This window comes from Diorhabda sublineata, chromosome X (genome assembly GCF_026230105.1).
Source record: "Diorhabda sublineata isolate icDioSubl1.1 chromosome X, icDioSubl1.1, whole genome shotgun sequence".
Classification (NCBI taxonomy): domain Eukaryota; kingdom Metazoa; phylum Arthropoda; class Insecta; order Coleoptera; family Chrysomelidae; genus Diorhabda; species Diorhabda sublineata.
The window spans coordinates 29,269,424-29,413,602 of record NC_079485.1 but is presented as its reverse complement, the minus strand read 5'-3'; the positions used below and the strand labels follow the sequence as shown (position 1 = coordinate 29,413,602).

General features: G+C 31.9%; 3 protein-coding genes across 9 annotated transcripts; 1 reads left to right on the top strand and 2 right to left on the bottom strand.

The window, feature by feature from the left end:
- Positions 1–50,402: 50,402 nt before the first annotated feature.
- On the bottom strand, positions 50,403–62,225 carry LOC130450666 (very-long-chain 3-oxoacyl-CoA reductase). 6 transcript variants are annotated; one of them, XM_056789185.1, is made up of 4 exons: positions 62,166–62,225; positions 58,882–59,174; positions 53,346–53,468; positions 50,403–51,302 (listed from the first exon to the last, which is right to left on the bottom strand). In XM_056789185.1, the coding sequence occupies exons 2-4, from the start codon at positions 59,051–59,053 to the stop codon at positions 50,638–50,640; spliced, it is 960 nt and encodes a 319-aa protein (XP_056645163.1). In that variant the 5' UTR covers positions 59,054–59,174; positions 62,166–62,225; the 3' UTR covers positions 50,403–50,637. The 6 variants fall into 6 exon arrangements, with proteins under 6 accessions (XP_056645163.1, XP_056645165.1, XP_056645160.1 ...); XM_056789187.1 differs by having other exon boundaries at positions 62,129–62,179; XM_056789182.1 differs by having other exon boundaries at positions 58,882–59,308; positions 61,973–62,178.
- Positions 62,226–63,258: 1,033 nt separating this feature from the next.
- Positions 63,259–70,914, top strand: LOC130450665 (solute carrier family 12 member 8). Of its 2 annotated transcripts, XM_056789180.1 has the most exons (10): positions 63,259–63,530; positions 63,586–63,776; positions 64,131–64,311; positions 65,492–65,637; positions 66,341–66,575; positions 66,632–67,068; positions 67,132–67,416; positions 68,634–68,771; positions 70,189–70,367; positions 70,613–70,914. In XM_056789180.1, exons 2-10 carry the CDS (start codon positions 63,594–63,596, stop codon positions 70,773–70,775), a joined length of 1,947 nt encoding a protein of 648 aa, XP_056645158.1. In that variant the 5' UTR covers positions 63,259–63,530; positions 63,586–63,593; the 3' UTR covers positions 70,776–70,914. The 2 variants fall into 2 exon arrangements, with proteins under 2 accessions (XP_056645158.1, XP_056645159.1); XM_056789181.1 differs by lacking the exons at positions 63,259–63,530; positions 64,131–64,311 and having other exon boundaries at positions 63,646–63,776; positions 70,613–70,911.
- A 24,738-nt stretch (positions 70,915–95,652) lies between these two features.
- On the bottom strand, positions 95,653–119,820 carry LOC130451072 (zinc finger protein basonuclin-2-like). The gene is made up of 3 exons (XM_056789870.1): positions 119,351–119,820; positions 116,288–116,339; positions 95,653–106,965 (listed from the first exon to the last, which is right to left on the bottom strand). Exons 1-3 carry the CDS (start codon positions 119,818–119,820, stop codon positions 103,789–103,791), a joined length of 3,699 nt encoding a protein of 1,232 aa, XP_056645848.1. The 3' UTR covers positions 95,653–103,788.
- Positions 119,821–144,179: the final 24,359 nt, after the last annotated feature.

The window sequence follows — 144,179 nt, the reverse complement described above, 5'->3', positions numbered from 1 at the left end:
AGAACAATTTATATTTTCAATATTTTTCATCACATCAAGCCCTATACATTTTGAAGGGTTAGATATTTTATGAAAGATCCTCGTATTTCTTGAAAATTTTGAATTAATTGCAATAGTGACAAAGTTAGGTTAGTTTTTTTTTAATATAATGCGTTTTTTGGTTCTATATATTAACACTTATTTGTACGCGTCAGTGACAAATCCAACAAGCTTTACGTTAAGTATAAATTCACTGATTCGATCAAGGTAGAACTCGAACTAGAAGGATTGTAACAATTTTTGATAATAAAACATTTCTCTCTTTCTCTCTTATATTTATGGTCGTCAGGAGACACACAAAAGTGTAAATAATTTGATAAGTTAATTGAACTTCAAGTGTATAAGGGACATATGGAACCGCTTAAGTAAGACGTTGAGGACGGTCAGTTTACCATAAATCTTAATAAATACAATAGTAAGTAGAAGTTAAAAAGGTAGATTTATAATTTTTCACAGTCACATCAATATAAGAGAGAAATTAGGTAATCCGAGATGATACGTAAGACACATATTGTATAACTTACCGAAGTTTACGAAACAAGATCCTACATTTAAATCTGACAAATTTAGTGCACGGTGGAAGCCTCAAATTCTCAGTGCAGCGCGATAACAGCATCGAGCGATGGTGTGAGCGATTTTTGCCGCGAAGGCAAAGAAAGTGTAATCCGATCAAACTATGGAGTGGCATTTGATAGGACAGCCCGCACTAAAATAGCAAAGGTCTCGAAAATCATCTAAAAAGTGATCGCTATAATATTTGACAACCGTGATGGTATCCTTTTGATTTCTTTCAAGGAATTAAGTGCAACCATGAACGCTGCAATTTACTCTGACTTATTAAGGCAGTAGATCCAGAAAATTATCGAAAAAGACGTGGTAAAACCAGCCGAGGTGGGCGGTTGCTTCATGACAATGCTCAAGTCCATACATTTGAGCTTTCTACGGCCACTGAACACGAATGTGGCTGCACAGAGATTGGACACACACCATATAACCCTTATCTAGCCCCATCCGACTATTTTTTGTTCGCAAAGCTGTCCGGGTTAAAAGGTAAAAAACTCAACAGCGACGATGCATGATATTTTCATAGTGACATAGAAATTTTAGTCAGTGTGTGAAAATATATTTAAATATAATCGCAGTTTTGTTATTAAGGACCTTTATTTTTATGTTAGGCTAAGAAATCATACACCGCACAACGTATGGTTTCTCATACAATGACAACGAAAAATTTACTCAACCAAACTTTCTAACAATTATAGTTTATCGGTGGTTTATTTTAAAAATATTTGAAAAATCAGTGAAAGCAATCACGAGTCGAAAGCAATTCCTCCCTCACACATTTCCATTAAGTTTTAGTAAAGGATTTTTCATCATATATTGAAATTTATTCTTGTAAATTAGAAATGAGTAAATTGAAGACTTAAAAATGGAAATTTTCCAAGTTCCGCGAATCTTTTTCCAATAATGTAATAGAATGAATGTACAATAGACCTGGGCGAAAATCGATATTGCAATTATATAAAACAACGACCAACGAAGCTGATACTCTGTAGCAGATTCTTTAACAAGCTCAGAATTTATAGTCGTTTTTATAGTTTCTAGTATTTATTTCAATGTCTGGCAAAATTTAACGATCACCGTTAAAAAACAATAAATAAATAAATAGTTGGGGATATACAAAATTGTTTAAGGATGAAATAAGTTTTAAAATAAACACGTTAATGACGATATTCGGTTTTGTTGAAGTAAAATTTTTAAAAATGCAGCAAATGATAATAATAAAACTATAAATAATATATTTTAAGTCGAAAGGTTTATCTTATCTGAGGAAAAACCCGAGGGAAAACGAACCTACTCCAGAATTAGTTAAAGGCTCAATAGTTTACGATGAAAAAAATGCACAATCACTTGCCAATTGAAATCAAATCGATATCATCTTTTATTCCGCAATAATATTTATTTCCGGGCATGCTGCTTCAACCTTATTTAATTTTTGCTTATGTACTAATTATTACCTGTAATTTTATTAATCATTATGGTTTTATTCTGTACATTGAAATTTTATTTCATTTGTATCTTTATATAGTTATTTTTATGTTTGTTTGTTAGTTTTTACAAGCTTTTGTCTACAAATTGTAACAATTTTTTGAAAATAAAGCATTTCTCTCTCATACCTAGTGGAAAAATAAAACATTTTAGAAAAAATTTCATTGTTTTCACCTTCAGCTGAAAGTTATAAGAAGGTTAATTAGGTGAAAATATAAAGGTAGACCCGAAATAATCATTATATGTATACAAATGTTATTTCATACAAAAATACTTACAAGATATAACTTGAAAAAAAAGAAGTGATACGTCTATGAGTTACGAATGCTTTATAATTTAACTACTCTCCTAGCCATAAAAATAGGTAATAAATTCGATTAAAAAATTTGTTATTGATTGATATGTAACTTAAAAAATATTTAATATTTGTAGGATTTGAGACGATGAGGTTGTGTAAATCATTAGATAGTTTTTGATGAATTTAAATGTTGCTTCGAGTGCAACAACCTGATGTTTTTTCAAAAGTTACCTTAATATTTTGTTAAAAATTTTCAAGAGCAACCTAAAAACACATTCTGTCACGTGCATGCTACTGATGTATAGGCACGTTTTGAAATTTTCTTACCAAATCACAACACGTTTAATTTTAGGGTTATTTCAGGTAGGTATTATAAAGAGTTTCCAAATTTAATAAAAACTAGGGACAAGGAAAAATCTCATTGATTAAGTAATTCTATACGACTGAAAATTAAAGGTTGGAAATAATTATAAATAGAAGTTGTTTTAAATAAAGGTCATTAATTCATCACTGTAGGTGTTGGCAGGCATTAGTTACATATTTTTGAATATAAATTTTATAACAAAGAAGAACGTTTGTCACGGCAATACAAAGAAAATTATTTATTCGCAATTCGTAATAATGGCTCACATCCAAAAGTTGCGTTTTATATCATGTCTGAAAGCGAAACTGCATTCAGGTCATTGTTTTAGAAAGAAATGTTAGATATAGACCAGTCAATTTTATCGATACGGTCAATTTTTCATTTTGAAATATATTTCGATTTGTAGTAAGTTGAATGTTATAGAGAAAATTATGCTGAAAAATTTGATATCTATATGTAAGGCGCGGAAATCATCCCTTCACAGAGTTTTTCAACTTTGAAGTTCCAGAAAAAGAAAAATAATTTATACATCATAGTTTACCTTCGCATGTCTAACCTAACCTAACAAATATTGATGGATTTACTAACGATAGTCGTATGTAAACAAACTAGACTAAATTCTCTGCAAATTTTATGATACATGATGTCATCATTAGGTAATGAAGACATGCGAAACTAAACTATGATGTTTAAATTATTTTTCTTTTTCTGGAACTTCAAAGCTGAAAAACTATATGAAGGGATGATTTCCGCGCCCTACATGTATATATATATATATATATATATCAAATTTTTCAGCATAATTTTCTCTATAACATACTAAAATTTCAACGAAATCGGAGGGATGTAACCTAATCTAGATAATTACTCAGATTTCATTTACGATTTTTAGGAATTACCTAATTATCTGTCGCATATATTATTATAAAAATTGTTATTTTGTTTTCCTTTCTATATCTATTTTTTGTGGCCTAGCATCGATTTAATTTTCCCATACATTCGATTTATAGTTCTTGTAATTCTTAAAAAGATCATTTTTCTCTTCGCGAATATTTTTCAAATTAATTCTGTCTTTTAAGAACTTCTTTCTCGGTCTAATGATGATTCAGATGACAAGACGGGTTTGCGATTCATTTGCAACTACGCGATACAGAAATATCTTCAAGGTGACTCTGGTCTGCAAAATATTTTTAATTATTACTTAGTGCCTCCCTTTACACCATTAAAACACATTCAACATCTACAGGGCTTCTGTAATATCCATTCAGACGGCTATTTTTAAACCGGATGCTATCATACACGCAGAAAAATAAACTAATTACATAACGTTCGCAACGTGAAAATATTTTTCCAATAGGATTTTTATATATTTGAATACGTAACTACTGTTCTATAAATACCTTAATAATAGTTAAAATAAAATTTATAATTTTAATTGAATAATTATAATTGATTTTGTTTGGTGTTTTGAGACAATACTGAACTGAACGGTTAGCCTTGAATGTGGGTATATGACTATGACTTTGTTTACAATATACGTACATTGACATAAGTTACTTGAAATAAGTTATTTTCAAAATAAAAAACGAAACAATCTTATTATCCTATTCCAAGCAATGACAAAACTATGTTAATGTTATATTTCAGCAAAAATTATTCGTTATTTTTGGTATGGACCCAGTCAATTTTTTTACAAGGGTTCCTACTTAAGTTTCAAATATGGCAAAACTGATGTGATATGTCAAACCTGTTATATACGAGTGCTATTTGAGTTGTATACAGACACTTGAAACATTCATCTTGATCATTTTCTATGACTTTTGACGTGGATTAAACCAACATAAGTATGCCGATCAACTCGCTTCGACTTTTGGCGATGAAGTACCATCTCCAGCTACCGTTTTGCGTTGATTTTCCGTTATCGCCCTTCGCTACAGGGCGAATTTCGTAAAGGTCGTCCAAAATCGGCTGCTGTGCCAGAAAACATCGATGCTGTGCGTAAACTGATATTGCAAAATCATCATGTCACATATCGTGATATTGAGGATACTTGGACATTAGTCCACTCGAATACATTCAATATTGTATCAACATTTAGCTGTTAGAAGCACTTTGAATCAATGGTATACTAGCATTTTTTTGGCAAAATTGTTCGAAAAAAATCAGTAAGCCAGTTGCAGAAGGCGAACCATTTTACACCATGCCAAGCTCTCACACATCATTTCACACAAAAACATTTTTGAATAGTCAAAACATCGATGGGTCATCCGTCTTTGTATGGTATAACTCATTTCTATTTCTTTTGAACATTAATGACTCTTCCGCTTAGCAGTAGAAGTGTTTTATTTGTTTTTCTGCTTTATTGACGAATAAAGTATCTTCAAGTATCTCCAAAAAACTGAATCGTCTCTCATTGGTGGTCTCAAAGAAATTTAAACTGATTTGATTGCATTTCTTATGAATGCGTGTTACATCGACTGGGTATTCCAAACTTAATGGTATACAAATGAACGAACTGGATTTTGATTTTGAACAAATGGCTCAAGCCTTTTAGGCCTATAACTTGGCCTCGGAAACTGTAACAGGCTTATTCGAATATATAATCTACTAGCTTAAAACACCAACAGGAAAGGGGCACAGATTGATGATAGAAAAATAATTCTTTTAAAATGATAGATGTTAAACATGAAAACTGGGACAAGACAGTTAATCATACGATTGAAGACTAGGTAATGTTCATCTTTTGATTTAAGTTTGTAAGAAGTAGCTCTACTTATAATAGTGAGTTGTTATATAACACTTATTGTTTGTGAATACCTTGCACTTTTTCACACACAGCTGTTTAGAAATTATAAGCAGGATTAGGTAAAAATATAATTTTACACCCAATATATTCATTATATTTATACAAATGTTATTTCATATGAAAATACTCGAGGTAAAACTTGGAAATATGTTTCAACTGTCTACTAAAAGATGCGCCTATTGATTACGAATGCTTCATCATTTTATTACTCTTTTATACATAAAAATAGACCACAAATTTAGCAACACGATGGTGCTAGGAGCATACGTGCATCGAGGCACATTTAGAAAACATTTCGTGCATCTAGCGCACACTACCTGTGTCGAATCCGAAAGATCGTTCGACGAGGGCACAAGAAAATTTGATCTGCCGAAGCGAGTCCCAGAGATGGGCAAACATACGAACTTTTGAATAATTATTATCATTAAGAAAAAAAGAAAAACAATCAGCAATATCTAAGATTTTCCAAAATGAGCAAATGTTCAATGAGCTTTTGGTCAGGACTCAGATTTTTTGGCACCAACTTCGCACAGACTTTTGTCACGTGTAATTCCTTGTGTAAAATTTTTCTGACCGTTTCTTTCTCGGCGTTTACAGCCCCAGCAATCATCCGGAAGCTCAACGATACGCACGCACAATTTGGTTTCTCGTCTCGTTATTTAATAGAAAGACATCGTATTGAACAAAAATTGATGGAAAAAATTATTTTTTCTAAGAATTAGTGCATTTTTGGTATTGCGTTCAAAATAATTAAAAAATTATGTATTTTGAATTTTCCACAAAAAAGTGGTATAATTTAAGAATGGTTAGGTTAGGTGACTATGACTATAATTGTATTGACGAGAAAGTATTAACTCTTTTAGTCCGGGAGCCAGCTCTATATTTTGAATAGTCATTCCGTTCCACCAAATTTCGCCGGTAATTCACGGGTAGAAAGGATTTCTGTTATGCTATCAAGGCTGATACCAATGACTTTCCGTCATCATACACGCAGCTGAAGGTTTTTTTGTTAAATATACAATATAATCTACCATATTAATCAGTTTGAGCCATCCCGGAACGAGTTGAATTTACGGAGTTTATTACACCTGGATCAAACGGACCCGGCGTTACCTTACCAGCTGAAGGTCATTACGTTCACTCCTAAGGTGAGATCTGTCAGGACAAGCAGAATTGAGTGGAACGGAATGACTATTCAAAATATGGAGCTGGCTCCCGGACTATTTGTAGCTCTGTTGTCAACTCTTTTATAATTTTTCTTCTTTTATTTGCGGTCTTTATACCTTCAAATGTGTGCTCGACGCACGCATTTCCTCTCATAGTTTTCGAAAATAAAAAAAAATGTGTTTAAAAGGAAACATTATACCTAACACGAAGGAGCAAATGAAAATCGTCCGGAAATACCAAAATTTATGAATTGAAAAGTGAAATGAAGACATTCTGAACCGGCTACTTTGAATGATATTAGTTCAAATTTTGTTATCTACGCACTTGATTTTTGATATAATTATTTATCACACCTCGTATGTTAGCGTAGCCATGTTGATGTCGATTACGATGTAGAAGAGACAAAATTAAGATTACCTTTTGGAGAAAGTTTAATAATATTGTATTTGTTATTTGTTCATAACCTTGTTACGCTATTTATTAGCAAAAGAGAAACTTTATGATGATCAGAATCGTACTCACTGAATAAAATTTTTTTTAAAAAGTTAGACTGAAATTTTCATTTTAGTTTCATGAAGATAATTACACATGTTTATTGGAGTCTGTACTTGACTGTACAGTAAAATAGTTAAAAGTATTTCAGATGTTTATTTTATACAGGGTGTCCAGGAACTTAATGGAAATCTGTTTAAGAATTATAGACATTCAAATTTTGTCCAGCAACTTTGAACTCTTGTTGGACTTAAATATCAGTGAGGGCCAGTGACTCATCTTCAGCGCACTGGCTGTAGAATTCTTGTTTCTGTGCATTGGTTGACGTTTGATGGCTAACTGATAACATTTTATAAGAGTCAATTACCCCTAATTAGCACTATTGTAAACAAGCATAAAAAGGGTAGTTACCGATCTTAATATATTGTTGTATTATGATAGCAAGAAACATTTTTTGACGCTAAAGTATTAGATTTAAGATTTTACTAAGAAAAATACAATTTTGTGTTCAGCTTTTTGTTGGTGACTTAAGACTGCAGGGGTGTCGTCTGCATCGATTTTTTTTGCTCATGAGTGTATTTTATGTAGCCAATTATCGTGTTGAACTTCTCGGTTTTTTATTAGTTTGGTTTCCATACACGTCTGATTAACATGTTAAAAATCAAGTTAATTTTCAACCCCAAAGTTCACGTTACCACGTTTACATGTTATATGACTTTGAAAACGTCGAGACGAAGATCCTAGTAGAAATAAATAACATATGGCCCAATTTCCCAAGCTTTTCATTATAATATGCACCTCAATCCGTTACTGAAATATTGATAAGCATAGTGGGAACTGCACTATTTGATTTATTTCATTCGACGAAAGTAGAACATTGAATAGTTTCATACATTTTTTTCAAGTTCCGTTCGTGAGCCATTCGCCATGCTCGAGAAGATTTAAACGCAAATTTCACGCGCTATTATTTAACCTACATTATGTCACTCTCAGGATTTATTAGAGAAACTAAATTCGATTGTTGACTAGACCGAACTGTAAATTGAAACAAATATTTCGCTTTAATATTGAAGCCGATACTGATATCGGTACGGTATTTTTTTTTCATTTAACGCTTGATTGTCATAGCGGTATATTGGTCTGTGACCTTGATCGGTCTGGATGACTGTAGGATTTAGGATACTAATTTATTATTGCGCAATATACTATTAATCAATTGAGACCAGAAACTTTAAACAGTTATCTTTAGAGGGGTTTCCACGATAACTAAATAGTGAGCAAAAATCCACCATATTGTTATAAGAGTTATATTCACAATGTTAGTTCTGTTTCTATTTCTGGAGAAGAAATGTACAGCCGTACACTCCAGACCTCTCTCCTATCGACTTTTACACCTACAATCTTCGGAAGAACACGTTACCACATGATTGAAAGCACAAGCGGCAACCTTCTATGAAGAAGGCATACAAAACGTGCGTGTAAAATTTTTTTCTTTATTTGTACGAGTTTTTCTTCTATATAATCGAACGGAGATTACTTTGTGGATATACCTCGTACAATTACTGTTGTACAAACTATGATATGTATGTACTAAGTACATATTTAGTGAAAAAATCCTAAAATATGTCATACCGGTGCCAACTATACAGAACATTTTGGTACTTAGTGTGGTACATGAATCTTTGCAGGCGTTAGTGACAAGTCTCAACAAACTTAACGCAAAGTTGAAACTTGTTGCTTCGATACATTTGATCAGAGTAGACCATTATGTCAAGTTGCTTTGGAAAACGTCTCAAATTGATTTTCGCACAAATCAAATACAGAATGGAGGCTTGAGTAATTTGTATCCATCATTCTCAACAATTAAAAATTGGTTGTTTCGCTGGGGACGAGATTTATTGGAAGAGGATCCACGTGCGGGAGGTCCTTTTCTGACTAGTTCAGAGAACATTAGTGTAAGAAATGTGGGTGTCACGAATTATTAGCGCAGTGCAAAAACAACGTCTAGTAGAGTTTTGTGAGCTTAGCCACGAAGAGCAAAAAAGTGTAATCTGATTAATTGTGAGGATCACAGGTGAGGTCTTTAAGTTTGAGATTCCAAGAAGTGGCATCGGGAAAAAGATCCCGTGGCAAAAAAGCAGAGATCACGAAAAGTCTTGAAGAGTGATTACCACAATACTTTGGAACTGCGAGGGTATTCGTAGTCATTAGAGTTGATAAAAGAAAATAATGTTGATATTTTTGCTATCGGTGCTATCAAGTGACCACATTAATAAAGTTAATAAGGCCACGTTTGACTGATGGTGCAGAGTTTCGGTACACAGTGTCTAACTTTTCTTTCATTGCGATCGGACAACCCTCGTATTTTATCGAAATAGCGAAATAGCAAAGTGAACGCATTCAATATTAAAAAAAATACAACGAAATAAAAACAATAGCAATAATAAACTCAGTGTCGAATCGGTATAAAAATAATCGTGTCATGCAATATGCATTCCATAAATATGTATGTGTGTTACGTTGTCTGGACAATTGTAACTGTATCTACAATGAATATTTATGATATTGCATCACATATTGCAATTTTTTAATCTTTTTCAAAAACTTGACAACCCATAAATTGAATTTCTTACTCTGTTAATGCTACTACCACAAATCCAAGTCTTTTTCAGAATCCAATTACAAAAATCGCACCATAGTACTCAAGGAAATTGTTTCAGATTTGATATTTATATTTCAAATTAATGGTAAGTACACGTCTTATTAGTTGGAAAAATGTTCGGTTTCCCTAGTTAGAGACCTCTATCAAAAATTCCATCAGAGAAAGTTGCAAAAATGAAAATAAAATATGCTTAAGCTTTGAGCCGACTTGACATAAAATCAGTAGTGAGTATTTTTATTTTCGTAGCTTGCCCTTTTATGGTTGACTTTCGAAAAGTAGGCAGAGTCTATAGAACCGAATGAATAAATGAATAATCACTCCAACCCTCTCTTCTATTGAAAGTGGAAAGTGTTAAACAAAGTCAGGTAATAGAATAAATAAATAGGTCTTAAAGTGGACACCACAAGGGAAAATAATTCGAAAAAAATGAAGAATCTATAGAAAGAGCGTAAGTAAAGAAAAGTAGGATATAAAAACGTTGTAAACCGAAATATAAAAAAATTGGAAGCTGAAACGTCGACTAATTCCAAATTTCCAATGCAGTTGAACTCATAAAGTAATTTATTTTCTCATACAAACACACAAACTGTTCTAATCATACAAAGCTTTTGTATCATTAGTTTTCGAAATTTTAATTTCAGCATACGAAAAATGAACAGCTATCAATATTTATATATGCACTATAAAATAGACTATTCTATTTTCAATCTACATGAACCTTTCCAAAATATTTTTATTCATCTTTCAGAGATTATGAGATTATTATAATTGAATGTAAGTTTTTTTGTTGTTTCATCTTTTTATGATTTCTTAATCTATATTCCAAATATTGAGATTTGTGTCCTATGTAAGCAGTGTTATAATTTCCATAAAATTATACTGATAAAATTACAAAATTGTTAAATAATGAGACAAAAGCCACCTTTTTAGATTTAACTTACATAGTCCCTTGACCAATAGTAAATCTATAAAATACCAATATATTTGTAATATGAAATATAAGGTTTTTCTTAATAATTGTGTTGTTATTTATATAGGACAAACATCTCAATATCTAGAAAACAGATTAAAAATTCATAAATACGATATAAAATCTAGAACTGCAACAAAATATATTGTATCATTGAAGTAAGTTGGGGCTGGAGTTCAGAAAACGGGAGCCCACTGATTGGCTTCAAATTGTGCCTAAAAGGATTTTTGGCCTTTCTCAAGGATAGGAGATGGAAAACAAAAATTTTACTAACCACACCACGTATTTTCACCGATATTTTGTGCCTATATTTGGAATTTTTATGACACAAAAAAACTCCGCAAATTCCTTCATCTACTTTGGTGTGAGGAAATCGCATTTTTTCTTGAAGAAAAATGAAGCAAAAAGCATAGAAAGAATATGACAGTGCTGGATAAAGGAAGTTTTTTGTGAAATAAATATAATATCAGAAGCTGAAACTACGTGATTAGGTTAGGTTTGGAAACATTTTTTTTCATCCCCTTTCCTTGCGAAATGCAAAAAATCCTTAATAGTTTTCGACTGTACTAATTGAAAAATGACGTTAGTAAAAAGTTATGTTAATGTTTCAAAAAACCTTCATGTGTGCCTTTGTCAAAAATCAATTATTTTTTATTGTGATTCAACTTTAGTTATTGCGAATAACTATTTTTTTATGATGAAAAGGATGGGTAGTAGATATCAATAAATTTTTCGTGGGTTCAAAACTATAACAAAAAAAAATTATTTGGAATATCTGGAACCGTTGGCGCCCTGATACGCGTTTTGATAACCAAGTTATCGTCTTCAGAGATCGAAGAGTATACCTTCAGTCCCTGAAAACGATAACTTTATCGAAGTGCACGTCAGACAGTGTAATTGTGAGTGTTGTTGTAGGGGCAGTATAACAGTGTGCTTCAGTATTAATTTCATTGAGTAGATTATGATAATGTTTCCTTCATATTATAAAAATTTAAAACTTAAACGAAATTAAATGAGAAATTTCCAGACAGAGATAGATTGTTGCCGCCACTGGTAGGTGCATACCTCGACGCAGTATAAAAATAAGGGGCCGATAAACTTGCACAAAGAAATTTGCTAACGCAGTCTATATTTATATAACTCCTAAAAACATCCTGCATCTAATATCACCCAACCATCTTTGTATAAAACAAAAATCAATACATGTAACTGTCGATTGTGAAAAAACTAAAACAACAGCAAATTGTATCATTTTTTTTTCTAAAAGTCAGAATAAAACAGTATATTAGAAAGCTCGACATGTATATTCCTGATATGGGCGAATATAAAAAAGGTAAATACGAAACGCGACTTCTTTAAACACAATTTATTAAAACAAATTTTGCGTACGTCTTCATTCGACTAAAACAACAAACTATGTTGTTAAAATCGACCCAAGTGAAGTCTAGACTCGTCTGAAAAGACGATCCTATTCCATTTGTTTTCCCCATTCCTCCGTTCATTGCACCATTCTAGTCTGAGAGCACGGTGGTTATTTGTTGAAGGAAATATTACAAACCAAAAAAGCGAAATCGATGGAATTATATATCTGTGTGTTATTTTAGTTGAAAAACATTAACCACTGGCCTTAAATACTATATAAGTAGTAATCTGTTCTTCACTAGCCAGTCACTCCAACAACGAAAAATGGTAGGAATATTGCTTCTCAAACCTCCCACTATTTCTATTCATTCTGATAACTACGATCAGATTTCCAGTGAAATGATAAAGACTAGAATGACTAGGGAGCTTCGGTTACCTCTTATAGACCTATCCCCCTTCGCTTATGTGATAGAATTATTTAAGGATCATTATATTATGATCCCTAAAGCAGATAAGCCCCCACATGAAGCTTCCTCTTACACGTCTACCTCCCTTTTCCCTGTTTTGTCGAAACAATTGAAAAAATTGCTGAAATCCATTAAACAAAAGTATAATCTGATCCCAGTTTATCAGTTCGTGCACCAAATTTGCAAAAGTCGCTGGGAGAAAAAAGTCTGTTCCACGATATTTCTTGACATGGAAAGGGCATTCGATAACGTTTGGCATGAAATATACTAGCTTATACAGTTCTCTGAAATTTGGAATATGATCCTAGATGTTGATTCCCAATAATGTTTTTCATCTTTACCACACAACTTATGCCGTAATAATTTTGGCAAAATATTAGGGAGTTTAAAAATAGGTTGTAATAACACAATATTAAAGTGGCATTTATCATTCGGTTGGATGGATAGATCTAAGCTAAGCATTTTTCAAAAAATATTTCACGCAGAAGCATTTACCGGCATAGCCTAATGTGAAGAAGGAATACCATGACTAATCTTTCTAAAAAACTAAGTAGTTTTACCCCAGGAAGAGCAGTAAGAAGAGCAAAAAACTGAGTAGGGGTTTGAGTAGGAAATTGTTCTAAATATACCCCAAACCAATTAGCATGGATACCAAGATGCAGTCGTCAGCAAAGGCGGATACATTTTGAGAATGTGATCGTTATGGACGATAAAAAATACTTCACACTTGTCAATTTGAAATCAAAAGAATAATATAGAAGAGTGACCTAACAAACTAAAATATAAAAAAAAATGAAAATAGTTTTGTCTGATGTGCGATTATGACAAGAAGGATATTCAAACTTTATGTGGATTGAGTAAGGGAGGGACGCTGTAGATTCTGAAAGGTATATCAACTAATTGGCCGAATTTAGCGTCCTGCAAGGGCAACTGAAAATAACATACATTTTGTACTAAAATAATTCACCTCAGAGCCGTCCAATTGAAGATTTTTGTGCATTTTCATCTCGCAAAATATATGATGGAAGGTGGCAACCCGAAAGTGAAAATTACGGCGTATAATTTGAAAAAAAAAACACGTCAAATAGACGTACAAGTGGAAGATGAATTAAGAATTCGATATAATTCTGGGATAAGCGACATCCTACAAAACTAAGACATTGTTCGTTTTATTAAATATCAAAGAATCCATAGTTTGGTCATATTTAAAATATGGAAGAATCTAGAATGCCAACAAAGTCCTGAACATTGAAGCGTATGATAGGAGAAAAAAAAGAAGACCAAAAATGAGATGGTTAGACAGTGTCATGGATGATTTTTAACTCCGCGAATTATAAGATGGTGCTCTAAGAATGCAATGGAGATCCATTGTTAAGAAGGCCAAGGCCCACATAAATCTTATAAGCATAACAGTTTTACAGTCAGAACTTTTTAATATTCTTTGAATTTGAATTTGAAGTGAAAGCATTTGAAGCTTCGAAATAAATTTTGCAATACATCAATAACCGACTACAACAAAAGTACCATTTTTGATGAAGGAACATTCTAAGTAGTGAAATATAATTAAAATCAAATATATTAACAAAACGAATATAAAATTTTGATATATAGCTGAGTTCTACAGCTGATTTACCAGAAGAGGCTCTAAGTTAGATTCTAGAAGAAATCCCCAAGACCTAATAAGAGATATTCTCAGAGCATTGCGCCCAGTTTAAAACTACGAGCCCCCCATTTAGTTCAAGTTGTTGATTTCATCAATAATCAAGTCGTTAATTATTTCAAAGAAGAAGACTTTTATTAAAGATTACAAAAATATTTTGTGCTAAAACTACTGGGATATTCGTTAAGCAACATTACCATTTCTGAGGTATACTTGATTTTTAAAAACTTTTCTTAAAAATTAGTCTTTTATAAAGCAGGAATAAATCTAAAAAAAATTGGAATCTGGAATTTCTTATTTTTCATTTATCCGAGATTCAAAGATTAGATATTTTAATAATGATGTGGTAATAAAACAAGAGCTCAAAAGGGGGTTTGTGAAATTTTTAATAATAAATACCCCGGTCAACACGTTTCGCAGTCTACACTTAGCAAAATTGGAAGTTAGATGTACTTCTAGAGATTGAGGAAAATCCACACAAGACAACTCGAGAACTTGTCGCCGACAATGATGTAAATAAATCATCTATTTTGAGAGTTTTACATAAAGAAAAATGCCACCCTTACAAACTTCAGTTGGTTCAGGACTTAAACGAAGGTATCCTGATAGAAGAAGGCAAGAATTCTGTGAAATGATGATGGGCAGAATAAATGCAGATTCACAGTTCATAAACAAAATAGTTTTTTTGATGAAACGACGTTTTATTTAAACGGAATGGTTAACAAACAAAACTGTAGATATTGGAGCAGATAAAATCCTCACTGGATGTGTGAAGCCCACACTCAATATACTAAAAAAATGAACGTTTGGGCTGGTATTATTAACATTTTAACATATAATTTTGAGGGCACAGTTCATAGTGAGGTTTATATAGATTTTTTTTGCCTACATTACAAAGACTTTTTCCTGATGTTAATCTGGTTTTTCCCAATAGGTGGATTGGAAGGCTAGATCCTACGATTACTTATTATGGGGTTATTTAGAATCTAAAGTATATTTTAATAGACCAGGCCAAATTGCTGATTTAAAAATTAGGATAACGGAAGAAATTAACAAAATAACCCCTGAGGACATACAAAATGTTGTACGAGAATTCCAAAATCGCCTCGGTTATTATAAAGAAATGAATAGTGGTCAATTTGAACAACAAAATATTACATTTTTAAATGTAAATTTTTTCAGTTGAGATTGCACCAAATTCAAAAAACTTTATATTGCTAAGCAGAGGACTAAAATCCTTTTCTAACAAGGTGTCTAACGACCCCCTTTCTTATTTAAAATTTTTGATGGACTGCTGAATATTTTCATACTGAAAATTATCAATTTAAAAATAAAAATCAACCTATTTCGGGTTTTTTTAACATAGTATATAGTGACGTTGAATTTAAATTTATTATTGACCGCATAGTATATAATTACTGCTGCACGTTTTTACGACATTTTTATTAGTGTACTATACAGTTGTTTACTGCCAATAGAGTATCAAGGAGAATATGCAAAATATTTTGCATTTCTATTTTTGGTCGCCGTTAAGCCATAAGGTCATTTTCATTGAAACTCATTCACTAATCTACGGGGTATTTACGCAAATTGTGCTACCTTGCTTTGAATTTTCTTACGTACATTTCAAGTCGACCTCAAATTGTTATTCCATGAGACAGTTGATTTAGACTTTTGACGTACATTCCCATTTCAATTTTAAACTAAATAACACCACAAAACCCAAATTATCTCATGATTTATAATTGTTATTTTGAGCCAATACACTCTTTTGAAGGTTTAGTATAACATTACCCTCAAATGAAGAATGACAATCTTTAGATTGACAAAAAATATAAGCATCCATTAAATTTAGTTACGGAAAAATAACGTAATTTGTAATTATAAAATAAGCGAGGTGCTGGTGCGTTTTCTGGGACAAATCATTGTAGCAAAACGAGGTAAGAACCGAACAGTGAGTGACCTGAATAAAATAACTGGGTCACAGTCACACTCTAGGATACCTAGTGAGTTATTATTTCTCGTTGCTTTATTAGTAGATGTGTGGTTGCTGATTACATTTATCGTAATTTTGTTGATTAGGAGAAATTTCTATCGAAATACAGGGTGTCATAAGAACCGACACAAAGCAGAGGCCCAAAATATGACCATTCCAGATAATTTACCATTATACAAAATTGCATCTCAGAGGAGTTATAGGGCTTCAAAGTAGGACCCAAAATTTCGAAAAAAATTAATTTCCTCGCAACTTTTCAACTACCATACCAAATTTGGTACACTGTATTAGACTGTTAAGGGTATTAAGTAATGGTAAGTAGAAGGCAATAGAACCATTCCGGGGAGTTAATTAGGGGTGACTTAACAATAAAATTTCACAGGAGTTTTTTACCTGATAGTTGATTGATTATTTTTTCATAAATATTTGTCATTCGAAGTAAAAAAGTTCGCTAAATGTGTGTGTGCGTAAATGTTTGTTTTTCTCTTAAAAATTTATTGAACATACTTTGTATCAGTATGAACCATTTCACGTAGATGTCGCGTGCGTTTCCCGCCAATAATATCAATCTGCTTAAATCAGTAAAATAACACGTACAACTTTTTGAGTTGCAGTAACAAATCCGAGTGCTATAATACATCTCAAGTTTTGAGGTTTTGATTATTGGTAAGTAGATAAAATATTGATTATATTTCATATAGTATATACGTTTATCTCGATAGTTTTGAATATATTAGTGAAAACAGTGATCTGAATAAATAAAAGCATAGGATCATCGTACACTATGAAGGAGGCATAAGCGCCGTATATAAATATACTTGGTCATGCTCAGAATGACCCCAAACATTATATATTTCAAGGTCTAGGACATAGGAGTGTTGTATCTTAAAAGATAGGATTCTATCTTATGGTGGCTCCACACGATACAGATTTCCATAAAATTCTGTAGAATTTTGTTTGTGTAAACTAAATAAGGTCGGTGCGATCCAAAAGTCGGAGTATCCATGTAACTCTGCGTATTTATCGTAGCTAAGAAATTTAAATTATATTTTCGAACGAAAAGTAATGAACAGTCATTCTATCCAAATGTTTGGGTAAAATTTTTAACTCCGACTACATAGTCTGTACAGATATTTGTACGTACAAAAGTCTGTATCGTGTGGAGCCACCATTAGGTTAAATAAGGTTAGTTCTGTACCAACTAGACCGATGGGAACAATGAGTTGAAAATATAAAAGAATAGGATCGTAAATTTTCAAAATGGAAAAAAAGAAGATTTTAACTAGAAAAAATATGGAGGAGGCATAAGCGACCTATTTAAATATACATGGACATGCTTAGCATGATTCCAGATATGACATATTTCAAGGTCAAGGTCATAGGAGAGTTGTACTCTAAAAGATATAGTTACCAAAACTTTCCAAGTATTTTATTTGAAGTGGATTTTCACGATTTCACAGCATGAAAAAACTTGAAAGATTCGTCACTATTTAGATACAAAATATATTAGAGTTTCAAGAAAATTTCCGACAGAAAATCCTACTTTAGTTCTTCATAAACCAGAGGAAGTTTTGAAGTGGGTTTCCCATATACGCGCTCTTCCTATTGAATGTTGATGGATGGACTTCTTCGCTTTCGCAATCCGCGTATCATTATATACCAGTTTGAAATAAAGATTCCACATAGACCTATGTAATTATTTTATTATATTAATTCAACATGGATACCCACGTAACTGAGTTGGAATTTTTGAAACCGTTGGTGATATTCATTATGAACCACTACACCAACACTCACAATTATACTGCCTGAAGCGCGTTTCGATAACCAAATTATAGTCTTCAGAAACTGAAGGTGAACCTTTTACCTTTTGAAGATGAAACTAAAGTTTTCTCAGTGTTTGAAGAAAGACCTTTCACGTCAGACCAGGACTTAACAGTAATGAGATTTTTGCCCATGGTAGAATGTAAAGCTTGTATATATGGACCACTCCAGATTACACTGGTATCATTCGCGAATAAAGTGAATTTACTATTAATTGGTAAGCCTATGATATCATTAATGAATACCAAAAAAATGGACCTAAGACTGAACCTTGAGGTACACCACTGCCAACTGGTAAATTACAATTACACTGTCCTCTTCAGAGACTGAAGGTTAACCTTTTAGTCCTACCTTCAGTCTCTTGATTATCGAAATACGCGTCAGACAGTGAAATTGTGAGTTTTGTTGTAGTGGTAGTTTACACAGTGTGTTCAGTATGGATGCCTATAATATTATGTTTGCGTTTTTGATAAAACTTTCACTTAACCTATGAAATCAAAGTCTGATCAACAAATAAGCGAGACGCAGTCGTAAACCTTGATGTCAACTATGATGTGCAGCCATTGTTCACTACAAACACAGACCTCACGTGGAATAATAAATGATAATCTTGTGGAACGTACCCTAGGTATTTCTCTCTCTACATTGGTACATTTACTATGACAGAACGAGTTATTGGAGTAGTAGGATTAGGGGAGTTGAATATGTATACTCTGTGACCTAAAAGATCTTGCTGCGATACTGGAGAACCCAGTATTTACAGCTTATCCGTTGATCCCACTTTTTTTAAAAAGTCTATAATGTGGAATGGCTTCAATTGCCAGAGATCCTCGTTTTCTATTTTATTCGCTCCCAGGTGTAGTGCTTTGGAGTTTTACACTTCGAAAGAATGTGGATAGATATTTCGTCCTCTGTGCAACGAAATCTACATGCCGCATTATCTGCTAGGTCTAGCATCTTCAGGTGTCCATTGATGCCACAGTGCTCCGATAGAACTCCTGTTTTTGTTCTTAGGTTGATACAGCAGATCTAATCTGGTTGCATTTTCCCAGAAGTGTCTTTGCCTGTCTCAGCTCCTGTAGGTTGTCCCAAAATGAGTTTGGATTTAATGATATTGGAGCTTGAACTGAACACATTCTTGAATTGCATAGATTTCTGCTTGAGAAATGGTTGGTGCGCTGCCCAGGCTTTCATAGGGTTTGGTTTCGGTCCGTCTGCTCTTTTGGATCCGTAAGTATACCATTTAATGGCATATCTGTTCATTTCTTGTATGGCGTTAATAAGGGAATTAATAAACTATGATCGTATATGGAAAATGCGATTCCTCAAAGTGTAATGTATAATGGCAGTTATTTTTTATTGTCCACTCCGTATATATAGTCATCCTTCAACTATCGGTTTCCCTTCGACATAAGAATCCAATGACTAATAAAATTTGATCACTTCATTTGAACAAATGTTAAATACATATAGAAAGAACCTTAACCACACAATTTCAAGGCGCTAATCAATTAAAGATTAGATCATAATGATTTGCAAATATTTTTAAAAATAATTGCTGTTCGAAATATTTTAATGCGGTAACCAAAAACATCGCTGAATATTAATTAGTAATAAAGTTGAATTAGAATAAGTTCTATTCAAATTAAAAAAACGAAATCATTAAATTGCAGTGGATAATGAGATAACATTAAATAAAAACTGAGTAAACAACAAACGCGTAACGTTAATTTTCACTTGCAGGCGATAAAACAACTACGTCCATTCTATATTGTTTGATTTCTCTACAATCTAGGTCAAAGAAAGAAGAAAAAGATGCGATTATATGCAGTTGTTTGAAGCGATAGAGATACAATATCAAGTGAAATGTGTGTCAAGAATTGAGGTCGTACTTTCTCGATTGTCATGCCCCTCACTCGCGGTACTATTACCATCAATGTCTAATATAATTATTCCAAGCGTTACTATCTCTACGCGAAACGTATGGTTTATAACCCAAATACTATAATCGGCAAATTTCATTGAATCCGTTTGCGTATTTCTTTAAATACATACATAACTGTTTATAAATATTTTAGAAAAATTTATTTGTACTTCATAAAATCAAATCATTATCCCAACGGAGTTTAGGATGGACATAGGAGTAAAACAAGGAGATAGTAGTTGTCTTGTTTAAGCCCATCAAGCTAGAAGGGCAAGTAATCGAGTGGAAAACAGAGGGGAAATATATGGGACAAAGATCCTACTCTGGATGGAGACTGATACCAATCATCAAATGTGGAGCAGTAGTTTGTGGTACTAGAACTAGTCTGAATACCACGAGGAACTCTCTCGAAGGTACAAAAACATGCCCAACAGCTGCACTTGAAGTGATTCTAAATCTTCAACCTCTCCACATAGTACTAGAAAGCGTGGCAGAGAAAACATCACTTAGACTGTTCGGAGACCTAATCATAAAAAAACCTGTTCCTAAATAATGACCAACCCTGGGACGTGCATCAGGACATTGCGTGGAAAAAGTTTAGCTTTTAGAAGAACTTGGTATACGGATGGATCAAAAACACCAGATGGAACCGGAAAAGGAGTATACGAGACCAGAACCAAACACTCTGAAAGCCTAGGCAGTACACCAAACATTTTTCAAACAGTTTAAAGATGTTTTCAGTGCAATCTAGGAACTATTGCAAACAGGAGATCATCCTGTCCTATAGTCAAGCTGCAATTAGATTGCCTAGAAAAATTAAATGAGCTAGGCAACAAAAATAAAATTACCCTACAATAGACCCGAGACACACCGGAGCGAAGGGAAATGATAAACTCGCCAAAGCGGGGGCAGACAAGCCCTTCATTGGACCCGAACCCTTCTGTGGTATCAGCTACAGTACAACGGAGAAATTACTGGAAAAGAAATTAGATAAAAGCAAAACCAATTATTGGGACAACCTACAGGGGCTGAGACAATCTACGAATACTACCAGGAGTTCTATCGAGGCACTGTCGCCATAACAAACACCTTGAGGCGCTAGACCTAGCAGATAAAGCGGAGTACAGATTTTGTTGCACTTAAGACGAAACCTCTATCCACATTCTCTCGAAGTGTGAAATACTAAGGAACTACACTATACCTAGGAGGGTGTGAAATAGAAGACGAAGATCTCTAGTACTTAAAGCCATCCCACATTTTCGACTTTTTAAAAGGAGTTGGATTTATAGATCAGCTGTAAACACTGGATTCTCCAGTATCGCAGCAAGTTGAGGTAGCTTGTGAAGCGATCTTCCAAGATCGTGGTTCTTTTAATTCTAGATTCCTTTCTATAGATTCACTCTTTTTATGTAACCTGCCAGGAGTACTATGGGTGGCTGTAACAGTTATGCAAATGCAGTTCGCGAACTTCTGACCATTTCCACAGAAGAAATCGTTACCTGATTCTATAACTCATAATGAAGAGCAAAATAAAGGGCTGCAAGAGCGTAGGAACAAAACCAAACTCGTTGAGGGACATCCAGAAATCATCTGGCAATGAGAAGTATCGAACAATTTTTTAAAGTGGCTGAAAATAGTGATCAACTCGCCATTACGATTGCAGGGGAACCTGACAAGGCATACTAAGAAGAAGATTCATCAAGACTTCTATTGCAGCTGCAGGAGTAGTTCGAATGGCCTCCGTAACAACATGTTACCTAATAGCCATTGTTGATACTTGGCTCACCATGCTATCAACTCTTAGGTTATCCTTGGTCTAACTGTTCTACCTTACAGGTATTGTTTAGGATATGATCGGCAGTAAATAACACAATGACTCAATTGAGCCTAAAAGATACATGAGTAGCCCTACTGGGTAAAACATTATTGAATTTTCTGGATTTGGATTTATAATTCAAATCGAAAAACTTTCTTTTTATTTTATCCTACTGGACAATGAGTTTCTTATTTTGATCTACCGGTACAATTATTTAGGTATAAAGTGAGTGATGCTACAAGTGAAAATAGTATTCAATAAAACGAACCTGGAAATCACCATTCTTCATTCCCATCTTGCTCTGATTCATTTCTATTTAATATAGAAATTAATTATTAATCATTCTATAATTATACGTATAATTATAATAAAATCTAATTGTAATTTTCTGAAGGTTAGAGCACTGACGTAATGCTTGAAAAAAAATAGATAATAATTAGGAAAATACGAAATATATAATTCTGATAAATTCCGCACCAAAATTAATAAGAAAAAAATACCAGTTCAAAGTATCATACACAAAAATATTTATATGTAAAAATAAGTAAAGCTGGATTGTGGTATATATCGATTATGTAATTATATTATCACTAAAAACAATTGTTGCCTTATCACTCTTATTACGTATATTAGAAGTATAGAAGTATTTGAATCATTTTTTTTAAAAATATCTACACTATTGTAGTTAATATGGTAATTATGCCCTATATACAAGTACTATCATAATTTGTACAATACACGAGACAATCCAAATGAGGTTTTACCCTAAATTAATGTTATACGAAAATTTGTATATATATTTCTGGCATTGGCAACACTGACTGTTACTGAGTTTATCAGTGAAGCTTTACATTGTTATACATAACCTCAACCACAACATTTTGACTTTTGGGTGACAGAAAAATGATATTGACCCTTATACTATAAAACCAAACAAAATTTCAATGTCAAAATATTTTATTATTCAACATATTCACCTCTTAATTGAATACATTTATTACAGCGAACCTGCAACGTCTCTAGACCTTTCAAAAAAAATGTTTCTTCTTGCTCTGCAAACCAGACCTCCACAGCTTTTATTACCTCCTCGTTGGAAGAAAATTTACGACATTTTACACTTTTTTCAGTTGAGGAAAGAGATGATAGTCGAACGGAGCCAAATCTGGTGAATAAGGGGGGTGTTCTAGTAATTCAAACCCCAAATCACGAATTTTTTGCATGAAAACATGAGATTTGTGTGCAGGGGCATTGTCCTGCAAAAACAAAACACCTTTGGATAGCTTTCCGCGTCTTTTCTCTTTAATTTTTTCCCGTAGAGTGGTCAGTAATGTCGAATAGTAATCTCCAGTTTTTGTTCTACCCTTATCCAAAAGATCAATCATGATTACTCCATGGCAATCCTAAAAAACTGAAGCAAGAGCTTTTCCAGTAGATTTTTGGACACGAAATTTCTTAGGTCTTGGAGAACCAGAGTGTCGCCATTCCATCGATTGTTGCTTTGTTTCTGGCTCGTAGAAATGTACCCAAGTCTTATCCATAGTAACAATTCGGTTTAAGGAGTCTACATCGTTTTCAAATCGAGCACAGATCGAACGCGATGCTTCTACTCTTGCACGCTTTTGGTCAACATTTAAACATTTGGGAATCCATTTTGCAGCAATTTTTCTCATGTCCAAATTGACGTGAACTATATGATGAACGCGTTCGTGTGAAATATTCAGTGCCCACTTCGACGGTCTGAAAACAACATGTCATGAACTCCATCGATATTTTCGGGGACTGACACAGAAATTGGCCTTCCCGATCGGTCATCATCTTTAATGGAAAATTTACCTTTTTTGGAGCTTGCAGTCCAATTTTTCATGGTCGCATACGAAGGACATTGATCACCAAGGGTATTAAGCATATCTTCGTAAATCTGCTTACCTCTTAACCCTTTTAAATACAGGTACTTGATGATGGCTCGAAACTACAATTTTTCTATTTTCACTATTTCGGTGGACATCTTTTTTCTTTTAATTTATTGCGTAACTCTGGTTTACTTATTTGAAGTCAAACTTTACACTTACACTTCTAATAAGTTATTGTTCGTTGCTATGGTAACGCAATATTTTGTTTATGCATGAAACTGGTCTAAGCTAAGTAGATATCAATACATCTCTTATATAGTGGAAAGAACGCATAGAAAAGTTTATCAATTTTAATGGAGAATATATTGAACTACAATGAAACTAGCTTTATTGTGAGACCAGAAATATAATAACAAGTCTGTATAAAGCAAAAAAGTCGAAAGAGTTTAATCATTTATTAATATTAAATAAAATATTAATTTTTGCTGAATTCAAATTCCAGAAATAATTAATTTAATCTGCTGAAAAATTATTGCCCCATTGCTTTTATCTCTATTCGGCATTGAAATGTTATTTTAGTTTTTATTTAGTTCTACGGGCAGCATTAGCCATCATTCTGGTCGAAAACTCTCTCCACTTTGAATCTTATTGTTCATTTCAATATTTATAATTTTCCATGAAATTGTTCGACAAACACTACAACTATGTCTGTGAAATTTCTTTCGGTTAGTAAAAAAACGAATTCCGACCAAAGTCTAAAAACACTCATTACATGTTTTTGCAGAATAACGGTTTCTCAAATTTGTGAATTGAGTTCAAGCTTGAGAACAATAGAAGAAAAAAAATCATAACAGTTCAATCCAAGTTCACAAAAGAATAAGGAAGAGTCGTAACATTCGACCGCTAAAATGTTGGCCCTGACTTTTAGTAATAACTTTCATAATACGCTGAATTATACAACCAAGAATGACCTGAATAGCACCGGCATTCAGTTGTTTTCTATTAAGTTTTACTATGCTGACGATTCAGCAGTGGCGCACTCACAAACTTGACCCCAAATTTCTAATACATATTTTCAAAACATTATTATTATAATCCAACATCTTTCACGATAGATTGTTTTATAGTTGAGTAACTAACCAGAATCGCATCTTCAGAATATAGTATTGAGCAGCAACTATCTTCTAATCAATGGAAACAGATATACCTAGCAAATTAGTGATCACATTGTCATGAAGGAGATTCCCATATATACATTCCACATTTGTTTATTCATCTTATTCTCCAAACTTGACAAAAATATTAAAACCTGCTTCAGACAGTTGTATATGTGTCTTGATAACACATGAACACAGAAAGAATAACTGATACAAGTTTACGGTTTAAGAAAGAGTGACGCTGGCGTTAGTTGAGCAGCCGCACCAAATAAACAGGTATAGGGATAACCTCAAATATCAGATCGTTCTTTACGAAGAATGCTGAAACGCATATACTGTCGAGTTTACCGTCCGTGTCTCTTCCACGCACTTCACGAGGATGATTTCGATCGCAAATTGGTATTTTGCGAGCGGTACCTCGCATACAGTTCCAGCATTCCATTTTGTGGTCGGATGGAGCAACCTTCAAGCTGAACGGTACGGTCAATCGATATAACTGCGTGTACTGGAATGACCAGAATGGTTACGTCTTATTTGAAAAAGAATTAAACCTGCTTTGGGTGAGTGAACTGGTGTCCATGCGCTTTCATGGGTCCGTACTTTTTTTATGACCTAAGTTCTTTGGAAATTGGATTTACGTAGACAAATAGACAACGATCCGACACTCGCGAAGATCCGTGATGACACCCTATGTTTTCTTCCTGTGGGAACTTATCAAGAACCGCGTTGCAATTGAGGAAGAATTTGAAACGCTTTGACATGCTTCGCTGGACCTACCTTTCCGTTAAGAAACGTTGCCGTAGATGCATCGATGAAGATGGGTATCAATTTAACACTTACAGTAACCCTTTTTCGAATCCCTTTTAATAAATTGTAAACTAGGGACAATGTGTAAAATTAAAAAGCGACGCGCCTATGAGTTGACTGAATAAAACGATTACTGTGTGATACCTCACTTTCCACTCAACGAATCATTGCAAATAGAAATCAACTCGTAATAATGTTTGTTAGATTCTATCCATACGTGGGCTTCTATGTTAATGAACTTCATACACCAGAAAATTATGACAAATGTTAAAGTTTAATGTACCCATTGGATTACAAAACTTTTTTACATAAATTACTGCTTGAAATTTAAACGAATTTCGCAACCCCTGATATTCATAAACAAACAAAGTTCAATGTTCTTTTTTATCGATATTTTGACATTTTTTTCTTCAATTGTGATGAATTGTTAATTCATTGATTATGTTAAACTAATTATTAACATTCTATTCATATCGAAAAGAGCTTTTTGAACAAATAAAATAATTAAATTTAAATAAGAATAATTTTCCATATTACTTTTACTTCTGGTCATGTAGAAGATTTTATTAGCGGGAATGTTCATGAGAAAATACTAAATTCTAACAAACTAGAGATGAAATTATTCAGCTACATTATCAGTGTATAAAAATTCGAATTCAAGTGACAGCGTTGAAGAAATTAGTATTTGTCATTACGAGAGATAGTGTCTTGTTTAAAATCGGTATTTTCAGTTTGAAATTACCCAAATTTTGTTCAAATATTAAAGAATTTACGAACATTTATTTTTCCATTTAGTCCTTAGAAAAAAATTGCGACAAGGCCAGATTCAGCGAGACGTAGCCAGTGCGCTGAACATGAGTCAGTCTGCTGTTTCTAGAGTTTACCATCGTTACCAAGATACTGGTAAGTTTAATCAAAGACTAACTCGGTTCCGGAAGAAAAATTGCACTTTCGAGAGCGATGACCGATTCGTTGTGAGAAATCGGACCCTCACTGATATTAAAGCCCAACAAGAGCTCAGACAAACGCAAGGAGTGGCTGTGGGTGGCTGGACAGTAAGAAGAAGACTTAAGGCCTTGAGCCAAATAGGCCAGCTACTGGCCTCGAATTAACCCTAGTCCATCGAGCAGCCCATTTACGATTTGCCAGAGAATACGTTAATTGGATCGACTCCGTTCTCTTAGCAGAGGAAAGCAGAATGTGCCTGAATGGTAGTGATAGAAGAGGAAGAGTCTACTACAGACTGGAGAACGATTCACGCAGTGCTGTATTGTAAAAAACGTGGCTTTTAGAGAAGGTTTGGGCGAAAATTTCAATGGAATCAAAAACCGAGTTGGTTTTTATTGAAAATCGCGGTAGAGCGAGGGGATTAACGGCGAACCGATACATAGAAAATATTTTAGGGGATCACGTCGACCCCTACACCCATTTTATCGGCGAAAATCTGCACCTGTACTAAAAGTATCGACTGGACTATGAGCACGAGCAATATGTTTTTTGAATCCTTTTTTGTTCCCAGGTACTGAATTTCATGAGATATTATTGAATTGGCATGTATTTATTCTCTTATTCAGTTTACATTTGTATGGTTTTGTGTAGTTAAGAAAATTCGGAAAAATTGCAAGTCTCCTCACAAGTTTTGGAGGCACAAAAACAAAATATTGCCAGAAAATGTGGAAAAGTTTTATGTTATATAATTTGGTACAGTATATGAGAAAAGGTTATTCCAAAAAATCGAATATCTAAATTTGTAATTTGCCATAAGATCTGTTCCTCTTAATGCAGGCTTACCAATACCAACGGAGGCTTTGTGTTGACACAATATTATTTTGGAAAATAATAACGTTTCTTGAGGTAGCTCCAAGAAACGGTGTACCGATCCCACATTCTCCCGCTCCGACCAGAAACATTTTATTCTTCAAGAAGACTTAAATTCTTTAGGTTATTTGGGATTGTCAAAGCGGCAGGTTTTTGTCTTAAATAGAATGACGCGTCTTCCACATTTAACACCATGGAAAATACGCTTTGTGCCTTTACTGATATCAATGGTTTAATGCAGGAACTCGAGATCAAGTACTCTATTTGTAAATGGCGCTTGGGGTTCATTCAGGTTCATTTTACTATAGTATGCATTCAGTTTTATGCTACAGAAAGAAAATTTTTTTGTCTACTCGTATAAATTGTATAGCAAATATTTTTCTAGATTTTAGATAAAACGATGCATGATAGATATTAGATAATTAAGATCATTGTAATGAAAATCTATTCCAAAAATACCCGTACTTTAGACCAATACAAAATTTCCGGTTATTGGGTATCTTATACTTGACCTAGACCTTAAAGTTGGGAGATCATTAGTCACATCAACTAACAGCGGTTTTACGATAGAATAGAATCCGCTCAGTCGATAGTAAATATACCTCCGGCCAAGTGAAATCTCACTATGGCGAATTTGTCCTATTGGCCTAGAAACATCGGCGTCAGGTCAAACGGCACTCACGTTAACTGAATGTCGAGATCTCTATTTCATAGTACAGGAAAATCGCATTACTACAATATTCGAATTATGATTTGAAAAAAAAATTGAATAAACTGAGATAAACAATGTTTTTCTACACATAGTATATTAAAGGGGTACAGATTATTAGCCAGTCGAAACTTTGTATATAAAATTTACATGCTAATGTCAAAAGGTTATTTTGAATAATTTTGCATGTCTAAGAACATGGGATTCAGACAGAAAATAATCTTCTCTACAAACAAAACAATTATCTAAAGCTCAATGGCCCAATTATATTGACGTAAGTTATTTCTTCATAAGCAGAACCTTCTCATTAATATTTGAACAAGTACAAAGCCTCGTATTCCCCATACTAGGAAGTTTTTTTACAGATAAATTACCTTCAAAAACACCTCTCTGAAATTTCAGCTCATTGCACCAATTAATTTGGCTTGATTGATTTGTTAAACATGCAACTGTTAATAACGTTAATATTTGGAGCCTCGTATTTCCAATCCTGTGAAGCCTACCACGATTTTTTTGCATACAACTAACTAACTGCTAAAAACAACTCCCTAAAATTTCAGCTCAATGTTCCAATTATTTTGGCGTAAGTTATTTTTTAAACAAGCAAAAGCTTTTCATTACTATTTGAACAAGTTTGAAGCCTCGTATTTTCAATACTAGGAAGTCAATCAAAGTCCTGATTTTTTCCTACAGACAACTACCTTTCAAAAACAATTCTCTAAAATTTCAGCTCAATGCTCCAATCCTATGAAGCATACCTGATTTTTTTCTACATACAACAAATCCTCAAAAACAGCTCTAAAATTTCAACTCATTACTCCAATCATTTTGTTGTTATAGTTATTTTTATTTATTTTTAAACAAGCAAAAGCTTTTCTACCCTTGTACTAACACTTTAGGAACACCAAGCAAGGGTTCTGGATCCATCAGTGGATTTTACAATCCCAATGTGACCTATAAGTTCACTTAGTCGTTGCCCTTGTGACCTGGTCTTGTTCTAAGAGTATTGGTAATTCCATTATCGATTTCTTCGATGCCTTTATTGTACATCAGTTATCATTTTGACGCTCAATAACTATATGTTAACATAAAATAGGAACTAAATTATTTTAAAGGCTGATTGACATGATGCAAGACAACGTACAATGCAATGCAAGACGCAATATGAAGTTCATGCAAGATGTCGCATTTGCAACATTATCGGTTATCTCATGTTTCATTTTCATTGGGAGTTTTCCAAATGTTTCTTCCTCCATTCTCGAATAATTTCTGTTTTCTTATCCAATTCCAGGGCTTGTCCTACAATCGCCTAGGTGCTATTTCTGTCCATGAGACTGAAAAAGCAAGGAAGCGGCAGACATAATTATTACTTTTTCTTATTCACTTTACTTAACCTTGTTATTTTTTTTTAAACCGATCACAAAATATTGAAAACAATTTGAGGTTAGGAAAGTGTTTATTTTTTCTTATAGAATTTTGTTTAATCTTGCAAGAAATTGTCTTAAGGCCGCTTGAGATAGTGCAAGACAACTTTCAAGATATTACATGCAATAGTCAAAATATTTCATAGATTGATATTTCACGTCGTTTGACATTATGTCAGTATCTCAGACAATCCCCAACCCCAAACTTTATTTAACATTTTTTTGGCAGTTTAAAAATGAAAATAACAAACAACACGTCTGCACACACTTTTGACAAAGAAATATTCATTGTATTGCATCATGTCATCGGCCTTTATATCATGTTAAGCGGCCTTAATGTGACTGACATCCTTTGCAAGGACCTTAATATTAAATTAATAAAATATGATGGTGTATCGGATGTTGTGTGTCCTTGCAAACTTACAGAAAACAAAAACTAGGTTTATTCATTCTCATTCAGCTAAATAGGTCATAGATAAGCGAATTTATTAATTATTACATATTTATTTTATTTGCAACATATTCATTACGAAATTTTTATCAGAACGGATGGATGATAAACACACGTGGTGTAACAGTTCATTATTTTTTTAATAGTCACCTAATTAACAATATACAGAGCCAATATTAGATATGTAATTATTATAAAATATTGCACATCATACTCAATTACCAATAAGATCGCGGTGTAAGCATTGCACTAATTTTCTCAAAGTTGTTAAAAATTTTGCGCGTGGAGAACTTATCATACCAAAACAAAATTAATGATCGCGGTAATTCTCGTGTGCATTTTTAAATCTATTTTTTAGTTCAGTTATTTGTGAAACGAGGGAAATCGGTAATAAAAAAATCTGTATTTCTACGACTTGATTTTGCAGTGATAAATATACGCCTAGGCCCGTGAGGTCCAAGCCTAAAGCGGCGTAATTTTAAGGGCGGCAAAATTTTTGAAATACCAGAATCTTAGAGACGAAAAAACTAAAGACAATCTCAAATACTGATGCCAGTTATATGTGGCATCTTCAAGGGTCGGAAGATCATCTGTGTTCTTTGTTCTTGCTCTTGATAATAATACATAAGAAATGTCGTCTATCACAAGGTGCCACGCGGATTAACTGAGATTCAAGCGTAACGTCGACTTTTCGTTAGACGCATTGTTGAGATGGTAGGTAAAACCATTTTCTCAAACTCAAACATGGAATATCAGTGATTAGAGGAAAACTTTCAAGACAAAACTAGCTTTGTAATCTTGTACAAACAAAACAGATACAAAATTAAAAATACTATATACTACGCCCCTGAATAATCATAATTCTCATTAATTTGCGACATAATGTTTATTTTTATGATGCAAATAAGATTGCGGAATAAATATAACAATGAGACCTATTTTTATAATTAACAGTAATATGTATTTGTTTTTTTTTCTAGTTATTTATTTTAATTCAACTAACGCAATGTAAAGATGACTGATATGACTTAAGAAATCTCGTCAGAAACTTCTGTAAGCAAATATTTTTCAATATTTTATGACAATTTGTTTTAAAGAAACGTTCATACTGAGCGAATCTTCTAACATGACAAAATGGACGAGGTCTTTCAACTATTCGCTAGTGAGGATTTACACAAAAAAATCTCGAAACCCTAATAAATGTCCAGTACAAACTTATCAACAGTTTCAATGATTAGACAGAAGAATTCAAATGAAATTGAATACAATGTCTTCTATTCTTATTCTATTCCATATGTATAAATAAGAAGACTTGAATGACGAAATCAAATTCACAATTGATGTCGGTAAAAATTCAAAAAAACATCGGTTACTCTTGATATTCATCGAAATTGTTCACACAAATATCACCCAATCCGTCCTTCCTATAGTCTATTTTTACAACGAGAGAGTAATAAAACCTAATTTCTCATCCAAAACTTGAAGATTAGATAGCTGTATCATGAGATCTATGAGTACCTATTTGCCAATAAAAGTTAGAAATTTCTTTATATTTCAATTCCAAGAATCTCTTCTTCGAGAAATTTCCCTGAAAGTACGATTTTACGTCCAAGTTGTGTATTCTTAACAGTTGCACCTTGCAAAATTATTTCGAAAATATAAACTGCCGTTCTTCAGAGGAGAAAACAACTACTTTCTTGGCTAATACCACGAAGAATATTGAATTACATCTCATCTGAAGAGCGTGATGTTCGTCGATGGTTTTGTCGATATCAACATCCTCAATAGCTCGCAATTGCAAGGAGAGGGTTATAACCACTAGTTTCGACTTTATTATGTCTCATCAGAGTGGTATAACAACCTCTTTATTACGTCATGGCCCCAGATAAAATTCGCTGACGAAAGGTTGTTATACCACTCTGATGAGACATAATAAAGTCGAAACTAGTCGAAATGTCGTTAGACATCACGCTCTTCAAAGGAGATGTAGTTCAATATTCGTTGAAGCATTAGCCAGGAAAGTAGTTGTTTTTTTTCTTTGAAGAACGGCAATTTATATCTTCGAAATAATTTTACGGGGTGAATAGTGAATCATATATTTTGATATTTTCATAGAAGGTCCTGCGACGTTGTCCGATGTCATTCGCCATTGTTTTCTATTGTTGCAGTCTTCCTCTCTTAGTCCTCGTTCACTTATGGATCGTTTTATTCCTTCCATCAATGTTTCTTTGGTCACCCTCTCACTCAGTTTTCTGGTGGTATCCATCTCATTACTTTCTTTGGTACTCTTGCTTCTGTCATTATGTGAACATGCCCATACCATATCAGTTGTTTCCTGTCTGTAAAACTGTCTCTTCTACACCCATTTGTTCCTTAATTATCTCATTAGTCACTATTTCTAGTCTAGATGTCCTTCTTATTGTATCCATTTCTGTAGTTGTTCTGTAGTCAGGTATGTAGTTCATATAATGCCGTGCTTTTCATCATGGTATCATATATTCTCCTTTTTCTTTGTTTGCTTGTCTCTTTACTCCATAGAAGTGCTTCTATTATCTGTTTTGCCCAAATATCTGGAGCTATAGCTAGAAGTATAATGCCCATAATATTCGCCATGGAAGTGAAAAATTTATCTCATTGGCACTATGACAACAGGACAATTTTATTCCGTTTAAAACAATGGTTAAATTAAAGTATTATTTTCAACTAGTTCTACTGAACTACTTCTCGTTGACACACTTTTAAACAATTCACTTTATGTTTATTAGATCAGAATTACTCTCCGATAGTTGTCTAAATATAAATTATTATTAGATAATAGTTGTTGTTATTAGTAATATTTGTCGAATTTGTTCACTGGAAATGGAACAAAATTTATTTTATAATCAATCAAATCAATCACAATAGGATAAAAAATTGTTATGGGTTTTAAGTACGTAACTCATAATCAGCTTACTATATTTGTATTAATTTTGAGCTATGAAAGTTTTATTTTATAATATGGCCGATATTATGGTACATTGTTGTCAAATCTTTCAATATACTGAAAATATAAAGCTGGAAAGACGTAACATTTTTGATAAGTTGTCGTAACCAAATTGGCAACATAATATACCAGTTTACATACGAGTTTTTAGATATGGCAACAGTGATATGAATATGTCAAATCTGACATTGCCATTATAAAATTTGATGTTCTAAATAGTGAACACTCGATATATTCAGTTTAAAAAACTAAACTAAAACACTTTTTTTTCAAATCTTCTTAAAGCAATGGTGATTGAAAAATAGTATTATTGTGAAAAAAGGAGGGGCGCTTTGATCCATATTTCACATATTTCGAGGTTATTTTAAAAATTATTTTTCACTTGTTAATTTTATATATAGCATATAGCGAAAACGTGTTTTTTGGTTTTTCTAAATTATATTTATTTTCCACTTTTTAATTCGATTTATTGCCGACAGTCGAATTCTAGTCATTATTATTTTAAATCTCCAACAGAGGGTGCACCGATGTAAAATTCCTCTCGAACAACATGATAAATTATAAAGTAATTGGCTAGTAATTTGATGATTAATAATTAACTAATTACTAACTAAATAACTAATTACTGACATAGAATTATCAGTTTTTTATGTGGCCCATTCTCCTTTTTACAAGCACTTCCAAAAAATTTGCTAACAGCACATTTCGGCAAAATCCCGTTACGCTTATTTCTATGGGTAGAGTTTTTAGGCTCTAGGATAAAAATTTCAAAAGAAAATGAATGTTCAGTGATGCCTTTCACAAAAATAGAAAGATTGGTAAGATTTTTGTGAACGGGAAATTACTCATGTGGGGTGCGGAATATTTTAGGTTTATCCCTGATATATAAAACTTTTCCCCTGCAGAGCTGTAATTCTGATGGATTTAGGAGGGTAATGCGATATAGACTGTACTGAAAAAAATTATTGCTTTCATAAGAGCCTTCTGTCAATAAAAAAATAAAAATAGAAATCTCAGAAAGTTACGTATACTTGATGGATATTCAGATACATAACCACGTGTCATAGAATACCATAGAGAAATTTTATCTCGATAATAATAACGGTTAACAGTTATCCAGGACAAAATTCAATGTAATTCGCAGTTACATAAAAGCATTCAACGGACGTAGGACGTAGGTGTTTCATTATGCAATCGCAGAGAGCTCGACGTATGGCTAAAACATGTGCTTAGACAACAATTTAAAACGTGACAATACATGGCTTTGCCTCTCTAGACTATTTGCTCACATTTCTTTGCCTAACTGGCCACGTGAAAATTCTTTAACGAATATCCACTTACCAAACATCTCTTTATATTTCAATTAAACAATTATTCCATTATGATTGTTCTGCGTTCCATAATTGTGTCAAATGAATTGAAGAACGAATATTATACAGGGTGTTTATATATTCGACCACAACACTCTACCACAGAGAGATCTCAATAAATGATTCATTTTGATATAGTATTACGAACCCTTAAGGCACCTAGATGCTGAGATATAGGGTGTTCAAAATATTAAATCAAAAATTTGCCGTAAATCAAGAACGCCCTTAATTTTTTTTTTCAAATTTGGTGATCAATATGCTCCTTAATAAAGTAATATTTTTACATAAACAAACTTTGGAAAAATTTAATAATCGGCGCGCTGTCAGGGTTAGTTGACACTTTTCTTTTTGACGCCAGTGAAGGAAATTCTTTTTTTCATTTTGTTTTTAATTGCCTGATTATTTTTAGTTAAAAAATTAATTAATAACTTTTTATTAAGCTGAAATTAACGGTGTTGTATGTTGTAGAAATTTGTCTCTAAACAAAAGTCTCAATATTTCTAAATTATAATCTACTAGGCACTTGTCATACTTTTGATAGTGACACTTTGTGTATTTGACATGGTAGATTAAATCATAGAATTTCAAATTAGTTTTTACATTAATTTTGCTGTTATAAAATGAATTTTAGATTTGAAGAGTTGACCGATATGTTAAGCTCGAAAAAATAATAAAATGGCAGCTCGTTAATACCAACAAAGATTTCGCAATTGTCGAATTCCACATCATTCTACATTTGCAAGTATTGAAAGAAGGCTGAAAGAAGCCGGAACTTATTAATTACAATAAATATTGTAACACTGTAATATTGAACACCCTACATTTCAGCAATTAGACGCCGTAAGGGTTCGTATTCCTATATCAAAATAAATCATTTATTGATATCTCTATGGAGTAGAGCGTTGTTAGTCGAATATAGAAACACCCTGTATAAAATACTCTATAAAGTGGAAATTCAAACTAATATGAGAAAATAAAACGCTTTCAAAGAAAATATTGATGAACATTCACTCCCGTGATTCCGTTTTCGAAAAGTTTTATATTTAAACAATTACCAGGTATTATTATAAACTTTAGCTCCAATGAAATTACCACAAAAGAAAACATATGGTAAAGAAACAAATGTTTATTTAAAATAAAGAATGGAAATTATTTCTCATTTCTACCCATGGTTTATTCACGTATTCGATTTTTAATAAAACCCCATAACAAGAAATCAGCCCAAAGAATATCATCGCTGCGCGAGATCAATTTCTTTAACGTTAGTTATTGCGCCATCTATTATTTTTACCCTAAAAATGATTTTATTATGGTCGAAAAAAATTTCGTAGCAATTTCACATATTCTGAGAGTTGAAAATTGTTGAATAGCTACAAAAGAAAAAGGGTATAAAATATTTATGAACTACGATGGCGATTCATTTCAGATGCAGATGGGAAGAACAAATATATACAGACCTGAATGAAATGAGGGCCAAAAATTTCTCATATAAGATATGTAAATTCTGAATTTGAAGCCTATAATCTTACGACATGGTTTCAACAAGATGGCGCGACATGTCATACTTTTAATGCCTCTTTGGCGGTCGTATACCAGATGTTTGCTGTGAAACTGATATCTCGCCGAGGTGACATTGCATAGCCGCCTAGTCCGGACCTAACACCACCGGATTATTTCGTGTGGAATACCTGAAAAAAAGGGTCTACTCCAATAACCCAGCGACGCTTAATCAGTTGAAGGCCAACATTCGAAAAGAAATAGCAGCTATTCCCCGCGCAATGTGCCAGCGAGTTTTTCACCAATTTGAGATCTAGATTCGATGAATTTTTGTTTCAAATCAAATAAAAAATTGTATGTGGATTATATTAAGTTTTTTATTATTATTTTTTTAAATTCGCAAAACTTTCTGGCCCTGTACACATTTTTAAAAGTATTTATAAAAATAATAAATTTATAAAATGAGGTGTCTACGCATATGGTAGATCAAATAGAATTGTCGGCAAGGGTTTTTATAATCTGCGTTTGACATTGGGAGAACTATATCATTATCTGACGTAAAATTTTAATCAATTACAATAAACACATAGGGTTGGACTTTTCAATTGATTCAAATTATTATTTATCGAAAATAAATCACCAATGCGATTTTTGACTAAAAATTCGAAATTGGTAACAATTTATTTATACATACATACACATTAGATTATGTTGTAGGTTGAAATACTTTGAAATTTTCAACATTTGTTCAAATTAATACCTTATCATGTGTTACGTCATTATTTTGTTTGATAAGATTTGATCTTTCACTAAAAAATGAATAAAAGTATGACAACATTGTCACTTATTGCATTTAAAAAATATACAGGGTACAATATTGAATACAAATAAATAAATTGAATTAAATTGAAAAAAATAAATTAAATTGAATAAAACCAATAGAATGCTTGATAGTAGAGTGTACTGCTTCATGAAAACTTATGAAAAATCAAATGAGCTGTGTAAACACTATAGCCAATCAAAATTTATGGTCAATTTCACAGAGTAAATTGATTCACAGCATGATGTCCTCCTTGAAAGACTCTACATATGATAAAAGTATGTTGTATGTTGTAAGTTCTTTATGACTCACCCAGTATACAAACCTAAATTATTATTTTCCGATAATAGCCCTTTCTTCTACTGATATTCAATAAATATGTTTAAATAACTGGTTTTAACTAAATATGAAGCAGGATTTTTTTACCGTGAATTAATAAAAAGGCCAAATGATTCGCAGAAAGAAATAATCAGGGCCAGGCGTGGATGAGGTTTACCTACAGTTGCTTATTGTTATTATCTTCGTTTTGCTATGCGTAATGTGGACCTTGTTATCGAGGTCTTTTATCACGCATCTATAAATGGTATTTGCAAATTCGACGTTCGGTATTATATGGTGGTGTGCATCATCTAAATGAAATCCGATAATAAAAATAAATTTTTTGTACTAAATACAATACTCTATAAGGTGAGCAGAAAATGTCGTAGGCTAGCATATAGATGGCACTACTAACCTAACCTCCAGAAGACGTGTGTATTAATTTGACAGCTGTCGTACTATCAGTTTATGTATTAGTTTGATAAAATTAATAGATATAAATTTCGTGTGTAAATGAAGCGAAAACATAAAAAAAACATATGACGAAATTAAAAAAGGGAAAATTTGAACATATGATATATTCCACCAACGGTGAATAAATATTTGTGGAAATAAAAGCCATGTTCAAAGTGGTGCCGCGCGAGCTCATATTCAACCAACAACAAATTAATGAGTATGAACAGTATTTGCAGCTGTTCAATGGAATTTTCACGTCGATATGTGATAATGGATGAAATATAGTACTATCATTTCACACTGGAATCTTATCAACAGACATCCATCCGATTGGACTGCGCGTGATGAAGAGACTCCAAAGCGTGGAAAATCGTAAAAGTTGGAAGGCATTAGTATTTTTGCATGCATATGGTATAATATTCATCGATTGGAGCGTTCGATTGTGTGTGCTGTTTCATTAAGACAATGCACATATGTTACAAATTAATGAAAACGATGAATTAGGTTACCGGATGCGCCGTATTTTTCAGATCTGGCTTTAGGCGACTTATTACTCATTTCAAATGGCCATGTTCACCAATACTAGTAAATTTTTAATTCAATGGGTAATAAACGGGATTTTGTTAAGAAACATATTATACTTTGAGGCCTTTCTATGCTGATTTTCACAAAACTTATAACTCCGCGGTGGTGGTTCCTACTCCTGTAAGGTAAACCCTCCGAGTGGGTTGTTTGATTTTCTATTTTATGAAGTCAATCACTAGAATTATGCAGAATGTTAACTTTCTCCTGATTTCAGCTCAGGGTAATTTTTTGATCTAATGTGCTAATTTTCAGCATATCACAGTATTTTCAGCTTTGCTTCCTGCAATATAGAAATTAAGCAAGTAGCTTTTGAACTGACAATTGAAAATTCTTTGCTTAGTTTATTAAGTCTGTCAAAATAATCGTCAAAATTCACTTTATTAGAGAAAATCCTCATGGGACGAGACAATAGCCAAAACAATATTCTGATTCAAAATTTGTACTTTCTTCTCAAAAACTTTTTCATCATTATTTCAACAGAATGACGATATAATAACGTGAATGAAAATTTATGCGATGCAATACAATCGAAAATACATTATTAATAAAATGCAAATTTCTTAGAAATAAAAATTATATGTTATTAAAGCAAAAACAATAATTCTTCCTTGAATAATATCATTTAAATAAACTGATGACGATTCCTGGCTTAATCACCCGTCAAATTTTTATACATAAACATCCTTGATTATTTTTTTCGTAATATTATGATTGAATTGTTAGATCATAGCAATGCATTCACCTTATTCCATTAACTTTTACTTATTATTATCAACTAATTACAAGGCAACGTATTGATATATCACATTTGTTAATAAAAAATTATATTTATTCATAATGTTTTTTAATTGTTGTAATAAAAGGTTTACTACACAGTGAGCAAATAGGTTAGGTTATGAGCAACCTCCACCTAGATTGGTTGTGGTTCATTTGAAGGCGTGATGCCTATTGAAATACCACCCTCCTATTTTTTTAAAGCGTTTATTTAACCATTTAGAAAACTTTTACTATTTCTAATTCTCTTATTTCTTCGAAGCAATCTACTGGGTCTTCCACCAGCATTTGAAGTCGTTGTTCTGTCAAGGCCAAGCTGATGCTCGATCGATTTATTTTTTATATTCCTTCATTGATCCTTATCCAAATCACTCTGGTTATCGTGTAAAAACTTCACCATTCATCCTCATGTTTGACTCTAACTCTCAATCAATAACATTATTTAACTATTCCATCAATAGTAGCACTGTTTCTTAGGAATTTTTCCCCTTATCCTACTTTTTGCAAGCCTATCTCTTTCAGATACTTCATAGTGCCCACGTACCCAGCAGAATCTTAGTTTAGTGAGCACATAAAACAAATTTATCAAAAGTAATGATAGGTTTGTTCCAACCTGCTAATCTGGACCGCTCTTGGAACGGTCTATAGTATTTTCTGCGCGATCTCCGGATATGCACGGTTGTGATAACAATACGTCCTATCAACCTAGTATTGAAAAGACCGTCCCGAAAACGGTTCACAAACACCTAAATCGGTTGGAACGTAAAAAGGAATCGTTCGTATAACGGCTGAAGCAAGTAATGCGCAGAATCGTCACCTTACCAAAGACGGTTTGTTGATGTGTGGGAACGAACCTAATATGTCAAATCTAATAAGAATTCTCCCTGAACCAAACATTTGCAACGCCTTCCACAACATACTTTTGCGGGTAGCGTCAGCCTTCAGAATAACCTCGGGGTGGCACTGCGAGTAATACGAGGCATAACACCAGTATCGAAAGAAAAACAAAAAATGAACAAAAATTAAAAAAGCAGCTGACTACTTCCTTGGCCAAGTTTTGTCAGGATATGGAGTGTTCCGCATTTATGCAAAAAGATTTGGTAAAACTGACACAGAAAATCGCAAGTTTTGCCAATCAATAGACACCGTGGAGTACACTATCTTCAATTGCAACAAGAGGGAGTGGAATAGGATAATACCCATTATAGAGACAATGCTTAAGAGCAAAAAGACCGATTTATTAAATAAGAAACCATTGAAGATATGCCTAGACGACGACCTAGACTACGTGGCATCTCCACGGGTGGTTCAAAAGACTAAGATAATCCATAAACTATCGAACTAAATGCTCAAATTGCAAACCATGATCTTCTTTAAGAAAAAGCAATGTTGAAAATTGTTAATTAAATTAATGTTAATTAAAAGTCAATGTTAACGTTACGTTTGATTCAAGGCATCCAAATAAAACAATCGATACAGAAAACTAATTTGCAAATTCTATGGGAATTAAGAAATCAGACTTTTTAGAAATTTGAATCGAAGCAAAGATCTCAGACCAAAAAGAATTTTTTCCTAGTTGACAAATTAGGAAAAGCGATAGAATGAACAAGCATAAAGATAAATCGTAAGCTGCATGATAGTTTTGACCTCTGAAAATTCTCCACGACTTTATGTAAATTTTGTGATATTTGCTAAAAAAGGGAAAACAATATTAAATGTAATAGAAAATAGCAAGGTAATTACAGCGAATTGTAACATGGTGACGCAACTAGGAAATATGGTGAGGTGAAGTCTGCAAATACGAATACATCCAATACACCAGTGGCGTAGATAAAAAATCTTTCTATTTCCAAGCAGGAGTTAATTTCAAATGATTCAATGATTGTTCAAATCTGGTAATATGTCTGTCGACGGAGTCAAAATCAAATTCAAATTTTGGAAAGTTGGAAGGATTGGGCCCCGTTACGTTATCCAAACGTCATTTACGGGAATTATTGTACGTCTTCCTTGGCTACCGGGATTTGGTTGTAAGCTTTAAATAAGTCGATTTTCGAATACATTTTCTGAGGTAGTTTCGGCTGTTTGGCGGTCTACGGGTAATCGAGGATGGCCTATTCTCTGCGCGCGGCCGCGAGCTTGTCCCAGTCGAGCCGGTTTGCTCAGGGTGTCCACGTGTCTAGTAACTTTTGATCGTTGCAAGCTCGTGTCCACTCGCGGTAATCTTTCTGGATCGATGGCCAAACAAACCTCTGGAAGACCAGCTTTGCAGTGGATTTGATACTTGGGTGCGAAAGACGATGGATAGACGTGGAAGCCGCTTTCCTGAATGCTTGTGTGACGTATGGGGGAGAGTTTTGATTTTTGTTTCTGTTTATTTCGGAGCTGATTTTCATTGATTTTTGAACTACATTCTGTTCATTTAGATTGTTTTTCTGTCGAATTTTCGCAAACAGACTCCTAGTTTTCCGTGAGCCGCTTAAACCAATGCTTCTATTTTCTTTTTTGGAATTTTTTGTCGCTTTTCTGCCTGATCCTGACTATCTTTCACTGTCTCGACACACTAACAAATATCGTTTATTGTTTATAAGGCTATTGACATTTTTATAAAGTGATTAACCGTAAACGATTTCTTCAAATCTTGATTTTGTACGGATTTTTTGTCCCCACATCCTCGGTTTCTTTTTTTTTGGCATCTTTAACTCATTTTTACGTGGAACTGTCCCAACTACGCCATTGCAAACCAGTGTAAACGCACGTGAGACTAAAGGAAGCTATACCAAGGTTGAATATGCAAAGACTATGAGGTTATTGCTGCTTTATATTTTTTCGCAGCTGAGAGTATCGTTAACAGAAAAATTACATGGTCAATTCTTGTTGATACAATGATTTATAAGCAAGGCAATAACTGAATATTTTCACGACACTCCAAAGACTTTTAGTTAAACAAATATTTGTAATAGAGTTAGGAAAGAATCGGAAATAGTTCCAATTTCAAGAAATAACTATTATTTTTACTTCAAATAATACACCGTATTGGTACCTATCTACAACTTACTTAAATTGTTATTTTTATCTGAACTGAAAATTTTATTGACTAAATTTTTTGTTTGAAACTATTCAGGTAAATTTGGGATTTGATTGGTCTTTCATAACCATAAGGTGCACGGAATAATAAAAAAAGGTTTGGACTGTCCGGAAGCCCTGTGTGATGAGCTTGTTAGAAGTCGAAGACGGGCTTGTTTGAATGGTTTATGTATTGGTCTAAATCCACCACCAGGAAAGGGGCGAACGCTGATAATAGTATACCTAGGCAGTTCAAACGGTTTGGTTATGAAGGTGGTAACTTTTGAGTCTACTCTTTTCGGTGAATACCATTAGGACATGAATGCTGTTGTTTTTAAATAGTTCAAACAAATTATGGATCTTATTCACAGGAATAGATAACGTTATCACACATTTTTTCTCATTTACATCATTTTATTTTTCAAGTGTCCAGTTCTGCTCCCCCTACAATACCGAGTATGGTATAGGATAATCATACAATACAGAATTTCATTGCAATTAAACGATTCATGAATTAACCAACCAACCGATCAATCTGTGTAGGTGACGTTTATGATTGATGCGTTTTTTCATATCATATTTACAACATTCTTCTCTCCACGTGATCTCTTTTGCTATAACGTAACAAAAAATATTACGTAAACTACTGTAAGTCAATCTTGAATTAGCAGTGCGTTCAACGTGATTTTATCAAGTCACGTAAGGTGCAAGATGTAATGTTGACAAATAAATATTTATTTTCAATTCAATTAATAATTAAATAACACCATGTCAAAATGAATTTCCAAACATTCTATTCCTTAAATACATATGTAAATTAATTTCGCCGCAAAGTAAAATTAATCCTAAACATATATATATATATATATATATATATATATATATATATATATATATATATATACAGGGCGTCCAGCATAAATACCCACACAGAGCAGATGCATGGGGGCAATTTACCTCTACACCAAGTTGCAGCCAGTCGTAACAAAATTTCTTTGCAACCCTTCCGCTTAAAAATACCAAATTTGGTACACTGTATTAGACTGTTGAAGCATTAAGCAAAGATTATTAGATTAGAGATTATTAGAAAACGAGCGAAAAATTCTAGGGGTTAATTAGATGTGACCTTTCACAAGTTATCTGTCAGTTGATTTAAAAAATTTGGTAAGTATCTAGATTAGGTTACATCTCTCCGATTTCGTTAAACTTTTGGTATGTTATAGAGAAAATTACGCCGAACAAGAATATATTAATATATAGGGAGCGGAAATAATCCCTTCAGGTACTTTTTTGCGTTTAAAGTATCAAATAATTGTAATGATTTTCAGTGATTGTAATATTTAAATTAATCGTTGAAACCAAACCTAACCTGGACACTACTCTACAAAATGAAATCCAATCACAAGCAGGGGTTGCTGTTATCGAAAACTCTTTAGTTTGTCACGATCTTATAGACGTCTCTTAAAGCATCGCGATTGCATTTGTTCAGCATTTCTTTGCACCAATCGACACGATTGTCAAATCTTACGGTATCCAAAGCGAACAAAACTTCTTCACAGTCAGATGCTCATGTAATATTGATTGTATGGCAGTGGAACTGATGCCCAAGTATGCCTCAATCTCATGGTATGTCACATGACGATCTTGCAATATCAGTTTACGCACAGCACTGATGTTTTTGGTATAGTAGCCGATTTTTGACGAAATTTTTTGCACACAATCAATAGGTTTTGTGGTCGAAGGATCTATATTCATAGTTACTGCATATAAACTTATAAACAGATTTCAACATTTTGTGAGCTTCTTCAGTACATTTTTTTGTTAATGTCTTGTCGAGTTCCATGTTCCGATTAACAAGTTCATACATGTCAGTATTTGTCTTAACACATGAGGTTATGAGACTAATTGAAATTGATGCAACGTGAGTAATTGCTGCTATAAAAATTCATTCACTATTTTTTTTAGATCACACCTCGTATTTTAGGATTTCTATATTCTTTCATGTATCATCAGCTTTCAAAATATTACAGGATTGTCTGATTCATTCGATCAATGTGACATTAATGATTGTATTATACTTATGACTCATATTTAGTGATAAGGAAACCTAAATATCCTTAAAAAAACTTTATGCCAAGTGTAAGTTAATAAAACCACTAGATATAAATTGTAAACATGTTACATCACTTCTGAGTATTAAAGGAATGAATTTTCTTTCCTGTCATTACTCATTTAGTGTACTGAGTGTCATGTACTAGGTATATATAATAATATAAGAGAGGATTTCAATAAAGAGGTTAGGGTAATAACTGAAAAAATTGAGAGATTGAAAACTCACTTTAAATACTGAACAAAAATTTTACTTTAATTAAATTTTACTCTAATTAAACTTTTAAAATTGGTCCACACGTAATCGTTTATATCTTACGTCTACTGACCATAAGGGGCATAAAGCTTAGAAGAAGGTACATCTCCGTGTCTAGAAACGAGGGTGAGATATGACTTAATACACTTTTGCATGCGTTTGAAACAACAGTCGAAGCATTTTGTCCATTCCGATTGAGGTACCTCCAAAACATGTGATTTCAACACATCAACCGCTACTTCAGGTGCAGAAAAACATTGACCTCGTAATTTATTTTCAATCTGCGGTAAAAAGAAGAAATCATTGGGTGCTAAATGAAAAATTTACGGCGGACGATTCATCAATTCGATGTTCTGTTCAAATTCAGAATTGACCATTGTACGTTGCTCTTATGGAACCAGTTATTCCGAAGAAACAGGCAACCATTTGCTTCGAAGTGTCCATACAGTCGATTGTTGTTTAATTCCGAGTTCATAAGCATAGATCCATTATTCACCGCCTGGCACGAGCTTTTTTGCCAGGATCGATGTTTTTTGGTACAGCAGCCGATTTTGGACGACTTTCACGAAATTCATCCTGTAGCGAAGTGCGACCACGATTGAATTCGGAAAACCTGCGAAACACGATGATACAAGATGGTGCTTCATCACCAAAAGTTGAAGCCAGATGGTTGCTGTTGGTTTAATTTATCACTGGTAATTACTATACTACAGTATGGTAGTTACTATAATTTTTTCTCGATGTCACTAAAAACTATCGATTCTACTTACACAATCCAATCATCATTCAATATCGATGTCTAATTAGCAAAGGATCAAATTCGATTGCAGATTTAGACTTATGAATCACTCATTTATAGCTGAACGAGGATTTCAAGTATTTCGAAAAAAAGGTGATGGAGTTAAGTGTATCAAACGAAGATACTAAAGGAATGAAAAAAAAACAACCAAAAAGAAAAAGAAGATTTGATGAAACACCTGATAAAGATACTTGGATTGCTACGAGTGTTTACTTCAGAGTTAACACTTTTCTTTTTGTCATAGATAGATTTATATCCGATAGACAGTATAAAGGCATAACGGAGTTAACGAGAAATTTTCCAGGGAAAAATGTACCCTAATGATGTAGGAACAAAATCAGATCAGAAATATTTACTCATTCAAAGCTTTTTATAAAAAATAAATTTTTAATTAAAAAAAATTTAATTCTTTAATTTCTAATTTAATACCTAGCCAATTTTCTATCCATCTATGTGCCTCATTTGGCGCTGTTTGGCATATCTACTTTGATGTAAATTAGCCTACACGTTGAGCGGGGTCTTAACTGTATATGCAAATATAATAAGAGCACAAAACGTCCACAGAAATAAATGGTAATTTTGAAAAATAGTTTTTCAATTTTCATGAAAATCAACTCAACAAAAGTTAAAATACTTTCCGGAACAACAGGTTCATAAACTTGACTTTCTGTTTGTCGTTGCCGTTCGCGGATGACGTTTGCCGTTTGATGTTCGTAGCAAATTCTATACCCTATTCATAAACTTAACTGGCTGCCCTTAACCCAAAAATTTTGTAATTCTTTTTGACATGAGTGCTACTTCTTTCTTTTCGTGATATTTTTGTGTTTTTGTTTGTAATCCGGTATTATGGAAAATAACAAAGAGTTTTGTTTATTGGGACAAACGTGACAAACGCAAACGGATGTGATTGGCTCTTTTCTATTACTACGAAAGTTGCTACGAACTGTCGTCGTTGTTTATGTTGAAAATCTCCAACGGCAAACCGATCAGTAAACGGCAACTATGAATGGGTCTTATGCATTTCAATGTTTTTAAATTTGTAACAGCAAACGAAAGTTAAGTTCATGAATCGGTCATTAAAAGTATAATTTTTCAATACAAATCATACTTTATCACATTAAATCCATCAGATTATTTTTAATCGAGTTCTTATTCAAACATTACCTATATTATAGGCAACTAGTTCACATCCATATACAATTAGAAACAAAATGGAATTTTATATTCGATTTAATGACATTTTAAAAGTATCATTAAAATTATAATTTATACACTTTCCAAATCGATTTCTTTAAAACATGTTTAATGAATTGTTATTCTTGAAGGTAGATTTAATCAAGTTTCATATAATAAGGAATGTGACAATAAAGTGATGAAAAGCAGTAGCGGGTCCTCCACGCGACATTTTTTACTGTTTTATTATTCCAATATCAAAACCTTTGTTATTGATGAAACACTCCTATAACATAAGCAATACGGTACAATAATTACAATATATCATAAGTAGAAAATTATTTTATACCAACCGTTGAACTTCAATCAATTACGAGAAACTCAAAAAAAACTTTTCTAGAAAAATTTGTAATGCAATTTTGAAACAAAGAAACAATACTTGATGCAGAATATTCGGGAGTAGATGACGTGAAAATGAGGAATTTGTACCCATACGTACAAGGTCTATGAATGCCCAATTTGACTTGTAATGCCATTTGCTCCGTTTGTTGGGCCTAATTTTTTATTCACACAGGACAACGCTCATCCCCACGTGGCTAGAGAGGTTATTGGCTACTTACATGATGTCAATATACCTCTATTAAAGTGGCCACCTAACAGTCCAGATATTTATCCTATAGAACATCTATGGGACTATATCAAAAAGAGGATTCGAAGTTATAGTCCCCCTGTTTCTAATCACAACCAACTCATAGAGGTCGCTATTGAAGAATGGGAGAATATACCACTAGATTTCCAGAAAAAAATTTTATGGAAAAAAAGACAAATTAAGGTTATGTTAAGGTCGTTAAGTCGACTAATTTATAGGTGTTCATTATTATTTCAATGTAACTTACTTCTATTTTGTGTTTATATTGTAAGTATTTAGATTAATTAAAGTTGTGGATTAATTTCGTCCAGAAGTTTATTAAAAATTGTTTTCTGTACTAATTTGAGCAGTTAATGTCTTACCTAAACCGTAGGCAACCAACCTTTCTACTAGATGCTATATAAATTATATTTTATTCTACTATTTTCATATTATATATTATTATATATTTTTAGTGAATATATAAAAAATTATATTTTCAATACTAAAATGTAAAACTAATCCATTTCCTAATAGTTGATACTGACTAAGCAAAAAATTTTTAGTTAAACTTTCAGAGCACTTCAAGGAATGTGATGTTGGGAAATATTTCTTGTAGTATTTTGAAAATCAATTTAGTAAAAACATTCAACACAGATCTTTGATATTGTCATAGGAGTTCTGGCTATTAAATAAAGAGACTACGCGCCTAGAGGACGCCTTAGACGAGAAATGTGTGTGACGAAAAACAGGAGCAACGTATCAGTCTCAAATTTATCGTTAAATTGAAAAAATCTCCGACCGAGTACTATAAATTGTTGCAAGAGGCCTATGGGTACAATTCTCTATCTCGTGCGCGTGTTCTTGAGTGGTGTAAGCGCTTTAGTGAAGGCCGCGAGAGCAGTGAAGATGACCAGCGCCCAGGTCACCCTGTGAATGTTTCAACTCCGGAAACAGTGAAAAAATCAAACTAATTGTGTGTGCAGATCGTCGAATGAGCATCCGGATAATCACCGAGGCTGTAAACGCCTATAAAAAAGCTGTTAGAAAAATTTTACACGAGAAATTACACGTGACAAAAGTCTGTGCGAAGTTGGTGCTAAAAAATCTGACTCCTGACCTAAAGCTCTTAAATCAACGGGTCTGCTCAGATTTCCTTGAAAGATTAGAAAGGTTAGGAAAAGATCTGCTTTGAAAGGGACCCGATTTGAGTCGATGGAAGCGGTAAAGCAAAAAAAGGCAGAGCTCCTAAAGGCATTAACCAAAGAAGACTTCCAGCACTGCTGTGATCAATGGAAAAAACGTATACAAAGGTGTGTGGCGAGGGGAGGGGAATATATTGAATGGGAGCATTTGAATAATTTTTATAAAACCCTTTTTCCTAACCAGTCTCGTTATTTAATAGCCAGACCTCGTCTTTAAATATATTTGGATGAAGATATAACTGAAAAAAATCAAAGATTCAATGTGATAAAAGTAGAAGGTTTTGAATATAAAGGATTACCAAGGATACAGTGGATAGAAAAAAATAAAACATGAATATCTAGTTAATAAAAAACCTCAGAAGAATTTATAGATATTTTTTTTAATTTGTGAATTTATAAGTAAAAAATGAACAATATTATAATAATAATAGAATCAAGAACAGTAAGTTTTCCAAAATAAACAAATTTCAAGGAAACTATTTCAATAAAATTATTATAGGTGTCAATTGAGAAAACAAAAAATATTTGAAATAATTGTATTGTCACTTAACTAAAACATATACTTTTCAAATGCTTTATATGTCACATCAAATGCCCTAGTGAATTCCCTAAATGTTTAATTTTAGTATCATTAATATTAATTTCATATTAACCATTTCTTTTAGAATACAGAGATATATAAAATTTCATATCAGGAACAAAAATATTTTTGTACCAAATATTGATGTACATAGATTAACACCCTTATTTCAAGAATGGTTATGCTTTTATGTACCTAAACATATTTAACTATAATTCCAAGTAGCAACAATATAAATTTTGAATGTCATTTAAAACAGGTAACTCATTTTATTGCCTTATATTAAATCAAATTATTAATGTACTAACATAAAAAATATTTTCTTTTAAACAAAAAAAATCAGATTCAATTAATGGCTTATCCAAGCCACAAAAGTTCAAGATTAAATTTAGAAATATAATTTAAACAAATGTTATGAATTTAAGTTATTATAATAAACGAATTCAATGATTTATATTAACATTAGAAACCGAAACCATTGAGCTTTCAAGTGAAACAATAAAAAATCTGAAGATACATCAATTGTTTTTTAGGCATCATTTATGATCAAGTATATCAGTTACAAGTATTCAAAACATAGTTAATATGTTAATAAACAATATCCATAAAATATTTAAACGAAACTAAATATTGAAATACGATCTATATAACGGTTTAGCATAGGTAACGCTTCTACTGTTTAGACTATCTCAATTTAAGTTTAATATGAATATACATAACTCTTTCACTATTACACATTGTATTAAATAAGAAAGTACTTACAATTGGATGTTTATATTATTCTCGGATCACAGTCTTAACACTAAATTAGAGAAAAATATGCGAGGTAAAAATATATAAAACTAAGATCAAAGATGGTGACTGAAAGAATTGGTACTTAGTCTAATGAGCTACCGCCCTCTAATCATGTTTCAAAAAAGCTCGTTGCGTTCAAAGCTTTATGATACTGTCAATATAATAACGAATTATTTTTTTCTAAACTCAGTGGATTTTAAATATACTGTTAATATACTTTTCTTAAAAAAAAAAAACAAATTTAATAGTAATACTAAATTTAATACATGTGAGGAAAGAAATTTTTTATCTGTGTTCTGCCATTGAGGAACTGAAAAATATTAAGTCTCTTAAAATTCGAAACATTACACATCTAGTTTTTTTTTCAAAATATGAATAGATATCGTCAATAGCGTTTTCATGCAATTTGGAAATTTATTAATATTACGAACTTTACATTTCGTACAGATTTTTTTGTGTAGATATATCATTTAAATTTAAGTCTAATACATTACACATTAATATATTTCGTTTTCCTCTTAATAGCTGACGAATAAATATAAAATGAAAATAGAAGAGTATTAGGAAAGATCATAGACATAATCGATATGCAATCTATCTAACTATATCTATGAGGAATGTCCCACGCACAAATTGGAGGGAAACGGTATAATATGTAGAAAATGTGTTGGAAACTGTTATCTTCAGAAATATGTAGTAACAGCTATGGCAGTTAGTTTAATGCAATAATCTTGTTATATTTTTTCAATCATACAGTGATTGGTCTATGATTACATATTAGTACAGCTAAACTTACAGAAAGCTCATGTTTCCTTCATTATATAAGTGCGGGAATTTTGAATCAATATGATTTACTAGGAGTATTATAAAAAAACTGAAAACGTAAGTAGAATATTTATTATTTTTTTATCGTTATACAATGTAACATAGTCGGCTCCATAACAAATACAAATTTTAACAAGGGACACAACTTTTAACAAACAATGTTCTTTAAAATTCTTCAACAAAAAGAAAGATAATTTCTTGAAAAATCTAATTAAATATAATTGGTAATTTGGCCACATGAGATGCAGATCAGTTCAAAATATAAATAACTGTTGAAGTGTACATGAAATTATTGTGTAGCTCTTTTTAAAGCTCTTTTTCTGATATTTGACATTGTTCTGAATATTAGCCACCTTGACAATTTGGGAGATATATAATCCAACCCTTTTACTACAGTAATTAGTAAAGTGTGTGGATAATACCCAGTGGTTCTTTCCTTGATACCAACAGTTTTTATTGCTTCTTTTACATAAGTGAGGGGAGATGGTGCCATCCAAGTTGAGCTTCTAATTTTAGACATATTTGTAGCAACATATCCAGGGAGCAAGCATTGAACAGTAATACCAAACTTTGAATATTCTGCAGCTAGATCTTCAGAAAATTTGACAACATACGCTTTTGAAGCAGCATACACTGTTAGAAGGGGATTTGGAATTTGTGCAGCCGATGATGATATGTTGATAACTACTCCTTTTCTTCTTTCCACCATTCCCGGCATGACGATTTTACACATATTTGTTACTGAATAAATATTACAGTTAATAAGATTAGGGAAAAAAGTGTCTTTGTCTTTTACATCTAAAAAGAATTCTGGATGAGTGTAACTCATTCCTACATTGTTGATCAGTACACCAATGTCCATTCCATTCAACTGTTTATCGATTTCGTGGTAGATGTGCTCAGTATCTGTAAAATCGGCAACTAGAGTTCGGAATTCTACTTTATACTTCTCTCCTGAAACAAATTAGAAAATTATAGTAAATAGGTATAATATGTTATTTAGGTTTCAAAAGATATGAAAGTTTGATTTTCAATTCCACCAAAATATAAACTAGATTCAATTCTAACAGTATAAAATATATTTTGAATTTTATCGCTCCTACTATTCTAATTTATGAATTATGGAAAAAACGATGAAGGATCTTTACACATGTAGCTTAAATTGTTCTTAAAAAGCTTCTACATAGTTGGTCAAATTCCATAAAATCGGCAGTAAACCAATACCAAGCAATTAAGACAGGAGGTGACCTACACAGACAATATGAACCTGCTAACCAGAAAAGAAATAGAAGTTAAAGATTTCCGGACATCCAACGAAGAATCCAGTCGAGCAGTACTCGTGTGAGCAGAGCTAAAACGAAGTACACGCTCAAATACCTTAGCTCTCTCATAACTGAAAACAACAAGACTGCACTGAAGATACACAAGAGAGTCAAAGCTGGAAATAAGGCGTATTACAGTGCCCAGAAGATGCTGAAATCCCGCTGTACTCAGCAGGTGCCCAATCTGGCCAATGATTTCTAGAGACGAACTGGGATTCAACTCGTTGGAGATTACTTCGGTGTCTCTATGGCCCAATCCAAGACCATGTAGAATAGCGCATCCATATTAACGCTGATATTTATGCCCTGCATGGAGAGTCCAGCATGGTAGCAGAGATCAAGAGTGCGACACCAAGAACTAGGCGTCCAAAACTGGCGAATAAAAGTACAACATCGAGAGGAATTGAGAACGGTTGTCCAGGAGGACAAAGATCTTCAAAGACCATAGCGCCAATTAGTAAGTAAACTAATACCAGCAAAAACCGTGTCCACCGAGCTCGAGGTTTAATGTGCGCATTTTCGAATGTAGTGGATTCGTGAGATATTACATTTATTTAAGAGGCTGAACTCCCCTTTTACTTGGTTTTTGCCTCTTTTTCCTCCTCTTTATTCTCTCCACACAATATTTTTGAAATAAAAACCCCTTCCTCATCAGTATATACTTCAACGTTGCAAATTAAAAGCACATTTTTAAAAATATTGGAAAATAACATTTATTATACCAAAAAGTAGTGAAAATATATATATATATATATATATATATATATATATATATATATCTTCCAAGATTATTATATTTTCAAGTTTAATGACCTTTGAATATATTATTGAATACTTAGTATTTTTATTTTTATTTCATTTTGTAAACAACTGCTGTAATTTTTGCTGACTGTAAAGAGTTGACAGTTTTTGGTTTAACAATAAACAAAAAATTAATTTTATAATCGAAACTAGTTTTAATGTTTTCTTAACTATATAAGTCCTTCATTAAGATAAATAAACTTTTCCATGCGTCTGAATCAAATTTCGAAACATTTTTTTATAATGACTGAGGTAGATTAGTTAGGTGCACGAAAATAGTTTTGTTTTAAAAGTCATTAAAAACACTGTTCGTTTTTGAGGTGCGAAAATAACAATAAGTCATTATATGCCAAATCAATGCTGTATAGTGGATGACACTAGAAGCGGTCTTCAACACAACATGTTTCCTTCCTTCTGCTATACATATTTATGAGCACAAAATATAGATACTTAATAAGCATGTCATCAATTCCCTTTGTTGACATCTACTGATTCAATGAGGTGATGCATCATACTACAACTAATTAACGCCACTTCGATTATAAGAACTTGAGAAGCAACCCTCGTAGTATAATCTTGTCTAAGCAATCAACATTAATGCTTTAATTCATTAAATTATACGAGTTTTTCACAGTTCTGCAAGAAGAGGAGTTATCGATTTATAAGTAAAACAATGAAAAAAAGTATACTAGTAACTAGTAACTGAGTTTTTCAATTAATTGCAATCGCACTAAAATTAAAATGTTGTGGTGGAGGTTATGTTCAACAAGTTTGCAACATAAGTGTCAGTGACTATAATAAATAAACTGTATTGCCAATACCAAAAATATGAATAGTGATAAATGAATATTTAGGTTATGAATATAAAAATTACCTAATTCTTTCGCCACATCGTCTAGTTTTGATTTGGTCCTACTGATAAGCACCACATTCAAGCCTTTCTGAGCTAAAACTTCGGCATACGCTTTACCAATTCCATCTGTAGCTCCAGTAACGACTGAGAAAAAAATATCCAATGTTATTTCAATAAAATTCAATGATTATAATATACAGAATGTTCATAAATTTCCTAAATAATTATTGGATATAAACAATAAAACACAATATTCTTCATTATGTTAACCCTACCCAGAGTAGAGCCGTAACACACTTTAATTCTTTTAAATTTTTCCTAGATACATCTTCTATATCGTGTTAGTTTTTTATCTACCTCTATCCATAAATTTGCTCCACATTATATACCAATTTATTCCAACTATTGTACCCCTGCCTTTGGTCAATAAGATAATGCCCCAATCAAGATTTCGAAGTAACCTTTAACTAATGAGAATCAACTAAACCAGAAGTGTTCAATTTATAATGAAAAGTTTCGCATTTCGAGGTTATGTTTTTCGCCAGAATTGCGTTTAAAATAGCTTACTGTGCATAAAATTACAAGCAGATCAGAATATTTATATTATGAATCTCACACTTTGTTTGACATTGTGCAAGGCTCTTGTCATTGCATCATTGCAGCTACTAGGCAAAACTTATCCATCCACGGGGTGCTCTGTGCATCTTTCGACATAATAAAAGAAAACATAAAAATCAACAAGAGACTTAGACAGGAGACAATCAATCAGCATCAATAACACAAATTGTTCGAGCACAAAGAGCAAGATGATTAGGTGACATTACCAGATTACCACAGCAGACAATTGTGAGAATGATGCTGGAGGGAGAAGAAGAAGGTTAAAAAGGAAAGAAAAAATACCTACACGAAGTCAAACATATAAAGATAAAGATGAGAAAGGAAGGATTGAGACAAGTAGCGAAAGAAGAATAGTGAAGAAGATTGTTGCCAAGGGTTTAGAAGACCTATAGAGTTGAACGTAGTGGAATTGTGGCAAAATTAAACAACAAAGTGTACTAACTCTTATATATTTCCCACCTTACGAATAGTTATCTGTTCATCGTCTGGGAATTAATTAATTAAGAATTGCGACGTTTTAGATTTCGTTGTTTTGTTTTTAAACATTAAATTCATCGATTTCAAAAATTAATATTTAAATTAATGGTCAAGCGTCAATTTGAATATTGATGTTTGAAATCTAAGAACTTGATATTTTTTAAAACAAGCAACAAGACTTAAAACGCCGCAATTCTTAACTAATTAATTCCCAAACGATGAACAAATAAGTATTCGAAAGCTTGGTTATGTATTAGAGTCAGTACACTTTGGTGTTTAATTTTGCCATAATCCCACTAGTTGGTAGGAGAATCAAAAGTAATTACATTTCTCCCTAAGAGGCAATAAAACTTGCAGGCAATAAAAACGGCAACAAACCGATAAAGTTTGCAATTTCGGATCCAGCATTTAGCAATCAGCTGATCTATATCTTGACCGTGTTTTTGATCAAAATATATCAAGTCTCCAATTGCATTATACATGTTTTTGTCGATGTTTTATTTCGCTCTTTTTTTGGTAGCTTTTCTTTGTTCTTTTTGTTCTTTTTTTTTTGTATGTACGCAGTATTGTGGCTTAGTTTTGGTTTTCAAACCCTACAAGTTTCTTGTGGTAATTAAGTTGATATTAATTTCGTTCATTGATGAATGTATATTAGACTTACATTGTGTTTAATTAAAAATGAGGACGAATTTTGAGACAAGATAAGAGAATTTAAAATGGGAATATCATTGTGAAGATTTTTTTATTAATAAACAAAAGGAAATACATAGGTCCTTATAATACTTCATTTGAAAATAATCAAATTTTATACTCCAGTATTTCAAAAATTAAAAATAGAATAGAACTAGAGCCTTTTTATATGACTAGCATAACCTAAAAATCGAAATGTTTAATATTGATTCACCGACCTTAACCAAACAATTAGGATAAGGGAACATAACCTTGAAATATTAAACTTTTCTTTAAATATTGAACACTCGTAGCATGGTTAATTCTTATTGACTTTTCTGGTATTTTTTTACATAAAAATTTCTATGTTTTATGTAGTTATGCAAATTAAAAATGTTTCATTTGAGCTAGTCGATAAAAAATACGGATACTTAACCTCATTGTGACCCCTTATCAAAATAATGAATTGCATTAGATAGAACTTTTAATCCACAATCGATGTAAATTGAAATTACCGCTAAACATTTAAAATAGTTTCCGTAAAATAACTTTCACGTGATTTTATTTTTGATTCTTGTATCCAGAGGTGGCATCATTTATTTCTAGATTATAAAGTGTTGATTTTTAATTATAAAATGTCAGATTTCTCTATACGTACACCACAATAGAAAGAATCAAGAAATTATGAAACTCTACGATCATATTTGATCTATTTTTTTAATTTGGCGATTTGAGCTTGTTCTTTCAGTGGATTCTTCTGTCGCTTCTGCGTGTGGTTTTTCTATGAAAATGTCATATTCAAATGAGCATGTTGCTAAACCTCATCCTGTATTATAGCCTCCTATGTAACAAAGATTGGTATTATCAGGAACTTGAATATTTAAATTGACACTTTTCACTGAAATAGTGATTTCTAGTTTCATTTCCACAGATTTTGGTTTTTGTTTTTCAATAATTCAAAACACAGAAGTTTTTAATTTCACTATATAAACTGATTTGTCAGAATTAGCGACTGACCTTGAGATAAAAGAATAAAAATGTGGTTTTGAATATTCTCAATTTCCATAAACGGATTTATACTACTTTTTATGCATCTTTTGTTATGTTGTTTATTATTCTTAAAACTCACATTCAAATAAAAAAAATTAATTTATACTGGAAGTGACGTAGTTAATTTTAAATGCTGGTTATTTTGCCCATAAACGAAATCTCGTGTTCCAAAGTCGTAATTGGCATATTTGTAATTCAAGGATAACTTAACAAACAGGTCGAATTAAAACTCTTCTTATTGTTTCTTTATTCATGTGATACAGACTTTCAAACAAATCAAAAACAATAGATAGATAGATATAGATAGATAAAGTCTATTATCTTTATGTCTTTATGCTTGAAAATAATATCAAACCAGTCGTTCCTCGAATTTATATTTCTTCCGACTAACATGTCTAAACATCAGGAAGGATTTGCAGTTGGGATCGTGTTTATAAAATCAGCACTATACTGAGTATCCCTATGAAAGCGACAATTCCACCAGCGATTAAGGTTCGTTCCAACTCATCAAAAAACCGTCCTCGGTACGGTGACGATTCTGCGCAATACAGATTACGTGTTCCAATCGGACAGTTACCGTTAAACGAACGATTCTGTTTTGTGCTCCAACCGACTTAGGTTTGTGAACCGTTTCCAGGACTGTCTTTTCGATACTTGGTTGATAGCAAATACAGTTACAAGAATTGTTCCAAGAACGATCTAGACTTGCAGGTTGGAACAAATCTAAAGAAACAAGATATTCTCTACATTCCGTCCTTTGGGTCTCACAAAAACTCCTTCAACTATGCCTTAAGAAGGCGTAAGGTATCAATTTTGCACTGTTTTAATGAGCCCAGTGGGAAATGGAGGGAAGGATCATTCTGATATTTAAGTAGTGTAAACTATAGATCTACCTGGTGGATGCTACCAGTGGTTCGATTTTTGCACGCTCTCTTACTTACTAATCTAATCTTCTGTCTTTAAGGTAAGGAGAAACTAATCCCTCATCCACAGCGGACTCATATAATGCTATCAATTCCTGTGGAATATCACCTTGATGTTTTTTTTTGGATTTGATCAAATGAGAAGTGTTAAAAAAATAGAAATATTGTAATTTTTTCTTATAGTCAGTCTGAGATTGATGCCATTCGATTTTTTTCCGAAATTGAATGAACCAAAGCTAAATCGAGATGGCTTCTGCACAATGTTTTTTCAAACATTCTTCTTGTCTTCAAAATATCTTTCCAAATATTAAGAAACATCGAAATTTTGAATAAATAAATCATCTAATAATATATTCCATTACATACAATGGGCTTCACAATTTTTGATCATTATATTTAATTTTATCAATTAAAATGGGTTCAGTTAATGTTCATAAAATAATGTTTCAGATAAAATTAATTTCATTGCAACAAAACGTTTATAACTACGAAAAAAAAACGAGTTATCAAGGCAGGTCTTTTAATAGTTAGACGGTATTAAACGAAAAATACATTTAATAATTGTATAATTAGAGTTGTAGACCACGTCTTTTGCATGACTAGAATAAAAAGTAGAAATGTTGCTAAAGTAGCTAAAAAAGTCATAACGGTATGCTCCTGGCTTGTGCTAAAGTGTAAAAATGTCCTACAAGAACTAATTAGCGATGGCTGCAAGACCCAGATCGTCTGCTGGTGACTGGTCACTTGCTCGCCAGATTGGGATCAGCAAATCCACCAATGAACCCAAAACTCATTCTTGGTATAGCCAAAAGTCTTGTTTTCACGTCTCTCAGCAGTTTGCTCGCAAAATAAACTCTGAAGATGAATGAGACAAGTAAGATGGATCTACCAATCAACTGTTCCTCTTAAATAATCGCGAAATTAGACTGGTGACTGGCCTTTTATCTGGACACGGACATCTCTACACTATCGGAATAACGGCAGATTTGGAATACCGCTGGTTCATGTAGGAAGGAATTACAGACCACGTCATCGTTGAACGCTCAGCATTCAAACATTCGAGTTTCAAATCTTACAGTTTTTCAAGCCGAGGTGTTTGATTAGCTTGTTCTAAGTGACCACAAGGAATCTAGAGCATTTAAATCTGACAAATTCAGTGCACGGTAGATGCCTCGAATTCTCAGCACAGTGCAAAAGCAGTGTCTAGTAGAATGTTGTGAGCGATTTTTAGAGCTCTGCCGCGAGGACCAAGAAACTGTAATCCGATCAATTGTAATGGATAAGGAAACTATGATCTTCTATAATGATCCACTACCCAAATGAATTATATGGAGTGGTATTGGAGAAGAGAGCCCGTGCCAATAGAAGCAAAGGTCGGAAAGCACCAAAAAAGTGATAGCTACAATATTTTGGGATGACGTGCATATTCTTTTGTTTGCGCTTAGTTCACGACAATGCTCCAGTTCATACTGGTTCATTTTCCAAGGCTACTGAACACGATGTGGATTCGCAAAGCTCAAGACCGAGTTAAGGGGTAAAAGATGAAATTAAACAGGCAGTCTATGAATATTTTGACTCTACAGATGCAACATATTGTTATAGCGGCAAAGAAGCTTTGATCAGACGTTCTGAAAAGTGTGTGGATGTAAAGGGGAAATACTTTATTAAGCTCTTTCGTCCATAACGACTGAATGTTAAAAATCTACCCACAATTTTAACTAGGTTAAAATTACGTATTGGTTTATAAAATTAAACAATGATTATTATATTGTTAAAACATTTCAAAATTCAAAAATCCTATTTTTTATAGAAGTACTTACCAGCCCATGTTCCTGTTTCTTTAATATTAACAGCATTAATTTTGAATGCGGGAGCCAAAAAGGAGTCATAAAGGAATCTGAATAGCATCCTAGATAATTGAAATCCTACTATACATGTACAAATAAGCGCTATTTTATTCACCGGACAAAAATTGTTTTCTTCTTGATTCATGCTTAAAATGCAACGACACGCGGTCTTTAAAATCACTGATTGTTTTTAACACTCAAATTTGAATACCGGAACGACAGGAAGAAGTGTTGATTATTTCGCTGCGACCAAGTTCAGACATGCGCTGTAAACGTTTAACCCCTTTCTATAGCTTGAATCGATTTGGAGAAATTTGTGTTATAGTCCGGTTAATATAATACTAAACTGTTATTATGATGTTACACTAAGTAATTCCGTGATAAATCGAGAATATTTACACTATTAAGTAGACAACGTACTGATTATTTAAAAAAAAACTTAGATTATGAATGTATATAATACAAAATGTGAAGTTGTTAATCAATGCTATTTCAAAATTATATTTAAAGTGACTACAAAAATTAACTGAAATCAATATAAATAGCTCACTTCTTAATAAAGTTTAAAGAGTACGAGGGTTATCGGAAAAATTTCCGAACAAACCTAGGAACAAGACATTTTTTCTACGATAATTTTTATTTAGTCTTCTTTTAAGTATATGCATTTTTCCCAGTGATGCGCTAACTTTTTTAACTCCTCCAAATAATAGTTTCTCGTCAAAATACGATAATGTTCTCATTTGATGAAAATATTTCTCTTGAAAGTGAAGCTTTGAGGTTAGAAAACAGGAAAAAGTCGCTAGGAACCAGATTTGGTGAACACGATGGGTGGTCAACCAATTAGAAGTGCAATTCGGGAATTTTATCCAAGACGATCACCCTGATGGAAAAGCACTTTCTTTTCTTCGAATGCGATATCTCTTCTGTAATTTCTACCGTTACCTTATCAAGCAATGACGCATTATACTCTTCTGTTATTTTTTTACCTTAACCTTATCCAAAAAATGGTCGCTATCACTTTATCGACCGATGAAACCGTCTGTCTTTTTCTGAGCAGGTTCGTCGTTTGCAATCCACTGTCCCTCAATGCAGGTTTCATCTACATTTATTAATCGATGCAAAAATCTAACTCATTTTGCTTAATCTGTGTCAATAAGGAACAGGAAATGTTCATTCAAATGCGCTTTTGGTCTAAAGTGAGGAAACGCAAAACTCAATGTGCGAATATCCTAATTCTTCAGTCGGTTTATGGTAAATGCATTCTTCTGATATATTGACAACTTTTTTATCTTTTTAACCTTAATCTGACGGTCGTCCAGTACCAACGCCTACGTTGGCCCCGAAATTTTTGAGCAAGGACACGCAAATTTAATTCTGTCCTTGCTATATTCAAGGGAAATAATTTTCGTTTGCTTGTATTAAAAAACTGTACAAATTAGAGTTTACTTTATTGTATCAATACTCATTTTGGTTGATACTATTAATGCAGTATATTGGAGGAAATCGAAGATTGCGTAATTTCTTAAAATAAATACTTGTAACAACTTCCAAATTAAAATATCATTTTTATTTATCAACTTTATCGTAGTAGATTGCATTGTAAGATTGAACTAAAAAAATGATTAATTATTATTATCAACAACAGTCTTGTATTTTTCACAACTATATCACGTGCTTGGAACCGCAATAGGAAGCATGTTTTGGATAACAAATTCTTTTTTTTTTTTTCAATGTCCAATAAATTTATATAATTAATATCACCATTCTGATATGCCAAAAAAGTTATTTCATTATAAATATGTCCATACCACGAGCTTACACGTTAGAATAGTGCAGATGCAAATCGTGTATCGTTTTCTCTGATTAGCACTTCGGCGAATATATATACATATCGGTTTGTTCTCCGATTTCTTCCGATCTCTAGCCGCCATCTGTCTCTATCCTTCTCTCTTCTGTATTTCCTAATCTATGCTCTTTCTCCAGCTTATTCGTGATCATTATCTTCTCCTTTTCCCATGTGGTGTCCACTTTAGGACCTATTTTGGTATTCTTTGTAAATGCCCATATAAGATTGGATGTTTGACTTTGATGTAATCGATTAATGTGTGTGTTATTTATTCGTTGTTTGTTGGCTTTTGATATTGTTTGATCCCAAATATTTCATTTATTATAGATATAGTGTTGTCACTGAGGGGAATTCCCATTCCTCTGCATTTCCGCTTTCACATCTTGAGTGCCTGCTCATAGTAAATCTTGAGTAGCGTTGGCGAAGGGCAACACCCTTATTTTAAACCTTTCGTGTCTGTAAACCCAAATGCCGTTTTGCTTTAATTTTTGTTATACTATTTTCGTATGTCGACTGCTCTCATTAACCTGTTTGTGATGTGATATTTTTCAACCCAAAAAAATCAAAAATCTGGGAAAAAAATAACATAATCATAACGTCTAACTTGAAATGTTTTTGTTGTTTCATTTGTCTATTGAAAAATATGAGAAACTTATATTTCCCTAGAAATATCATGGGGCTTCGATTAGGAACATCAAAATACTTCAACAACGTTTATAAAGAAGAAATTAGGTGCAATTTAATGTTGACGCTCGACCTTATTCTAGAGCGTCAAATGAGGTTATGTGGTATAATTTAGACTGGAACGCCATCTCAAATTAATACTGCATCAAATATAAGAGCGCCAAGCTTCAAACTGCTGAAAAAATTCTACAATATATCACTTATGTCAGTAGTCTGTTAACCTAAAAACATAGAGTGTGTCAGATATAAATTGTTAGTTATTAAATATTAATGAACGTATTACATTCTTAAACTGAAAAGTCAAGAAACTCAGCTAAATAATAATTAGTTCGGACGCTTTATTAATTTAAGATAACGCTCCAGTCAAACTTGTCTCGTCGAAAGTCAACATGAAATTGCATCTTTATGAAAATGATTATTATGAAGTGAATAATAAAACTGATTTGTAAATGACAGTCTTTTTATATTTATCTACATCTTTCTGTTGGTGCTGGCTGTTAGTTCTAAATATATGGAATACGTGGATCACATTACCTTTTTCTTTCACTCCGTATTAATAATAAATATTCAGTAGCTGTTTATTCAAAAAATTTTGAAAAAATTGACCTTCAAGATTTATTAACTGGACTATAACCCACACGTGTTGGACATACTACTTTCACTACATCCAAGCAAATTTAAGCAAATTACTTATTCTTTCTTAAAATACACGGCACATTTTATATACCTTATAACAACGATGTAAGATGATAACTGCTTTTGGAACATTATCAGGACGTAAAAAACCTTATCAGAAAACATTAAACTAAGCAAGATAGTTAAACTAAATTGATAAGAAAGTTTAAAATTATTTTTTCAATTTCAAAATACAAAAAATACTCTGTTCAAACTTCCTTGTTACATATATCTAAAACATAATTTTTTTCAAGGTTTCCTTAGTAAATTAACCAAGTTTATGAATAACTAAATTTTCTGGCCAGTTTCTTAATTATTTCCTTATGTTATAATATATTTAATTTATAAACGGACTAAACGAAATTTTGATATAAAGGACTTTTATTACATTCTTATATATTAGCAACCTGATCTATTTAATGACAACTTGTTGCATAGCTAACAAAATCATTTTACTGGACTAATGATTAGACTTATATGATCCACTTCATATAAGTCTAATCAGTCTAATTTCTCCTGGAGCCGTCTGTGTAGTAGGTTATGTTAGGTTGAGGTCAAGTTAGGTTAACATTAGGTTGGGTTGAGATTAGGTTAGGTTAAGATTACGTTGCATTGCATCTTGCATCTATCTTCGCAAACTAAAACTGTTGAACATTCCAAATCACTACTTTATTTGAACTCTAAGTTATTTCTAATTTTTTTATTTATGGTTAGACAAGAGGTTTAAATTAGAGTGAAGATGTTGGACAGACATGGGAAGCTTGATGCGAGACATAGTGTACTCACCTAATTGTTTTCGGACAAATATTTGAACTTCACTTTTGAAAATGGGTAAGTACTCACAAGGTGTTTGTTTGCTACACAGGCAGTTCGTGGTAACTTGAAGTGCTGTTTGTACATATTCCATTTTAACAGTACTCAGTACGCATAGGTACTGAAGGGCGCAAAGGTGATGATTGCACTCGGGTGCTACGTGAGCTAGAGGCGTCTCTGAATGCAAAGTAAACATATCTGTGTAAATACGATATCGAGCATTTGGATAAATATTCCTTAATTATCCGATAACGACAGTAGAGGCACAGTATTTTTTAATTCGGTACGTTGATGTAGAGGTCGCAAGTGAAAAGGGCAATAGACATAGTTTTGACATTTAACTTGACATTATGCATGTTGTGACATTTGTAATTTTGGTAACGATTGTTGAGTTGTCATAAAATGTAAAAATCCTTCAGTTTTAAGGACGTAGGCTCCAAAAAAGTTGAGAATGAATATATAATATAATAGATGATTTTAGCTAAGACTTGTAGATAAGAACATTTATAGAGATAAGAAATAAATACATCAATCAATGACCAAAGTCAACATATCTTAATATATTTTAATAGCAATTTTTATGAATCATCTACAGTTTAATAAGGTGGGTTTAATTAATTTCACACGACGTATGTTATGTATTTAAGATTTTTCTTTAGATAAAATAATGGAAAACGGAAACAGCAACAGAGATTCTAGAAGTAAAGATATTAATTGGTCCAGATTTGGGTTAGGTACAGAGGCAGCCAGAGTTAGAAGCAACACAAGTGGTTTTGTTGACTTATCAAATGATTATGGGGCTGGAGGTCACCAAGCCTCAGGGGCTAATGAATTATTTGCAGAGGAACAAGTAAACATATTTTATTCTATTGTGATTAACTTTATGAGCTAGAGTCATAAACATCATTTGCATTTACCTCATTAGTATAAAGATAAAATTTAAAAAACACATTGAAACAAACATATGTGTATATAATATTTATAATAACCTGTCATTTTTTGATAAACTTAATATCCAGATTTGAAGCTTTAGTATTGGAATTTTAGTACCAAATGAGATCAGAACAAAATTTAATTCATTTGTACTTTAGTGATACTATGATGGTTTTGTTGATAATAAATATCCATTTTAAATGCCTAATGAGGTGAATTGTAATAAATGCATGGTGTTACGGTCATGAACAGTTATACCATTTTGCTTCAGGGAGATGTACCTTGGTGGAAATCTAATTTTTTTATATCCCAGCCGGTATTGTTTGGGACATGGGATGGTGTTTTCACATCTTGCTTGATTAACATATTTGGGGTGATAGTATTTTTACGATCTGGATGGATTGTCGCACAAGCTGGAGTTTGTAGTGGTATTACTATAGTTTTATTCTCAGGTAGATACAATGCATTTTTATATAGTTATTATGGTATTTTTAACGCTCTAAATTGATATATAATATAAGAAAATCAATATAGTTGAAGGATAGAGAAAGGTGTACATAAATTTCATTCAGATATCTCCAAAAGTATCTATATAGAATAGTTGTCTATATAATATAATCAACTACAAATACAAATATAAATTTTCATCAACAGTTGAATATGTATTGAATTTTGCAAGGTAAATATTTGTTAAAATGTTAGGTTGACAGGGTTTGATGATGGCTATTTACATATCAATATCAGCTTGTTGCACAATAAAAATGAAAAGACAACAGCTTAACTTTAGACCGATAATTTTTGAAACAAAAAAAAATAATAGTAGGATGCAAACTATTTAAAAAGGAGGTGAGGTGAGGTAAAAATTATTTACGGGCGGATACGACGTCGGGAAGGAGAAGAGGGTCATATAGGAAAACGTCAAATGGCAAAGTTGTAGATAATAAAAAGATCTACAACTTTTGTATGCATACTTTATTCACATAACCTCAAAATTTACGTGAGAAATTAAAAAAACAAGTTATTGATTTTTTATTTTCATCTTCTACAAAAAAAAACATTTTTTCCATGTAATTTATACATTTGTACAATTTTTATTACAATTTTACACTCTATTACATGATAAACATGAGATTCTATGTTACATTGATAAACATAAGTAGAGTGTAAAATTTCAAGAAATATCTAAAAATTGTACAACTGACGAAAAAAATATTTTGGATGTTTTTTTTCGCTTTTTTTTCTTTTCTGAGAAATTTTACCACTGTAATGGTAATATTTTTTACACCATCGGAAAATAGGGAATTCAACAAATAAAAATTAGTGTGCTTTTTCGATATCAAATCAAAATAAGGTGTTTATTTACCAAATTTCGTGGGCAATAAAAGTTTTTTGTAGAAGGTAAAAATATAAAACAAAAAACCTGGTTAATTCAAGTTTTCTTATACATTTTGAGGTTATGTGAAAAAAGTGTAAATACAAAAGTTGTAGATCTTTCCATTAATTACAACTTTGCTATTTACCTTTTTTACATACAACATGCAACTTACCACAAATCGAGATAAACAGTTTTTTATCATCTTCAAAGGCTTCTACCTCTACCCTAATCTACTTCTTTATTGCTCATTTTTTTAGTGTTAACTGCCTTAATATCAGTGCTTTCTGCAGTAGGAATTTGTGAAAGATGTAGAATAGAATCTGGAGGAGTATATTTTGTTGTAGCCCATACTCTTGGATCAAGATTTGGGGGATCGCTTGGCTTATTGTACTGCTTTGGTCAGGTAAGACGTAAATAATAATAATAATAATGAATCATCTTCATTGATCTGAGATGTGTACAAAATACCATTTACAAAGTATACAGTACACGCTCATAATGTAACAGGAGTGGAGAAATTCAAAATATATGATATCCTTGCACCTAACTATACCAAATACCGGTATTTTCAATTTTTTGGTAGAAAACCGAAAAGTTTTCAAAATATTTTTGACATGTTAGTGTAAAAAACTCAATATATCCTATTCTTTGAGAGATATCAATGGCTTTATCTCTTCACGCAATAAACAAAATGTGTACATTTCTTAATATTCCCATTGCATTTCTTCAATTGCATTCTTAAAGGAATTATAGGGTTAAACTTGAAGCAAATTTTATTCTTGAAAATAACACTATAAAAATTCATAGTATCTACAGTTTTAGAATGCAAATGTAATATATAAAAATCGGAAGAAGAACACAGATACTATCATGAAAAAATTGGATTTTCTGGACAATCACGCCCCCTAATCAAAATCTGATATGATTTTCGAAATCTCCAGGGGATAATACATGATATCATTTGATTTTTCACATACCTTCACTATATTACAAGCTTTTGTCTACAACTTGTAACAATTTTTTGACAATAAAGCATTTCTCTCTCTCTCTCTATACCCATATTTTCAATTTTTTGGAAGAAAACTGAAAAAGTTTGTAATTTTTAGGCTGTTGGTTGTGCCCTTAATGTTCTTGGTTTTGGAGAATCTATGGCTGAATTGGTAGGTCTTGGTGAATCAAAATGGACAGTTAGAGTGATTGCCATGGCAGCTGTACTTCTGCTTAGCGTTATTAATGTTGCTGGAGTTAAATGGGTCATTAAATTACAATTTATTTTGTTACTGATATTGCTTTCTGCTGGACTTGACTTCATGGTTGGCAGCTTTGTACATACAGAAGAAGGTAAGCATACATTTTTTAAATTTAATACTTGGAACTTAAATTTTGTCCTCTTGTAGATAAAGGTGTTGAAGGTTGGGTGAGTGACAACATTGTAAAAAACATGTGGTCCAATTACACCGAGGGGTATAGCTGGTTCACAGTATATGGTGTATTTTTCCCAACAATAACAGGGGTTCTCTCGGGTATTAACATGAGCGGAGATTTAAAAGCGCCATCTACAAACATTCCAAATGGTACTTTAGCTGCTATTGGCACAGCTACATTTCTCTACCTCGTTTTTGTAATATTTTTGGGATCGACATGTACCCGAGCTGTCCTGGCCACCAATTTCATGATTGCTGAAGATGTTTCAGTTATTGGGGTTCTATTTTTAGCCGGACTCTATGTTAGTTCTATGTCCAGTTGTTTAGGAGCTATGTACGGTACACCAAGAGTTCTTCAATCCATAGCATTAGAAAATGTTATACCAGGAATTGGAACTCTTGGGAAAGGAGTAAGTATTGGATCACTTTCAATTTATTTTGATGGTATAATTTTTTTCTGTTATATTTTTTAGAGAGGACCAAATAAAGTGCCTTTATATTCAATGGCTGTTGTAGCGGTTGTAACGTTTACATTTATATTTATTGGGGAAATCAATACTTTAGCTCCTATTGTAACTATGCCTTTTCTTCTAACATACGCTTGTATTGATTACGCTTACTTTGCTCTTGCACAAAGTTTTGATATACAACATCAAAGAGAACAACGATTCCATAGACCAAGGGTCCAACCGACAGTTAGTGAAGACAGTGATTTAGATATGCTATTTCCAGAACGCACAAGACATAAAAACCTCAGAGTAAGAATTACAGCACATTTATCTTTCTGCATGTATAAATATTCTTCAAATATCAGTGGAAAATTTATTTTGTTCTATTAACCCTTTCAAGATGGCAATTTGATCATATAGATAAACCCCACAGACGGGTGTATTGATATCGACGTCAGAGATGAAATTAGAGATAGATACATTTCAAAATACATTAACTTAGTCAGCAAACAAGCATTTTTATCTAAATTATTAATAATACCTACAAATCATAAGATTTTAATAGCATGGTATGTCTCAAAAGAAGGGACCTAAATCTACATTGTAGTCCTGACACATATATCGCGACTCTCTTCTATTCTTCTCTCCAATATTGGCAGTGCCTCATAGCTTTTATTGATTTCTCTGTAGCTATGATGGAAAGTGGCATTCTTTCACCCTTTTTTAGCGAAAATATGAGCAAGTGGCACTTTAAGCTAAAGATGAACAGAAAAAGTATTTTATGTAACTAGTTTAAAATATCTTTTGAACATACCTTTCCAACAACCCACAAACAACATTCAAATGAAAAACTGCTAAGGAAACTCTTGTACGGATTGAAGGTCTCCAATCTGTGGGAACGTAATAAAACCATATCTTCAGAATCCCTGATATATTTTTAATTTACACAATTAATAACAACTTATAGTACTGACTACCGTGAACACGTCGGTGACAGTAGTACACGTAACTGTTATAAAAATTGTCCAATATCTATTCAGCTTAGTCATGAAGTACCTTGACATCAGTTGATCTAATGTTTAGTTTCAAGATTTTCTTATTTATATTAACATATTGTTCAATTGACTAGAATTACACGTTTTTTATTAATTATGGCTTACAAATAACCTTATCAATTTTTCAACGACCTTCTGGTTCAACAACCCTGATATAAGGATGGATTAACTCGACAATAGTCTTGCATTCGATTTAAATGACAACCATTTGGATATTACGTTACAGTAATTCGGATATAGTCGTTGTCCGTCGCGAAAAGGTTAAAAAAATTGAGATTTTCAGAAACTTTTAAGTGTTATGTCTCACATTGTTTATTATCTCTACACCACACTCACAATAACGATAGTTTTTAGAGCCTTTTATAGGTTCATATTTGGCTTGAAGAAGCAAACATGTAATAGTGAGTGTGGGTATGGTGATGGTAAACAGTGTATTAGAAAGCTCAATCATTTTGTGCATATATATTCTAGGGTGAATCAAGTTCAAATTCTGTCAGTAGTCCAGAGGAGAATAGTGAACAAACACCAATAACTCCAAAAATAAATATCCATTCTAAACAAAAAAATTGGTATTCCAATTTATGTAATCGATGGCTGTCTTTATTCGGTGTAAGTATATGTCAAACATTTTCAATTGTTTTTTGTTTTGAAAAATCCCCATGACTAAGTGTTGGAAAAAACGTACCTTTCGATATCTTACAATATAACAAGGAAAATATAATTATCTTATTTTCATTTGATAAAATGTACTTAATCTTGAAGCCTTTCTACCTTTTCAGTTGTAAGGCATATTACAGTTGAGTCATTACCTTAGCAGTTTCCATTCTTTCCTATCTTGTGTCGTTTTTTTAATTTCCTGCCACCTTATTTCTCGATTTTTCCTTGCCATCTTAATTTCTTCTACCCAGCTCCTCCTTCTATATCTTCCGTATTCATTGTTCTTCTCACATTCTCATAACATGGCCAAACTATCTTTATTGTCCTCCCCCCTTTCGACTTTGTTTTGCATTGATTTTAAATTTTCTCTTATAATGCTATTCCTTATTTTGTTGTATCTTGATTTATTCTCTAGTTTCTTGGTATTTCCTTCCTATAATATTGCAGCTCCTCCAATCCTCTAGTTTATCTCTTGTTCCAATCTTCCAATGGATGCAGTTCTTAAGTTTTAATGTTTTAATACAAAGAATATTAGTACTGGGATGTGTTTTGTATATTTGAGGCAAGAAGAAGACAGATGGAAAAGAACATTAGCTATTTTCCATTTACATACAAACTCAGATTATTCTCACTTGGAACGTCATAAATCAGTTCGATACACGTTCCTTTCCAGTGTTCCAAGTGAGACCTGAGTTTTTACCAGCAATCTGAACAAGCTTGAGACTGTTTGCTTTAGTGAGTTTTCTGAACTCAGATTGAAAGTGAGGTTAAGGACATCATATTGTCAGATTATGTCATCAAAATAAACAAGAAGTTACACAATACTAAATGATTTTAAACAGTCAGTGATGTAAATAATCTCAGTTCTCAGTTATGTCGTTTCTTTCACTGCGACTAACCGACGGTGGATCACCAATGATAATGGGGAATTTTATGTGGTTATTCAGAATATTAACTCACATCATGCGTTCCTTTTACTTTACTGAGCAGTGACATAATTTTCTGAGTATATGATACTCACATAACTGAGTGTCTCAGTTCACTTGAATGTAGATGGAAAGCAATTATTGTTGTCTTTTTGTTTCTAAGAACATGGAAAAATGTGGTCGATAGGTAAATCCACAATGAATTTAAAAAATATAAAAATTATCCTGTAGTTTAATAATTAGTAGTTAATATTTCACCATTTTTAATATTTGAATATAAATCAGTCATAATAATAACTGTTTGTTATATTTATACTTTTTGTACAACTATTTCAACATTTAAAAACACAATTTCTGGGCTTTATAGTCTTTTACTATTTTATATCCGGCTCGAAGGACCAAGTCGTGTAATTGTATTATACATTTGATTACAATGTTTTTAGGCTGCCTTAAAAATACTTATAATGATCCTAGTGAATTGGTATTACGCAATGGCTTGTATGAGCGTAGTATTCTTAGTATGGTTGTACATAGGAACTGCGAATCCTGCTGTAAAACCTGGTATAGCATTTGAGTTTCATTTTTTTAGATGGTTAAAAACTTTAATCCTCAGATGCATGGGGTAAGTAATAGAGAAACTATATATATAAATGTAAGAAAATTCTTATGTACCTTGATGTATTGAAGTATCTTTCTTGATTAATAAAACTGATCGAGTCCAGTGTACAAGTCTTCCTCTTTCTGTCTATATTTTTATAAATGATACAAGGCGTTTTCCCTAGAATATAATTAAGATTTTTTTAAATGATACAAGTCGTTTTCCCTAGAATATAATTAAGATTTTTTTAAATGAGTTTGTATTTTTAGACGGAGAGTTACGGATTACGAACAAATAATCGTAACTCCAGTGCACCCGGGTTTAGACGTGACGTCTTCTCAATTAAATGAGGACAACGAAGATTTTTCGAACAGAAGACGGTATCATCAATCAGCTACTGTCCAAGGACACTTAGTTAATATTGATGATTAAAAAAAAATAACTCGGCAGAAGATTTTTTAACATTTGAAGTATTAAGATAATGACTTATATATTTAATTGTAGAAACCCGGAAAATCATGTGAATGTATTTTTGCAATATACTAATTTTATTAAATTATTAATTTATTATATTATTTTTTTTTTAATTTTTCTTAACTAACCCAAACATTTACTATGGAACAACACCAAATTATACCATATCTTTTCGGAAAACTATTTTCAAGCACCATTGTCTAACAACTGACTGGAATATTTTGTCTGGTGATGTGGAATTTTCGAATTTTCTAGATTTAGTATGGTTTTCATTTCTTGTCCTCTCAGACGTATTAAAAGTAAGCAAAATCTACCCTCATTCACTGAAGGCTTGCATATATCTGCAAAAAACATGCAATTCTTTACATTATTCTCCTTTCTCAAATTGGTGATATCGAAATTTAGGTTTCAATGTTAGTTTAAAATTATAATTTTCCGTCGACCACTATAAAAGATCGAATGATGAGCCAAAGTATGAGGTTTTTGGGTCTAAGAAAAGAGTGTTTATGTACAGGTCAAAAAACGCTTGTTAGATCCATGTGTATCCCGATTGAAAAGCACGGCAGGGGCTGATGTATTGGGGATGTTTTGAACGAAGGAGGCTGGGAACGTGGTAAATAATGCAGGGATTTTGAAGGACATAAGGCTATAAAAGATATTTAAGGAAAATGTAGTGCCTTCTGGCCAGAAGCTGATCGGCAGAAAGTTTATCTACCAGTATGACAACGATTCCAAGCATTGCTCGAACCTGTGCAAAGAGTATTTGAAAGAATTGGAAAGGAATGTACTGAAACTGATGATTTGGCCAACCTGATTGAGTTGTAGGACAAATTGGACAGGAAAGTCAGTAATCCACTACACATCTTTGGAATATCCTGAAAACCGGAAACCTACTAGACGACGATTTTTTGTCGAAATTTTAACAGATATTGTGAACCAAGATAATAAAAACAAAGGGGGTTACATCAAGAAATGAAAAATTTAAATCTGTAACAACAAAATTTTCAAAAAAAAAACATTTGAATGTTTCTTTTACATTTTTTTGTTATAAATTGATGTAGCTAAAACTTTTTTTATTTAAGCAAACTATTGATTGTTTATTGACAAAAAAGTAAACAAAACCAGACTGAAATGTATGGAAGAGTATGAAATTAATAAAATTATATCATTTGACAGTTTTGGTTGATTTTTATCATATTTTAATGATTTTCATCAAAATTTCTGAAAATTACTGGCATTTTTATCCTTAAGTTTGTTGTAAACACATTTGTATAATGAAACTCCATCACTGCTCTTCACTAAAACCAGTTTAGTTAAAAACTCATTAAATTATAACACCAATAAGCCATTTAAATGTAAAAAGGCAAATAAAAGTACATCATTTAGCAGTTTTAGTTGATTTTTCTAAAATGTTAATGGTTTTCATCAACAATTTCCCATAATAACTGAAAATTTCATCCTTGATTTTTTTTAAATACATTTGTATGAAAAAACTCCATCACTGCTCTACACTAAAAGCAATTTAGTTACAAATTTGATAAATTATAACACCGATAAAAACTTTAAATGTTGGAAAGACAAATAAAACTACATTATTTGACAGTTTTAGTTGATTTTTCCCATATTTCAATGATTTTCATCGAGAATTTCTGAATATAACTGGCATTTTGTCCTTAACTTTTTTACATTTTTTTGTTATAAATTGATGTAGCTAAAACTTTTTTTATTTAAGCAAACTATTGATTGTTTATTGACAAAAAAGTAAACAAAACCAGACTGAAATGTATGGAAGAGTATGAAATTAATAAAATTATATCATTTGACAGTTTTGGTTGATTTTTATCATATTTTAATGATTTTCATCAAAATTTCTGAAAATTACTGGCATTTTTATCCTTAAGTTTGTTGTAAACACATTTGTATAATGAAACTTCATCACTGCTCTCCAATAAAACCAGTTTAGTTACAAGTTTGATAAATTATAACTCCAATAAGTCTTTTAAATGTTGGAAAGACAAATAAAACTTCATCATTCAACAATTTTAAATGATTTTTCTCATATTTTAATAATTTTTATTCCAAAGTTCTGGCATTTTTATCCTCAACTTTGTTGTAAACATATTTGTATGATGAAACTCAATCACTGCTTTTCACTAAAACCAGTTTAGTTACAAACTTGCTAAATAGTTACACCAATAAGTCATTTAAATGTTGAAAAGACAACTAAAACTACATCATTTAACAGTTTCAGTTGATTTTTCTCATATTTTAATAATTTTCATTGACAATTTTGGAAAACAACTGGCATTTTTATCTTTAACTTTATTGTAAACATATTTGGATAATGAAACTTCATCACTGCTCTTCAGTAAAACCAGTTTATTTACAAATTTCATAAATTATAACACCGATAAATCATTTAAATGTTGAAAATGCAACTAAAAGTACATCATTTAACAGTTTTAGTCGATTTTTCTCATATTTTAATCATTTTCATTAACAATTTCTGAAAATAACTAGCATTTTATATTTAACTTTGTTGTAAACATATGTGTATAATGAAACTCCATCACTTCTCGTCACTAAAACTAGTTTCGTTACAAACTTGATAAATCATAACACCAATGAGCCATTTGGATGTTGAAAATACAAATAAAACTACCTCATATAACAATTTTGGTTAATTTTTCGCATATTCTAATGATTTTCATAGAGAATTTCTGAATATAACTGGCATTTTATCCTTAACTTTGTTGTAAACATATTTGTATGATGGAACTCAATCACTGCTCTTCACTAAAACCAGTTTAGTTACAAACTTGCTAAATAATTACACCAATAAGTCATTTAAATGTTGAAAAGATAAATAAAACTACATCATTTAACAGTTTCAGTTGATTTTTCTCATATTTTAATAATTTTCATAAACAATTTTTGAAAATAACTGGCATTTTTATCTTTAACTTTATTGTAAACACATTTGGATAATGAAACTTCATCACTGCTCTTCACTAAAACCAGTTTAGTTACAAATTTCATATATTATAACACCAATAAGTCATTTAAATGTTGAAAAGGCAAATAAAAGTACATCATTTAACAGTTTTACTCGATTTTCCCCATATTTTAATCATTTTCATTAACAATTTCTGAAAATAACTAGCATTTTATCCTTAACTTTGTTGTAAACACATTTGTATAATGAAACTTCATCACTGCTCTCCAATAAAACCAGTTTAGTTACAAGTTTGATAAATTATAACTCCAATAAGTCTTTTAAATGTTGGAAAGACAAATAAAACTTCATCATTCAACAATTTTAAATGATTTTTCTCATATTTTAATAATTTTTATTACAAAGTTCTGGCATTTTTATCCTCAACTTTGTTGTAAACACATTTGTATAATGAAACTCTATCACTTCTCTTCACTAAAACCAGCTTAGTTACAAACTTGATAAATTATAACACCAATGAGCCATTTGGATGTTGAAAATACAAATAAAACTACATCATATAACATTTTTGTTTAATTTTTCTCATATTCTAATTATTTTCATCAACAATTTCGGAAAATAAGTAGCATTTTATCCTTAACTTTGTTGTAAACACATTTGTATAATGAAACTCCATCACTGCTCTTCACTAAAACCAGTTTAGTTACAAATTTCATATATTATAACACCAATAAGTCATTTAAATGTTGAAAAGGCAAATAAAAGTACATCATTTAACAGTTTTACTCGATTTTCCCCATATTTTAATCATTTTCATTAACAATTTCTGAAAATAACTAGCATTTTATCCTTAACTTTGTTGTAAACACATTTGTATAATGAAACTTCATCACTGCTCTCCAATAAAACCAGTTTAGTTACAAGTTTGATAAATTATAACTCCAATAAGTCTTTTAAATGTTGGAAAGACAAATAAAACTTCATCATTCAACAATTTTAAATGATTTTTCTCATATTTTAATAATTTTTATTACAAAGTTCTGGCATTTTTATCCTCAACTTTGTTGTAAACACATTTGTATAATGAAACTCTATCACTTCTCTTCACTAAAACCAGTTTAGTTACAAACTTGATAAATTATAACACCAATGAGCCATTTGGATGTTGAAAATACAAATAAAACTACATCATATAACATTTTTGTTTAATTTTTCTCATATTCTAATTATTTTCATTAACAATTTCGGAAAATAAGTAGCATTTTATCCTTAACTTTGTTGTAAACACATTTGTATAATGAAACTCCATCACTGCTTTTCACTAAAAGCATTTCAGTTACAAACTCGATAAATTATAAGATCAATAAGTCATTTAAATGTTGAAAAGACAAATAAAACTACATCATTCAACAATTTTATTCGATTTTTCTCTTATTTCAATTATTTCCATCAAAGATTTCTGAAAATTACTGGCAATTTAATCTTTAATTGCGTTTTAATCTCATTTGTAAAATGAAACTTCCTCACTGCTCTTCACTAAAAACTCATTTAAATTTAAAAAAAAAATAAGAAAATTTAAATATTCAGTAACCTATAAATAACGCTGCTCATAAGAATTAGTCAAATAATTATCTTTTTTTTACAAACAAAAACCAAATATCATTCAATCAAAATCAAAATTCCTCACAAACTTTGTGACATTTTTTACACATACTTGTAAATATATTTACCATCTTGTGATATTCAAGTGTCTTGAATCGACGTCTTACTAATGACTGGTCCCGTAGTAAATCGGCAAAATGCAATTTTTGATGAATAAACAAGGATCTGATCAAGAGTGAAGGTATTGTATATATCTCTAAATCAAACTTTACTCAATAGTACAAGAGGGCATCAGTTTGTGCCATAATAATGACTAAAATACTGTTAATATATTTCGGTGTACAAGTATATTATCATATCTTATCGATCATATTTCTATTTTGTCGATATTCAATACTGTTATTTCAAATTTATAGATATTCAAATAAAAATATTTTGTCAATATTCCCCACGATCTCGGCAACATAGTTTACGTGTAATCGTAAAGCTGCTTGCCTAACTTCGAGTAAAATTACATAATATAAATAAATGTAATAAAAATAAAGAGAATCGGTCACAAAAAAATCTGATCAGTCATGAAATATCAAAAAGTAGATGAATTATTTACATATAAAATAAATCACATTTTTACACAATCACCTACGAGGTAGTCAACTCACTATACTAACGGCAGTATATTTGTTTACATATCTAGTAGGACTTGAAGTATGCAACTACAAGATAATATTATAAAACATGAATCCACAATGAAATTATATAAAATGATTGAATTAAATAACATATAGAACTGATTATATGGAGAAACATGATAGATTTTGGGTTAATAAAAAGGACAGATGTTAACAAGTACTTAGAATGAATAAGGTCAAAACTTTTTCGGAATTAAGTGATAATAATGTATTAAGTAAATGAATAAAATATAATTTGATGTGTCTATATTAAATTTTTACAATAGACTATGTTGACATTCAATTACTTCACTGTGCTATGTGAATAATACAAAAAAGTCTTTTTAATAAGATAGATATTGTGCTAACGTATTTTCAAACGTATTTGGGTAATTTATTTTTTATGTTCATTCTTATAAAGCGAATTTTATTGACAAAGGACAAAGATTACTGAAATCCTCAGTTTTCTACGCCGTCACTCTTGTTGTACAAAATCCCGTTTATATCGAAAGAAGGTAAAAAACAGAAACATGCGTTCCCAAAGGATAGATAAAAATTTATCAGACTTCTCGAGACTAGTGGTCTGCTTCTGTAAACACCTAAGATTGACCCTCGTCTCAGGGAATTATACTTACAAGAAAAACAATTTCACTGTTACTTGATGGCCATTTAGGTGTACAAAAAAATAAACCGAAATTTATAAAACGTTTCCACCCTTAGTCTGATAACAGTTACTTGATCTCATTGTAACAATTTGATTTTTCCATGTTTGATTACTTTCTTCCCTATTGTATATACACCACAGATGCTGTATTACAGAGAGTTGTCTCAACATTCGAAAATATTATTCTGATATCATTCTTTCCCCATCACAATCTATATACTATCATATATCAAAGTATTTTGACATATGAATATACTATTATTTATGCACTTAAAGCCATTTGAGCATTATAAATGACATCCAAACGTGAATTAGAATAGAGTGTAGAATATTTTGAGATCTTGAAGAGGACATCTGAATTTATCAATAATTTATCCATTATTGAGTAGCTGTCTATGAATGAAAAATTTTATTTTAGAAAAAAAATAGCTCAATCCGAGTTTTGTCATATGTCATCGTATAATACATATATAATACATTTGGACTTTTTTACGAAAGTTTACTTAAAAAGCTTTCTGTTTACCACAAAAAACTCTATAAAAATAATTATCTCGTTCCAATAAAGCTACAAGTGATATTTTCTATTATACAGTATATTATAGAGTATAGAAGTAAGGAAAACCATCTCAGTGTATCAAAAAGTGTCCGTTTAAAATTAAGGTGGCGCTTTAGTGGCAAATGGACATTATTAGAGTAAGATAATAAATTAAATTCTTATTTGAATGTTATAACTATAGTTAGTTCGCAAAATGGGTTCTTAAGCCGGCCCTGTCCGGTTATTATGGAATTCTAAAATTCGGCGGACGGATCTTTTTACATAACTGTAAGTGTAGAATATTGTTTTGTTCCTTTATTTTCTAGAATTCTTTTGGTATATATAATTAATTTGTGTGGCGCAGCTCAGCTCAGTTTATCATAAATAGTCGTATTAAACAAACCGAAATAGAAAATAATCGAAAAATTTAATCAAATTATTTAAGTGTTAGTGATAAGTGAATCATTACAAGTTAGTTAAGTGTGCGTATAGTGTTTAAATAAATAAAAAACGTAAAAGACAGTGTCTATTAATTCACCCCACGAATAGAAGAATGAAGAAGAGAAACATTTCACTATTAATGTACAAATTTATTCGAAATTGGTACATAACATATATAATTGCTACATTAGCGCTATTTTGGTGACTCAGAACTATAATTTGCTGTTTACAGATGGACACTTTTTCAACATTTCTCCCATAAGAGATACTCCTCCTTACCTCTACTCTCCATAATCTAGCTGAAAGTTATTATGACCAATATTTTTGTTATGATTGTCAGAAAAATCGTGGATAACTATTTTTGTGGATAAATAACGTTTTCTCTTTTGGAAGAAGTTGTTTATAATCATTATTTTGGTATGAAAGTGGAGATCAGGATAAATTATGGGCTACATATGTATGTTGTGATACATTGATTGATTTTAGATTGAGAATTTGAAGCAACATAAGACTATCCATAGAGTGCAGTTCTTCTGAACTCAATCAAATACGCTGAATACGCGGTCTGGCTATTAAATGAGACTGGTTAAGAAAGAGGGTTTTATCAAAAAAATTATTCTGCATTCGAATGCTCCGCTTCAATATACTCCCCTCCGCTCGTTACACACCTTTCCATAAGTTTTTTTCCATTGATCGAAGCAGTGCTGGAAGTCTTATTTGGTGAGTGCCTTTAGGAGCTCTGACGTTTTTTGTTTTACCGCTTCCATCGACTCAAATCGGGTCCATTTCATCGCACTGTGCCAAATCTGGTGAGTACGGCGGGTGTTCGAGTGCGCTTGCTAGTCAAATACTGCTTCACAGATAGCGCGTTATGGGCAAGTGCGTTGTCCTGATGCAAAATCGGGCCGTTTTTTACGAACTCGTTCTCGCAATATTGCCAAAACTGACAAATAGTAAGTGTGGTTGACGGTCTGACGTTCTGGAACCCATTCAATCATCAAGATACCGTTAATATCGAAAAAAACCATCAATATTGCCTTGTATTTTGATTTGCTCTCTCGACACTCACTAAAGCGCTTACATCACTCAAAACCACGCGCACGAGATAGAGAAATGTCTCCATAGGCCTCTTGCAACAGTTTATAGCACTCAATCAATTCAATCAATCAATCAATTTCAAACCGCTACTGCACAAATACTATGATAATGATGGAAACGTGTTTTGGGACGTGCATAGACAAGATATCTAGATACCCAACGTACTATTCATTTTTTACACTACCCGTTTAGGGCGCCCTCTAGGCACGCACTCTCGTTATTTAATAGCCAGACCTCGTATTAGTGGAAAATCTATGATTATACTATACACTTACATATACACAAGAAAAAGATCGAAAGATGATTTTATTAATTTAACTCTCTATAATTTTTTTGTTGTAATTGACTAAACATAGAATTTTTATATGTAATTAATATTTGACATAATCTTTGATGCATTAGGAAAAGTAAAAGTAATAAATTTGTTTCGTTGTTAAGTCGTTTTTTTAAACTGAACTAGAAATTCATTTATACAGGGAAATGAAGGAAACATTCATTTTGTTATAATACTAAGTAAGAGCCTAAAATGTAGAAGTATTGAAGATTTAGTATGATGAACAAGATACGAAAATATCTAGAATGTAGCGAGTATAGAAGAATAGTTTACTGATACCCATAAAAGATTCAAAAAAAGACCACAAAGGAGAGTAGTTTGTCATCAGAAGAAGTTTAGTGTTGTATGAAAGATTCTAATAAAATGAATGCATATGTAAAGATAGAAGTTTGGTCGATGTATTCTAGTGGACCTGTACCCTGTCTGTTCACCAAGATGACTCGGCAACATCGAAAAATATGGCAAACGACATTATTCAGTTTTCTGTGTAATATTAACTTTTGCTAAATTGTAGGTAATTGTACGCTGTAAGTGAAGATGTAGGAGGTAGTTTACTAATGAAAATTGTAAATTTAGAATCTGGCATTAGTGCGTGCTTGAAACTCACTAAATTTATAAGAGAATTATAAACATTTAACCTCATGTAAAAATATTTTGCATGCGATCTCTTTGGGAGCATATTAAATAAAAACAAAAAGTTAAAAGTCCATTGTTATAAATAAATTTGGTTAAAATTAGAGGGTACTATCGTGACAAGTTGTTCGAAATGTTCAGTAGCACGCTAATACTAATACACAGAACGGCCCACTAGGCCAATAAAAAATGTTTGATAATGCCGTACCAAAATTAATGGATCTGCAGCTAATTTCGTTTGCAAATTTTGTATGGCAACTACTAATTTCGATAAAAACTACAAAATTTTAGATTTCCATTCAACAAAATGCAAATGATGTCGTGTAAAATTGCAAACAATTTGCAAATTTAACGCATGCATAGTGGAGTATTAATTATATTTAAAAGTTTGCAAATAATCTACTATTATTGGTTAAATGAGTATGTCGACTTCCATCGCGGACAAAACGTCTTGAGGTTCCCATACAATTAGGAATTACGCAAAAACATAAATTATAATTACATCAGTTAGGTACATCCATTTCGAAAAACGCTTCAATTATTCAACATTGATGCGTAATTTTTGTACAATCGAATAATTGTGATTTCACCCATTTTGCTTTATTTCCATATATTTAGCCCAGGACTGGACTTCCTACTAGCAAAAATTACGCACTTATTCAATTAATACAAAATTAAAGACAAACCGATCGTTAAATCAAACGCATCTACGAATCACAAAAACTATATCGATCTATAAAACGAAAAAATAGTATGCGTTAGTCAAAAACTAACGTCAGAAGTAAAACATAAATAACGCTTGACTTATTTGCAGAATCTATTGATAAAATTTCAATCGCTATCAATACACAATGTCCAGTGACTATTCTCGGTTGATTTTGCAGCGTCGTTTTTATATAATCCTTTGACTCAACTGACTCAGTTGTTTGGGTAATATGCTGCTTTCACGGTTGTACGACGGCCGTTTTTTCCTCAACCTCTGATAGGCAATAAATAAAAGACAAGTTCGTATAAAACAATAATTTTATTACCAAAAGATTGGTGCAAGGTTACTTTTCGACATAATAGTCGAAGAGATTGAGACATTTGTCATATCTGTGGACAAGCTTTTCAATACCCTCTTCAAATAAAGTTGCCGCCAATGAACAGACCTTGAAACTTCTGGAAATTTCGTAGACAAAGCAGTAATGGCGAATCTGCTGTTTTTTTAACCATACTGTCAACACCATTCACTCATGAAGTTTTCCCTATACACGCGACTCATTTTCCGATGGATTTCTGCAGCGCTATGGTCTTCAGCCTGTAGAAAATGAATCACACTTCGCAATTCACACTTAGAGGGAGCATCAATAATGGCGGACATGTTCACGTGGCTGTAGCACAACGCCGACTGACGTCTGAATGTCAACAATGGCGGAGTGTGTAGAGCGAGAGCTTCGCAGTTGCCTGCACAGAGCGATCGGAGGTTGAAAAAAAAACGGTCTTTTAAATCAATCAAAAGGATACCCCGCAATCCCAAAATATTGTAGCTATAACTTTTCTGGTGCTTTTCTTGACATTGACCTACACTATTATGGTGAACATGGGTGAACAGCTTTATAAAAACTTCCACGAACACATCAAAAGGAAAATGTGTAAGTTTTGCTCGTTCTTTGTAGAGATCATGTGTTGCTGACTTTCTTATTCTTAATAGGTCCATCGCATCTTTCAAATGTTGTGAATCAACATTTCTTTAACTATTATCAATATATGTACTGCGTTCCAAGAGTTCTTGGTCTGATATATTGAATAGTGAGTGCATACGTTAAAATATTCATGCACGTGTCAGTCACGTTTCAACAAGTTTACACAAAGTTTCAACTTGCTGCTTCTATCCATTTTATTATTGTAGATCTCGAACGATCACTCCGTTGTTTTGAAAAATGTCTTAAATTGAGTTTGGCGCTGTTATAAAATTTTTGACCAAAGAAGGAAGAACACCAACAAAAATCCCAAACAGAATGGAGGATTTTCACGGTGAGTTGTGTTCATCATTTTTAATAATTAATTAGTGTAAGCTGTTTCGTTAGGGACGAGAATTATTAGAAGGTCCTGTGACGGAAAACATTAAATTACTTAAATTGTTCTAAATGACAGAAGATTAACAACATAAGGAGAAGGCATTTCCGAAAAAAGTGTTCCAAGGATCAAACATGAACATTGTAATGGATGAGGAAACTATGATTTTATATGTTCTGACATTGAAAAGAGCTTCCTTGGAGTGGTATCGGAAAGGAGAGCCATTGCCAAAAAAAGCAAAGGTGTCGAAAAGCACAAAAAAAGTGATGGCTACAATATTTTGGGTATTCTTATGATTGACTTCAAGTAATCAGTAACAGTGAACGTGGCATATACTAACTTACTAAGGCAGTTGCATCAAAAAGTAAACGGAACAAGGCGCGGCACAATTTGATTGACTTTACACACTAATATGGCTTCACAGAGATTGATCTAGATTTTTTGTTCGCAAAGCAAATATTTAACAGCAACATTTTCCACTTGTTTGAACTTGATATTGTTAACATAATATGGGTAATAAAGTAAATGAAGACTAGGAATTGGCAAAAATAAATTTTTCCATAATAATTATAAAATAAACTCGTACGAAAAAAAATTGTTTCTGTCTATCGACATCAAACTTATTCCTCGATTGTTATCAGTAAGATATTTTATTTGGAAGTTTAGCGTCACGAAAGGGATAGTACTACCCTGTGTTCTAACAGAACCTGCCAAATTATATGGTCGCCTGCACGGCTGATACTTGGACGATTAAATTGCATCTTTCCACGTACGTTTACCAACGATAACAGTTAAATACAATAGATAAATTATATATAATTTAATATGTGTTCTTTAAGTGAGGTGCACGAGATCATTTTTTATAAACGCGACAATCAATCTAAATTTGAATACGATTAAATTTTATTTCAAGCGCCGCCGCTGCTGTAATCCGACTCGAAATGTCGGCTCTGCGGTTTGAGAATTATTTTTTTATTTTTGCTAGGAAGTTTTACATTTGTAAACTCGGTATAATATAGCAGCAGGTATTTCGCTAGAGGAGCTTTTCTCAATTTTTCATTGTTGTTTGTCATATAGAAGTTAAGCCACTTTAGCAAGGCAGGGTCTTGAAATCGATGTCATCAGCCAAGATGATATATTGAGTAATATTTTTCTCGGACAGAGATGGTATCTTCAGCTTCCGCAACGTTCACTCGTGGCTGGTGCTTGTACTTGGTTATTTAGTGGTCTCGCAATCTGATTTATAATTTATATTGATATTCGGACTTATCTTCGAAAAGTTTAGCACCGGTGTCATTTGGAAGCTATTAACTGGGATTTGGGGTAAAGAAAATAAATCGATTACGCCTTATTTTTCTTATATATACAATATTCAACATTTTCAACCCGTACATCCACTTAATTTCCTATAATGTATTTTTTGATGATAATAAAAAGTGAATAAAAGCAGGACATCGTCAATAAGAAACGTTTGGCAATGGCGCGAGCGATTAAAATGTTTATACGAGGGTTGCCTGTCAAGTTTTTACAATCGAACAATTAATGAGTTTTGGTACCCCAGTATTTGTGAGCATTGACGTTTGTTATTACGAAATCATTGTCAATTAAGAAATTGACTGAGTAAATTGTTGATAGTGAACGTTTAAAAGCAGTGCAAAAATGGTAATCACCTGATTATTTAGGAAGGAAAATGTATAAAATATTCCGAATATCTATGAAACTTTGTTCCGAAATTGTTTCTGTTTTACCTTTTTATAAAAACTTATAAGGCAACCCTCATATGATATTGAAATTTGTTCACAGATATGTATTACCACCACTAATTTGAATGTTATTTCATGGCTCTTGTTTATGATTATTGCGACAAAAATATGGAATTTTGAGAACTGACTGCAAAAATTTTGAAAATTTGTGTAAAATACGGGGTCTAACAATTATTTATTTTAAAATTATTCGGTCCCAGCATGTTCCTCTTCATGGTAAGTTCCTTATGCAATAATTCACCTACAGCAATCTTTCCAGGCGTTATGGCAGTTCTGGAAGTCTTTCACTGGAGCTTCCGACAGCACCATCATCACAGTTGTTTGTATGTCCTCTATCGATTTAAAATGCGTTCCTTTTACAACGTTTTTAATTTTTGGAAGAGAAGAAAGTCATAAAGCAATAGATACGGCGAATATAATAACACTGGAATCTTTCTGGAAACTAAAACCTGCGACACATTTGTCCACGCACTCTGTTTTCTAATTTTTATCAATTAAATCGCTATAGAATACCTGATTCACGGTCTGTTCAGGTGGAACGAACTTCTTATGACAATCAAAGAATCAGATAAAGATTTTATCATGCTTGATTATTGTAAGTTAAAGGATCGATAGGAGTATTCCTCTCTTTACAAAGAAAATAATTGTTTATGGAAATTGTTCGATTTACCCATCATGTGATTAACAGTGTAGCGACCACACCCCTGGAATTTGAAAATACTTGATACCCGAATAATCTTCCTCAATAAAACGATAATCCGTCCACCCCTGACTGACTGATACCTGATCCAGGAAATTCTTTCTTCTTAATGTCTCAAAAGTATACAATTAAACTAACCCTCTCCAATATCCCTGATACACTTTTTGGGAAAAACCCATACCTTCTACCTGCTTATTTTTACATACTTATGAACCCAGGCGAGGCGTTTTGAATCGAAATTCATTCTGTATCGAGACAGCGAAGCGATCAGATCACGAACGCCGAGGTCTTAGCGAAATTATGCCGTTTTTTTGTGAATATTTTCATGTATATTGTTTTAATGATGATAAGTTATGGAACTTAGATTATTGTACAACCTTTTCACTATCCCCTGACGCCATAGCAGTATCTAATGTAATATTAGTAACAGGATATGTTGCATTATTCAGAAAAGTAAATGGCCGAGCCTCAAACATGATTAATTCAAAGCATTGAAATAAAACAAACATGTAAATACTAGAGAAAAGAATCGAGAGGGAGAAAAAAAAACGGAATAGCTCAGCTTTTACGGATACAAATAAACCAATTTCCGGTTTTTCAATAAACCAAAGTAACAATGACTCTACATTATTCTAAATAGCATCCCATAAATACGGGATCAATCCATCTTGCGGTCAAGGGTGTTTTTACGAAATACTTGCATCCCTCTGCTTCGAAATCTCATTTACATTTCCAGTGTAACTCTTGAGGCACAATTAAACCAGTCGACCGAAGAAGATTCGGTATTTTGATCAGTCAACTACACGTCATGACAGAGAAACGCTCATCCATTGTTGCCAAAATCATTTTGACATCATCAAAACTTCATGTATACGGGGAAAAGTGAAAATATCGTTCAAATAGAAATCTATAACCAATTATGTTCAATTTTTATGGATTTATTAACCTATATAACAAAAGTTTCAAAGTAATGATATTTCTTTATATTGACCACAAATTATTTTGTCAAAAATATTAACAGATTTGTCAAATAGGCGCATTAATTGAAATTTTTTGGAAGAAATCAATAAACGATGAATTTGAATTCTTGCTAAAAATTTTCAAAATTGTATGTTATTAATGAAAAACGATGTATTAATAATTATGTGAAAAATCTGGCAACGTTGTAGAAAACAATGGATTGTTTGTATAACATTAAAAGTTTCATTCATGTGGATTAAAAGACCAGAAGGACGGTATTTCACGGTAGTAGGAGGGAAAATTATCATGTTCATCAAATTATTAGAGCAAAGGGCCACAATGCCTACTGGAGGCTATGTTTGTTAACCCTAAAATTGCATGACTAATTTTAAGGACGAAACTGAAAGAATCAACTACGCACGATATTGATACTATAGAAGGGAAAAATTGCTAAATAAATTTATTATCTGTCTATCATCTAATTATTGACGGCAACATAGCAAACCATCTTCAATTCGCTACAACCTGTGAATTTTTAATAATGTAACGTTTTTCGTATTTATTTACACTATTTCTATTCTTGGGGTGAATTAATAAACCATGTCTTTTACGTTTTCAATTTATTTACACACTATACACTTAAATAACTTATGATAATTCACTTATCACTAATACTTAACTAACAATTTCTTACTTTTACTAATTCGTTATTTTCACTAATAATAACTATATAACTAATAATCCATTAAAAAACGGAACAGAAACAAAACACCAAAACATAAAACATTTTTCCTTACCATGTGTACAACGACTTTCCCAACAAATATCAAAATATTTTAATAAATATGATATTAGTATAAGTCATAAAGGATATAATACGTTATCCAAATATTTCACTAAATTAAAATCTATAAAACACTAAAAAACAAAAGAAGTAATATTATATATCAAGTGCCTTGTACTAATTGTGACGCTGTCTATATAGGGCAAACATCTCAGTATTTAGAAAATAGACTAAAATGTCATCAATCCAATAAAAAATAAACCTGCGTTAACGAACCATGAAATATTAAATAAACATAAATTCAATTATAAAGATTCAAATATTTTTGGAACTGAATCTAATACAGGAAAAAGAGATTTTTTAGAAATGTTTCACATTCATAAGAACGAAAAAGCTATAAAATATAAAAAAGACCTAAATAATTTATTCAGTTCATGATGTAGGTGATCTATTGATTAATATAAATACGTAAATTGTCTGTGTCAATATCATATTTTAACTTAAAAAGAAATCGAAACGTCAAATTTTATCTTTCTTCCAAAAATTATTTAAAAAACCTAAAATCATTTAGATGCATTAATTTTATTTAAAACTTAACTAACTACGTTTATACAAATCATTTATATACCTAAATAAAATTCTACACAGTTCGAGAACAGAAAGAAATAAATAAATAGAGTTTCCTAGAAATTATTTGGAAGAAATACCGTAAATAACCCGCCTGCTCTAATAAAAAGTTCCATAAAGACACATCAAATGCGCTTCCGCCATTTATAAAAAAATGTTAGAGGCGCCACGCGAATTCGCCGAATTTCAAAACTCCACCACAGCCGGACAGGGCCGCCATAAGGAACCACTTACCATATTACGTATATAGTATATTAATTAGATAATTCCAAGTAAAATTTTAGAAGGACTGAAAAGTATTGTAATTTCTGCGCATATTTGATTGTCATTTGTCAGCTCATTTTGTCGTATCAAAGATATTCAAGGTTATTGTGCCTTGTTCATTTCTATAGTCTATCTTTTTGCATGAGAGAGTAATAAAATGATGATAATCCATAGTAACACAGTTAACAGTTATATTTTCACCTAATCAACCTGCTTATAATCAAATGGATGAAGGTAAAAAAGTGAAATATTTTCTAAAATGTTACCATCATTATAAGTAGAGGTAACTGTTTGTGATAGTTCATTACTCATAATTAAAAGTGTAGATAAACAGTTTCACATGATTTCAAAATCTGATTTTGTATCTGTATTTTATATTAGCAGCCAAACTGACCTTTTATACAAATATATGACCCCAAACTAGTGAAAAGCTGAAAACGGACAAGAGATTTAACTAAAATTGGACCCATGTAAACCCTAATGTAATCTGACAATTCATATTTATTCAGTGATGCATATTGAAATGGTTTTTATTTGACGTTACGCTCGGCTTTATCTTTCGTTTGATTGGCACACACAGACACACAAACCCTTGAAATGATTTTTCAGAAATGGGTAAAGACGAATATGATGAAAATACAGTTCGTTAATATTATATAGTATCTACTTTTCGGTACAGTGTGTTTAAATAAATTCACGACACAAGATGTTTTGGAACGAAGCCATGTTATAGTAACCGATTTTTTGTTTTCACATAACAGCATAATCAACACAAAATATGAATAGAAAAATAATATTCCAAAGGTTTATTCATTAATTTTATACTAAAAAATGAATACATCAACAAACTTCATAAATATTAAAATAAAAAGATGAGAGACTGATTTCTATTGTACCCAAAGAACGATCTATATTGTGACCTTGAAGGACGTAGATAGGTCCCCACCTGTCCCCCTCCTCCTAGGTCGGACTTTGCAAAGGGCCCGGCAGTCAGTAAATAATGAACCTGTGTGACTTACGACGGGGGGCACGCAAGACTTTGTCCCCAGGGGGGCGTATTCATTTTCAATCACCACTGGATACTGTCTGAATCTGTTTTAATTTTTCATCAAGAGATATATTGTTTTATAACACGTTGTTAACTAATAACGCTAGAAGTTTGAAATGATGATCTGAGGAGATCCAGTTCAGTTAAAAATTGTTTAAAATGCTCTTAAGTACCTGATAATACTGAGTAGAAATATATATATAATGTACCTACAATTGAAATATTACCAATAATTTAAACATAAAATATTAACTTTAAAGTAGGCTTTTTTCGAAATAATATGCCAACCAAGATTGTTTAAGAGGAACTTGTACTAGATGTAACAGATATTCGCTAGCAATAACTGCTTTGTAAACGTTTGTAATTCTAGTTTATCGTTAAATAGCTCCCAATTGAGCAAAGGTAAAACGATGAGATCGTTATCCCCATGCGTAGGTTTGTCGGTTTCGTCCAATTTTGTTGACGATGACTCTCAATTGCCCTCTATTTTTGACCATTTCTGTGGCCTCACTTTATGTTAAGTTTATCTTTTGCAGTGTTCTCCTCCATGTTCATATAGGTTCCTCTATTTGTTTCTCGTAATTTGGCAGTTTTCAAATGTCCCAAGCACAAACATTATATATTTATTAGAAGTTTAGTTTCTAATATTGAAAATCTAATAGAAAAGACCTAACAGATAATGCGGCGTGAAGGATTTGTTGTACAGATGACGAAACATCTATCCACATTCTCTCAAAGGAACTCCAGAGCACTACACCTGGGAGCGTTTGATATAGAAGACGAAGATCTCTGGCAATTAAAGCATCCCATATTCTAGACTTTCTAAAAGAAGTGGGATTAATAGATCAGTTGTAAACACTGGGTTCTCCAGTATCACAGATAAAAAGGGGGACACAGTAGATGGAAAATCTAGAAGAAAACGAAAAATAATTGCAACAATTGCAATAATTACAAACAATTTTTTGAACAAAATCAAGATCTGAAGAAATCGTTAACGGTTAACCACTTTGAAAGGATAGGAATAGCCAGACAAACAATTTGTGATATCTGTCGCCGTGTTGGGATTTTGATTAAAAGAGTCAAAGTCAGGTTCATAAATATCAAAATTTGTAAGAAGTTTGTAAGCAAATTCTAAAGGAACGGAATATGTTGCTTCTCAGAAAACATATGACGACGAGTCATTTTTTACTTTTGACGTAAGTGAAACGGCGAATAATAAGACTTTTCATTATCAAGAAGTGAATTCAGAAGTGCATTTCAAAAGACACAAAAAAATCAACTTAAAAGTGTTGATATGGTTGGTAATATCTTCCGTGGTCGTTCTGCAGCATACATTTGTCCTTCTGAAAATTCGAAAATTCTATAACCGCCAGAAATATAAAAAATAGTGTGATAGATTTGGATGATTAATACAGTTCATATAGAAAAATCATCCTGAAGAAGATTTTCTGTTTTGGTTAGATATGGCAACTGCTCATGCAAAGAAAACTGTGGGAGCTTTTACAAAGTTGGATATTCCGTTTTTTGATAAGTATAGGCTTCTAATGTGCCTCAACTGAGTTAAATTGAAGGTTTTTTTTGCAAATTTGAATAGAAACGTGTATTCTGAAGTTTGGAAAGCAACTACACATGAAGGATATTTGTTGAAGACTATATTTTATATAATGATTTGAATTTTTGCGTCAAGCCTATTTTTTTTCGTCACGATTTACAGTACCTTCTTGTGTACTTATTAAACTGCCTAAATAGTAAAATTGTTCTACTTCGTTTTTGTCTAAATAGATAGCGGTTTCTTTAACGGTAATATCTTTGTTTTTTGCTGTTTATGTTTAGCCCAAATGGTGTTGAGTTATTATGTAACTTGTTAGTTTTCTTTTGGATGTGATTCCTATTTGTTTAAACCAAAAAGTACTAATTTCGTTAAGAGTAATGATTAAATTTATTAAGTTAATTTTGTTGCATAGTTCCCATGAATATTATCGCGAAGCTCCTAAGTTAACTCTGTATAAATCGATTCACCAATAGACTACCACTGCTGGCTAGTGTGTGGCGCTAGTAGTAGCACACAAACATTTTATTACATCAAAATTGTCTGCTACTTTTATTAGAGATACTGTTTGAAGTTAAAAGAATATTAATCAAAGCAAAATCTATAAATGCTAGCGGGTAGTTTTTAGAGCAAAACGTACTTAAAATAGATAATTTTGGATATTTATACTAAAAGAAATTACAATACAGAGATCTATTATTATGAGTTATATAGTTTTAATCAGATACCGCTAGGTAAATCAATTAGAATATTTCATATAATGAGCAATTACATAAAAGATCTCTAAATTGGAATTATTTAATCCCAAATCTTGAGCTGTGCTAGGAAAAAATTGAGTCATATTGAATGAAAATGAATGAAAAACTAATTTTAATTTATAAATACTGTTTAGATCTCATTGCTCTATTTTTCACGACGGATGATCGAAAAAAAAGTTACAACTCTAAATTACAGTCAATTAAATCTCTAATCTAAACTAACTCGTCTTTGTAGAAATAAATAGTGACGAACTGGGTTAGGATCTCGAAGTTACTCCAAACTCAAAAACTGTGCAAGCCCTACTTCAAATAGCTCTAAATAGTGAAGTTCTGAAGAAGTATTTCTATAACTTGATGCTCGTATATAATATAGAAAACGTACCTCAGTAACTGGCGATTATTACTCTTTTAGTTCGATTAGATTAGGTTAATAATGTTAGCATAACCCACCTAAGTTAAAAAAATTATATACTACCTTATTTTATTTCAATTGCAAAAGTTCGGGGAGTGATTTAGTACGGTAAGATATAGATGTTTATGGACGAGGCGACGAAGGAGCCGAGTCAAGAGTATCTAATCCAGTACCATAATAATAACTTTAGGGACGTATGTTTTTTTTCAAACTGTAAATTTATATTAAAATATGTATTGTCAGATTTGACAATTTTACTGAAAAATATCTCCTTTGATTAATCTCTTATTATTTAAAAAAAATAAGAATTAACAGAAGTCACTAAGGTAACATTGTAAACAAAGGCAGACATATAGAATTGGGATTGGGGGAATTTACGAGTACTGTAAAGTACAAGGATACGTAAAGTGCCATTTTCCGGAATTAGTACTGTAAAGTCGACTTTACAGTACTTTTTCAATTACACCGAGGAAAGAAAATAAATAATAGAGAATTATAAACATGTTATTTATAACTTTTTCTGGTAACACCACTTCATAAAGAGTTCGTACTGTTTTTCGTACCTTGCACGAGATTTGTCCGGCATCGAATCAAGAACGGCCGCATTGCTTTCTTCGGTGGCGTGGATTCGAGTAACTCTTCATGAAGTTTTCTATTTTATCATCATTCATTGTTATTCATTAATTTAGACAAAACTTCGGATAAAACATGTAATTTCAGAACATTAAAAATTTAAGGTTATTCAAAATCATCGAAGTGAAACTGTCAACTGTCAACATTGAAGTGGCGAGAGTCACATTTAAGGATATTAAAGTTGTTAACTCCAGAGCGTCCCGAAAGTGTTTTGCAGTCACTTTCACTACATGGAACACTCAAAACGCAACTTTTGGTATGTAAATGAATACAGAACGAACAACAAAATGAAATAGAGTAAAATACGATTTGAATGTGGATTTGTACGACAAAGTCTTGTCACTTCAATCGTCCTGAACCGTTTAAAAATCAATTTATGTCATCGATGTTCTTAATATCGATATTTATTTCAGAATATCAACAATATTTTCAATTTATTTGATGTAAATTGTGAACACAGCCAAAGAAAACCTTTAAAAAGTTTTTTTTCTATTTTCTTTAGTTGTGTCAAGTTTTATACAGTATTTTACTCAATTTTGGTTGATGATACATTGCCTTACAGTTATAATTCAGATTCCTGACAATAATGAAAACGTAAATACTAAAAAATATTTTATAATCTAACTCGAAATGTATCTATTCTACAGAAATTTCGTCAATACAGTCAAGACACTTATTAAATTATTATTACGTGTTTTACTAATAATCCATAGAAAGTATGATTTTTGAGTTGAAATTAAAACCACTTTAAAATGTTACAATGGTTCATTTGACCTTGTTTTGGGTTAAAAATAATGACATATCGATATCCTCCACACCAGTGTTTCCCAACCTTCTTTGTGCCGTGCGCTTCTGAAATTTTTATGCCGCCTCCCTATGTAACACTACAAGATATTTGATTTCTATTTTCTCATAAATGCCATGCCCTCGCGTCGCCAATTTTAAATTGACTTATCATTTTGCGATTCTGCGAGTCTGATAATGTTGGTAGAGCAGTATCAGTAACTTTACATTTTTTGAAGCCAATCAAACGGTTCAGAATTTTTGTTATTAATATGATATCTTCGCTTTAGCTTCGATAAAACTTTCATTTCATCTTCAAAAGTTGCTTATTAAATATGTTCAGTTTTTCAAAAATACCAGCTAAATAACTCACGCTTTAACATCGATTGTTAACAGATACTTTATTTCAGATTTATTGTTAAAAAATCATTTGGGGTATCAAACCCACCCCAGTATGAAGTGTAAGTCTCACATAGGCCTCATATTTTTCTTCGCAAAATAGCTTTGAAAGACGCTCACATTTGGCTTTAGCCTTAATAGCAATAAAAACTTTCTAACTGAATGTCATTTAGAACAAACGAGATGTTTTTAGCTACCAAGATCCATGAATAAAAAAATTAACAATAATCGTTTCTGATTTCGCATTTTTCATCAATTTTAAGCAGCCAAATTATACCTAATTTTTTGGCACTGAAAACTAGCATTGCATAATTGGCCGGGAGCGAAAGGGTAAAGGCATTAGGCCACCGTAGCGACCGAAAAAAAAAGGATTTCTTTTCAGAAAAACTACAAAAACGTAACTTCATTGTTCACACGGGCGTAGTCAAAGGAGGGATTTTGGGGGTTCAAAAAAGCAAAATATTACCTAATATTATATCAAAACAATTACAAACAATCTCATCACGACATTCAAACATGTAAATGTCTTACAACTCCTGAGAAACACAAAGGTTTTACTGGAAGAAAATGGTGGTATATTGCGAATTCCACGCGTCGTCGGAAGACTATTAAATAGACCGAACATTCCTGCATTCGATGTATGCACGTATTAGAAAATTAATTTTTTCATTCCACTTCTTGATCATACAATTTATCAATTGGTTGAAAGGTTCAACAAACATCGTAAAGTAGTATCGGCATTATCTGCTGTGCTACCTTCAAATTTAACTGCCAGTTCTGAAATTGAAGAATCAATTTTCATGTACTCGTCGCCCTAACCTAACCATTTCAGTGGTTAAAACAGAACTTGAAGTATATAAAATGCCTAGATATGTGCGATAAAAACCTTTATCCTAATATTTACACATTACTACAAATATTGGCTACCATTCCTGTATCCACTGCTACCCCAAAAAGGTTTTTCTGGGGCCTAAGGAGACTGAGAAACTATTTACAAACCACTACAAGTGAAAACAGACTTAATGGTTTGGCTCTCATGAACATTCACTATGGAACAGAAATTCATGCAGATGAAGTTGTGGATATATTTAAAAGAAAAAGCATTAAAGAAGAAGGTTTCTTCTTTAATGGTTTTAGATTTAACGCAGAGGAACGAAATTAATTTAACCATTACATTTAAAGTTAAAGTATATTTTTGTTGTTTTATTTACTTCAAACCAAACCCCCACAAAACTAAATCCTGGTTACGCCCGTGATTGTTCATATCCGTGACTGCTCACAATAATATTTTTGAATGAATTTATCTCAAAATTGCGACAGTATACTGTTTTTGTGATGACGTCTCCTCTTTAATGGTTTTTGGCTGCACTAACAGCTCCTGTAATTTTTTAAATCATAATGAGCTATCGAATTTTTTTGATAATCTATAAATACTGTTATAGAAGAACGTAGGATTTTTGCGATACATCGATTTGTAGCCAAATCTAAAGTGAAAAGTGGAAAACTAAAAAAAATCGTCAGATAATTGATAATAACAAGTTAACTATGTACTTTCGAAGACAATGTATTTTCTAAGATATATTGTTTGAAAATTATCAGAACTATAAGTCCAGCAAACCAAAACAATGCAGTATTGAGATAATCGAGTATAAAGTTTTAAGTATTAGAAAATCATGAAAAATTTTGCAATATCTTCAATCTCTGATACCGAAAATCGAGTACTTGAAGGTTTTTTCTGTCAAAAATCTCTTGGATCTTAGGAGGAGTGACTCCATTTTCGATTTGCCCACTTGTGGGTCATGGGCCTTACATTAGGAAACATTTTTCGAAATTATGAATAGTAGTTTTCAAATCCAAACTTTTCTTCATTATCTCTAGTGATACCTTCTAATAAGATGACAGATCATTTATTGTATATATAAATAATTGCCGTAATTTGGCAGTTGTTTTGTTACCTCGAATCTTGGAAAAATAAATTTAATATTGTCCAGAGCTATTTCAATGTAAAAATAACAAAAACATTTACTTGTGTCTCCTCTTGTTTATAAAAAGAAAATAAACATGCTCAAAAGTATAATAAAATTGAACACAGTTTATCGTTTAATTTAAGAGATGATTTTTCTGGATTGAAACCATGTCGGCGAATTTGTCTTACGAGGGAACTCCGATAAAAAGCAACGTTCTTATTTATAGATCTCGTAGAAATTGAGTCTTATTTTCAAAAATTTCTATAGAGGTACTAAGTTATTTTTATTACAGATATTCAGACATAAAAAAAGGTTTTAGAAAAATAATCTTCTAAAATGTTATCAACCCTTTAAGGCTAGGTTCCAGAAAGTCTGTACCATATATTGAAAATTTAACCTACTCATTCTTTCGATAATTTTATTTTTGACGTTTTGGATATCTTTTATATAATTTAAGCGACTAAATTATTGTGTACCATGATGGAAACTTTTGTCTCACTATGATACAAGGTTGGTTCAAATATAATAAAATTGGCTACACTCAATGTTAGACTATTATATATTTGGTCCTTTGAAAGAGGCAGTTGGCGAACTGCGATGCGAAAGCACGATATAGAATTCTTCGTGCGTGAATGGTTTACTGACAAGTCGAGATATTTTTACGAAAAAGCTTCCGGAGAAGTGACATAAGTGTGTCCAATGTGACGGAGACTATCTAGAAAAACTGTAAGAAATTTCAGCTATGTAACTTAATAACATTTTTTATAGCAAAATTCCGCTTTATATTTGAACTAACTTCGTATCATTGTGAATTGTTTGAATTTTTACTAGTTTTTTAGTACAAATATGATAATTGAAATAGTATTAACAACATTCGTCATAGTTTTTTAAATATTTTTATAACTAAGACTAGGGATACCTTGGAATATGCCTTGTCCTAGCTCTTGGGGGGTTTCGAGGACTGGAGAATCCACCAAACGTAGCTGGCTCGAAAGCAAGGCTTTTCCGCTAAGTCAAATCCCATAATTTTCCTCCTAGTATTAATATGAGCTTGTATCACTGTCGTCAACGTGTTTTATGTGTGTCTTGGTTTAACTCAATCTTGAAGGTAATTATTTCTCATACTGTTTATTTCTTTTATTTGTTTTCTTCTATAAGGAACTTTGGGAAAAGTAGATGAGGAAATGAAACTTCAAATACGACAGCTATAGAATTTAATTAGCCCAAAGGCAATACATGTTAAACTGTACACAGGATTTGTGAATACGCAGTAACAAATGACATTTACAAGTATGATTTACAAAAAAAAATATTATTAAACTCCCATTCATATATTTTGTTGATTACTTATAATAATTCCCATTTATTTATTTTTCTATAGGACATTAAATACGTAAAATGTCTAAATATGATATGTATACAGTTATGAAAAAGAGAAAGTAAAATATACAAGGTATCAATAAAAGTTCACACATCACACATATTAGACCAAAATAAGTCGATTTACGTATAAGAGGTCTGGCTATTAAATAACGAGACTGGTTCCCTCCCCTTGCCACACACCTTTCCATTGATCGAAGCAGGAAGTCCTCTTTGATGATGGCCTTCACCATTTACCATCGACTCAAATCGGGTTCCTTTCAAAGCAGATGTTTTTCTAGCGCAGATATAGAAAAAGTTAGAAAAATATTAGATCTGCTTTGAAAGGTACCCGATGGAAGCGGTAAAGTAAAAAACGACAGAGCTCCTAAGGGCCCTCACCAAAGAAGACTTCCTGCACTGCTTCGATCGATAGAAAAAACGTATGGAAAGGTGTGTGGTGATGGGAAGGAAATATATTGAAGGGAAGCATTCGAATGTAGAATAATTTTTATAATAAAACTCTTGTTCTTAACCAGTCTCGTTACTTAATAGCCAGACATCGTATTTACCTTAATCCATAGCCATTTGGTTTTCGAGAAAATAATTATAACGAAAATAAAATTAAACAATTGTTTTTGCTGTTTACAGTAAAGATAAAAAATAATTTTTATGAGAGTATTCAAAAATGTTGTAATTTTATTTTTTTTTATTCGATTTTGATAAAAACAGCAAACAAACTAAACCACTTTAGACAATGGCTTATTTCGGTCTAAAGGATACGTGTAATGACTTATTGACACCTTGCAGATAATAGATGTGGTGTCTTCAACGTGAAGTTTTGTTAGAAGTTGTTCACTACTGAAGAAAATGTGGAGGTGTTACAAGCTGTGGTGAAGTTGGAATAGGAGTTTATTTTGATTTTTAGTTTTACACTGTTTTCGTATACATCAAGGAGTTTAAATCGAATAATTTAAATAATACCCTTCGGTTAACAATTGGTATATATACAACTATACATTTACAAGCACTGCAGCATATTTACAAAGTTATTGCACATTAAATATACATTTTATTTGAAGATTACTAAATATTGTATCACCAGTAGAGTATAAGAGATTACATTAATTGTTATAGGTATCATTGATTGGATTAATTGTTTAAGCAACATGTAATTTAGATATGACATTTCTTTTTTAATCGAACCACATCAAAGGGCACCAACCACATAGCGTCACTTGAATTTAAACAGTAAAAATATCAAAAGAATCATAAACAGGTACTAGTTGGTTTCAATACGATTTTTGGTATTCACAGTTACATAAGAATATTCAAAAATAATATGTCAAACACTTTTTTGTATAAAACTAGTCGAAATTACTTAATCCTAGAAATAAAATACAAATTATTAGAGATAGGGACGCGAGTAACTCAAATATACAATTTTTTTTCTAGTTTTTATTGACTCATATAGATCATAGCATCTTTAACTCTCTTGAAGGGTCTCCACTCCCCTGTACTATCATTTCCAAATTTATAAGACTTTCTGCAAAAAATTCAATATAAAAAATGCAACCATAAGAATTAGAAAATGCTTCCTTATAACGTTGTATACTTATCCTTGTCCATATAAAGTAGTAAATGGATCTGAACCTCTGTAGAGGCGCCATTCTTAATTTTTCTGCTAAAAAATACTTCCAATCAACTGCAAGTATACCTTATTCTTAACCAACCATTCCACATTGTTTCCATTTTTTAAAAAAGGTAATAAGTAATAAGTAAAAGCGATTAGGATGGTATGTTTCCAAGAGCTTTAGGGACTTTTTCATCAAGTTTTGTATATTAACCATACCCACCAAAATTTGAATCCTCTTTTGGTAGGTGTCGTAGGTACCATAGATTTATCTTATAGTTCACTACTTTATCAATACAGTAAATATTTGAGGCATCATTTGGATTATCAGGGTCCAAATATTGTACCACCATGTATTGTTTATTATTAGGACGAGGTCTCAATAAACCAAATTACCTCCTAGGGGATACGTCCATTAGTTATTTCGGTTTCAAGCCAAGATATTGCATCTTCTTCCTATGGACAGCTTCACAATTACCTAACAGGTGTCCATCTGTCTCAATGGTTTCTTGGAAGGTATCATCAGGTATCTTACTCATATTCTGCATATGATAAATCACAGAGCGATGTTCTAGAGATTTCTGAACTAGTACATATACATCAATTCACGATTGATTGTAGATTCATAGCTATTTAGATTTTATAAGTATTAAGGATTGTTGGTATGACTAGAGGTCGGGATGATTAGTTTGAGTAAGTGTTCAAGTCAACTTGCACTCATAGAAATATTGGTAATTGGTGATTCTTCTGGTGGACTTGAATATTTGGATTGGTTTACAAAACAAGTCTTTGGCAATGACACTGTAGTGTATCTTTAAAGTCTCACTGGCACTTGAGGTATTTTCTATCTGCTACCACAGACTTTTCGGAAACTATGATCGGGTTAATCCAATTATGATATGAATATTCGGTAACTAACCCGGATCACGTTCCATATTGGTCGGAAACTGATGGAGTTAATCAGGTGGTAGTCATTTGATATGATGCTTTTTACATTGGTAGACTGAGGTTTGCGGTTGTTACACTTTTTGGTATATAGACATTTTCAAAAAGCAAAAAAATTAATTAAAATAAAATAATTATCCGGAAAAAATGATTGACAACATATTCAAGAAAAGGATAAACTACAATCAATTAAAAAATAAAACAGAAACGAAATATCAGAACATAAAACATTTTTTCTTACCATATGTACAAGGACTTTCCCAACAACTATCGAATTATTAAGTCATAGAGGACTTATCCAAATATTTTACCAAATTGAAATCAAGAAACACCAAATAACAAAAGAAGTAAAATTATATATCAAGGGTCTAGTACTAATTGTGATGCTATCTACATAGAACAAACATCTCAGTATTTAGAAAATAGACTAAGAGGTCATCGATACGATAAAAAAAAATAGAATTTTTAGAAATAGTTCACATTCATAAGAAAGTCAATATCACTATGACTAAAAGAAGTCCAAACCTCATCGAAAAATTATAAAAGCGACTAATTTGAAATCAGAAGAGACCTAAAATCAAGAACATTTAGATGTATTAATACATGAAAAGGTCTAAGATATAAGAAATTTATAAAAATAAGGGGTGAATGGGAGAGGGTAAATATAACTGCTCATTAACAATTATTAAACATCTAGAATCTATTATACAAGTAAGAAATATCATGGAAGAATAAAAGCATACAAATGTAATAAAAATCAAAAGTTCTTGTAGATCATTTGAAATTTTCACAAAAAAATGAATGCGATGGTGGGAAACTGGGATAAAAATCTGATTCTGAGTTAGGATCCGTAATCAGCTGATAGATGATCTACTTGACCTCAGATCATAGTTTCCGAAAACTCCTAAACAATTTCTGTTTTTTGCCTATTATCCCATAGCAATTTATAACCCTAATTACCTATGTTGACAGAATTTAGAGGATAATTATATTAACATAACGGTTCTGAAAATTGGTATTTACTTCAATTTTTTGATATCGATTAAGACATTAGTACTTCAATTTTTTTATTTCTAAATTCTTTGAGGTTCAAATGAGTAGAAATAATTTGAACAATGAAAACATTTAAATGTTGATACATGTTAATTTAATAGTTACATTGAATTGAAGTGATTAGGATATAACAATAGAAAAAATTCTTGATATTCTTGATATCACTGAGTATTATTAGTACTACGAAATTGTAATAAAAATAATGTTTACCTACGTTTATGCCAATTGTTTATTACATAATTAAATTAAATATTTCGGTCCCTATAGAAAAATATGAGCTACAAAATTGATTTCGAATACAGTAATGAAACATGAGTGAAATTCAGACTTTCTAAATATACTCGAAATATTTTTAGATAGATTTGAAAATTGATACTTCAGAATCATTTTTTTTAGTTACATACAAATATTGGAACCCGACAGAGGACAGTTACACTGATAGGCTCTTAACGAGAAACCTTGTGCTGAAGAGTCATTAAAGCTCGTCAAATAGTTATCCATTTTTACAGAGGTGGCTTTTAAGCAACGTCGGTTTTAATATGTGAAAATTGTTTAAAGTAGCTGAGACAGCAAGAATGTGAAATTTAAGGGAAAGACACTATGAATAAGTAAGTCGCAGCGTTGATTTAATCATTTTAAGAATGGAGATTTAACGCTCAACCTGCAGAGAAGCAGTAGAAATCCAGTATACGTCGATTATAGGACTTCTTTTGACTTCCTAAAGACATCATACATAGAAATTATAAAAGTGCCAGACGAATTACGCGAAAAAAATGACCAAAATCCGTTGCAAAGTCTTGATGTGTGTCTGGTGGAATTATGAAGATTTGATGTAATTCTAAGTCATTCCAGATAGTCGATCTATGGATACCAAGGTATATAGAGGACAGCTAATGTGAATTTATGTTTTATTGGAAAAATATCCAGGTTTAGTTAACCGATCGTGGGTTCTCTTACAACATGACATACTACGCGGAAAAAAATCGAAGAACTGTGTTGAGTTGCTACCATATCCAGCAGTTAGTTCAGATTGCATATAGTCAGTTTACTATTTATTTAGACCCATTATGAAATTCCTGTGTGGACAAATTTGAATCCAAACAAGATGTTGAAAATGCAATTCAAAAAAGAATGGCTTTACTAAGATCTCCAAGAGCTTGTTGAACATTGGGCTGAAATCATAGGGTAGAGTATATTAAGGGTGATATGAAATCTATCGACCACTGTTACGTTTTTGGAGAGCAGTTATAACAAATATTTTTCAAATGTAAATATGTAATCAATAATTTTTTGAAAATGCATATTGTATCAACATTAATTTTTTTAAAACCATCAATTCCTTATGTACTTTACTTTTCGTAAATGATAGTGCCCTTTTTGACAATTGTGGTCCGTCTGTTTCTGTGAATATTTATACATTTACAACTTCTTGCAATCACAAAATGAAGAGATCACTAAACTAAGATATATGTACAAATTTGAGTATTCGAAGACTGGCAAATAAAATTAGGTATATATATATATATATATATATATATATATATATATATATATATATATATATATATATATATATATTAATATTGAAGTGCAGGTTCTTTCAAATAAATAAGCATACAGAAACTGGCTTCCAGAAATATGAACTATTCTATAATCACATATACGAAATTAACTTAATCGAATATATGACTGCTTTTATTTTCTTGTTATATAAACGTCCGTGACTGTTTGAATGTCCCACCTAGAACTAAAACAGCAACACTGCTTTTGTCAACAGTCATCCGTCATTTGACTTCTGTGTAATAAGCTGCATCATTTAGTTTGTATTCGGTAGCCATAGAAAATAGTTGAATTTTTACATTCCAAAAACGATATGGTACCAGAAATTGTGCAAGACTTAGGTATCTTGGTTCGATGGTTTCAATTTCGAATTACTTGTGTATGAGAAAGCTTTAGGACTACGAGGGAGGACCCTATTTGATTACAATGAATCATAAACGCAATCGTAACATAACGACATGAATTTTTGTGCTGTCTAGTAACCGTGAATTGGGTCCAAGAAAAAAGTTATTTTAGACAGAGTGGCTATATCTTGTACCTCAGGAAATTACTCTGAAAAGGAAATGGACTTCAATAATCTCACAAAATATTTGGGATAAAAAAAATGTTGGATTGGGCTGAGTGTATAATCGAAAAATAGAATGATTTTTATACAAAAACCTGTGTTTCATTCAAAAAGTTACGAACTTATTGACCCTCTCTCATAAGCTAAAGTTCATACATTAATATTTCCTTAAAGTTTCTCATTTTTTCGTTCATTGGCGTGTTATTATTCATACAGGGTGTTCAAAGCTCTCCAAATTTCGCCCTCCACAGAAAAATCAAAATTTGCAAAGCCACGTCATAATAATTTCTAAAAGGGCGATGTAATTCAATTGGAAAGACGTAAATTTTCGTCTTAAAGTAAGAAATGGTTTTGCATATTTTTAAATTTTCAGTAGGGACCGAAATATACAGGGTATTTAAGAATTCCACGGCAATTTATTAACGAGATATTTCAATTTATTCAAATAAAAATTGTAAATTACTTTACACATGTAATCAAGGATTGTTGATCAATTTTCAAGCTGTGAATAGACTGTCAAATACTGAAAAATTATACGTGAGAAAAATATGTGAATATGTCATGACTAATCTAAAGGGCTAATGAGAAATATTGGTTCTAAAATTGCAGATATTTACAAAAAACAATTACCACAATATATTTTAAAAAGAAACTTAATAATATGGTAAGTTTTATGAATTAAACTTTTAAAGTGGTGAGAAAATAGAAAAAATATTAATGTATGATTACATTTAAAACGAAACTAAGAACAGTTCTATGGTAAGTAGCAACATCATATTTACCTCCATTAATATGTTAGGTGAGTTATGAAAATCCACACTTGTTTATTTTTATTAATTTATTGAATTTTCGTCATAGAATATACTTATAATGTAGTAGAAATAATGAAAGTTAAGCGTTGTATTAGTATGGCTTAACATTTGGATAAGTAAATTTTTATAAAAATATCTTCTATATTTTCTAGAACTTCTTTAATTTCTTTATTAGAATTTTCTCTATTCAACATTTATTTTGTTTTATTCACCTCATTTGGATTGTTTTCTACATAATTTGCATTATTCACATCTCTGTCAATAGATTGCAAACAATCTTTGATATTTTTTTAAAGATGATGATGATTACATGAAATAGCATATTTTGTATAATGAGTGTTTTTTTAACGGCACATGACACGGTTGAATTATTTTGTGGAGGCTAAAAATTCTCTGGAATGTGCCATAAAAACGCGATATACGTGTTTTGTATAACTGTCAATGTGAATTCACATCGTCTGAATTATATCAAAAATAAATACTTCCAATACATCTTGGTGGTTGTTTGTTATCCTTAATGCTATCAGTACTATTTCACAGCATCCAGTGGTCTTCCTGTGCTGTTACTATAGTAACTGATTTGCTCTTAATTGTTTAAATTTGAAGTTATTTTCAAGAAGATGGTTCAACATCCAACATCCAACATCTTGCATTTACTTCCTTAGTACTTCCTTCCAAATCAAAGTTAGTATGCATATGGGAAAACATAGGATCGTTTTCGCGAAGGGTGCGAAAAGAAAGAAGTGAATCAAACGATGATATCAATAAATGTATTCAAGATGCTGATACCGGAACAAAATTACTTTATGTGCAAGATAATTGGAAAATGGCTTGGAAAAAGACACATATAAGGACTACAAAGGACACTGTTTCAGAAGAAGTTCTATAATTCTTGTTGCCAAAAAATTTAGATTTATAACAAAATATAGAATTGTCCATCTTCTCCAAACACATTAAAATATCTGATAAAATTGTGGAAACAAAACTTTTCAAGAAATATCTAATGTTTCTGATCAGCAGCAACTCGTAACATTTTATATTGGAAGTAATTATTCAAACTTTACTAGAAATTACAAGTTAACATTCAGGCATCAATAGAAATGCGGTAAAGTTATTTGACAGTTGTACAAATAGTTGTTTCCATACTCAAATATAAAAAAATTAGAATAAATCAGTTCACTGGTGAAAATAAATTTGAGTACCAACCAGAATATGAATTTAATTTGTTTTTCATTACTCACCTCCCAATAAAATAGCTTCAATGAAAAAATATTATAAAAAAACTATTTCCTTGAAAATAGCAAGCAGTCAAATTTGATCGATTAAGATAATCTTTAATAAGTAGGTACTCTCAATAAGATCACCACCACAGTGGAATCGCGCTAAAATCTATAACGTTTTTTAAAGGTCACGAGAGCTCAGCGTCTTTCGATGGAGAATTTGCGTGGAGAGATTCATTTTCGGAATGGATGTTCCTTCTCGTTCGCGAAACGAACACTTTTGGACAACCCATCACAGTACACTTAAACATTTCCGAAATATGGTGTTTTTCGCAATGTTCTTTGAGTAGCGCGGTAGTACTAAAAGCGATTTTGCACAGTCTGCATGGAAGATTACCCTCCTTATCAGGAGTTGGAAGATCTTCTTCGACACAGTGGATGTATTTGGTAGGAGCAGGTGATAGGTTTGAGGGTGGAGGTGATCCGGAAACAGGTGAGTTGGAGGTCGAGGAACGTTCTTTATGCGTTGTAGACAACGCGGATCCATTAAATTGGCTAAAGTGGTTAAAATTACCTAAAGGAAAGGGAAGCCCACCTAGGGGAGGTAGTAGAAGAGGTGGATGCGGTATACGGTCACCATTAAGCATCAGTTGATCTAAATTTGGAGGAGGTAAATGGTGACCTTTTAAAGCTTCTTCAGCGTATAATCTTGTGAGAAAATCACCGTGTAAAGCTGGATTTGCTAAGCTGGCAAACGGCGATTTGTCTAAAAATAAACTAGCTGTAGATTTATCTGAAGTAGTGGATAATAACTTTCTATGTAAATTTAAGTTAGCGCTGTGTCTATCCCGACTTCTCTTCGAAGGAAAAGCGGCATTGCAACCATCTACATTACATTTATGCATTAGTTTCAAATGAACATTTTGGTAATGAGTCTTAACACCAAAATGATTTTGGAAAATTTTACCACACGCTGTACATCTTCGAGGATTATCTTTATCTACTGGTACATCCATACCACTAATAAACTGGCCGTTGTCAAAATGCCCGAATAACTGATGTTGGCTGCTATCATCGGGAGAATCTCTTCCATTACTACTACCTCCGGAGGATGTTTGAGATCGAGTGGGACTTGGGGGACCAGTACCCATCATAAACCCCAACGGAGGAAACGATGGAGGTTGGCCTCCTAAACCTAAATGCAGACCTCTAGCCATTAGATCATTGAAATGACCATGAGAAAGACTTTCGAGTTGTCGTAATGGATTTGTAGAGTCGAATGATTCATCACTTTTGTTGCTTTCCATTGAGCTAGTCGGCCTGTCTTCTATATCTTCCTGAGTCTCCGAATCCTGATGCTGCTTTTCTTTTTTTAGCTTATCTATTGTAAATAATGGTGCTATACTAGTTTTTATTTCGTGTGTAATTTTTTCTGTTTCATTTGCATTAACATCTGGACTCCGTTTTCCTAAATCAAGAGGAGTATCGCTTGCATATTCTTTTTTGGTTTCTACAGGTACTGGCAGCTCACTGTTATTTTCTTTTTCTTTCTCTTCTTTTTCTTCTTGTTCTAGCCGTACCTGATCGGCTAATCTTTCAGAAAATACGTCATTGGAAGAATCTCCATCACTAACAGCATCCTCCATCATCACAGGTACAGCACATCTTGTTGGATTTTGACTTTTTCTTTTTCTCTTATTAATTTGAACACTCGGTTCATCGTTAAGGCTAGGGGTATCAACGACGCTAAGTGAATCTTCATTACTATCAACATTACTTGTTATGTCTTCATCTATATCTGATATTGACATTTTTTGCTTTTTTGCAGGCATAACCAAATCTTCAGGTCCCTCCTGAACATCAGTTGTTCCATTAGTTGTTTCTTTTTTGTCTTTTTCTTGCTCTTCTTCCTCATCCCCTCCTACAACCACGATACCATCATCATCATCTTCATCTTCCTCCGAATGTTGTTGATTATTCGAGAATACTTGAACCGATGAATAATCTGGATATGTACCTTTGCTCTCTTTCATTCGTTGAATACTTAGGTCTAGCGTTTGTTTAAAGTCCATTGGAGGTAACGAATGGTATTTCATATCCGGTGGTGGTGTCAATAGAGGAAAAGGACCAAAAGGATTCAATGGACTAAGGGCTGCTGCTGCCGCCGGAAGGGACAGTCCACTTTGCGGAGGCATCAAAATTGAATGTGCTTGGGAGCTTCTTCCGTCGTGAGGAGATATTTTTCTTCTAAGGTGGGGTGAATGTAGCTTTGGGTTAGGATTAGCACTGTGTCTATTTCTGGATCGTCTAGAGCTGAACATCATATTACAACCTTCAACAGTGCATTTATGCATCTCTCGTAAATGTACAGCAGAGAAATGAATTTTTAAAGCACCTTTGTCGCAAAACGTTTTCAAACAAACATTACATTGAACTCGTTTCTTTCCAGTAGCGGGATTGATAAACTGCGTTCCTAAGTTTAAAGGTAAATTTGGTGTACCCCACGATCGTTTGGTAGGTGTGGACGGTTTTCTCCCGGGCAAAATACGTGTTTGTCTTGGACTTTTAAGAGCATCCCTATCTCTACTTAAATTTAAAACACTATGGGAATTTTCATCACCATCATCGTCTTCTTCACTGTTTGTATTTCCACTACTCAAGACGTCAGCACTAGATGGAGATTTACTTCCAGTTGACATTCTTGTTGACATTAAGCCTGGAAATGAAGATGCTACTAAACTAGCAGCAGCAAGGGAGTTCACTGATGCTGCTACCATAGCTGCAGCAGAATGACTCAAAGATGAAGGCGGAGGTAACGGTGGAGGCAGACAAGAAGCCATCGACGTTGTTCTAGTAAGATTCAAGCCAACTGATTCGTTTTCAGATATTCTTCTTCGTTCGGGACTTACTCTTGAAGAAAAAGCTGCGTGTCCAGCACCAAGCTTCCGGAAGTCAAAAAGTTGCATGTTTTGTAAACGATTCAAAGGCGAAGAGTTCAAAGGAGAGGGTGCAATATTGCTTGGAGGAGAATTTGAGGAGATCGGCCCGTTTGGAGTAGGTAATTTGATGAAATTGAGCGGATGTTTTTGATGCGGAGACATCGTCGGTGGCAGTCTAGTAGGATGAAAAGCTGAAGTTGGTAGGGCTGGAGGTGACGGGCGATGGTTTGGAGACATCGCCCGACGTAAATGAGGAGAATGATGACGCTCGAGGCGCTCCAGTGTGGGTTCCTGAAGTGCCTGTTGCGCCAGAAGCAATTGTTGAGTTATGGCTCTTGTTTCGTCGAACCCAAGATACTGTTGGAGGACCAGAGGTTCCTCCTCAGGTGTATGGAAGCGCCATCGGTCCAGAGTGGTGCCGTATATCTGCTGAAACAAATGAATACCAAGCGATAGTAAAATTTTAAAAATATCTGGTGATTTCAGTAGCAGAAAATTGAAACGAGAGTGGCAAAAGTTTATATAATAAAGATATCGGCGGCTTTTCAATAATAGACCAGTTTGCACGATAGTGAAAATAAATAAGTGAAATGTACGGAGACCGACATAAAATGTATATTGAGGACGGTGCCGGTGTATAAAAATATACGCGTTTCGATAGCACTCTTGTTTAGAAATGAAGCCTGCTGAATGTCTCCCGCACATTTATAAATAAACGGGGTGCTAGTCACCGTCACCTGCCCCTCTCAAGTTCAATCTATAGCAAACAAACATAGTTTCTATTACAAGAGGACGACGTTGCCAGGATAGCCTTTCAAACGATAATCAAACTACTATTTATATATGACATTCATTAAACTTTATGCCCATGCCTGTTAGCTATCTGTCGATTATACCTAATACGCGTGTACATCAAACTAATTACTATTTACTCTAACGAATATTTACCGAACTAACGAGAGTGACATCTTGTTGTCTTAATAAAAATTAATTTTCACAAATACTCAAACTTTTGTCGCAACAAAAATATTTTTTGTTTCAAATAAATCAGTTAAGATAAATTCAAAGGTCTTTATCCAATATACAGATTAATTCTACGAGAATTTTTTTACTTGGAAATATGATACATTCATAGAGATATAGAAATAAATCGTATAATGGAACAAAAATATGAAAAATTTGTAATGAAATGGTGAACTCGACTACAATTATGATGATTATCATGGTAAATGAAAAAAATAGGATCGAGATAAAAACAGCATAAAAGTGAAAGAGTAGTAAGTCTATACACTTAAATAAATCATTTAGGTATATCTGAATACATATTTATTGTTATAAACAATTAATTTATTTCAGCACTTTATAGAACATTCAATTATTCGTGAAAAGATATATCATCTCATGAAAATACATTCTCCACCTAAAATAACTGTATTTAGAAGAATTTTTGACACCAATTATCAAAATTATGTTATCACTTTCTTTCTATCATACGTAAGTATGAAAAAATTCATAAAATTGAAAAAACTCGAGTAGGATAAGTACTAGGCTGGATAAAATACAAACTGGAACTTTGCTATAAAAAATATTATTATTAAGTTACAGAACTGAAAGTTTTTAGAGTTTTTCTAGATAGTTTTCGTCACATATTGCTTTCGAATCGTAGTCCACTAAATGCCTCTTTCAATTGACCAAATAAATAATAGTCGCATGGCGACAAATCGGGATTATAAGGAAGGTGTTCCAGGCGAACTGTATGAGGTCTGGCATTGTCTTGGAGCAATATCTCACTACGGATTGGAATATCGCGTCGTTTTTATCTGTAGACAGGTTTCACCGTGTTTTTCAAAAATACTAAGTGTTTAAAGTTCGTTATTCAGTGAGAAAATGAACCGCAATTACTTCTCTAATGTTCCACAAGACCTTCGTCGCTGACAGTGTAACCTTCGCTTTAACTGACGCGTCTTTGTCTCTCTTCCTCATCTCCATGGTCGCGCGTTTACTCACCGGAGTATAGTCTCTCTGTGGTGAATATTAGGTGCAATAAATTTTCGCCTTCCTCTTCATACCGATGCAGGAGACGCGTGCAAACTTCCAGGCGTGTGAATTCGGAAGTCTTGGCCAGATGGGTATCTGGCTGAAATTTTGTGGTAACCGAGCCGCTCATGAATTATCTGCTCAATACTACATATATCGGCGTTTTCAGAAGGCCATTCATACATACACAAATAATGATGTGTTGTGCAACAGGCACTGGTACATCCTTCTCGTTCATGGCTATAAGTACACTAAAAAGCGAGGTTTCGTGGTCTAATATTCAATGCAACCACTTTAATGATGCTGAATTATTCGCACCGTTATAACTTAATAATTGAACCACTCGCGTAAGTTTTAAAACAAATATGCTGTAAAAAAATATCAGAAATTAGGTCCTCAAACAGTCCCTTTTGGAGAAAACTTCTGATATCCTTGAAGTGACCTAAATTTTCCTATAACACCGGCGTGAAGTTTGAGAATATTTATCATATATAGATACGTCATAACCAGATTAGAAATGAAAAGACATAAAAATTGTAAAAACTCGAAAATCTGATCATATCAGGGCTATTCAAATAGTTCGAAGCTTTCGATGTCCACAACAGAGACGGTGAATCAATGATTCACCATTGTTTCGAATCATGATTGATGACGAAAAGTAGAAGAGACAGTACTTAGACAAATTCCCCAAGAAGCCACGAAAACGTTTGCAAACCCGGTTATCATAGAAAATTGGAGCAATTCACAACAAACGCCAAAGAAAGACACACTCCAGAGCTCCTGAATTCATACAAATGATTTTACCTCATCCTCCTTATAGTTCTAGACTTTCATCTGGTAATTTTCACTCAATGACAAGAATGAAAAATTGCCTAGTAACGTGCATCACTGATGTGGATGAAATCGTAGGTATATATGAGTATTTTCCAAAAAATAAGGTTCCCAACGGATTTTTACTCTGAAAAACAAATTTATTGGCATTGGGTAAGACGTGTTTGAAAAGCTTAGACCCAATCTCAAGCATGCTGCTGCATCACGAAGACAGCTTAATACTTCTTTCAACTGTTCATCGATTGTGAAATGCGTCCCTTTCAAGTGTTTTTTTAATTCAGAGAATAGTTAGTAATCACTGGTAACCACTTGTACATATTACCTTGCGCAAACCTTCACATATCCTGAGCGATCTCTCACAATCTTATGAATGTAGGACTTGCTGCCATCAGGGATCATCTACCCTTCGTCCGAAAACGTTGGCGGACCAGAGCGTTGTTCGTCATGGAAGCCTGTACAATTTTCGCACATGTTGTAAACACTTTTCCATATAAATCTCGCGCATTTGGGAATGAATGTCCACTGGAGGAGCATTTTGTCCACGAATCACAGAGCGTGGATCGCATCTGGCGTGAGAATCGAAAAGAAGCTTCATCTTTCACGGCTACGAAGACAAGAATGAACAATGTAGACCGGGGCGGGAACTGGAAGAAAGGGATCAAAACTGAATCCCGCCTAACAGCATTCCAGCGTTCGCAGCTTCTTGGAAGCCTCATTATATGGACAACACTTTTAATTTCATGATAAAATAATGTTTTCAATGCTTATGGTAAGTGCTTCAATTAGTTTGTTCACTATGTAAAAAACTTCCATTACGTAGATATTAAATTATTTATTCCAAAACGTTTCGTACTTTCTGAATAGCTTTTGTATAGTTGATTGGTACACGCGGTATATTTTAAAGATAAATGATTGTTTTAATTCAAAAACATATCAAGTTTATGGACACCTTCACATCAAATTCTTTAATGGTTAAAATAAACACCGAAAACATATTTTGCAAGTATTGGCGGACTTCAAAGAAGAGAAATTAGTGGAAATTCTATATATAATATCGAGGTAAAATTGATTAAGATTAATTAATATTGTGGAATCAAAACAAACACATCAAGGATTGGTTTGACTGAATCTTTTATTACACAGATTGTGTGTACAAGTTCCGACGGACACAACTCTACTTGAAGCATACTTTTCAAACAAGCATACCAGAAATATCGTTAATTTCATTTTAAATAATTTGTAAGTATCGAAAATCATATTTAAAACACGAGTAAATCCGTTCCGTTTAGTAAAATAAAAGATTTCTAAAGAAGCTCAAATTCTTGGTTAAGCGACACGAAAAACGACAAAACCAATGAAGAAATAATACAGAGATGAAAAAACGAAAGGTGGACTAGATAAAAATAACAATTTGAGCAACTAACCCCAATCAATCAATTTAAAAGACAAAAAACTAATAAAATAATAATCAGAGATGTGAAACCTAGAGTTTTACACAAATTAAATAGAATAAAAATTATAATATAATTAATTAGACAAAAGGTAAATAGAATCAAGAGCAATTTTATTAATTTCACAAAGATTTGTGGAAGGCCCAATTCAATTTTGAAATAAATAGCAATCGTCGATTAAATAGCTAAAGATGTTAACAAGGTTTGCGAGGAGCTCGCTAAAAAAAGATCTCTTGGATGTCAAATCCAGTATAAATTTTCTGTCACTAAAAAGATGAAGGAGTCTGGAGTTCATGAATTATAAATACATATTGTTGTATAAAAACATAATGAAATGCATGGGTTAGTAATTTTAGGATTAAGATTTTTCTCGTTTCTTCACGTCTTTCCGAAGTTTTATTCAAAACATTAGAAAACGTCTACATATAAAACAATATTTTTGATAAAGCATGAAATTTTTAGGATATTATTTTTTAATTTTTAAAAACTAATTTTCACTTCAATTGATACTAACGTGTCTGTTATTACGAATATTCGATTTCTCAGTGAGATATTATGCCTTGAATGATTGGTTTTCAAGTATCTAAGAGACAAGAATTTTGAAGAATTAGAGGAAAACCAATTGATTTTGGATCTTCGGTATTAAGTCGAAGTATTCAACTAAACCGACTGGGGTAAAGAAATTAATCTATTCAATGTTTTCAAAACAATTTCATGAGAAATACGCTAAAAACATCCTCAATTTTCAACTAATTGAAAACGTAATCATTAAAAACGATTAAAAAGTCTATCGACAAAATCCTCGAAGTTGAGTTTGAAGACTATTACTTGTTAGAAAGAACAAATAGGAATCAAAATATTTTAGAGTAATGAAAAGTACATGAAAACGTTTTTCCTACAGTTTTCTAAACGTTGAAAACTTATTTTCTATAGCAAGTATGATGACAAGTACATCATTTAAAGATGATTAAACCTTTATTTAAATTCTTGGTCATCCAATAATTTAAAAGATAAAGAATGTGTAAAATTAAAAAATCAGTTTATGTAACATTTATAAACATTATTTAGAATTAAGCGAGATGAGACAACTAATAAAGATATGAAACGAGATTTTTGTTAGTATCATCTCGCAGAAAAAGATAGACCAAAACTAGCTTTAGGTATTGCGGCTTTTTCACAATTTTCATTATCTAAACATTGCTCTCAATTTTAGACTCGAAATTTTTGAGTCGAAATACAAAGGAAAAATTTCCTTTCAACATTTGTCGAGAAATAACTAATTTAGGATAATTAAAACTAATTATTTAGTTTAAAGCTCAATATACTGTGGCCAACCCCATCATATAACATTTAAATCTCAAAATTCCCAATGTAAAGCATATTAATGCCTGTATATTGATAGAACTAAAAAGTAATTTTCGCTTTTTTTTTCTTTTTTTAATATTTTCTGTGTGCAGTTCTTCATTAAGAAATGAGTTTCAGACTGATGATGTTCTAAAAGTATAAGAAAATAAATGATACAATGGAAAAAATAATTCAGATTTTTGGATTATTTAGAAAATAGATACTCATATTTCGATATACAACCGTGTATAATAATAAAATATTTAATCAGAAATGAAATAGTTCTCGTGATAAAGCAGCAATTAACTCGACATACAAAATGTTTCAATATCCCACGAAAAAAAGTTAAAAACGTAACTCGAAATGTTTTTCTATTAATTTTACTTGCAAAAATTACGCGATTTAGTTACATGTGGAACTGGAAAACCAAAAGCTCTATTTTGATTGACTTGGGAAAACTATTTATTTGAAATTTATGCTTCCAATGAAAATTTACCAAAAAAGTGCAAGAGTCTTGGTCCAAGACCAAGATCATGAATGGACCCGGCAAGATCAAGACCATTTATTACGTTGGAAGACTAATACGACGGAAGCAACACCAATATCAAGACTAACCCGGTCTGGTCTAGCAGTTACTCATTACTAGTTTCAATAAACTAGTTTAATCGAAATGTGTAGTTGTTATTGTACATTTCGCAATTAATATGAGTGTTCTATCACAAAATATAGTCACTGGTTCATTGGTTATTTAACAAATTTACTTGTTACACGCACAATAAACAAAGCATCTCTTCGTATTTTTTCTTTTCTGAAGAATTCAATTCACTCGCCGGATCACGTTCTAGTGGGAACGCTTTTTTTAACCAGCAATCACGCTTAATTTCCGTAAAATAACTCTGGTTTGGGTTGACTTTAAAGACGCGTACCTAATTTGTGTTTCAAAATCTTATTTTTGTGCTCGCTAGTTTTTCTTTATGGAAGTGATTGGAAAATAAAATAGGCGATCGGTATACCTAATCACAGGACAGAATTGGTTTTTTCAAATTAAAATTAACAGCGATAATGGTGTTTTTATTCACTTTTCATCGTGTGGGATATTTGCACAACTTACGGTTAACAACAGAAATAAGAATCATTCACGAAAACTCCGTTTCCGCGATAATCCAGATCAAGGAGTATTCTTTATTGGTTGAACGAATTAATATTTTAATTTAAATGGAAGAAAATCGTAGTTTAAAGATAATAAATATTCATTTTTAAATTTTAAATGCACATCGAGAAACTCCTACTAAAACATAAGCTAAGTTATTTATGATACTTAGTTTGTTATGTAACCTAAATTTAATTTATACTAATTATTTCGAGTCTTTATAAGTTGTAAAATTTTGTTTTTCACTTCGTTACAAATGTCAGAAATGTTTTATGGTCCTAATTTTGTCACGCAAGATTTGAAGGGCTGACTCGAGATTGCTTTAAGTTTGATTAACAAATAAAAATACAGTCATAAAAGATCTCGAAGATCTAGTGTTAACTATTTCTTCAATGTTAACACCAATAATAAAAAGAGTGGTGATACAAATAATTTTACTTCCAAGAAAAGATATACATAATATAAATACAGTTAATTGTCTACAACCCATAGAAATAACGATGCTTGCGATAGTAGTAGATGAAGCAATAAACAAAACAAAAAAAATCGAATAATTCATTCAGTCACTAGAAAATACTTTGTATTATAACTGATGTGTCTAAAATGTCCGAAAAAGTTGTGACAGAATGAAATAGAAGACAACAAGAACAGTGTGATTATTAAAATTGAGCGAACCAAACTATTATAACAATAAATAAATATTTTTTGGTACATCAAGACCAAACAGAAATTCATAAAAAGACCTGTAAAATGGTTGGAGAGAATTTGTAGCTACATTAGCTTCTACCACTAAGAATTCCGGAATTTCAAATAAAAGTTTACATTTTGAATATGATACGAAAGCTTTTATTACTTATTTTCAAAACTTGATAAAACTGCATTATAAATATGGAAGTAAATACATAAAAGAAGAATGTATATTCATAGGACAAAACACGAGAAAATAGATGATAACACTATAAAAATTTTGAATCGAAATAATTATTAAAAATAGTAACCTCGGAAAGGAAGTATAAAATTACTCATAAAAAATATTAACAACATAAAAAAAGAGATGAGAGAAAAATTGGAAATGAAAGGTATAAAAAAAATATATAAATCTGAAATTAAACATTAAATAGAAAAGAAAGCAAGAAACTGGATTGTTTTGAATCAAAAGAAGGAAAAAGTAAACGTGGAAAAATTGTAATCGACTTGGTTTTAACGAGAAACTGAAATCATTTTTACAAAATAATTGTGTATTATATCTACAAATCAATGTAGTTGAACTGACCCGAATTTCGAATAAATAAATATTCGCAAAAAGAAATGCAAAGAAATAAATTCTTTAGACATTTTTAATAGTCTGTTAAATGTTGAGATAAAAGTTTGATTATCATTTTAATATGCAACATCTATAAATTTGAAAATACTGTTTGAAAAATATTGCTTTAAAGAAGCGTGATGATGGAAGAAATATTTAAAGACATATATTATTAAATAACTGAATTCAATATTACAGCATAAAGCTATTAATAAAACGAAGAAGAACCAGTAGAATCGAGTTGCCCATTTTAAAAATTATACCTAACAAAAAATTATTGCCTCTCGCAAAAATGATATGCAAAATACTATGTAATTTTAGCGTCTGTGATTCTGACCACTGCATGAAATAGCGGGTTGAAACGTTTTAAATATTAATAAAGGCCCAAAAATGCATTCGTGCCAAGTCAGTTTTTCTACTATGCGTTTTTGGGCAAACGTTTTCCGTACACTACATATCTTCTTGTGAAATTTGCTTTAAAAGATTATAGTTAGAGTCCTTAATGACGTAAATTATTAGATTGGCTTAATTATTAACGAAGAACGATCTTCAATCAATGTACTATTCATAAAAGCGACGGAAGATGATGATTGTTTCTTATAGAATTTTCACCAGATGGATAAAAATATATTTAACACTTTCAGTTATAAGAAAGCCGCTTTTTTCGTTCAGATAATGATCTATTAGCACATGTGTCATCAACGGTTTCAAAATTACTTTTAGCGTCATTATTATTGTCAATTTAGTTAATGGCATTACTTAAGTGCCACGGTTCTTTAATGAAGAACCAGTTGCCTTATTATGATTCTACGCTCATTTTGAAATAAATAGTTTATTTTTTACTCACGACATATTGCCTAAGTCCGAAGAACTACATAGAATATTACCGTTACTTTTTTCTATACAGGTGATTATCGCAAATTTCTTCATTGTACCAACATTTATCGAAAACTCCAAAATTCAAGTCACTAATTAAGCCTATACAAAAAGCAAGAATATTTCCCACATAAAATATCATAATTGTCGTGGCTGCTTCTTTTTTTTATTTTTAAATGCATAGTCGGTTTATTGTTTTAAAAATGAGTTTGTATATCCAGGTCAGATGAAAAAATCTAAAACTCCAGAATTGCCGATCGTTCTGGAAAGCGACTGTTTACTCAATTCAAACAATTTATTTGTATTATAAATTAGGATCTCGGGATTTGTTTACACCTTAGTGTCAGTAAATGTTTTGCTTCTGCACAAATTGGATTCATGACATTTAATTAGCTGGTTTAAAGATTCTATTAGATACCAACGATGCTGTTTGTATAACAGGATAAAAATATCGTTGATAACGATGAATGTTTTGACTTGGAACTCGATGAATTACGCTAAACTAGAAATTTTTTTAGTTTTGCATCAACAAAAATGGCATATTTACATTCGATAACATTCAATACTTTGACGGTCATCGCTGTTTTGGAAACAAGGAATTATTAACTGATAACGATTTCTCATCGATTTATAACGAATTAACCATAAAAAAGGAAGATTGTAGTGTAAAGAAATTTTTCAAAATAAATATAAATTTCAAATATTTTCGAACGACCACATTCACTTCCGAATTAAAGTTAAAATGTACGTACCTACAGTGTATATCCTGTTGTAATTTGAGCACTTGTCCACCCAAATCCATGCAACACTTAAATCACAGAACACAAAACAATATTTTTTAGCGCCGAATTTCGGGAATCACAAGCGTTGTGTCATACGTCGCAACTAGCTGCACCGATTCAGGAGCACTGTTACCGAAGAGATGTCGCATAAGCGAGCTGTCCCAATAAGCAGGAGGGGATGATAGCGTGCGCATATAAGGCGGGACTTATTCTAAGGGGGGTTGACAAGGTGGACGTAGAGTGTAGGTGACGATACCCCTTTGGAGGGACATATTATACCCCCTCTGTCTTGCCAATCGGTTTTGTAATATGTAATGCACGAACATACATACAGGCTTACACGTATTTACAAGTGAAATGAATATATGTATATATATATATATATATATATATATATATATATTTTGATAATATATACACATTTTAAATTTATTTGGAGAAAGTGATATCAGTAGATGTCAAAAAAACTTCAAAATTTGGTGATACTGTTTCGAATTTCATAATTTAACCTTTGTGCATTTTTTATGAAAAATGCTCACACTGTTAATCTAGACGCTAAAGTAATATAATAGTCTATTTTTATGAACGAGAGATTAATTAAATATATTTATCAATCCAAAATATAAAAGTACAGTAATTTCGAATTTACTACTAAAAATTTTCATAAATTTACTTGAGCTTACGAAGTTTTCAGGCTTTTATTGGTCTTTCATAACCGTAAGCTGTACAAAACAATAGATTAAGGTTTGGACAGGCCAAAACATCATAACATCTAAAAGAACCTCATCCCGACAAATTTTTCCTTGTAGTGAAGAGGTTCAAGTTGTGTATTCTTAACAAATTCATTTAGCTGCCACTTACAAGGTGTGGTGGGAATTAGGGCTACTTAGAAGCCGAAAAAATCGATGCTTCAGCATTAAATAGAGAAAATTTTGAAATTTTAGTATGTTATACAGTTTTTTATGCCGAAACAGAATATATTATATATGTTGGGCGCGCAAAACATTCCTTCACATAGTTTTTAAGGTTTGAACATTGTAAAATGTACACTATCTTCAATAATTGATATTTCGCAAATACTTGATGTTGGAGAGAACTAGGGGCGGGTGGTGGTTCAGTTAAAAATTTAGACTATCTTTTAACAGAACCCCCCACACGCCCCCAATTCTCTCAAACATTAATTATAATTAAAATGTAATGTAATTTCTATTGGATTAATTCGTGACATTTCTTCAATAAATGCTTCAATTCTATTTGAAGATGAATAATGTCTTAAATAGAATTTCCTCATCAAAATATGTTATCACGAGTATCTCGCCAAAGTCGCTCAATATTTTGAGTATGAGCTAAACTAATCTAACCTAAACTATCTAAATTTTCAACCTCGAAAAAGTATGTGAAGGAATAATTTCCGTGCCCTATTTATATACATTAAATTAAATCAGCATACTTTTCTCCACAACATACTAAAATTTCAAGGAAGTCGGGCATAGGCAACCTAAAAATAATTACCAATTTTGTTTTAAATCATTTACAAACATTTATGCAAAAGTATTGATGAGACACAGTGGCATTAGAGAAATGTGGCGAATTTAAACAGCAAGGAAAGCTCCAGTAAAACCATAATTTCAAATAGAAAATCATATGAAAGAAAGAATTCGAAGGATGCATATGCGTTCTTCTTTAGTGAAGAATTTCCGACAATGAAACAAAGTTCTTGCCACGGTTCGAGATTACCCTAAACTGAGCCGAAACACACTATGGAAACATTTAAAAGAAACATATTTTCGCTGGAAAAAGCATTCCAAATAGTCTATTTGAATAGAAAAAATCGATATTGTAGTGAAGAAGAAACTACCTAAAATGAGAAACCAAAGAAAAAATATATTTTATTTAGGTAAAACATGGAATTATACTAAATAAATTTTGACAAAATGAAACTGTTACAAGTCGGAGACAGACTTTTTCGAATTCACGAACAGAAAAGGGGCGTAGATTGATAATGGTAGACATCGGCAGTTCAAACGGTTTTGTTAGAGATGGTTTATTGAATTTTGAATCTACTCGTACAAGTGACTACATGAGGACATGAATACCTATGTTTATAAAAAATGGTTCGAACAAATAATGGATCTTGTTTAGAACTGGAATTGTTTTATAGCTATTGTCATCTTGACAATAATCTAAACATTGTAACAACATTGTAGCCACTAAAATAGTAATGGATAATGCAAGTAGAATTGACTAAATTCAAAGAATACTAAGTTTTATCCCGGTTTTGTGAGAGAAAAATTTAATTCTTCATAAAAAGATATTCAAGAAATATGAAATTGCAGGAAATTGGAATTACCTTCATCATATTATTGCGAACTAAACCTGATTGAACTAGTGTGGGCATAGATAAAGGAAGAAAAATATTTTTTTTATTAAATAAGTGATGTTGAACGGTTATTTTTAGAGTCTGTATATAACGTGAAGCCCTAAAACTAGGAAAATACAGTAGATCATATGATTAAAGAGAAAATGTGGAAATTAGATAATATAACTGATGAAATGTTTGTGAATATTGGTTGCAATATATCAAAATAATTCCTTATGAATGTAAACTTTTTTGAAAATCAAAGTTTAAGCCCTTATTTCTATATAAACAGTATGACAAACAAGTAATTTCAAAAAAATTATTTATTATTTAATTATACTTATACTTGTGTCAGGGTATAACTTGAAAAATTGTTTCAATTGTTTACTAAAAGATGATACGCCTATGAATTACGATTGCTTCATCATTTTATAACTCTCTCATTAATAAAAATAGACTATAATATATAAAAACAATTATCATGATATATTAATAATTTATTAAATATTTGGCAACCAAAACAAAATTAAATGTAACACAAATCAATCTAGAATTGAAACCAAATTTAAGTAAAAATTCTAGAAAAGTATTTGTGCATGAACATAAGATTTTTCAAAATGTGTCATGACAAAAACGTATTGAGAAACTTCGAATTTAATATAGAAAAATGAGAATTACTTATTTTTATCACGACAGATGCTACATACATTACTTGAAGTTTCCGGTAGTTCTTCACAAGGCTCCGTTTGACAAGACTGATCTTGAGTATCGCCACTTTCAAGTATACGAATCAACTCCTCTCTATCTATAATCATTGGATCGGCATTTTGGCGTTCAGCGTTGTCTGTGTCTGGTTCAAGTAATAAGTCCTGCCAAATGTCCATGCTACCTTCGACTCTATGCAGCCCATATTCAGCGGTCATATCAATCTCAGGTCTATTGTTTCCTCCTTCTTGAGGTACATTGTTCATTTCAGGTTCAATTTCTTCATCTTCGGGAACAAGTTGCTGGATAGTTTCAAATAGATTTATATTGATATCGACCGCCGCGTTTTCATTTTCGATCAATTCTTCGTTAGGTTGATTATTACCCTCAAAATCGTATATCAATAATAGCAAATCTTGGTTTCTAACATTCTCGTTTTCCATCGTTACTAAAACAAACATATGCATAAAATATATATTTTCATTTTTTATATATTAAATTAGTGAAATATTTTTATTGTGTTCTTTATGATTTTATTTTCTGATACAACTACCCCAATTACTCATAAAACTGAAATCCTCAAGTTGGGTTTCCTCATGATCTCCAATTACTATAATTGTTATAACACTTGATATGGATGCCCCCACAGCACAACCATCAATTTGCTCATATATTTCATCCCCATATTAGAAGTACTGAAAAAAACTAATAACAAACATGTAACTAAACTAGAATGAAAAATATGGAATGATAAAGATACTCATTATATTTTATTATAAGAAAAAAATGTCTCTATGAAGTAAAAAGCAAAATTACTTGTTATGAGGAATGTAAAATTTAATTTGAAAAATGTCACAGGAGAGTACAGGAGGAAGGTATCTGAAAACGGGAAGGGTACTAAGGTTTTCATCAAATCGGTACAGTCTTATTCAAATTTTAATACAATAATATACTTAAAAACATCCCTGAATTAGATTTTTATTTATTAGACAAACAAATACCATTAGTATAGGGAAAACAAAATTCTCCGAAAATCGTAATAATCGTTAGAGATCTCAACACTTTTGGGGTATATGCAATTTTGTTTCTTCACTCACTTGTGGTATAAAAAATATGAGTAATGATTTGGTAATACCACTGAAGTTGGTAAAACTAGGTGGAAGTGCATCAATTTATACCTTGGTCAATCCTGTGATGAATCAAAAAGGACAACATCATCTGGAACCTCACACTAACGTCAATCAACAAATAATTTCTCATTCCTGAAAACGGAAGACCGCAGACGATATAGATAAACTTCGAACCCACGAAAAATTGTGTGAAGAGAATTGAAAAGTCCACAAGAAGCGCACCAAACGCAATATGTACAACAGCAGAAGAAATCTGTCAATTGCAGAAGTTTGGAAATGGAAATTTGAATATTCTTACAAATTTTTACGCTGCATGGATATGTAAATTCCTTTAGTGAAAGACACAAGAGACATATACTAATTGTCCTACCGTCCAATTGTTTTAGTCCCAGCCATTGCCAAGGTCATGGAGACAATCGTTAAGCAACCAATATTGAGATATCTTGAGTCTGCTAACATTATCAGCGACTATCAATACGGCGTTCGTAAACATACATCAACCGGGGATCTACTGACCTATATCACCAAGGTATAGACTAAAGCTATAGAGAAATATGGGGAATTCAGAACAATCAGAACAGAACAAATCGAAGACTTTTGACAGGGCTTGGTATGTCAATCTTCTAAATAAGCTAAGACCCCATGGTTTGTCGTCCTCATTCATCGATGGCTTAGTAGCTTTCTCAAAGACCGATCTATCCAGTTCGCTATCGAAGGATACACCTTGGAGAGGTTTGAGGTCAACGCTGGTGTTTCCCAAGGATGCACTTGTCACCTAATTTTTTTCTCCTATACATCAACGATCTACACGACAAAACTGTCAATTTAATCTATAGCTTTGCCTACAATAGCACACTGTCATACTCGTTCAAATCAACCGCCTCAATAAACTTGGCAAAAACACAAACCCGAAGGCAGAAACAGATCACCTCCATCAATACTAATATTAAAAACATTCTGGAGTGAGATGGAAGTTATCTAATTGATTTTAATCCAACAAAGAGCCAGCCTACTGCTTTTATAAAGAAGACTGGCACTGTGGTTCTGGATTTAGTGCTGTCTGTACATAAAATATCATCATCACCGTCAATTCATTTGTGAGGTGTCGAGGTTGGAAGCAATATGTCCTGACATAGCCACGTGGTCGAATTAGCTAAGGCAGCCTTACAAAAGCTTGGATTTCTCTAAGCTATATACTTCGCAACAGCTTCTAATCCTCTACAAGCCCCCATGTTTGGAGTATTGCTCGTACAATTGGAGCTCGGCACCCAGGCAAGAGAGTAATTCGACTTAGAGGCTACCCAGAGTTTACCAGAAGCCTGGACAGTTTAGAGCATAGAAGAAAGGTCGCCGATCTGACTCTGTTCTACCGATACTACCACGGTGGATACTCGAAAGCGGATATGGCTGATCAACTTGGAATTCGCCTATAGACACCCAGAAGGTCAATTTATCGGAATTCCTTTCTTTGAAGAAGTGCAAGCCAGTGGAATCCTCTACCAAAGTACGTCTTTCCCGAACACTACCACCTACAGAAGTTCAAGTCCACAGGCATCTTCATACGGCAGACACGACTCGAGTGTTATAGCGTTTACCATCTTGTACTTTCTTTTTACGTAATAAAATGCACGATTATTGCATCCCAAATTTTTCTGGCCGAATTTACCACACCAAAAGGTTATCTAACTGCTATCTGGCTGAATTTACTACCACCTACTTATTAAATATGCTGACGAATGAAATGCAGAAACAAGTGGAATGAATAGAAAAGAAAATTCCTTTGAGAAACTGATGTACCAACAACTGATGTAAGATGTACCAATACGTAACGATTTTTCGAAATTTAAAAAAAAATTGGTATGAACTCAATTTATTATCAATTAAACCTTGTCTATTAGGCAGTAGGGCTTACAATTGTTCCGTTTTACTCTGTTGATAGACTTTTCCAGTTCTGTTTTTCAGTAACATCTCATAAAACTGCTTCAATCCAATCTCTCCTACGCACATATTATCTACCATTCGGTGCAGATCCATTTTTTTCGTTATACAACGCAGGAATTTCGTTATTAGTACTTCTTTTTCCATTCGTTGATTTTTCCCAATATTTTCATAAGCTCTACAAAGCCCAGGATTCGTTTCTATACAGTAGGTTTTGTAATTGTTTTTGTATATCCTTCATTTCCTTTTCATAGAAACCTCCAGTACATTTATCACCTTCAGAAAGTCTGAAAATATCTACTTCTTCACCAAATTTGTTCTTGCCTGGGTGCCTTCATGTAATTATCTGCTTGTTTCCTCTTTATTCTTCGGTTTTACCTTATTCCACTTCATTGCATAGTTTTTATTAGTTTGTCTGCTATTCTTTATAGTTTTTGCTCATTTATATTATTAATTATTAGTTTTTATATAAAAGTTTTGTGGTTGTGACTGAATTTTGTTGAAATATTATTTACTTATTTTTATACCTGCTGCTGAATTTTTAATAATTTATTGATAAAATTTCAAAATAACCACAATATAATGAATAACCCGCTGGAATATATTTTGATTAAAATGGCAAAAACAAGAAATATAGAAATATTACAAAATACAAAATTTGGAAATGAATATGATAATTGAATGATTGTAGGAAAAAGCAGGAAAATGTTAATATCAGTGTAGGAGATGTTGAATAAAGCTTTGTTGTAAAGTTATTAAGCTCACACGTGTAGAAGCAAATAGCTCTTTAAAAATTAGATAAGCAGAGAGCTTTCGATAGTTCTATTAAATAATCAACACCTCCCATACGTCTAATAATGGAAAAAAATTACAAAAATGAATCTGCTAAATTTCGAAAATTCAAAGGAATATTTTCACATACTTAGTAATACAACCAAGGTTTTCCTTGGACTATTAAAGTTAATACTGAATATTTTTTTCGATATAATTAATTAATGATTACCTTTGATCATATAAAAGCTGTTGGATCCTGGAAGCTGCTCTAAACTGGTCGAAAGAAGGAATTTTTTTCTATCAAATGTTAAACCAAACCAAAATTCTCTATATTTTCACTTTTCACAATATCAGAGTCACTATTTATATAATTTACAATGAATTTTAAAAAAATTTCCAAGATGTCTGACGCTTTTCACTCACATTAAACGGAACTGAAATTGACACAATATTTGAACATCATTTCTAGTTCCGGTTTGTTATTAGTCGAGAAATTCTGCCAACATATTTCCATTTTAACTAATATTTCAATTGGCGCCATATATGTCAATTTCCGGTAGGAACGTTCCGTTAATTTGAAAAAATCAATATAATCGATCTATTGCGTCATCCAGTTTATAACTACGACTAATAGTATTTATTATTTCTATTGCTAATATAAAAATGGCAACCCAAATGGAATTCGATTCACATACAATAACTTCAAAAACTGGGGCTGTATTGATAGAAAGTCGCTAGTATTAATATTCTTAATATAATATTTAATATGAGAAACTCAATATATATAATAAAGCACAAATTATACTCTAGAGCCGTTCCACAAGAACAACATTAGAACAAAGGTATTGCCCATCTCTAATTACTTATAGATTGCATACATCGAAAATTGTGTAACTGTTACTTCTATACAAGGCGTTTTTGTAAAACAGGGACGGAGCCAAATTAAGTATCATCCAATAAAGAATATTAGAATATTCTTTATTGAAATTTAACATTTTTATGACATCAATCTCAACTAGTTTGATAAGTCTAAACGTGTTTCGGTTACCAAAGTCTATGTTTGTGAAATATGGATAAAGCATCAACATCAATATTTATTTCTGGTGATAAGAAAGCTGTAAATTTGTTAAAATCTATATATGGTGATAATGTAGTAATAGTTATAAGTGAAAAAGAGACATTTGAAAACAGTAACAGATGATAATGTCAAAAAGTAGACTAGGTTGTTGGCCGATTGACTATTTGATTAATAAATAAAGGGCTTTATAACTCACATGCAAAGATTTTTTACAAATGAGATAAATATGTGCTAAATGTATTCTTAATACTTTCAAATGATAAACAAAGAGGAAATCGAGTTCCAATTTGGAAGAAAACAAGCTATTCACCTAGCTCCAAAAGGTATCAAAGTTATTGTTTTCTTTGCAACATACTGTGGCACATCTTTAAGCCCCGAACAATACGCTAAAAAAGAAACAGAGACAGTACCATAAGTCTCTTTTATTTGTTCATAATAGCGCCATTAAACGTCTTCCTGTCATCCCTCATGAGTCCTTCTTACCAGATTTAGTACAACGAGGTTTCTAGCTCTTCCCGAAAATAAAAAATGTGCTAAAAGTGCCAATTTTATGCAAAAATTGCGTCTAGGAGCAGTCTAGAAAACCAGTTATTCAGCTAGCTTCAGAAGATATCAAAGATATTGTTTTCCTTGTGGCATAGTATGATCATATGCTAAAAAGAGGTAGAGGCAGAGCCATAAATCACTTTTGATTCGACAGAATTTGGTCATTAAAAGATTTAGCACAATGAGATTTTCAGCTCTTCCAGAAGATAAAAAATGTGTTAAGAGTTTTAGTATTACTACTGATATAAAATGTTTCTGCACTTTATAACTAAACCATTACCAATTTTTAGATAAAATGTCGTATAAATATTTGCATAGTGTCGTTAACCACATAATGTTTGATAAATATTGAAGTGGGTTCAGTGTTTAAGTGAAGAATAACACTGAATGTAAGTTTGACAATGAGCACTTCACATGTAACAATGAAAAGAATCACTGACGCGGAAAGAGCATCGAATGACAGAGAGACTTTTCAGAATTATTGTCCAGCTAGCGACAAACTCGACAACGTGCCCGTATCGAACAGAAATTTATACGGTGGTGACACTGCATCAAATTTTTCATTTCAGTGAGAATTACATCAATTTTTAACAAGAACGATGACATTTATCGTATAACAATGACTTATTCGAATAACCAGAAAGAATTGGTTAAGGAAAAAAGTTTATTGTTTCTACTGAAAATGTTACAACAATATAAATCAGCAAAGATATATTTTCAGTACGGTTAAGGAGAAGAATACGTAGTATCTAAATAAAAATTTTCTAAGCTCGTTAATTTTCGAGATAATGAATAAACGAGAAGAAATTATTTTGAAAAACCTAAAGGGACATGCAAAAACAAAGACGACATGAAAATTATTAATTGTAAATAGAATATTTGAGAGGGTCTTAGGAAGGGATCTACAAGGAATAATTTAGAATATGTGATAGAATCAGTGGTGGATTTACCAGCAGGCTGTAGTTTACAGCAGCATATTTCAAAGGGCGGCGAATGTACAAAAAATTTTAATTCCAACTTATTAGTTTGATAACAATTGAAATATATCATTATATGCAGTTTACTACAGCCTTAAACGCATTTACATTGACTCTAATTGTCAACTATTGTATCTAAGAGGTCAGTCAGCATGCAAAAGATGAATATCCAACAAGCGGTTAATCTATGAATCCGCCACTGAATAAAATCCTATTTCCGTATTCATATTGAATTTCCAGGCTAATGGAAAGATAGAAGGAGACCTATTGAAGATTTATACAGATCACCAGATGTTAATATTGAACACACTGTTTACTCTACCTCTACACCAACACTGATAGTTTAAATAGTCAGGTTACACGCGTCAGTGTAATTGTGAATGCTAGTGTTAAAAGTGTGTCGGTTTGTAACACCCTATATAAAAATGACCATTAAAATGACCCATTTTGCCATTGAACAAATCAAATATGAATGTGTATCTAAAATTGGGACACCATATGATATTTTTTATACTGATTCACACATGGACTTATTTTTCTAAGAAGAAATCGTTATGTTTCCGAAACAATCTTTCTCACGGCCCGAATGTGCAGACTTCAAATCAATATTGTAACTTAGTTACTAGCTCGCTACCTAGTACACTAGCTCAAACAGCTGGTTAATTTATTTAAAATACCGTTCTTTATTTTCAATGCATTTTAATAGGGCAGTTGGTAGATATGTCCCACTTTTCCATTGTCTGACCTAGCAATCTCAATTTTGCTAATTTAAATGAAACAAAGATATGAATGTTAAGCTATTTGTCGAAGATCCAATTGAGGGTGCAAATCCACAGTTTAGCAATTTCAGTATAAGGTCCACAAGCTTTGTTTCATTCATGATACTGCTATCTGACCTCATTCTTACCTTTTTAGAATTTTTCAACTTCACGCCTCCTTCTATGAGAGTGCAAGTTATTAGATTAGTGCCCAGCTCGCCTTTCGTAACTGCCTGGATAACTGCCAATAAATTTTCCTTTTCAGTTACCTCTTTGAAGACATTTTCTTCTATACAAAGAAAGCATGATGTCTTGAGAAAGAAGTAATAGAAATATATTACCCGCATCTACCTATTATGACTGGGGCATCTTTACCAAAAAGTTGTATCAGATGACCGATCGTGCAGTTTGTATAAACCAACAGTTACTTTTAAGGGTTTGGATATCGTGTTGCCTGTACCTAGATCTACACTGACCAAATTACTAATAAAACGCTCAGAGATTAATGCTTCTACAAATTACAAACTATTGTAGTAAAAAAATGTCATAAAGTCTTGTTTAAAACTGACTCGGTTGCGACCATCTTCATGATCGTATTTATATTTATTTTCGGATTAAAGCTGCTGGCCATCTCTACCAACTTTACCCTGTTTTTTTAAAGCTGTTTCTTTTTTATATCCAAGTTTCCTAACTGGCCTGTTTACTGCAACTGTTTAGGGTCAAAGTAAAGAAAACTAAATATAGATGTCTACTTCGTTTTGTAATTGTAATTTTGTAATTTTTTTGTAATTGGAGTAAACGATATTGTCTCCATTTTCTTTTTCTTTCTTGTCTTAGGTGTTGCGAAGAATCCAAATAAGTCATTTTATATTATTTAGGATGTTTCAAGCTCCAGTATAAATAATTCCATTGTTAATTTTCCATGTCTAGTTTTCCGCTAGGAAAAATAATATTTTTTAAAAGATTCGATTATCTTGATAATCATGGTATCAATTTTTCAAAATTACTTTTGATTATTGGGATTTGATATAGATTGTATTTTCTTTTTTCTCAAAATTGTATAAAAATATTACTTTTACCGTGAGATTTCGTTTGAAATACTCTCTAATATTAATAATTTTTTTCAATAAAAACTTTTTTCCATTAAAAATTATAACATCATAACCTTACATATACATAGATTGGTTTCTAATTTATATTCCATTCTATTGTTATAAATTGTCCTTAATACGGCCCGTTATAATCCGTTACTCTGAAGAGATTTTTGGCGACATATCTTCGGATTATTAGGTTAATACGCGAAAATATGAAAATCGTTTCCTACAGTTGGCAACAAATTTTGCTCTGTTCCAGGGGGGTAAATCATCATATATGATGCTCCATATTTTATTTGACATCCTGATGTAGCAAGGTGCACATCGTGATTGCCAAGAATGAATATTCTTCTTAAATTACTACAAATTGGTGAGTTACTTTTTAATTTGATACAGGGATTTTTTAATAATGCATTTTTAATAATTCCAAAAATATTTTAAGGAATTTTTGTTAGATTTTTTTGTGTAATGAGGTGACGCCTTGTCGCCATATTGGCATTTTTTCTAGAATCAATCTATAACTTTTTATTTCGATATTACTGATGCTTTTTAAGATGAATATTCAATAATGTAGGCATTAATTATTGGTTTTTCCACTTTTAAAAAATGTATTTGATTATAAATTGCTAAAACTTTGATCACGTGGCGACAAAATGAAATTATCACAAGTTAATGAGTTTCTTTTTAATTCAATGCATCAATTTTATAATTAATACATTTTTAATAATTACAAGAATATTTTAAGGAATTATTGTTAGATCTTTTGTGTAATTGTGTGACGCCTTGCCGCCATCTTAGTATTTTTTCTAGAATCAATCCATAATCTATTATTTCGATATAACTGATATTTTTAAAGACAAATATTGAATAATGTAGGCATTATTACTGCTTTATGGACAGTTGGTATGGGAAAAAACGTCCCTATGTTATAGTGCCGACAATATTATATTCTCTCGTTCGAGGGAATTTATCCACACTGCGCATGTTTGAGAATACGCAGAATCGAGATGGAACCTCTGAGGATATAGAAATCATTGCAATTCTGTCTTCATTATTCTAAACAGTTTCTATTTATAGAAACTGTCCATATAGTAGTATTACATATATGGTTTTTTCACTTTTAAAAAATGTATTGATTGGAAATTGCTAAAATGTTGACCACGTGGCGACAGAATGAAATTATCAGAAGTTAATATAAGTTTCTTTTTAATTTGATACAGGGATTTTGTAATTAATGTATTTTTAATAATTGCAAGAATATTTTAAGGAATTTTTGTTAGATTTTTTGTGTAGTTGTGTGACGCTTTGCCGCCATATTGGCATTTCTTTTAGAATGAATCTAAAACTTATGATTTCGATATTACTGAAGCTTTTTAAGATGAATATTGAATAATGTAGGCAGCAGTTATTAATTTTTTCACTTTTAAAGAATGTATTTGATTGTAAATTGCTAAAATGTTTCATTGACGAATGAAATTATCACAAATTAATATAAGTTTCTTTTTAATTTGATACAGGGATTTTATAATTAATATATTTTTAATAATGGCAAGAATATTTGGTGAATTCTTAGATTTTTTGTGTTATTTTGTGACGCCTTGTCGCCATCTTAGTATTTTTTCTAGAATCAATCTATAATTTATTATTTCGATATTACTGATGCTTTTTAAGATGAATATTGAATAATGTAGGCAGTAATTATTATTTTTTTCACTTTTAGGAAATGTATTTGATTGTAAATTGCTAAAACGTTGATCACTTGGCGACAAAATGGAATTATCACAAGTTAGTAAGTTTCTTTTTAATTTTATACATCACTTTTATAATTTATATATTTTTAATAATTGCAAGAATATTTTAAGGATTTATTGTTAGATTTTCCGTGTAATTGTGTGACGCTTTGCCGCCATGAAAGTATTTCTTCTAGAATCATACCATAAGTTATTATTTCGATATAACTGATATTTTTAAAGACAAATATTGAATAATGTAGGCATTAATTATGAGTTTTATCGCTGTTGAGAAATGTATCTGATTGTAAATAGCCCCCGCGCTTTTCCACGTGGCGACATAATGAAAATGCCGGGAACTGTACTTAACGATTTTTTTCTAACATTCCAATGAGTAAAGCTTGCCGACTAATTAATCGATAACAGTAATTGCGTTAAAATATTGATTCTATAATGAAATTTTCTTATAATTATTGGATTTTTTCAATTTCACAGAAAGGTCTCATCGTAGAGGCTTGTGGCGATTCTAAGCTCGTGGTCAAAGAATGTACAAGAAGCAAGATGTGGGAAGGATTTAAAACAATAGTAAGAATCCCAGTTTTTTTTCTATATTTTCGTGGATATTTTTGGTATGTTGAATTTATTTGCTTGGATAATTGTGACTATTGACCGAGTTAAAAAAGAATTTTCTATAACATACAATCATTTTTAATTTATTTTTCAAAAATATGATTTCTTATGGACAAGTTTTTGCAAAAAATTTATTATATATAAGCAAAAATCAATATAACAATATACAGGGTCAAACCAATTTATTCTTCTTTATAAATCTTTATGCCTTTTCCAGCATTTCGGTGTTTTGAGGTTTTAGTTTTCTCCTTTCATCTATTTTTCCACTTTTTCCTATTACCTACTTCATTTATCTGCTGTATTCTCCTTCTTTCCTAACAACTTTTTGCTTTTATTAGATTTTGTGTACCAGTTAAAAATCTTTCAGCTATTTTGTTTCCTATTTCCCATTTTCTCTGCAATTTTCCTTAGTTGCTATTCTACTGTGTATCTTTTTGATCATTATCCGAGTTTCCCTTCCATATATCAACGTAGGTATTGATATCGAGTTGTATATTTTAGTTTTTTTTCTTCCAATTCTTTTTTCCGGAAAATTGTTTTATTAAGAGTACATTAGATTGGATTTTTTTACTACCTCTAATCTATTTTTCTGTGAAAATGACTACCGGGTATTCAAATGTAGTCACTTTATTCTTTGTATTGTTATTATGAAATATTTGTCATATTTCTTTTTTTGGTTTACTACCATCCTTTTGAATCTCTATTATCTATCTGCTAATATTACTATATCATCTGTTACTATTATTATACTAATCTATCCATTATTACCGGCTCTAGGTTTTTATAGCTAATTATTCTTTCCAGTTTATAGTTCTTCGCTTTTATTTTTTGCATCGTCCATCACATAGAAACAGAACCCTCATCCCTCACCCCCATCTTCATTGTAAACCTGCTCTTTTATTCGAATTTTCTTTCTCGCGTTTTTGTATATTTTTTTCGCTTCTTGAAAATATAATTACTATTTCTTCTGAAAAATAAGTTTATTAATAAATTTGGCGGGGTAATAAATTTATCTAATGGACAAATTTCTTTATTATGAGTTTGAGAATCAACCGGTTAAAAATTTTTTTATAATAATCTCATTTATGAATTTTTATTTTCGCCGAAATTGATTGGAAAAACAAAAATTTAAAATATATTTCTTTGTTGTAATCTACTATATACTTTTTATGCTTTCTGTTTATCTGTTGTTAATTATAATTACCACTAATCAATATTAAGATGAAAAAATATTTGTTTGCATAAAATGAGTCGAACTAGAAACAATCAGGATCAAATTATACAATTCAATATTTAAAACATTTTATTTATTCTCTGTCACGTCACTGATTATATCTTAGATTAAAATTTTTCAATCCACGACAATAGAAAAATCCTTAAACTCGTCCTGTTTGTTCGATAGAGAAATTTGAATGTTTTAACACGTTGACTGCAAAGCAATTTAAACAATTTTATTTTATCTCATTACATCATTAAAAATATAATTTGAATACAAAGTTATCACTGATAAGGTAAAGAAAATGTAGGCTTTTTGAAAAAAAAATTATTTCTTAGTTTAATTATGTTGTAGGTAGTTGACAGTTAACGTGTTAATGGTTCAACCTGGATTGGGTTAGAAAAATTTATTACTACAACATTTATCAAGATAAATCTTTTTGTTCACCTGATAATTTTTTTATTGTTCTCCTGTTTTAATTTCATGTCTTCATACTTTTTATATCGTTTCTTCATATGCTATATTTTATTTTTTCATTGTCACAATTTACAATATTTTCTATGTAGACGCCTGTATAATTTTGATTGAAGTTTTGGTTAATTCTTATTTACTAAAGCCGCTTAACAAAAATTATTTTCACAATTCACAATCAGAGCAAAAACTACACACTTTCTAGGTCTGTAAATTTAATCTGTAATTCAAATCAAAATATTAATCAAACGTCTTGAGGCTGTCGCATTTTAAAATTATAACAGGATAATTGACCATTAAGCTTTGTTTTTTTAATTGAATGTAAAAAAATGAGACATTTTTAGCGGTAATTTTTAAGAATAATTTCATTATATGCTCGAGTTCACGTTCAGTTTATGATGAACTTTAGTAAGTTCCAACGACAACAGATGCCGCGATTATTTTAGTTAATTTTCTATGGGATCACACAATTATTTTAAAACGAATGAGATACACAGTTTTAGCTGCATTGCTACATAGATTTTAATGTTTTGGTTTTGTTGAATTCTTTTAATCAATATTTCTGGCTTTATTCTACAAAAATATCTTTTTTTACTCTGAACTATATGTATATATGTTAACATTTACCACGTTTTGTATGTTAGTATTATTCTTCATTATTCAAATGTGAAAACAATAATGAAAATAAGGTTGTAATATTTGATCTAAGACAGTTTTTAGAAGATCTTTTATGGTCATGATTGATTTAATATTATAATACATGATATAAGATTATTTCACTTATATTTCCATTCACTTCAATATAATTGACATAATACAAATGTATCAAAATATTTGTTTCAAATAGCATCGAATTATCATTGAAAAAGGTCAGGAATAATCTTTCTCAACAGAAAGGTTTTTGTACAATGTTTGAAAAATTCATCAACTAGAGGTTATCCATTTTCACTTGATAAACTGTCATTTTTTCCTTTCCCAAGTCCAAAAATGTTGACATATTTGCAAAAATAACTGTTTGATTACTAAATTTGAATTTTGTTATGCTTATTTTGCATAACAGCTGATACAGTGCAATTCTATAATTCTATTATAAACTGATGTCGACTAATATTTACATTATATATTATTTTATTTGTTAATCCAATCATTAATCGGTTATTAATTCTAAAATATTCTTTATTTTGTGAAATAACACCTATAGTCTATTTTTATGAAAGAGAGAGCATTTAAATAATAAAGCATTCGTAATCTATAGCCGTATTACTTCGTTTAGTAGACAGTTAACATATTTTTTCAAGTTATATCTCGATTATTTTTTATGAAGTAACATTTGTATAAATATAATGATCACCACTTAATTAACGTGCTTATAAAAAAGTGTTTTGCCACAAGATATATTAAGAACATTACATTATACCGGTTATATAGGTATAAGGGCTGAAACTATGATTTTTAAACAACCTTCGTTCATAATTTGAATAAAATAAAAATCACCCAATATATGAAGAGTTCTCACAAATTCAATTCGGAATCGGGAGGTGAACTATTGCAACAAATATTTACAATGAGTGAATTGATCATTTCATCAGTAATATTGCTTTTTTTACACTCTCCAAAAACTTTTGAATATCACTTATATTTTTCTTGAAGTTTCTTCCTTCATCTGTGACCATATCAATCGGGTTCAGTTCAAAATGATATAGTGATGATTCAAGCACCGTCATTCCACATTTCGCAAAACCAGGATAGAACTTTTATTTTTTGATTTCCTATTCCATGAATCTTTTCAATCATTTGATCACGGGCATCTGGTTATGGGTAGATTAAAAAGTCAATAAATCATCTTTAACAAAACCGTTTGAAATGTCGATGTGTACTATTATCTATCTGCATCCCTTTCCTGTTGGGGGATTTGGTCCAGTATATAAATTATTCGAAAAAGTCTGTATTCGACTTGTAACAGTTTCATCTTGCCAAAATTTTTTTAATATATATCCATGTTTCATTTAAATGAAATATATTTCTTTTGTTTCCCATTTCTTTATTAGTTTTTAGGTAGTTTCTTCTCCATACTACAATATCGTTTCTGTGTATGATAATAGATCTTTTGGATGCTTTTTCCAACGAAAACCTATTTTAAAATGAAGATAATTTATGGAGGAAGATTTTGAAATGGCGACGGTTTATAAATCATGGCTCAATCATCATTAGAATTAAATTCCGAGATTTAAGGCTTGAGTTGTTTAAATCCTCTCTGCTGTTAAGAAAGTTTGAAACAAAAAAGTACATAGAACAATAATTAGAACACTTATTACTTTTTAAATATGATTTCTCATAAAAATATATGGACCAACAGGAATATTTGACGAATTTGTTGTAATTTAGCTTTATAAAGAAAAAGAAATTGTAAGCATTAATATAAATAAACGAATACGAAGGAAAGGAGAAAGAGCAACAAAGAAGATCCATAAAGAAAGAGTAGAAGGAAAAAAGGAAATAAGTGCATAATTCATTTACAAAGAAAAATACTTAATAAACGAATACAGTGGCTTGAACATCTGCACCGAATGAAAGAAGAAAGGGCAGCAAAAAGAATCTATAGAGGAGCAGTAGAAGGAGAAAAGAAAACTGACGCCACAGAAAGAAGTGGTTAGATGAGGTAAAGCAAGACCTAAAGAAAAAGAATGCTGAAAATAATTGAAAAAACCATGGATCAGATAAGATATAGGATGTCAAGGTCCTCTATAGACTCTAGAGCCGGATTGGCCCTTTCTAATTTCATTAATCACAATAGATTGCACTCTGTACTTTGCAATTTACAAATAAACTGGACGTAAAATCGTTTTTTGTGTGAACTTTGCGGGAAGAAATTTTTAGAATTAAAACAAATCAAAATTTCTAGTTTTTATTGGCAAGTTATTTTTGAAACATGGATTTTGACTATATTATATAACCATGGTTATATAATATCATTCATATCATAAATTAAAAAAAAACAAAACGTATGTATTCCTACTTCATACCTCTTATTGTGATCAAATTAAGACATTTCACTTGATCAAAATTGTATCTTGAATCTTTTATTAGGATACAGCACACTTTCTGGTATTGCCAATAAAGCTTTTGTTTGTGTATACACGTAATTTCTGTTCATATTTTCGCCTAGGGCTCGAATCGCGGCCCTTACCCTCATCTGTACTCGCGCTAAAAATAGGACAGGAAACGTATGACCTACTCTTTCTATTCCATCTCCCCCAATAACCTTTCAAATTGAAACAGTCGTAATGGTAACCCACATAAAACAGCTGAAACACATTGATACATATCTGTAATATATTTCCTCAATACAGATCGATGGAAGTTATACGTCCTAAGTGATTAAAACTTGTGAAAAATAAAAATTGATTTTACGGTTCATTTTCGTTTCTGGGAACGTCTGTTGCGATAGAAGTCATAACATAAATGATATTTGAAAATAGTTTTAAATTCGATGAATAAATAGGCCAGTGAATAAATTTGAAAAATTCCATTATGGTTATTTGATAATTTACTGAAACGTTTATAATCATAATAGAAATTTTATCTAATTTCTGGATCCCATAAATTATTTTTTTCTTTATTTATTTGATTTCTTTATAACTACATACTTTTTCCTCATGTTTCGTTCTGTTTTGCTTTTATTTGCATCTTTCTCTTTTCCATTTCTTACTCCTCGGTTCTATAGTCTTTACAGGACTTTACCATACCCTGGCCTTGATCTTTCAATTTCTCACTTTCATTCTTTATAGGTTTTGGTTCACCTCATCTATATAGTCTATAGAGGATCTTGGCTTCCTTTATCATACCCGATCCATGGCCTTTTTTCCCAATTTTTCACTTTAATTCTCTTTAGGTCTTGCTTTACCTTATCTAATCACCTCTTTCTAGGACATTCATTTCCTTTTTTCCTTCTATTCTTCCCCTATGGATCTTCTTTGTTGATTTTTTCTCTTTCATTCGCTCCAGATGTCCAGCCACTGTATTCGTTTATTTTTTCAATGTTTACTTTTCTTTGTAAAGCTTATTTGATTCTTAAATTACTACTAATTCTTCAAATAATCCCATTGGTCCATACATTTTTCTTAGAAATCATCTTTCAAAAGTGTTCTAATTGTTGCTCTATGTATTTTTTTGGTTTAAACTTTCTCAACAGTAGAGAGGATTTCAGCAACTCAATCATTAAAACATCTTCGGATTCAATTCATTTCTTTTAGTAATGATTAAGCCAAGATTTTTGAATCCGTTACCATTTCAAAACCGAATTCATTATTTTAGTGTGCTCATACTGTTTCCTTTTACTATGACAATATATTTAGTGTTTTCTTGTTTATTAAAGTCTCACAATCTGTGCCCCTTGCAGCTCTTAGGCACTATTCTCTTTTTGATATCAACATCAAATTCAATTTACTATGTCTCACTTTCCATTTTTAGTTATTGTTGAATTAGGCATGTTCTTCGCAGTGTGCTAGGCCAAAATTATTTTATCATTTGCAGCATCGCAACTTTGCCAACTACCATGGTTAATAACATAAGTTTATAGAGGGGATTGGGTTGCATGAGGAAGGATTTGCAAATCTCTTTCTCTACGCATTTTTTTCTCTTGCTTCTTTTGCTATATTCCTAGAATAATTCTGGGGGTCATCTTCCAGGCATAGCTGTATTAGCTGTTAAGAATTATTATTTGAACTCACTTGCTTCATACCATTTACTAGGTAATTTTCCAGAAAATCCAGTTTCTGGTCGAAGCTGGCCAATTGCTGGCTATCAATCTGGTCAAAAAGGGTCTAAAATAATATTTGTCCTAAATAATGAAAATATCTTAATGCTGATATTCTTATTCTTTTTGTTTCTTGATAGGTTTTTATTGAGATCACAAATTTATTATGCACCTTGACACATAAATAATAGAAAATTCTAATTGTTAACGTTACTAATTATTATTTTTTATTTTTAGCAATCTTCAAAAAGGTAGTAGATTGTGTGAGTCAGTTGAACAAATAATAAAGTGTCGTTAAACTATTTAAAAATTGTCATTTTTGAATGTAGTTTATATTTCATAACGTAAATGTTATACAGGCGCATTAGAGGAGAGAGATTGCATAATATATAAATCAAAGTTCATGTTTAGTTGGTAAAAATATAATAATCAACGATGACTATAAAAAGATATGTCTTATCAGCTTGTTTCTCAAAATAAAGATAAAAGAATTTATGGTTTTGTTGTCTTAAGTATTATTTTTCTATTATGTCTCTAAACATTAATATTCTTTTTTTGATTTTAGGGTAATGAATATCTCTTATATACTGAGAAAAAATATTTAATTTGGTAGGAGTTATTCATTTACTTGGTAATAGATGAATTCGTTTTTCAATTTCAATTAATATTTGTTATTTCATTTTTGACTTAATTCCATTTATCGCCATTTATTATCGCCTCTTTAAAAAAAAAGGGTTTTTTCATTTCCCTTAACCCAAAATAGAAACAGCAGCGAAAATTTTTATATAAATAGTTTTCTGATACTTTTTTATTTGTAGAGTTGCACTTCAAATTTATGAATAAAAGTAGGTCGTTTTGTCTAAAATGTGTCATTTGTTGTACGAGGGCGGTTTAATGAACAATTGACTTTTCAGTCGTTGACAACACTACGGTGATGTTCCGTATAAATCTGATTAATTGTAATAATGTTATAAAGGAAACTGTTTTATTTATAAAAAATAATTTCGATTGAAAACATTTCTAAATTTTTTAAACTCAACCTCAAGTGGTTTAGAATTCTATAATTGAACCTCATATGGTCGTGTATGCACAAATCAATACCTCAAATGGTTTAGAATTTAGTATTTGAACCTTTAATGGTTATATATTTAAAAAACTGCCCCTTGAATGGTTAAATATATTGTAACTGAACTTTAAATGGTTGTACATTTTCAAAACAAAACCTCAATGGTATGGAATTTTTGAATTTACTATGTTCCGATTTGTTACGTTGTTCGTGAGTGAATTCGCAATCTCATGATACAATTTTGAGTTACTCAAATTTGTTTCAAGCATCAAACACTTACTTAAAACGGGTGTAAGTTTGGTTCCTCATATTCTATTTGATTAAAAAAAATCATTATAGCCATTATAATTAATTTAAATAAACATTCCACGTGATAATTAATATTTTTTGCAAAAAAACATAGATTTCTACATCTATTTTTCATTCAATTGTTTTGACTACAAAAACCTAGCTAAGCAGATTTTTATATAGAATGTACGAGGATGATCCCAGAAGCACCTCGCCCAAAAGAAAACACAAAACTTGTGGAAATAACGGATGTGTGAGCTGGTGTATTTTATTGATGAAATGATAACTTTTTTCTCAGCCAAATGCGGCCGTTTCTGTTTGATTTTATCGCACAAGTTGCAATAATTTCTCATAGTACTTGCCGTTGAAAGTTTTTCCTTTTTCGAGATAGTCAATGAAAATTATTCCACGCGTATCCTGATCAACCGATGCCAAGACCTTGCCTGCAGATGGAGCGGTCTTTGCCTTCTTCACGAAGCTGTTTTTTTCTATTGTAAACAAACGCGGCACCTATTTTGTGCAAAACTTTCTCATGTCCAAATTTTCAGTTAATATGCGATATACTGCACTTTTTGTAATACTTAACCATGTCTGCTAGCTCGCGCACTTTCGGTAGAATGTTTACAAATTCAATGAAAAACTTCACTGGCTGCCAAACGAATACTAAACAACTTGGCGTTTTCAAACTTGAAACATATGCCGTATAGATGATGTACTTTGTAATATTTTCCAATCAACTACCGCCATCTCTAGGTCAGACCAGGTACTGGGACCATCTTTGCAATTTCATGCTGATTACCTGATATTTCCGTTTGGATAAGAGATTAAATCAAATAATTCTGTTGAGACTTTGAGTAGAATCACAATGTAAAATGTTTATAATTCATTTAACTGACATATTGAGAGATAAGAATATTTAAAAAATCATTTTATTCGCGTGGAAAAGAAAAGAAAGAAATTGAGAAGAATAATATTCTGAGAATACTTTGTTTCGTAGAAAGATTTACAAGTAGATCAAAAACAAACAATTTTCAATTGAAAAGTCACTCTTCGATCAAACCTTCCTCGTATACTCCTTGACAAAGATTTATATAAAATGCTTAAACTAGAGAATTATTTTTGTGAACTAGATTTGCCCAATTTGGTTTTTGGTTCCATGAAAATTACATATTCATTAATAACTGGCTACTAATCATTTAATTAATAAATTTAGAGATTTACAGAATGATTTTTATGAATTGGTTTGTCTTATTTGTGTTTGATTCCATGTAAAGTTTCAATCCAAATTTTTATCAAACAAACAAAAAATTCTTATACTGTTGAGAATATTTTTATATAAATTAACTGTTGCCAATTTTATTGCCCCAATGTATTTGATTCTCATAGAGCAATTTATAAAATAACTATAGATTTGTGCCATCATCTCCGGTCAGTTCTTATACAGTAAAGATGATTCCTTATATTTTTTTGTTTTGCAACTCTGTGTGTGTGATTTGTTTTTGGTTATATACCTGTACTATAACCATCCTTAATTTTTACAAAATATTTTCATTTCCTTTCATGGTTATATGTACAGACTGTTTGTGAGGGATCATACAATTTACTCTTTGGGACGGATAAGGCCTTCTAACACTGGTAACAACGTTACCAGGGTAAGGAGGACGAGGATATCTGGAACGGTGAAAATAGATACCGTTTTTCTTTAAATGCAAGAGGTAGCAGGAGGTTCACTTAAATTCAGAAATTTGATACTTAAATTATCATTTTAGTGTTGACAGACCACATACTTATGTTATTTTTTTAAATTATTTTTGATAAAATACACAAAATGATAATCAAATTTTCGAATTTTTGAAGTTAATGGCCGAATGTATACATTGTATGATTATTTGAATGAATGAGGTCTTCATGAAGCAGTATATTATGGTGCAGAATGTTATGGAGCTGTGGAATCAAAAATCAACAAATGGGAATGCATCTGGTGAGTTATCAGGACTGCTGCAGTTCTTCTAGAATTCTCGGTAAGTTTTTCTATTATTATCGTATATATTTAAGTTGAATTGATGGTTTTTATTATGTGCAATTTGCGACGTTTATCCACGTTTACGGATATATGATTTTCGGAAAATACGTGGTTATTGGAATAATCAGTTTTGGTTTTTTTAACAATTTGATTCCGATAATACAATCGATGCATTTAAAATTTTGAAGACTTTTAAATGTAAATGTAAAAGAAAGTAATAACAAATTTTTTGAAATTGATTATTGTCGATTTCTTATAACATTTTCTACGTTGTTGATTCGTTTTATTAGAGCTTGTTAAAGCATGCTCGTTTCCCTGACTATTTTTCTTGTATTTTCGCTTACACGTTTGTATATGTTTGTGATAATTTGATAAATGAAAGATTAATTCTATTGTGCCATTCTTACTATGATAAATATTTTAATTTTAACCTGTGTAATTTAATTTTACTATGTACGGTGGAAAAATATATTTGTCGATAAAACTCGGACGAGCCACAGGCGTAATCTAAGAACATTTCTTTATATTATTGTGTTTCATTTTAATTCTTGTTTATATGAATATTTATATTGAAATTTGAACAATTAGTATTATTGATTTATTTGAATGCTTTTTGTTGTCAGATCATGAAGGTGAAGTATGCGAGTTGTTTTCATGAGAGGAATATTTTATGGTGTTGATAATTTCAATTTTGTTTGTAGTAGACTTCCAGCCGCCACGTCTCTTTAAATTTGTGATATTTCCATCATTTTCAACAAATAATGTCGCTAAAGTTTGACGAAGTCAATAACATGTAATTTTTAGGATTTGGTAGCTTCGAAAATTTTGCAATCTTTAGCCCCAAATTTTTAAAACTGTGAATACCAACAGGCTGAATCGAACATTTTTCTTTTTTATAATTGATAAATAATCTTTTGTGTGGGTATGGGATGACTGTAATGACAAATATTACCTGTATAATAACATATTTTCTTGCCTAATTACTGCATTTGTTTTTTCTTAATGGCCGAAGCCATATTGAACAAAAATACTTCCTCCCTTTGAACCTCACTTGACCTTTTGAGCATAGTCAACTAACATACTTCAGATCTATCGATAAATTTATCAATCTATATTATATGAATAGTTAAAAAATTCTGTGGCGGATAGACTTGCGTCCAAGCCTTTCTTTTACACACAATAAAAAATCAGCAATAGATCTGGGGATTAATCATTTAATGAGTTGTAGACAATGATTTTTATAAACTGAATTTTTGGAACGGTTGGTGATATTCGTACTGAACACACTGTTCACTTTATACTAATTAATGGTAGTGTGTTCAGTATAAACTAGATTTACTCAATTTTTTCAGCAGTAGATCTGGCAATTGATCATTTTATTAATAGAATATTTAGAATTGATTGATTCGATTTTTAAGATTTTTTTCCTAAAACAAATGCAGCACCGACTTCAACTAATCAATATTGACAGAATCAAATTTGTTCACGAATCCCCTGTGATGAACAAAGACGTGACTTCGTGTGTATAAGCAATAAGATAATTACATTTTACCCAAATATAAAAGACGCCACCAACGAGTTGACAGTCTTCTTTGTACAAATCTCAGCCCCTTTGACCAAATTTCAGTTGTTTTTGATACAGAACTACCTGTCCCAGAATTAACTTCCGAACTAAATTCGCTTGCGAAAAAAGGATAACAATTACACAACTGATTACACCGACTGTTTTTTAAAACAAGTGTAACAGCCCCCATTATTTGTCAATAGGATTGGAATTGTAGGAGCCCTGCTAGGCAATTGTATCCTAATGTATTTAACCTCTTTTGTCGGCGGCCACCCATGTAGTCCAGTGCCGATGAAGGCACACAACTATTACGAGGAGTTGCTGATAATTTTATAATTTTGAATCAGTGAATTCAAAATTATAATTCGTTACATTGACAATTATATTCTTTGACAAAGACAATTGACAATAGTTATTCAAATTTATGTTCAGTGTTGAAATAAAATATGGTACGCTGGTATTTCACATATTTGAGTTTAAAACAACGTTTTATTTGACAACCGATTTCTACTAGAACCTAGTAGAAAAGTTAAACATAAAAGAACTTATTTTTCAATATATTCCCCATTTACTTTCACACAATTTTCAAAACGTCTGATTAAAGCTTCTATGCTATATGATGCATCATCATCGTCAAAATGTTTGTACACGTACACCGCCTGTTTAATCACATTGTCACCGTTAAAAATTTCATCTCTTAACTTCGCCTGCAGTTTTGCTTACAGAAAATAGTCTGCCGGGGTCAGATTAGGGCTATATGGTGTGTGTGAAAGCGAAGTAGTGTGGATTGTAGCATTCTCATGAAGCGAACATATACCTTGGCTGATTTTGCCGATTTTTCGATAATTTTTTTGAAGAAACTGCCTTAGGGACGTGCATCATTAACGTGTCCTTTCCGATGCCACTCTGTAGAACCTCATTTGGATGTGGAATCATAGTAAACAACTATAGTTTGCATCATCTATTACAATCGATTGTATTGCACTCTAGTGGTCTTCGTCGGCAGAGCTCTATAAATCGCTCACAATATTCTATTCGACGCTGCTTTTGTACTGCGCTGACAATTCGAGGTACCCACCTTGCCCTAATTTTGGTCATATTTAAAAGCTCATGAACGAGTTTTGAAATACTTATTTTTGAAATGCCGATCTGTGCTGCAATGACTTTTATTTTCAGGCACCGGTCACATAGAACAATTACTTTCATTAATTTCTTATTTTTTTGGAGTAGTCACAGGACCTCCCTCACGTGGGTCATTTTCTAATCATTCTCGTCACCAGCAAAATAACTTACACCAATTTCAATTATTGAAAATGATGTATGTATGTATGGATTTGGGGTCTCGATCCTTTTCTTGCTTCAATAGTGGAGAACCCAGTGTTTACAGTTGATCCATTAATCCCACTCCTTTTGAAAAATGGCTTTAATTGCCAGAGATCTTCGTCTTCTTCATATGCTCTCAGGTATAGTGCTCTGGAGTTCCTTATTATTTCACACTTTGAGAGAATGTGTATAGAGGTTTCCTCCTTAGTGCAACAAAATTTGCACGCCTCATTATAGTGCATTATAGTACCTAGATAGAACTCCTGGTAGTATTGCTTAGGTTGATACAGCAGATTTACATTAGTAATAGTTTCCAAGAAGAGTCTTTGCCTATCTCAGCCCTTCTAGGTTGTCCTAATAATTGGTTTTGCTTCTATCTACCTTCTTTTTCATTGCTCTGTAGCTGATACTATATGAAAATGGACACAAGTCACTGTAAACAACCTTTGTTCTGTGTGTGGTGGTTCAAGCTCTACTATAATAAAATGAATCGAAGCAGGAAGTTGCAACTGTGAAGTCGAGATTCTATTTATGATATGAGGCCAAGAGCGCATGGATCACATATGATTTCTGTATTCATTCGAGGCAGTAAGACGGCTGCATGTTTTGTTGCATACATCCCACAAATCACTTTATTGCCTTATCTTTATTATGTAGTTTTATAATAAGTTGTAATTAATATTTTGTTGTGGTCTCTGTCAGCGGATTTAAATCTTTCACACGTGTGGTATACAATGAGGAGACTTTTCAATTTGCACCACGCTCCACAGACTTTGGTTCTTGGAACGAGATGCCACGTGCAGACATCGACCGCCTTTTTTTATTGATGTTTGTGTATTAAGCTATGGGATTTTCAATAAAATTTCCTGCAAATATTATCATTTTAGTTTTAATAACGAAAACTATCACAAAAATGAATAATTTTTGGAGTAACTCTAATATCATTGACTTTATGTTATATCTTAAAATTGTAAATATGGACGCCTCCTTGTATCGGCTCATATTTCTTTCGCTATTTTTTACCTAAACTTGTACGTTTTAATTAATTGATTTATTCGTTACTCACAGTAAGAAGTTAATTAATTTTAGTTTGATAATTTAAGTCTGGTACTTCATTGGAGATTTTACTGCTTCTGCACCATGCTACAGACTTTCCACATTTTTATAACAACAAGTAATTCGCCTAAAAAAGTAGTTTTGTCGAATAATTAAATTACTAGATAATAGTTAGTGCAAAGCAATAAAATAACTGACTGCGAAAATAATTTTTTAAGAGCGAGATGTCTACAAGGTGAGGTAGTTAATGGGATTGTCACTTTTTCATTCTAATAAAAACTGATTGATTGTATTTGTCGATGGATTTGAACTATTTCTGCGTGAAGTTGATTCATTACAAATATTTGTATATATGAGGTGGCCAAGGAGAAGAGGCAGGCCGAG

Coding starts and splice junctions, on each gene's coding strand:
- LOC130451072 (XM_056789870.1), bottom strand. CDS start 119,820: ATGGAAAACGAGAATGTTAGAAACCAAGATTTGCTATTATTGATATAC. Junction 116,340..119,350: donor ATCTGTCGTGATAAAAATAA/GTAATTCTCATT, acceptor CTGTGATTTAAG/TGTTGCATGGATTTGGGTGG. Junction 106,966..116,287: donor ATTACAACAGGATATACACT/GTAGGTACGTAC, acceptor TTGTTTCAGCAG/ATATACGGCACCACTCTGGA.
- LOC130450665 (XM_056789180.1), top strand. CDS start 63,594: ATGGAAAACGGAAACAGCAACAGAGATTCTAGAAGTAAAGATATTAAT. Junction 66,576..66,631: donor CTTTGTACATACAGAAGAAG/GTAAGCATACAT, acceptor GTCCTCTTGTAG/ATAAAGGTGTTGAAGGTTGG. Junction 67,069..67,131: donor TTGGAACTCTTGGGAAAGGA/GTAAGTATTGGA, acceptor TATATTTTTTAG/AGAGGACCAAATAAAGTGCC.
- LOC130450666 (XM_056789185.1), bottom strand. CDS start 59,053: ATGAATCAAGAAGAAAACAATTTTTGTCCGGTGAATAAAATAGCGCTT. Junction 53,469..58,881: donor AGAAACAGGAACATGGGCTG/GTAAGTACTTCT, acceptor TTTTTTTCTCAG/TCGTTACTGGAGCTACAGAT. Junction 51,303..53,345: donor CGATGTGGCGAAAGAATTAG/GTAATTTTTATA, acceptor AATTTGTTTCAG/GAGAGAAGTATAAAGTAGAA.